The sequence below is a fragment of the Orcinus orca genome, chromosome 7 (genome assembly GCF_937001465.1).
Source record: "Orcinus orca chromosome 7, mOrcOrc1.1, whole genome shotgun sequence".
Lineage (NCBI taxonomy): Eukaryota > Metazoa > Chordata > Mammalia > Artiodactyla > Delphinidae > Orcinus > Orcinus orca.
Genome location: NC_064565.1, coordinates 111,886,418 through 112,030,596, shown reverse-complemented (window position 1 = coordinate 112,030,596; position 144,179 = coordinate 111,886,418). Strand labels below are relative to the sequence as shown.

Here is a 144,179-nt window from a genome sequence, read left to right as displayed (position 1 = left end):
TCGGCAGGCTCGAAGCCATTGAAAACAGCACAGGGAAGACGTTGATATTTCCATTTCACGATGGATGAGGGGGAAGAGAGGACGCTTGACTTTGGAGCCAGAAGCTGGATGTCAGTTACCGCCAAGGCGACACTGGCATCTACCATCCCGCCTGACACCCGTCAGCAGGCTGCTGCTGGAGGATGTGGCACTCCTGTGAGATTCGGCAGACCTTCCGATGGGTTTGAAATCCATCCTTCCACTGTCTGGCTGGTCCTCCCTCCTGCCCGAATCCTATAGCTTTTGGAGGCAGGGTCCAGTTTTCCAGGCCTCAGCTGGGTGCCTGGCCCTGGGAGTAGCAGCTGGGAGAAGACAGGAGTGGGTGTGCTGCCTTGGGCCCCCAGCCCTGCACCCTCCAGGGGCTAAGTGGAAGGGAGGAAGGAGGTTTAAAGGGCCCCCTGCAAACTTTTAAAGCTGCAGGCCATGCCTTCAAATATGAAGTGTCCCCACCCCCAACTAAGCATCAGAAGATGGAGCTGCTCTGGTGGCGGCTGCAGAGCACCCCACCCCCTGGAAACCCAGCCCCGGGGGTCACTGATGCTGCAGCGACCACACCAGGGCAGGGCAGCGTGCCAAGGCTCTTCCTGGAATTCCTCACTTAGGTGTCTTTGCTCTGGCTATAACACCCACCTCTGAGGACCCTCTCCTGTGTCCTCTCTTCCAGGGCACAGGTAATCCTGAAGCACCCACCCTCCCATACCCCCCCCCCAGCAAGGTTTAGTTTGAGCCATCAACTTGGGGAGGGGCTTTGGCGCTGAGGAAGACTTCCCATGGGGGGGGAACGGGAGCTTGGTGCGCCCCAAGAACGCCAGGAGCGACGGCCGCGTGGAAGCAGCGTAGACACCTCTGCCGAGACACTATAGAGCCAGGCTGGACCAGCTCTCTCCCCCTCCCCTCCTTGCCCGCCACGCGTCCTGCCCCCTCCGGGCCCTCCCCCGGTCGGACTCCACGCAGCTCAGACAGTTTTCCACGGCGGAAATGCCTCCTCTCCCCCAGGCCGGAGGGAAAGGGGAGGAGGGGAGGCCGCTGGAGGGGGCGGGGTGCACCGAGGCCCGCCTCCACAAAGCGCAGCCTGGGTGCTAGAGGGCACCAAGGCACCGCGGAGTGGAGGGGGTAGCCCAGTGCGCGAGGGAGCCGGGAGAGGAAGGAAGAGGGCAGGAAGGCCCAGGCGGCAGGGGGGGCGGTGGGATCAGGGCACCCAGCCTCGTAACCCCGAATCTCGAACCCCGGACGTGCGGCCAGGCGGATTCTGGTTTATCTCCATTTCATGTATCATCGCTTTCTGGTCCACCAATTCAGGTGCAGACCAACAGCACATCCCTTGGCCCCAGCAGTCCCCCGTTTGGGACGCAATCAATAGTCCCGCCCCCTTCGTTGGCACCAGAGCCCCTCTCCCCATTCCCCACCAATCACAACCCACCGCCCTACTTTGGGGAAACAATGTCCAACCCTCCTCCCATCCCCCACCTGGGGACTCGACCCGCGGCCCCTCCTCCATGATTGGAACCAGACACACATACCCCCACCGACATTCCTCGAACCTCTCCGGACCAGCTCCCTCCCCTATTCTGGGGCCAGGCGCCTAGGGCTCGGACCACTTTTGGAAGAGACCTTGAGCGCTTCCTCACCTGGGACCATCGACTCGGAGCCCCTCCCATTCTTCAGACTTATGCTTTCGGCTGCCGCAGAGGGCCAGGACCCAAGGCCCCTCCCCATTCTGGGATGGATGACCCATTCCGGAATCCCACCCCCGCTCCGCTCGAGACTCCGGGGTCCCGATGCGCCTCGGGTCGTCGCCGGGGCCGGCAAGGCGCGCTTCGACCCCCCGTCCCTCTCACCCGAGACGGCGTCAGCAGGATCTCAGCGGCTGGGGCGGGCGCCGGGGCCGAGGCCGAGGCCGAAGCCTTGTCGGCCTTGTCGCCCTTGATACCGGCCACCGCGGGCTGGAAGCTGATCTTCACCATGGCTGCGCCGGGCCGCGCGTCCGCCCTGCAGCCTCCGGCCGTGCAGCTACTCTCTGTGCAGCCTCTATCTGTACCACAGCCGCTCAGTTCTCCGCAGGCACCGGAAGTTTGGATCGCGTTGGGTCCTTTTCTCTAACCCCACCCCCAGCCCGCCCCGCCCCCGCCACCCCCAAGGGAGGGCCTTGGCGCCCCGCGCGCCTGCGCCCCCCTCCCGCTAGCTGAGCTCGCAGTGACCGCTGCCGGGCGCGCTGCTCCGACCTGGGGAAGTCTAAGGTTCCCTTAACCACTCACTCACTCACTCCATCCATCCATCGCATCTATCCATCCATCCATCCAATCAGGCATGGACTCAGTCCCCATCGCTGCTTTATCCCTTCCAGCTGCCTCTCCAAGACCAGCATCTCCAGAACATACAGTCTTTGTTAAAACCGTGTTTGCCAGGCAAATGCATCTTCTAGACAAGCTCCCCGTGCCCTCTATCCCACTTCATACCCTTCTCTTTGGAAATGCTGGAGCCCCCACTGAACCTGCCCACACCGCTCCCTCCTCCCACTTCCTTTTCCGACGTGTCCTGGGCCCTGGCAGGAGGCTTCAGGGCCAGGTGCCCAATTGCTTGCCTTTATCCTGCATCCTGCATCCATCTACACCACCTTCATTCTCCATCATCCTTTTTCCTTCACCCTTAATTCCTGCAGAACCTTCCTGGGGGTGCATGCGGAGGACACTGGAAGCAGAGAAATGAGGGCAGCCCCTGCTCTTTCACTCTCTTGTGTAACCTGTGGCCTCAGTTGCTGAGTGAAGGGTCCTGTTGGCCATTTCTCACCCACCCAGGAGGATTACGGCAAGTGTGATGGGAAGATCCGCAGGGCAGGGTGTCTGGAGGCTCAGTCCTCATCTCACCTGGGATGCCTTTGGGCTGCTCCACTGCACCCTCACCTGTGACGTGTGCCTCTCCCCATCAACCCAGTTGAGGAGCCAGGATTGGCCCCAGTAGGAAGGTCTCCTGGAATCAACCCCTGCAACAGTTCATTTTAAAACTAAAACCCCAGATGTGAACTTTTACATGTGTTTTACCTCTTTCCCCAAATTGAGTAGTTGAGTGCCGTTCTTAAAAAACATCTGGTTCATTACAATTTAAAGCACTGGTTATTTAAGACGTAACGATGGTAATTAAGCCCTAGAAGGTCAGTGGAGAGGCTTACTGGAAATGCACGGGTCTCAGACAAATGTATCCCCACGACCCTCCGAGTTCTATCAGCTCCCCAGAACTTATTCATCTTATAAATGAAAGTTTGTACCCTTTGACCAACCTCTCCTTATTTCCTCCACCCCCCAGCCTGTGGTAAACACCATGCTGTCTCTGGTTCTATGAGTCAGACTGTTTAAGGTTCTACATACAAATGAGTTCACACGTAGTATTTGTCTTTCTCTGTCTGGTTTATTTGACTTGGCATAACATCCTCCAGGTTCATCCATGTTGTCACAAATGGCAGGATTTTCTTCAGTTTTACAGCTAAATAGTATTTATTTTACGTATACACACAGTCATCCATCAATGGACCCTTAGGTTGCTTCCATGTCTTGGCTATTGTGAATAATGCTGCGATGAACATGGGAGTGCAGATATCTTTTCAAGATACTGATTTTATTTCCTTTGGCTAGATCCCCAGTAGCGGAATTGCCAGATCATATGGTAGTTCTATTTTTAATTTTTTGAGGCACCTTCATACTGTTTTCCATAATGGCTATACCTGCTAAGTATATCAAAGAGAGCGTTCTGCTGAAAACTATCAGTAGAAAGAGACAAATCTCTGGAAAATCTAATTAATAAATAAGAGAGAAAATATTAATACATTTCTATATCCTATAGAAAGAAGATGTAACTATAGACAAGGTGGATATTACAAATTATAATGTATTTTATATACAATCATATCTAATATATATATTCTGAAGTGATGATTTTATGGAGAAGTATAAGTGGCCAAACGGACTCAAGAAGTAGAAGGGGACTTCCCTGGTGGCGCAGTGGTCAAGAATCCGCCTGCCAGTGCAGGAGACACGGGTTTGAGCCCTGGTCCGGGAAGATTCCACATGCCGTGGAGCAACTAAGCCTGTGAGCCACAACTACTAAGCCTGCACTCTAGAGCCTGCATACCACAACTACTGAGCCCTCGTGCCACAACTACTGAGCCCGCACCCCTAGAGCGGGTGCTCCACAACAAGAGAAGCCACTGCCATGAGAAGCCCGTGCACCACAACGAAGAGTAGACCCTGCTCACCGCAACTAGAGAAAGCCCGCGCACAGGAACAAAGACCCAACGCAGCCAAAAATTAAAAAAAAAAAAAAAAGTAGAAGATCACAATGCCCTATAATAAAGGAAGCTACTGGAAGAAGTTCTCAAGCAATTATCTCAAAAAATGGTTCTGAGCAGCCAGACCACTTAACTGGATAATTCTTTCCAACTAAAGCAATAGTTAATTCTACTGATGCTTTGATTAGTTTCAGGTACAGTTTATGTCTTCTGATACAAAAATCTGACAAATAAAAGAGAAAAACATAAGTTTAGTTATGAATAGAGATACAAAAATTCAGCAGTACCTCACAAGAACAGTGAAATGGCATATAGGACTTCTCCTAAGAATAAAGACACAGATTTCATGTTTGGAAACCTATTTGGGGAGAAATTGCTTAGTAAAATAATGCTTAAAAGTAATAGTTATTCAAACTTGAAAAGCAGAGAAAAGCATAAAGAAACAAAACAACTATTATGACAAAACCCACAATAACCACTGTTAGTGTTCTGTTATTTTTTCTCCAATATTTCTTACTCTCTGTGTGTGAGTATGTTTGTGCTGTGTTTTTTTTTTACAAAACTGGAACCACATTTTGTGTGTATGCCTGTGTGTGTGTGTGTGTGTGTGTGTGTGTGTGTGTGTGTGTTCTCAACTGAGGGCAATTTTGACCCTCAGGGAACACTTAGCAATGTTTGGTGACATTTTCAGTTGTCACAGTGGGGGAGGAGGAGGGGGCAGGGTAGGTGCTACCAGCCTCTAGTGGGCAGAGAAGCAAGAGATACAGCTGAGCATCCTTTAATGCACAAGACAAAAAATTATCCAGTGTAAAATGTCAGTAGTGCCAAGGTCGAGAAACCCTGATTAATATCCTTTTTTCTTTTAAAAATAATTTCAGCGTTTTCTCACGTGGTAGGCAGAATACCCACACACCCCCGCTCCCCAGATCCTAATTTCTGGACCCTGTGAATTTGCTACCTTGCATGGTGAAAGGAACTTTGCAGATGTAATTAAGGTTATGAACCTTAAAATAGGGAGATTATCGTGGATTATCTGTGCAAGCCCAGTCTAATCACACAAGCCCTTAAAAAGCAGAGAACTTTCTCCGGTTAGAGTGAGAAAGATGTGGCAGAAGGAGGATGGAGAGAGATTTGAACTATGAGAAGGGCTGGATGCGGCGTTGCTGGTTTGAAGATGATGTGGGCTGGGGGGAGGTGTTGTCAGGGAAACAGGTGCCCTTAAAGCCAGGAGAGAGGCTCCCAGCTGAGAGCAAGAAAACGGAGACCTCATCCTACACCCACACAGAACTGAGTTCTGCCAACAACCTGAGTGAGCCTGGGAGAACATCCCCCTCCAGAGCCTCCAGATAAGGAGCCCAAGCTGACTGGAACCTTGCTTTTGACCTTGTGAGGCTAAGCACAGAGGAAACAGCAGAGCCCACCTGTACTGTTGACCTGCAGAACTCTGAGTTGAGGAAGCTGCGTTGCACTAAATTTATGATAATATGTTACAGCAGCAATATAAAACAAATACATCTGGCATGATTAAAAATTGTCTCATATTCATGAACCTCTTTGTGTGTAAATCTTTGTCTCATCTCATAGACTTTTTTTTCAAACATTGCCGTGGTCCTCTCCAGAATTTTTTTTTTCAGTTTATCATCAGCCATATTTGTGGGAAGTGGCTATACTACCTTTGGTGAAGTCATTTAAAATGTGTCCTTTAATTTGATTAGTAAAAACATATACCTCAACATTATAATTTTTTAAATTGAAGTATAGTTGATTTACAATATTGTGTTAGTTTCAGGTGTACAGCATAGTGCTTCAGTTATTTTTTCTGATTATATTCCATTATAGGTTACTACAAGATATTGAATATATTTTCCTGTGCTATACAGTAAATCCTTGTTGCTTATCTATTTTATGTACAGTAGTTTTTAATCTGTTAATCCTATACTCCTAATTTGCCCCCCGCCACCACTTTGGTAACCATAAGTTTGTTTTCTACATCTGTGAGTCTGTTTCTGTTTTGCATATAGATTCATTTGTATTATTTTTTAGATTCCACATATAAGTGATATATAGCATTTGTCTTTCTCTGTCTGACTTCACTAATCATGATATTCTCTAGGTCCATCCATGTTGCTGCAAATGGCAATATTTCATTCTTTTATATGGCTGAGTAATATTCCATTGTATATATACCACATCTTCTTCTTCTTCTTTTTTTTTTTTGCAGTACGCGGGCCTCTCACTGTTGTGGCCTTTCCCGTTGCGGAGAACAGGCTCCGGATGCGCAGGCTCAGCAGCCATGGCTCACGGGCCTAGGTACTCCACGGCATGTGGGATCTTCCCGGACCAGGGCACGAACCCGTGTCCCCTGCATCGGCAGGCGGACTCTCAACCACTGCGCCACCAGGGAAGCCCTACCACATCTTCTTAAGCCAGTTGTCTGTTGATGGGCTCTTGGGTTGTTTCCATGTCTTGGCTATTGTAAATGGTACTGCTATGAACACTGGGGTGCATGTATCTTTCCAAATTAGAGTTTTCATTTTTTTCTGGATGTATACTCAAGAGCAGGGTTGCTGGATCATATGGTAGCTCTATTTAATAATATAACATTTTGTCAATTTTTTATTCAAAAAATTTAAAGTGCCAGATATTTGCTAATTATGTATATTTTAAAAGAACGTCTTAGATTTATCAGTTCTGTTTTTCTGTTTTCTAGTTACTTTATTTCTGCCTTTTAAAAAAGTGAATATTCTTTTTTCTTCAGATTTGTTCTGTTCTTCTTTAACATTTTTTTTTTATTACTAGTGAAGATAAAACATTTGTTCTCATGTTCATTATGTCTCTGCCTACCAATTGGGGTAAATATTACCTATTTCATAGGTAATAATGATTAAGTGATAATATTAGGCATAAATGAGATAATAAACAGCACAGAACTGGAGGTATCATAACTCAAATAACTTTCTGCTGCCGGTTATTGTTGGGATTACTTTCAGTTTTTCACTATTATAAACAATGCTGCAGTGAACATCCTCACTACTCTTCACAAAGGGCATACAGTTCAAACCCCACCAGCTCTGCCACTACTGCTGCTTCCTCTCTGTAGCCTCCCCAGTTAGTGGCGGTGGGGGGGGGGGGCGGGTGGGAGGTAAGTTCCATTTAAATCATTTGAAAAAGAGTAGTACTATTTTATCTGAATTTTTCAGAACACTGCTCAGAAAAAATAAAAATATCATCAACAGGTATACGAATTTGAAATATATATATATATATTTTTTTTTTTTTTTCCCGGTACATGGGCCTCTCACTGTTGTGGCCTCTCCCGTTGCGGAGCACAGGCCCCGGACGCGCAGGCCCAGCGGCCATGGCTCACGGGCCCAGCCGCTCCGCGGCATGTGGGATCTTCCTGGACCGGGGCACGAACCTGTGTCCCCTGCATTGGCAGGCGGACTCTCAACCACTGCGCCACCAGGGAAGCCCTGAAATATATTTCGAATCATGTTTTTTTTTTACCCCATCACGTTATATGAGACTTAATTTCTAGTAAAATTTTTTAAAATTTAAAATGGAAATATTTTGTTTTTCTGAGGATGCAGTAAATATTTGCGTATTGGAGAAATCTCAGACAATATAGGAAGCCAGCTGTATTAGTTAGCGAGGGCAGCCATAGCAAAGTATCACAAATTGAGTGGCTCAAACAATGGAAATTTTTTGTTTCATAGTTCATAGTCTCATAGTGCCGCGGTTGGTTTCTTCTGAGGTCTGGAGGGAGAATCTTCTCCACGCCTCTCCCTGGGTTCTGCTGATTAACTGGCAATCTTCGGCGTTCCTTGGTGTGTAAAAGCATCACCCAGTCTCTTCCTTCATCTTCACGTGGAGTTTTCCATGTGTATGTCCGTGTCCAAATTTCCCCTTTAATAAGGGCACCTATCATATTGGATTAAGGCCCATCTTCATCAGCTCATCTTAACTAATTACATCTGCAACAACTCTATTTCCAAATAAGGTCATATTCTGAGGTACTGAGGGTTAAGGACTTCAACACATGAATTTGGGGGGCACAATTCAACCCATAGCAGCAGCCTTGTCCAAAATTACGCTTTGCTAGGATAACTTCTGTTATCAGTATCGATACACAATTGGTGTATATTCTTCTAGGTCTTCTCTACATGCATATATATACTCACAAAGTTTATCCTGTAAAAAAATGGAATTACACAGTTCTCTAATCGGCTTTTTCAGTTAACAAAATGTTCTGAACAGCTTTCCATGTCATCAAATACAGATTGTAGTTTAATGAGTGTATAGAATTGTATCCTTTGATGTGCCATATGTTACTGATTGAAGAATATTCCAAAATGTTGCTCTTCCAAGCAAAGCAGCCATGAAGATACTTGTATGCTGTGTGCTTCCTTGCTTCCTAGCTTGCTATTTTCCGAAGATACATTGCTACAAGTGGGTCTGCTGGTTTAAATGGCCTACCTCTTGCGAAATATTTTGATACATATTGACAACCTGCCCTTTAGAAAAGCTGTGACTGTTTATACTCCCTTCATCAAAGCACTTCCTCTTTCATACCTGCTCCTCCCCAGTCTTCCACACTTGAGCGAGGACGACTCTGTTCTAGCAGCTAACGCCAGATCTTGATCATCCTGGTGCCTCTTATTTGTCTCCCACCCCGCACTGAATCTACCAGCAACTTCCCTGGTCCAAAGTCTATCCATATCCGACCGCTTCTCCCACCTTGGTCCACGCCATCACCTCACCTGGCCTTTCTCCCGACCCTTTGCAGGATCCTCCCCACCTTTCCCGGCCCCCGCAAAAATCTGTTCTCGCTTCAGCCGCCAGAGGGCGCACTTTAAAAAGTAAATCAACCAAGCCCTGCTTCTCCCCAAGCCTGCCTCTGACTTCTCAGTTCATTCAGGATAAACCCCACAACCCTGGCCAGGCGGCTCCTGACCCTACTCTTTAGGGTTCTGCCTGTGTCCTTTCCCAGTTTTTCTACTCGTGTGTTTCTCTTCATAAAAAACAGAGATCTCTTTGTATATTAGGAATATTAGCTCTGTCCATCAGAAATCACTGGTGTTTTTCCACTTCGACACCTACCTTTTGATTGCCTTCATGGACTATTTTGATATAGAAATCCCTCAGATTTTCCATTACGATTTCTTCCTTGCCTGCACACTTAGAAAGACTCTCTTGACGATTGTAACGTATTGGCTTTTCAAGACACATTTTAGAATGAATTTTCGACTTGTCTGCAAAAACCTATTGGGATTTTTATTGGATTTGCTTTAATTTGGGGGAGAGTCTACATTCCTATCCAGGAATATGGTTTGTCTCGCCATTTAAGCTTTATGGTCCCCAGGAAAGTTTTGTGCCTTTCTTTACACAGGTCATAAAGCTGATTCCTAGGAATTCTGTTTTGTAGTTGCTTTTGTGGGGGAAATATATTTGCAGCCAGTCTTCTTCCTGGGAACCCCATCGCAGGCCGGGCCCCTCTTCCTTCCGTCGGGGTACCTGGAGGGAAGGAGGGGCACGTTTGGGAACGAAGAACTTGGAAGTGGCGGTGGCCACGCCCGGGCTGAGATTGGCACCTCCCCAGCCTGCTCAGGGCGATTAGGTGGCGCCTCCTGGTGGCCACCTCCAGGGCGGCGCTTCTGCTAATTTTCAATTTCACCTTCGCATCACCCCCCTCGATTTTACTTCCCTGCTAGAATTTCGAGACACCTCTCATCAAAGAAGGCAAACATTTTCAACGTTTTTGATTCAGAGAAGTACAATTTGGTAGATGAACTTGTAAAAGTCACTCTAAAGCCAAATCGACTCATAAATGTAGCAGCTATTTTTTCATGCACTCAACACCCACTGATGGAGGGTGTCTTATGGGCCGGGCTGTAAGGATTTAGGAGTGAATCAAGACAGGCAAGGACTCTACCTTTCCCTTGCATCTTCTATTCTAATGAAAAGAGACCAGAAATAATCAAGTAAATAAATGTGATTATTCCCGAGTGTTACATGCTTTGAAGAAAATAAAACAGTGATGTTTAAGAATGGAGAAGGGGTCAGGGTGGGCTTCCAGGAGGAGGTGTCACTGAAGTGGAGAGCTGGTTGGTGACGAGTCATTGCAGGAGGACAGCTGGACTAGAGATTAACCCTCTTATCAAATACGGAGCCTGTATTTTTTTCAGAAGTGGAAATTCAATCAGGAGACAGTGGAATTACATGAGTCTTCGTTGCCTTGTCCATTCTTTCATATTCATATTTTACGATGCAACTATGTTTCACCCACAAGGTAAGAGTGAAGTTCCTGTTTGTCTGCAGACCCCGCCATTTGTACTTGTTCAGGGAATGTGGATGTTGTCAGCTTTGACCTGGGTGTGGGACGCATCTTGCTTTAGACCTTGAGCTGTCTTTCAGGCTGTGCTTAAGGATTTCCTTTTTTTCTGTAATTATTGCTGTCAATACTAAAAAGAAAGTCTAGGAATTAACGACTCATAGTGTTATGAGCTAAATTGTCACCTCCCCAATTCCTATGCTGACGTTCTAACCCCCAGTTCCTCAGAATATGACTGTAGGTGGAGAGAGGGCCTTTGAAGTGGTGATTAAGTTAAAATGAGGCCATTAGGGTGGGCCCTAATCCCATATAACTGATATCTTTAAAAAAGAGGCGATTAGGACACAGACATGTACAGAAGGAAGACCACGTGAAGACGGCCATCTACAAGCCAAGGAGAGAGGCCTCAGAAGAAACCAGCCCTGCTGACTTGAGCTTGGACTTCTACCTCCAGGATTATGAGAAAATAAATTTAGGTGGTTTAGGCCAGCCGGTCTCTGTTACTTGTTATGACAGCCTTAGCAAACTCATACACTTAGATGAATGTTATCTTTAGAATGAAATTTAAAAGAATCAAAGTATAATGGTTGAAATAAGTGACTTACTGTAAGAAATACTTGTAACTTTGGGCTTAGAAGGTTGAGCAGCATCCTACTAGGGTTGGGCCATGAGATTATAATGTGTTGAAACCCAAGAAAGCTGAGCGTTAACTAATCATGCTGCACCCGGGCGGGGTGAGGAAAGACTGTTAACAGGAAAGAGGCAGAACACAGAGCTCAACGGGCAGGGACCAGACGGCTTTCAGAAACTCATCCATTCAGCCAACTCAGGTAAGTGTCACCTACTTGCTAGAGGATGGAAGTGAATCAAGTTCAAGGGAGGGATGCATGAAGTCAGGAGCAAACTAGCCAACAGGGTGAAGCCGTCAGGTTTTCCCACACTCTGCTGAAAAAGACCATCAAACCATCCTAAGCAACCTTCTGGTTTCTAATTTAGCTTTCCAAGTCCCCTGACCTGGGAAAGAGGGGTTCATCCTCCACCCCAAGTTTTGTTTATTGAACATCTACTTTGTCCCAGGCCCTGAGACATACAGTGAGGGATATGGAGAGAAGTGGGTAGATTCGAGATCTGTTCGGAGGTAGAATAAGAAGAACTTGGAGAGAGATAGGAAGTGTGGGGAGGTGGGAAGGAGAGAGATGACTCGTAGGTTTGGGGCCAAGGGACCGGATGGATGGTGGTGAAATGAGAAGCTGTAGGGAGGACGATTAAGAGCTCTCCTAGCCATATTGGGTTTGAGATGCACTTCAAGCATCTAGGAGACATCAAGTAATTTGATATGTGAGTTCTGGGCGGAGGCTGGGCTGGAGATATAAATTTGGGATTCAGCAGCTTAGATATGGAATTTAAAGTCGTGGGACTGGATGAGGTCCCAATCACATCATCAATCATAGATGGAGAAGCCAAAGGCCAGGATAAATTTTGTTGTGTTAGATTTTAATTTCCACTTATATCAAAATATTTTCCTCGTGATTTCTTCTTTGACACATGGAATACTGTGAAGATTGCTCTTTAATTTCTAAATATTTGGAGATAGAGAGATCTTATGTAATTGACTGCTAATTTCTTTCTACTGTGTTCAAAGAACATCCTCTAACATAACGCTGTATAATTTCAATCCTTTTCCTTTCAAGTTTGTTGAGGATCACTTTACGGTCCAGCGTATAGTAGACATTGACAAACATTCCATGTGCACTCGAAAAAAATGCGTAATTTGCAGTTTGGGGTTTAAAGTTCTATTAATGTCCATTACGACAGGTTGTTTGATAATATTGTTCAAATCTCCTGTATTCTCACAGACTTTTTAAAAAATTAACTTTTTTTAGAACAGTTTTAGGTTTACAGAAACATTGTAAATATAGTATGGAGAGTTCCATATGCCTCACACCCCATTTCCCCTCTGTAGGGAACTTTTACATTTGTATGGTACTTTTAATACAATTAATGACTCAATATTGATACATTATTATTAACTAAAGGTCATATTTTATTCAAATTTCCTTAGTTTTTACTTAATGTGCTTTTTCTCTTCCAGGATCTCACTCAGGATCCAACAGGACATTTAGTTATCACATGTCCTTAGGCTCCTCTTGGCTGTGACAGTTTCTCAGATTTTCCTTGTTTTTCATGACTGTTGGACAGTTCTGAGGTATTTTGTAGAACGTCCCTCTAAGAGGGAATTTGTCTGATGGTTTTCACATGGTTAGATAGGGGTCATGGGTTTGGGGGAGGAAGATCACAGAGGTAAAGTGCCATTTTCATCACATCACATCAAAGATACACGTCACAGCATCATTTATGGCCGACGATATTGACCTGGCTGGGGTAATATTTGTCAGTTTAACCAGGCGTCCTGTACTTCACCTGGTAGCCCCCTCTAGTGGTCCTCTGGGACTCTGCCATATGTCCATTTGGAACATCAGGGACATAAGGTGGTCTTCAAAAGATTAAAGTTCTTCCTCAGTATTTTTTGTCTGATGTACGAAATGCTTTTCTTACATTATCAAGGTTTCTTTCAGCCAAGAGAGCTCTTAGCCACATTATCATGAGCTTTTTCTCTCATGGGAAATAAGCTGGCTTCAGTAATAGCCCATGAGTCTTTTGAATTCTTCTGATGGAATTTTGGCTTGTACACTGTAGGTATCCAGCCCAGCTGACCTTGCCATCTGCTTTGGAAAGATTCTCCTATGACGTTCAACAGCAAATTCTCTCTAGATTGGATTACTTGGCGAACATTCGTTTATTTTTCTTGCTGTAATTCAGGAAGGACTTGAAATTTCTGCTGGTATTAACGCCTCTCCCTTTTTGCGTTTTTCTAACTTCAGTGAAGCGTTCTTAGTTTGAAGACTTTAAATATGAGAGCACTGGCTATTTCATCTTCTTCGACGAATTTAGTGTACATTCTATTTCTTTTAAAGTGTTTTAAAATAACCATTTTGTTGAGTGGCATCAATCAGTTTCTTCAAAAGTCCTTTTGATTCATCTTCTAAGAAGTCTCCTGTTTTCTGGTGCATTCGTTATAGCTGACTCCAAGCTCCCACCATCCACCTTGTCTTCTAAGAACGCCAGCCAATTGCTTCTCTGTAGCAAGTGGCCACTTGAGGCTTGATCAGATTTTCTTCAGAGTTCTCTAACATTTCATTGTGTTTAATATGTTCACTCACTCTCCCTTTTCCTTCTTTGGCTTCTTGTGAAAGCAGCTTCATGCATCCCTACAGATCATCATTTTCATCCAAAGCATCTTTTAGCATTGTCTAAAGCTCTTCTTTTTTTCTTCTGATGCATTTTGAAGCCTGTTGCAGTTGCAGGTACTTGATATTGGATGTGTTTTGATGAATCTTCTAAAGACTGAATGTTTCGTGTAATGCCAGCCATCACCTCAACTTGTTCTGTATGTTTAGATTTCTCTTTGATACATCCTTTTCTAAAAGCCCCTATTTTAAGCCCAAGTAAAGAGTTGTCAGTTTCCAGCTCTTCAATAATGTCCTCCAGTTTCTTTTTTTAAGAATTAATTTTCTAGAGGAGACTAGATTCACGGCAAAACTGAGTGAAAGGTATCCAGATTTCCAGTATGACCCCCTGACCCCACACATGCATAGCCTTTTCCCTTATCAACATGCCCCCATCAGATGGTACATTTGTTACAGTTGATAAACCTACATTGACACATTGTTATCACCCCAATTCCATAGTATAGATTAGGGTTCACTCTTGGTGTTGTACATTCTGTGGGTCTGGACAAATGTACAATAATCTGTATCATTATAGTATCATATAGAGTATTTTCACTGCCCTAAAAATCCTGGCCGTTCTAATAGGTGTGTAGTGGTATCACGCTGTTTTAATTTGCATTTCTCTGATGACATATGATGTGGACCATCTTTTCATGTTTATTTTGCATTTGACTATTTTCTTTGATGAAGTGTCTGTTAAGGTCTTTGACCCATTTTTTTAATCATGGTGTTTGCTTTCTTATTGTTGAGTTTTAAGATTTCTTTGTATATTTTAGATAATAGTACTTTGTCAGATACATCGTTTGCAATTATTTTCTCCCAGTCTGTGGCTTATCTTTTTGTTCTCTCTGTTTTTATTTTATTTATTTATTTTTGGCTGCGTTGGGTCTTTGTAGCAGCACGCGGGATCTTTCATTGTGGTGCAAGTGCTTCTCTCCATGTGGCGCGGGGGCTCCAGAGCGCGTGGGCTCTGTAGTTTGAGGCACACGGGCTTCCTAGTTGTGGTGCACGGGCTCAGTAGTTGCGACGTGCGGGCTTAGTTGGCCCGCGGCATGTGGGATCTTAGTTCCCCGACCAGGGATCGAACCTGCATCCCCTGCATTGGAAGGTGGATTCTTAACCACTGGACCACCAGGGAAGTCCCTCTCTCATTCTCTTGATACTGTCTTTTACAGAGCAGAAGTTTTTAATTTTAATAAAGTCTAGCTTATCAATAATTTCTTTCATGGGTTTTGCTTTTGATGTTGTATCTAAAAGGTCATCACTATACCCAAAGTCATCTAGGTTTTTCTCTATATTATCTTGTAGGAGCTTTATAATTTTACATTTCACATTTAAGTCTATGATGCATTTTGAGTTAATTTTTGTGAAGGGTGAAAGGTCTGTGTTTAGATCTTTCTTTCTTTCCCTCTCAGTCCCTCCCTCCGTCTCTCCAACCCTCCCTCCCTTCCTTCCTTTCTTTTGCATGTAACTGTCTAGTTGTTTCAGCACCATTTGTTGAAAAAAACATCTCTGCTCCAGTGCATTGCCAGGGGCACCCAGGCCTTGTCCAGCTTGATGAGTAGCTTGATGTTGTTGATAATGAATCTGCAGGTTGGCCGGGATTGACTAACTTGGGCTGAACTTGGTTGACAGTTCTGCTGACCTCGGGCTCACTCCTGCATGTCGGGGTCAGCTGGAGGTTGGCTGCTCTCTGCAGGCCTCAGCCTGGTTCTCTCATGAATCTCAGGGTCAGCTGGAGGTTGACTGATGCTGAGATGGGCTGGGTGGCCCTGCTGATCTTGGCTGGGTTTGCTCGTGTGTCTCAGGGTTGCCTGGGTGTCTGCTGAGGTGGGCAGGGCTTAGCTGGGTGCTCGGCTATTCAAGGCTGCCATGGCCCAGGGACCCGCCTCTAATTGCTGAAGGGAGCTCAGGTGGCCCAGAGCTCCTGCCACCGAGCTCTACCCAGCACCCAGTAATAGCCCCTCAGGGCTTCTTCCTCATCAAACACCTCACTCCTGCAGGAAAAGCTAAAAATCAGGCCTTCCTTGCTCAGGCTGGCCCGTACGTTCTTGAAGAGCCATGTGTCTCTCATCCGCCTCCGAGATGTCAACTACTCTTTTTTTTTTTTTGGTCGTTAACAACTCCCTGATTTTAGCCTTGAGTTTCTTTTTTTAAAATTAATTAATTAATTTATGGCTGTGTTGGGTCTTCGTTTCTGTGCGAGGGCTTTCTCTAGTTGTGGCAAGTGGGGGCCGCTCTTCATCGCGGTGCGTGGGCCTCTCACTATCGCGGCCTCTCTTGTTGTGGAGCACAGGCTCTAGAGTGCAGGCTCAGTAGCTGTGGCTCACGGGCCCAGTTGCTCTGCGGCATGTGGGATCTTCCCAGACCAGGGCTCGAACCCGTGTACCCTGCATTGGCAGGCAAATTCTCAACCACTGTGACACCAGAGAAGCCCTCAACCACTCTTTTAACGGCCTTTTCTTTTCTCTTCCTGAAGTCATCATCCCCAGGAAGATGGTAGATTTCCGAAACCAGGATACAGAGTAGGAGCAGAGCAGGTGTAGTCACCCATTTCTTCTCCTTTTCTTATTTCTCTTCCTCCTCCTCCTTCACAGCTTTATTGAAGTATATTTGCTATACAACAAGCTATAGATATTTAATGTATACAATATGATGAGTTTGGACCCATTTCTTCTTTTGTTTCTGCGGCTCACATCACCTCACCACCCACTAAACAATAGAAAACACATGAAAAAAAATCCCTAGCCTAGCGGGGCTCCAGCGAGTGTGGACACTTCCTCCTTGGCAGGATTGGGACCCTTTTTTTCTGATAGAGCTAGTTTTTGACCATCATAGCGTTTTCACGAAGGAGTAAGTCAGCATCCGCGTCAAAGCTGCGTCTGCTGCTGTGCCGTCATCCCCCCTACACCTTGTCCAAAGGTTACACGCCTTTCATTGTTGCCCTGGAAGAACAGCTGCAGTAAGAGCTCCAGAATCTCAGGCAAATGGACATCTCGCTCCTCACCTTCTCTTGTTTCCACCTCTCAGAGTCACCGGCCCTCCTTGGGGACTTCCCACGACCCCTCCTTTGGGCTGGGCAGCTGCAGCAAAGTGTGTGGGTGGGGGTGTGGGCATACAGAGGATGCCGTCCCCGTGTGGTAAAGCTGCTGTCTTCACTGGCTTTTGTCTGCTGGTTCCAGCAAGTACTACGAAAGGTTGTGTTTCAATGATGGATTGCTGCATAACAAACCACCCTAAAACTTCATGGCTTAAAACAACTCATTGTTCCCCATGATTCTGTGGGTCCACTGGGCATTTCTTCTTGTTGAGGTGTTAGCTGGTGTCACCTGTACAGTTGCAACCATCTGGAAGACTCACTCACATGTCTGAGGCCTTGGTACTTGTTGTTGCCTAGGTCGCAACAGCTGTCCTCCAAGGGGCTTCCCTGTCTCTCATATTCAATAGTCTAGTCCAAGAGAGTGAAAGAGAATCTTCCATGCCTCATAAGGACTTGGGCTGGAATTGATATAGTGTCACTTCTGCTAAATTCAGTTGGTCAAAGCAAGTCACAAGGACAGTCTGGGTTGAAGGAGCGGGAAAACAGCTCCATCTCATGTTGGAAGGCATGGAACATGGTTGGAGGATGGAGGAATTGGTACTGGCTGTCTTTGGAGGCAATCTTACCACAGGGGAGTTGCCTATCCAACGATGACTGTGAATTTAACTATTTCCCACTTAGTTCTGTCAGTTTTCATTTCACGTATTTTGAAACTCTGTTAATAGGCACAGACATATTTAGGATTGTTATGTCATCTTGATGAATGGACCTATTAATTACTAAGAAATATCCCTCTTTATCTCTGGTAATACTTCTTGCTTCAAAGCCTACTTTATTGATATTAATACAGTTACATCAGCTTTCTTGGAATTAGTGTTTGCATTGTAATTTTTTCATCCTTTTACTTTTATCTGTACCTTTATATTTATAGTGCACCTATTATAAACAGCATGCAGTTAGGTCTTGCTTTTCTATGCAGTCCGACAATTTTTAATTTTATGCAGTCTATTAATACATTTAATGTAAGTATTTATGTGGTTGAGTTTCAGTCCATTATCTTGCTGTTTGTTTTCTATTTATCCTATCTGATCCTTTTTCCTGGTTTCTCTTTCTCCGTCTTCTTTTGAATGAATCAGGTATGTTGTAGTATTCTATCATTGATTTTGCAGCTGTACTTTCTTAATTTTCATTTATTTGAATTTTTTTAATGGTTGCTTCAGAGATTAAATAAAGCATGTATTCTTACAGTGTATGTTTAATTAGTATTAAGAAACTTCTGCATAACACAAGAAACTTGCAACGATATAATTACTCCTCTCGTCTTTCCCCTGGGCTATACTGTGCTTCTATATATGTTATAAACTCCACAATATGGCATTATTTTTGCTTTAAAAAGTCAACTGCCTTTTAAAGAAATTAGGAAAGAGAGAAAATAGTCTTCTATGTTTACCCGTGTATTTGCATTTCTGGCACTCTTTATTCCTTTCTATTAGATCTGCATTTCCATCTGGTATCATTTCTCTTCAGCCTAATGAGCTCCCTTTAGCGTCTCTTGTACAGTGAGTCTGCAGGCTATGAATTCTCTCAGCTGTAATTTTTCTGGAAATGTCTTATTTCACCTTCATTAAAATTCTTTTTGGTAAAATGGAAATTATTCTTCTTTATGTCCATATTACAATGATATTTTACCATGACTTTGTACTAGAAAAAGTGCATTATCAATTACTACTTTATTTCCCAATGGATTATATTTAGGCAATAGAAAAAAATACAATTTTTTTTTTGTTTTTTTTTGCGGTACGCGGGCCTCTCACTGCTGTGGCCTCTCCCGTTGTGGAGCACAGGCTCCGGACGCGCAGGCTCAGCGGCCATGGCTCACGGGCCCAGCCGCTCCGCGGCATGTGGGATCCTCCTGGACCGGGGCACGAAACCCGTGTCCCCTGCATCGGCAGGCGGACTCTCAACCACTGCGCCACCAGGGAAGCCCTACAAACAATTTTTATTTGTATTTTAAAGTGTTTCCAAACATTAAGGCAGATGGATAGAAGCAAAATATTCTGTCATATATCTTTTTTTTTTTTTTGGTTGTTAAATGTATACTTTTTTCAATTCAATAGTTTTTAGTAAATCTGTAGCTGAGCAACCATCTTCACAATCCAGTGTTAGAACATTTCAACCACCTTAAAATGTTCCTTCATGCCCATTTGCAATTCATCCTTTCTCCCATCCTCACCCCTAAACAACTGCTGATTTGCTTTCTCTCTCTCATAAATTTGGGACATTTCATATAACTGAAATCAGATAACATGTAATCTTTTGTCCGGATTCTTTCCATTCGCATAATTTTTTTCAGGTTCATCCATGTTGTAGCTTATGTCTGTACTTCTTAACTGCCGAATAGTATTTCATTGTATGAGTCCATCACGTTTTGTTTATACGTTCATTAGTCTTTGGACATTTGGATTGTTTCAAGATTTTCATTATTATGGATAATGTCTTCTGTGAACATTCAGGTCCATGGTTTTGTGTGGGCATATGCTTTCACTGTTCTTGGGAAGATTCTTTGGAGTGGAATTGCTGGGTGACATGGTAAGTTTATGTTAACTGCATGGTTTATCTTTCTCCATCCTTTTACTTCCAACCTATTCGTGTGTTTGAATCTAAGGTGTGTCTTCTGTAGGTAGAATCTAGCTGGATATTGCTTTTTCACCCAGTCAGACAACATCTGCCTTTTGATTGGGATGTTCAGACCATTCACATTTAATGTAATTATTAATATGTTTGGATTTATATTTGCCATTTGGCTATTTGGTTTTTGTATGCCTTTTCCCCCTCTGTTCCTCATTACTGCCTTCTTTTGTGTTAAATACATATTTTTAGTATACCCTTTTAATTCTTTTGTTGATTTTTAAATGACATTTTAAGTTTCTTCCCCCCACAGTGATTGCTTTAGGCATTACAATATGCATTTAACCACAGATTGACACTAACTCAATTCTGGTAAAACACAGAACATTTGCTCCAGTCTAGTTCAATTCCATCCCCCTCTCCTCTGTGCTATTATTGTCATAGACAACAAATCATTCTATTTACCTATCATCTATCCATATGTATATATGTTATAAACACAACACTACAGTGTCATACTTATTGCTTTATGCAAACATGTCTTTTGGAAGTTAAGGGAAGAAACAAGAGAAAAACATGTTTATCTGTTACATAAACCTACATATTTACCATTTCTATTTCTCTTTACTTCTTCCCATGGATTTAAGTTAAGATCTGGATTCATTTCCTTTCCCTCAGAGGATTTTATATTTCTTGTAAGGCAGGTCTGCTAGCAATAAAGTCTCTCAGTCTTCATTTATCTAAAAATCTCTCTATTTTACTTCATTTTTGAGGAATCGTTTCACTGGATACACTATTCCTGATTGACAATTTTTTCTTTGGCATTCTGAATATGTCATTCCACTGCCCCAGGCTTCCATCCTTTTAGACGAGAGAAATCAGCTATTATTGTATTGTTGTTTGCCTTTACCGACGAGTTGTTTTTCTCTTGCTGTTATTAAGATCTTCTCTTTGTGGTTTCAACATAATTGAGGTCCTACTATATGGATCTCTTTGAATTTATCTTACTTGGTATTCATGGAGTTTCTTGAATGTGTAGAATGATATTATTGTATACACACTCATGTTGACTATAAGCACTTTCTTCCATCTGGTGCAGGGGTGATCCTTCAGATTCCTCCTAGAACAGGATGAGCTTTGCCTCTCACTGCTGTGGCCTCTCCCGTTGCGGAGCACAGGCTCCGGATTCGCAGGCTCAACAGCCATGGCCCATGGGCCCAGCCGCTCCGCGGCATGTGGGATCCTCCCGGACCAGGGCACGAACCTGCGTCCCCTGCATCGGCAGGCGGACTCCCAACCACTGCGCCACCAGGGAAGCCCTGGGCTGCAGTTTTAATTCCACCATGTTCTCTGTGGTTGGCCCAGTCCCCAGTCTCCTGGGACACCGACTTTTTTATTTTATCGTTTGACCTGGGAGGCATTTGGCTTCAATTTCAGGTATTTTTGGTGCATCTTTGGATTCAGCTCTGGCAGAGCCCCAGAATCCAATCACCATAAGAATGTTTGGGATTATGCTGTTTCCTTCTACTTACCATCCTCTACCCTATTGCTGTTTTCTTGGCAAAACTCACAGGAGGAAATTTCTGGGCCAAGTGTCCTTGTGTTTGGTGCTCTTCCAGACTCCAATCTGTACCACAAACCCACTCTGTTTTCCAAGATCTGGCTGATTTCCCCTTATCTTTGCAAAGTCTCTCCATCTATGGCAGCATTGCTCTTACCCAGACCAGGTTATGGAAGCTGCCTCAGTTTCCTGTTCACCTATGAAAGTCTCAGTCCTCTTGGGAATTTAGTTCATCAAGGCTTCCTTGTGTTCACTTTTTGCTAGCTTCATAGAAACATATAATTTCAATTTTGTTTGTTTGTTTTCCTTCTTCTTATCACAGGAATAGAGTCTTTTGAGACCTGGAAACCTTGGCTGCAAGCAGAGGTCAAATCTGGAGTTTCTACTGGGTGTGCTGAACTGTAGAATGAATGCTCTCAACCGCTCTGTTTTACTGTTATTTGAGTCCTGCCCTCATAAGGCTCTGGTGAGGATTAAATGAGCTGATGCACGTACACCCTCAGCCCCATGACTGGCAGGCAGGCAGCGCTCAACAACCAATAGCTATAGTGATGATTACTAAGCACGGTGGCCTTGGGCAGGGCAGATGCTGGGATGTTCCTGAGACTTGCTTTTAACCATCAGCCAGTGTGATGAATCAGGGTAAGGCAGTATTATTCTGAAGGACACTGCTAAAAATGTGACACCTGATGGTTTTTCCAAGCAAGTACTTATTGAGGGCCTACTATGTGCTGGGCACACTCCCAAGTCCTCATAAACACGGGCTTGTTTCATCCTCATAGAAAGTCTAAGAGGAGGGTTTTACTCTCCCCACTACACAGAGATGAGGAGACAAAGGAGAGAGGAAATGCATATACGGAAATTTTACTCAAAGTCCTGTATGAACTTGACTTTTTGTCTTATACATTTTCAAAATACAGTAATATTTAAACTGACACATTCTTTCACTGAGACAGTTATTAAACCTCTGACCTTCACAAGTGCAGGTCTGGTGTTATAGATTGTATGCTTGTGTCCCCCAAAATTCAGATGTCAAAGTCTAACCCCCAATGTGATGGTATTAGAGAAGGTGTGTGTGTGGGCCTTTGGGAGGTGATTAGGTCATGAGGGTGGAGTGCTCACCAATGGGATTAATGCCCTTATACAAGAGGCCCCAGAGAGCTCCCTCACCCTGTTTCTGCCATGTGAGGACACAGGGAGAGGGTGGCCATCTGTAACCCATAAGAGGGCCCTCACCAGAACTGACCATGCTGGCGCCCTGATCTCGGCTTCCAGCCTCCAGAACTGTGAGAAATAAATGTCTGTTGTTTGTAAGCCAGCAGTCTACAGCATTTTGTTATAGCAGACTGAAAGGATTAAGACATCTGGGTCAAAGTCCAACATCCTGCAAGAGGAATAAAGGATTTCCCGTCACACTGGCCTCTGTGACATTCCCTCGACGTCAGGGAGCAGCCACTTGGTGGGTGTCCCTGGGAACAGCTATCCATCCCTCCCACTGCCCACACCTGCAGTGGAGTGTTGAACCCCTCCTACAGGGGCCTCGGGGACCCTTTCCTTAGGGTGGTGTTTGGATGGATGTGACGGGAAGCCCACAGTGGCGTGGCTGGACCAAACAAGGGTGTGTTCTTGTCACTTACACACAGTCGGAGTGGGATGTCCAGGCCCGGCCGACTCAGAAAGGCACCACAGCTCCGAGACATTTACCTCCTGCTCACCATCCTTAGCCGGCTGATGCACTCCTGGGCGGAGGGGGTTACATGCGTGGTGTGGATGCAACAGGGCGAGCCTCAGCGAAGGAAACCCCGCCCCCGCAAGCTGCTTCCAGCTGAGTCGCTGCGAGCTGCACACTGAGCTGGGGAGGAACAGCTGGAGCTGCCAGAGGTCCCAGCCCTCCCGGGACTCCCTCGGGGGAAGCGAGCGCCTCGCGTGCTTCCCTGGGCCCAGCCCTGGGCGTCCGCTCTGCGCTGCACCCACACCGGCTGGTGCGGAATGAGGAAGGACCGCAGAGCCCGGAGGAACATTGCTCCCTCTCAAGTCTCGTCTTCCTGCACCTCGAGCAGGACAGAGATTTGCTGCCCCAGTGTCAGCCCGTAAAGCTGCTACCAGCCAGACTCAAAACCCCGGCCAGTGGCAGCTCGGGAATGTCCTCCACGTGCTGGAGGCACGTGGCCCTCCCGGAAGGCCTGATGGCAGGGTGGACGCCCACCTGTCCCCACCGCCAGAGGCTGGACCTTCGTTAAGGCTTGGTTCACAGTTGCTCCAGCACAGTGTGCCGGTTGCGGCTCCAGGCTCGGCCTCAAGACCCAGGAGATCTCAAGTTCCCAGGGTGGGTGGGCAGCCGCCTCCCTCTTCAGCAAGTCTGAGCACCTGGCCCCAGGGGCGGGGACCGCAGCTACCGGACGACTGGGGTTTTGTTCATTCATTGGGTCAGCGAGAGGCGGCCCCGACGGTGTTTCACGGGCGCTAAAATAAAGGCGCTTCACTGCCGCCTGCTGGAGAAGCGTCGAATTAAGTAGACAACCTGGGGACCATCCGACTGTGAACGGCGCCCCCTGGAAGTGTGCAGCTGCGGCCGCCTAGGTGGGCTGTACCTCTCGGCTGAGCCTGGAGTGAGGGCGGAGGACATAAAGGTGAGTGATATCCCTCCCCCCCACCCCCGGCCGCTCCCCATTCCTGGTCCTGAGAAGCTCCTGGTCTGAGGGCAGACGCATAAAAATAAACCGCGATACCATGGTGAGGGATGCACAACACGCTGCGGGCGCCCTGCATCACTCTTCCGCCCAGCCCAGCCCCGCGCCTTCTCTGGGTGGCCGTGCACAGCTCCCTATGGGGGCTGGGTTCAGGCCTGACTCAGTCCTCTGGCCCCCGAGGCTGGTCCACACCACAGCCCAGCCCCCCAGACCTCTCTGGTGGCCACGGCTCAGTGAGCTCTCGGAGACCCGGCATCTCCGCCACGCCCGGTCCCCTGCGTGCCCTCATCCTGGAGAGGCCCGTCCATCTCAAACCCGGACACTTGCCGGAGCTGCTCCTCCTTACTCACTTGCCCTGCCAGGCCTCGCCAGCAGCTGTTTCTGCGGCCAACCCCAGGAGCTGGGTAATCCACACTTGTTTCTTGGCACCTGCAGCTGTCACCTGCCCTCTCTTGCTCTTCCAGGTGTGGTCCTGGGGCCGTAGCACCCTGGGAGCTTGTTAGAAAAGTAGGATCTCATCCCAGACAGAATCAGCTTTTAATCAAGGCCACACCCCTGCCCCCCGCCCCGCCCCCCCCCCAGTGGCATGTTCATTTCAGGTTGAGAAGCTGCTCTTAGCCTTGCCTCATGGTTCCAGGAACCTGTGAGAAGGGTGCCAGACAAACGGCCTCTCCTCCTGGGCGTTTAATGTAAACAGTTGGTCAGAGTGGGTGAGATTCTGAGACCCACTTTGCCACTGCTCATTGGGGCTCAATTATCTGCTCTTGTTAATTCTGGAGGAAGGCAGGCACTTGGAAGAGGATGTAGAGTGTAAGACTGAGAAAGAAGAAAAGAGATGCTGCCTGCTGAGTCCACTTCCGGCTCTGCCGCCTGCTGCTCTGTGGCCTTGGCTGAGTGGCTTAACCTCTCTGTCCCTCTGTTTCCTCTTCTGTAAAGTCAGGATAATAGAGGGCCTAACCATCTGAGTGTTACAAGGATTAAGTGAGTTAGCCCTTGTAAAATGCTTGGTAATCACTCAGTCAGTATTAATGAGGACTGTTGGCAGTTACTGAAGAACCTTGAAAGAATGTTGACATGGGTGCTTTAGGAAGATTTAGATGGAGATGGTTAGCAAACATTGGGCCGCCAAAATGTTTGTTTGGGTTTTCCGTAACATCTTACTTTTTGGCCAGCCCAATATTTACCTACTAGTTACCACAAAAATAAAGTTGATATGTATTGCATCATCATACAATTAAATTTCTAAGTCTGTTTCCTAAGAAGGGAAAAAAGCTTTCTTATAATTTTAGAAGTCTTGTTATAATTGTTGCAAGGACATCTGACCTGAAACCTTGAGACCAAAGCATTTGGAGGCAGAACCAACAGGATTTGCTGTTGACTGGATGGGAGGAGATGGTGGGAGACAAGGCAAGGAATCAAGGATGACTGTTGATTTAAGCAACCAGAGCCCTGAGCCTGGAGGGTGGGAGGCCTGCATGAGTTCTGGTTTGGACCTGGTACGTGTGCTGGACACACACGTGCGGTGGTGAAGATGCTGCACGTGCTGCTCTGTCCCCTCACATCCTGAACACCGGAGTGGTCTTTCACCTTGCATTCAGCCACACACGCTGGGTGAACACCACACCCTACCCTCAGCCATTTTTTGGATCAGTGATTTTGTTTCGTTTTATTATGAAACGTTTCAAGCACAAAATGTTTCAGGCAGAAAACTGAAAGGATTTTACAGGGGAAAACGATATAATGGGGGAGGAGAGTCAAAGCTCCTATGCAGAAAAATTCCAAGAAATATATGTAGGTACTTGCTTCTAAGGAGATGGAGCCTAACCCCCACCCCTTGAGTGTGGGCTGCTTATATCGACTGCTTCCTAAGAGGACAGAATTGAAAGAGGGAAGATGAAAGAGCAGCTTTGCATTGGAGAAACCTGACAACACTAGCTCAGCCAGGAGATCAAGGTCAGCATCGACAGGAATAGGTCCTGGTGACACTGTGCATCCTTGATATGCTGTGATGAGGATGTCTTCCTCCCCTAAACCCATAATCTCATTCGAATCATGAGGAAAACATCAGACAAATCCCACCTACGGGAGATTCTACAAAATGCCTGACCAGTGCTCCTCAAAACTGTCATCAAAAGCAGGGAAAGTCTGAGACTGCACAGCCAAGAGGAGCCCCCGGGGACATGATGACTAAATGTCATGTGTGATACTGGATGGGGTCCCGGCAGAGAAAAAAAGACATTAGGGGAAAACGAAGGATACCTGCATAAAGTATGGACTTTAGTTGATAATAACTCGTAAGTATTTGTTCATTAATTGTGACAAATGTCCCATACTAATTTAAGATGTTAATAATAACAGAGAAACCAGGTGCGGGGTATAAGGGAACTCTCTATACTATCTTTGCAATTTTTTTCTGTAAAACTAAAACGCTTCTAAAAAGTAACGTTTCTTAAAAAACACAACAACCATATACCCATCATGTAAATCCTACCCTTCACACTTTACTATCCTTATCATACTTCACATTTTTATCACACATCTGCCCTATCCTTTTTTTTTTTTTTTTAAACAGCCTCGCTTGACTGCTGCTTCCTTTTTGCTCAGAACGGCACTCAGGAAGCCCGGGACCCGCGGCACCCACCTGCCACAGGATCCCTGGGTCCCTTCACATTGGTTAGGCTGGCTTTGCTTTCCGGACGCCCCATGCCCCAGGCTTGGCAGCTGCTGAAAACAAAGAGCTCTACTGCCACCTAGTGGATCTTTAAAGGTAAAGCGTTGAGTGCAGGAAAACGGGAAGGAGGCCCAGAGTTGATTCCACCCTAGTCCCTTCCACAGTGATCCCCATCTCAATTCTAATTTAGACCCGGACATTTCCTAACTCTGGCCCCGATTCCCAACTGTGCAATCATTTTGTAGGGTTATACTATACTTTACTAAAAAAAGAAAAAAAACTCTTTTGGAAGCGGGCAGAGCATGAGGGGATTGGGAATTTCCGTTTTGCTAGCAGTTTTGACGCTTGGGGACCGAGGGAGGGTCCCCGGGCAGCGCGCGGACACCGGCCTTCCGTGCACGCGCTGCACCCTACCGCCGCAGCGCGGACCGGAGCCGAGGTCCGGTGTGCGGCCCCGCCCGACGGCCACGCGGGGACCCGGGCTGCGCCATCCCCCGAGGGTCACTGGGGGGCCTCGTGCAAGCGCGAGACCGCGCGGCCCGCGAAGCAACAGCCGGCGCCCCGGAAGGCGTGAACTCCGGGAGGCGGCAGTGCCCGCGAGAAGGTGTAAGTCTCTGGTCGCGTTAACCGTCTGTGGCTAAGTGCCCGGCGGCTGCGAGGGACCGGAAGAGCGCGCTGGCGCCGGAAGCGGGGTCGCCGCTCGACGGGAGGGAGCACCTTGAGACTGTGGTGGGGGAGTCTCACCTCGTCCTTCGTGCCTTCACCTCTCTGGCGGGAGGGTCGTGAGGTGTGGGGAGGACACAGGAGTGGCCGGTGCCCCGCCTCGGGGCCTCTGCGGGGCGCGCTGGGCGCGGGGACTCACGGCCTCCGGCGGCTCCCGCTTCCAGAACAAGCGCGTGACCGCGGCCGCCCTCCTCGGCCCTTCGCCACCATGGTCTGTTTGACCGTCACAGATGAAGGGAGAAGCCGGGTAACTTCAGCTGCGGGCGTGGGGACGGGGGGCGGGGCGGGGGCTGAAGGAGGAAGCGGAACTCGCGTGAGAGCCCGAATCCAGGCCTCGGTGTGGACTCTCCTTCCGCGTGACGCGCGGCTCCCCCGCTCACCCTCAGGAGGGGCAGCGTCGCCTGGTCCCGTCGTCTTTGGAGAAGCGCGACAGACACGTGGGTTGCACTACCTATAAGAGATTATAACAAGCAAAACGCTGTTATTCAGATTTCAGATGAGTGCTTTTGGCAAGAACACGTCGGGGAGGATGAAGACCCCATCCGCTGACAAGGGTTACACTAAACCTCGAGGGCAGGGTTGTGTGCCACGTCTTAGCAGGTGGCCTGGAGGACGGACCTCCTTGCAGGTGCCGTTTAACACTGTGCTTCCTTCCATAGTTCTTTCAACCTTCATTATAGTTTCACTCAAGGGACTTCGCCAGTGGTCCCAGGGTAGAGAATCCACCTTCCAATGCAGGGGACTCGGGTTCAATCCCTGGTGGGGGAACTAAGGTCCCACGTGCTCCCACGTGCTGCTAGGCAGCTAAGCCCACGCAGGGCCACTACTGAGCTCCCGCACCTCAAGGCTGCAACTAAGATCCAACACAGCACACCCCCCCCCCCCAAAAAAAAGAAAATATAATTTCACTCAAGTAATTTATAAAGAGTCCTGCCAAGTACTCACTTTTATCTTAGCGTATTAATAATCACAGAACCAGCAACAGGATCTACTCCCCAAATGCTACGGTCTAAGAAGCAACGCTTGTATAAGGCTTAATAATACTTAACTGTGAAAGGAAAGGCCAGGGAGCTATGACCTAAATGAAAACCACACTTTTGACAACAAAAATAAAACCTCGAAGGGGAAAAAAAAGACTTAGAGGCTTGTGTATTAACTGTTCCCGGGTACAGTTTGTGACAAACTTTGTGCTACTGTGTCTCCTGATGGTGGTGTTCACAGTGACACAAATGAATTTATCTATGACATAAAACCAAAAAACCGACAATGCTGTTTCTCCAAAATTTTATTTTAATTTAAATTACAGGGCCAGCCAGATAATCTGATAAGAAATTTACTTTTCCTCAAGAGAAAGGAAATGCTTTCATGGCATTGTTAACAATTGTATACATCTCCACCTTTTTTAAGGGTTAAAAAAATCACACATTGAGTAACTGACTTATGTAAAATGAAACCTTTATAACACAAAAAGAAACCACTTCCAGTATAATAGTTTTGGTAATATGAATATATTAAATGATCATAACTTCAAATGCAACTTTTCAACTTTGAATGTTTTCACATTTTAACAACAAAAACCCCAAAGTCTTAACTATCCCCAGATTCCAATGCAATAGTAATACATCAGTGTTTTCTTTGACACACTGCACCCCTGTCTTCCACACAAAGGCTCTAGTGCTATGAGAGCATTGCCAAAGTGGAAGCTGTTGTTTCAAGTTCTAAGAACCAGCTTGGCAAGGAAACCTTTCTTCCACTTGGTGTAATTAATGTTTGCACACGGAATCCGGATACCCAGCACTGGACCACAAGAACCAGAATGATGCATCGCAGCCAAGTCTGCCTTCCTAAGCATCTTGGATATTTTCATTTCAAGGAGCTTGGATTGCTTTCTCTAGTTCCGATAGAAAAACATGAATTATTTTACACAGATTTTGGTAAAGACAGCCTCAGGAAAACCAATTATAAGTGTAGACTGCCATTTCAATTAAACAGAATAAAATATATCTATGTTTTCTGGAGCTGTTTTCCTAACTGGTGCTCCTAGAAGGAGATCTTAAAGCCGCTGAAACATCAATTGGGAGTCTCACTTTACTGGCTGATAAATAATTCAATTAGTAAGAGAGGCTAGCAAAGAATAATTATATAAATTTCTTAATCAGCTACAGCCATGCTGAATTCGAACTGACAAACTCTGATTTGTAAGTTGTTAGTTGTGATCTTCATATCACTAAGATGAACAGATACCATTCTAATAACTTTACATAGATATATTCTAGGAGACGTTGTTCTGCCGTGGTCACAGTAACAAAAAAGTGGTGCAAAATCAGTTACTTTATAAATACTGATAATTTGCAGCATTAAGGAACAGGACATTAAAAAAAATAAATTTCCCCATAGGACACCTATGACTAGGAACTCTTCTTTTCCTAAGAGAAGCCAAAGTTTTAATTATTCAGTTTCACAACTATTGTACTGGATTACTTTAAGAAAGAAAAGGTGCTCTACAGAGGTCTCCCCCACACACAAAGAATCGGCGTTAATTTAGCATAATCGGTATCATTCATAGATCTGGAGAACTCATGACTCATTTTAAATGAGTAAGGCCAATATTATGCAGGAAAGTGTAGCTGACTGAGTTCCAGATCTGTATTGTAGCCTACTGATGGCACCCCATTGGATAACTGAATACAAAGGACTGGTTTGCTTTTTCTTTTAATGCTGTGATACTTAAATCAGCATTTTCAGGTGATCTGAAGTATTTCAATTACATATTATGAGCATTCATTTTTTGCAAAAACTCAATATTAGGTAATAGTTACATACTAATACAATAACATTCCTCTGCTGTACAAATTAAATCATTTAAAAGAAATGAGCATTCTAAGAATTATATACAAAAGGAAACTGTAAGCATTGTTGAAATGAAATGCGAGGTGTCGTTGCTAGCTCTACTGTTTTAAAATACCTTCAAAAAGTAAAATTAACAAATACCCTTCAACATATCCAGGTTTACAAGTCTCAAGAAAATCAAATGTCAAAAAATTCTAGAAAGCTGTGAAAAGCATATATACATTTTCCTTATGACCTTACGAAGCTTCACAATTTTGAGAAGCTGCTAAGTTTCAGTATCAATTTATTCGTGTGTCAACTTTATCCACCCAAGAAGCTCACATCTTGGATATAGTTCCCCTATGATTTCAAATAAAGCTCTGCACAGTCTTCCATTAGTGAAGGCATATAATCTTACCAAGAATCCACACCCAGATCTTTAACAAAGATAAATGCAAACAAGCAGGTCTGCTCTGATAGTATCAGTGCCCTCTTCCCCTAACACACACTATCATCTATGCATTTGCCTTCATGAACCTAGCCATGTTCAGAACTTCTACAGCAAACGGAGTCTTTGAATTCTGAAATGACACAAAGATCAAGAAAAAGTCCACGTGTGCTCTAGTGTGCAAGAAAGCAGCAGCTACGTTCTCCAACTTGGACTAAAAAAAACAAACAAGGTAAAATGAAAACCGTTCACTTAACAGCAGATTAGCAGTAATGTTCCTCATGAATTGATAACAGTGCCTGATGCTGAATAGCTAACAGCAAATGCTGAATTTGGATTTAATATTTTAGATGTTTACAGGAAATTAGGCTTCTTGCTGAGCTGGTCTCTTCAAATCCCTGATCTGTTTAACTAAATAGGTCTTCTCATCGTTAAACTGTTCATCCTCGGTCCTGTCATTCTGGAACTTGCTGAGGAACTCTATAAGTTTGGCCTGGTTCTTGAGGAGGATGTCTAGGATGGGCTGCGTCTTGTTAGGATTGGCTACAAACACCTGCACAGAGAAAAATCAACATCAGCCAAAGGGAAAGAACAAGACACGGGGACATGTATGCCGCAGTTAGCAGAGCACATGCTATACACATCCAATGCTTCCCTGGGGCCTGTGGTGAAGCCAGGATTATTAATTCAGAGGTGACCTTATTTTACAATTTAAAAAAGGGGGAGAATTACATGTTTTAGCACAAAAAGGACTGACATATTCACTCATGCTCTGAAACTCAGCAGTTGGTATTAAATATAGACTTTGATTGTAGAATAAAATGAGCAGGAGTTATTTCTGGGCAGAGGAGGTCAGAATGGATTTTAAGAACAAAAAGCTCCGTGGAAAGCATTAAGAAATGGATTACCCTTTACGTGATGATTAATAATCTTCTACGCCAAAGATAAACGACACCCCTCTACAAATAAACTTTTCTTGTTCCCAAATGCGAATGGTATATACCCTGTTTCTGGGTCTGTTTTTGTTTAAATGTTGTACCACACAACTATGAAAATTGACTGAACTGAGCTGTGTCACTGAGATTACCAAAATGAACCTAATAAAACTTCAGTAATTTGTAAATGAAATGGGATGAACAACTAGTGTTTATGCTTTTAGTACTCTACCTTAAAAACGTGGAAGGCCTCAAACTGGATGTTACGGCTTTTGTCTCGTAGAAGGTTCATCATTAACTTGAGGTTCTCAGGTTTACTGATGTATTTTGTCATAATTGTGAAGTTGTGTCTGTCTAATAGTAGCTCACCGAGAAGCTGAGAAGACAAACAATTACTCTTCCATTATCATTTAAGATTTGAAGTAAAACCAAAGTTTTAAAAACAATTCATTAAATTATCATCATTATTAAGCACAGAATATTAGTAGGCACTCAAAAGACTGATGAACTGAACTGAATTATGACCTAAAAGCTAACGAGCGCCTCCTATTTGTTACTTGAACACCTACCTCTTCTTCTGGGGTTTAAACCTATGGTGAGTCTCACACTGCTCTCTGAAGAGGACATTCAAGTCACATTTGGCCCAGAATCTGAGACTGTCAGAACCTAGTCTTTAAATATGCATTTGTGTTATCTCAGTAAAAAGAAACTGGTCAGACGATAAGTTACTGAATAACTATATACCTTAGCTTAATTTAAAAATAATTTTACTATTTCTTATTTTATTTATCTGAACTTTACAGGACAAAGGGTTTCATGTACAAAGTTTTCCACATACTTACCCCTAAACACACCAAACTTATCATTTTATCTTATCTGATTCAGAAAGGTTTATAAAAACAAATACTTTTCTGTTCCTTCTTAAGCAAGGTATCCTGAAGATACTCTAAGCTTTTCTTAGTGACTACTCAACATTACTAAAAATGACATTAATTAAGCTAAAAAAAAGTTCATGCCTTCAGCTAAGTCTGTGCTTCCTGAGTTCTACGGAGTTGACTATACCGTATCAGCCCTTAATTTTAAAATTGTCCCTGCTTGTTCTAGATTTCTCTTTTTCTGAAGCCAGCAATCACCTCTTCATGCTGTCAGTGTGCCAACTTCTAGTCAAGGACTAGTGTGCAGGTGGTATAACCTGCCTGGGGACAGGGACCAAGCTGTGGTCCTTGTGGACACAGGCAGAAGCAGAGCAGTGGAGAGCCTGGCCCCTGGCACCAGCCTGCCTGGGTTCCAGTCCTGACTCCCTGCTCCCTGTGAGTTCTCTAACCTTGAGAATGTTATTTAACTTCTCTGTGCCTCAGTTTTATCATCTGTACAGTGGGAGTGGATAATGGACCTATATCTTATGAGAGTATAGTGAGAAATAAAAGCATGAATACATGAAAAGCACGCTGGACCCGAGTCTAATAAGCGACATGGAGTGAGGTCTAAGGGAAGGAAAATGCATGGATAGAGCTACTTTGCCATGGTTTACTTGCTGTTATTAATTCCTTTCTGGGTTCCTGGCTACGCTCTAGATACCTGAAGTTTCCAGATAACTGATCTCTAGATAAATAACATGTCATCATAGTAAATCAAAAATAACCTGATGTGCAGGAAAACAAATCTATTCTACTTAGGATTTATAAAGAATTTAGAGGAAGAATTCAAAAGCTCACATAGGTTTCACATCAAATCTGAATCACAAAATACACAACTTTCAAAGTAAGAAGCCCAGTATTTACTCTTATGGAGGCTCAGAAGGTAGTATTAAGTATGTATAGACTTATTGGGTGTTAATTTTCTGTCACAGAATCCAAAGAAATACTGAAAATGACTCATTTCAATGTGATTATCTAGAGAAGGATGACCAGTAATTTAAAGAATTTCTTTGGACATAAAAATAAAAAATTGGGGGAATTCCCTGGCGGTCCAGTGGTTAGGACTCCACGCTCTCACTGCCGAGGGCCAGGGTTCATTCCCTGGTCTTAGAACTAAGATCCCATAAGCCATGCAGCGGGGCCAAAAATAAACAAAAACAAACAAACAAATAAATAAATTGAAGCTTGGTACAGGGAATACAAATTTGCTGGTAAAATAAATATAGGGATAAATAAATGCCAATGTGGCAGCAAAAAGGAGTACAAATTAAAATACATTTTTAGAGTACCACTGGTCCTCAAAATTTCTCCATGTGTTCATGAGAAACTGTAGGAATGAAAGACTTGCTTCATATCCATTCCTTCGCTAGCCATACAGTGTCTCTGGGGCAACGATTCAAATCTGCTGTTGTAGCCGAAACAGCCACAGACAATATGTAAATAAAAGAATGCATCTGTGTTCCAATAAAACTTTATTTACAAAAATACACAGTGGGCTGGATTTGGTAGTTTGCCAAACCCTGTTCTAGAGTTTTAAATATTTAAGTTTCAAATGGAATTGTCCACATCCTATTTTGATACAAAGCAGCCAAACTCGTCTACGGTTCACAGTGTCACTGCTCACGGCCACCCCTCTCCCCTCACACAGCAAGCTTGTGCCATCTGGGCAGCATTCTGGGGAACAAAACACCTGCAGCGCCTTCAATTTGGTGATACGATTCTAAGTTTTAACAATAGGCTCCCAAATCTAAAATACCTCATTACTAAATGATTAAATCCTCTTCAAAATTCTGTATGTTCCATTTTGGTATCTCTAACACATGAGGAGGTGAGCAGGGGCAGCTGCCCCGCAGGAACCACTGCTGAACCCAGCCTGTTCCTTTCCACAAAAATCTTGACCATGGGCAAGTCTATTTTCCCTGTAAAGGTCTAGAACCCATAGCACCATATCTCCCTTTCCCCAAACACACATTTCAAATAACGGGTGGAGAGAAATGAATTACTTCAATAATTTGTCATACCTTGAGTGACTGTCTTTTTGTCACATAATTTTCTGAATGAAGTAACTTCTCATATTCACTGAAGAACTAAAAGACAAGAAAACACGTATCAGAGTTATTTTTTTAAAGACCAGTAATAACATTAAAAAGCTTGAGTACAAACTTCTAACAGCACAAAGGCCAATCGCTGCCCAAGCTCAGCCCCTCCTGTCTGCTTCACACCCATCCTCAAGGTGATACCCACTGGTTACCTCCACGAAGAAGGCTCCTGGCCCCCTCCCAGCTCTAGCCAGGTGCGCATATAGCTTAAATCTGGTCCTCTTCTGTCCAAACTCCATATGCACACAACATAACTCCCGTTCCCCCCACTGTTTTCTCACTGTTGAGTCAGCTCTCATTTCCTGGTGTTAGATTAGAAAATTCCTATTTTTTACAACTCAACTAGTCCAAAGCACAAGCACAAAGAGAAAAGTTGCCTGTTCTTTCAAAGCAAGAAGAGAAAATAATTAAAAATAGAAGAGAGAAGAAATTCAGCACTTTTAAATAGGCAGGTGTCCCACAGAAGGTAGGACTTGAGCTCAAACTTGACTAATGGGAGAGATTTTGTTCAGAAATGGGGAGGAGAAGAGATACTCTTGGGGAATAGAAAGGGAAGAACACAGCATGAGCGAAGACCTGGAAAATGCAAAATGATACAGATTTTAAGAGCTGACGAATGTCCACTAGATTTACAAAATGGTACTCCCTAACAAGAACAGTGTCCCTGGAATGGTAAGGAGCAGAAGCAGAGGAAAGCAGGGAGGTGGGAAACAGAAGTGAAGGGCACACAAGGGCTAGGGCCACACTTCCCAAAAGTTAGAAGAGAAGGCCACTTAGCTGTTTGTTTTAACTACAGACAGGTTTTAAAAGTTCCAAAGTTTTGCAGTACTAGTATGACTCTGCTGGGTATCAGTGCTTTACTGAGACCTTTCCTTGGTTGTGGTGGGTGGTAGAGGATGCCTGCTTTGTAATTTGTCCATGCTAAAACCGTTTCTACCTTTGCTTTATGATGGGTTCTCATCAGCCATTCGTCTGTGGTTTAGAGCAGGGGTTGGCAAACTACAGCTCATGGGCCAAATCCAACCCACCGTCTGTTTTTATACAAGTTTTATTGGAACGCAGCCATGCTCACTTGTGTATGGTAAACAAATTCAGTTTATGAACTCTTTATGGCTGCTTTTGCAGTAGAACAGACAGGAGAGCTGACAGAGACTGCATGGCTATGAAACCTCAAATATTTACTATCTGGGTGGCCCTTTAGAGAAAACGTTTTCCAGCCCTTGGTTTAAAGCTAACCAGAACTGCCTATGCATTCATTCTGTTGCTTATCTCTAGGCAGAGGTGGGATGGCCATCTATTTAGTATGCAAGCAACTAAAACTCTTCTCTTCAGAGATGGCTGTTAACCCTACCTTCTCTCAAATGATCGTCAAGCCAATGATCAAACAATTGGGTCTGCCTTTAATCAATAATGCAGAAACAGGAACACCTCAAGTTCTCGACAGAAAATGCAAGTTAAGATTTTCTGCTGCATAATTTTTAGGGTAAGCTTGGTTGCAAGAAATTATTCTCAAGGAGAACTGCCTGGTTAGATTTTATCCCTGGGCCAGCAATAAAGGACTAGGAGAGACAGAGGTCAGGCACTGTTTGGGCCCCTCAAAGATTTGCTCTCCGTGAGCACCATTCTATTTACTGCAGAGGCACGCTCGGTGACTGCGTCCACTACATGACACTGTAATTCAATTCCCGTCTAAGAATGTCGATGGAAGAAATTTGTTCCAGGTCCCAGTGCTAGAAAAGGCTGTTTCTTTTGAACAAGCTTTACAGATACTGTGAGCTTTTCCTTGGTTTTGTTTCCCTCTATGCTTTAATTATTAGAAAGCTCAGAGTCAAGTGTACAGATTCTAGAGCATGTGTCTTTGCCCAGTAACTCCACCTCGGCTTAGTTTAAATTGCCTGCACCTCCCCACTTTCCTTCTCCTCCTTGGATCTGACTGCACTGCATGCACATTTTTGTCAGCTGCTGCACATAAATTGGCTAAAATCCTGTTAACCAATGTCACCCATTAATAACATACAGGAAAATATTTTATCACAAAATTAAAGCGACATCATTGCCGGTAGCAAATTTCTGGGAAATTAGTTTTTATCTTTGGTAGGTTTTAAATTAAGATACTCATATGTTTAATTAAAAAAAAAAACCCTTGAGACCATGTGGTAATAGAAATAATAATGCTAATGTTTATTAAATGCCTACTGTGCTGCAGGCACTGTGTCTTGCATTTGACACACACATTCTTATCTAATCCTCACAGCAACCCAGTAGTAAGAAGGTGCTATTATGAGCCTTCTTTTAGAGCTGAAGATCCTAAAGGCACAGAGGGTGAATGAAGGCTGCTGCCCAAGAGCTAGAAGCACACGGTGGAGCTGGGACTCGAAGCCAAACTCCACGCAGTCTGGTGCCAAAGCCCACGCTTCTAACTACTGTAAAAGGCACCAACAAAACGACTGTGCTTCCGATTTAAACCAACAAATGCACAGGAAAAAAAAACACACCCACATCCCAATGTACACGGGCAGAAAAAAAAAAAAAGACCAGCTATGTTTAAGCCATTGATGAGGCTATTTATGAGGGAATTACTATGTACTCAGCACTGTGTTATGATGTTACTGGGAGTGGGAGGGAAAGACGGGAAAAGGAACACAAGAGAATTAGAAAGCATAGGTTTTGCCTCCAAGAATCTTCTAATTTAGTTCAATGGCACAGTGAACAATGAAGTATTAACAATACCTAGGATTTTAAAAATTCAAACAACTAGTGGAAGAATGCAAACCTAAGCCAAATGTTGGGGGAGAGAGAGAAATTTTAAGTGGATTGTTACTATCATAACTTCTCCAGGAGCACCTATGAGATCTTGGACAATGCCTACATTAAACTAGTACGGCATAAGGAAGTGCTCATGGGAATTGTGGAGAGCAGAGCTGACACATGGTGGGAGAGAACACATGACGCTACTGCTGTGATGATCAAGGGCAACCAGGTTATCAGAGCACCCAGCACTATTCACAAACCTCTGGGGGTTCTACTACTAGCTCGATCTGGAGGGGGCCTTAAGGCTGGGCTAATCCAATGTCTTCATTTTACAAATACGGACAGACTTCTGAGTCCCCCAGCGGGCCTTGGTCTTGGTCACAAGGAGTCAGCAGCAGAGCAAGGGCAGAACTGGCTGCTGCGTCCTCTAGGCTAGAGTTCTGCCCATCTACCTGCTGCTGTGCCCCTTTCTCTCTATTTGTAAGCAGCAGGAATGTGAGCAACTAACGGAAAGTAAGGGGAAGATAAGAAGTCAGACGGTAATTTTCTTTTTATCTTAACTGTATATTATCATTCAGCAGCAAAGTGCTTTATTTTCCTCTTCTAAAGTGAGAAAAGATGCAAAGTGCAGTGTGTCGTCAAAAAGATAAAATTCTGTTCTGACCACGTAACGCTCTGTACCTTGTTTTAGTAGAGAAATGATTACAGCATCAATTAAAAACATTGTATTTCCAAAATAAATACTCTGGTACAAAATCTAATTAAAATCTTTCATTTCTGGTAACAAAACTTACAATGTGCTATTTTAAAATAGTGTGTCATGTACTTACTCTATCATAATGTTGTTCCAAAAATTCTGCGCTGAGCAATTTATGTCTTGTAAGTAAATCCTAGGAAAAGAAAATACACTTTTTACAGTTGTTTGGCATTCAAGTTCTTTTAGAAAAGAGAATCCTAAACATTCCACGCCATTTTACCTGATAAAAACTGTTGTTAAAAATTACTATACTTAAAAACACTTGAGCATGAATTGTACTGAAAATGTTGATTCTATGTAAGAGCAAATAAAATCATTAATAATCAAATTGTGATTGTAATGATTGTCACAGGTCTACAGCTCTTAGAAGGAAAAATTTAAAAAAAAATTATAAGGCAATGGAGATAAAAACTCAAAGAAAGGGAATCAAGAATTGAAATGAAATAAAAGTAAACGGTTGTGATAAAACGTCAAATAGTATACTGCTCCTGGTGGCGAAAGAGGACATTTCTTTTATTAGAAAAAGTACTGGAGGTTCCATCTTCTTCCTCCTAAATTCAGTTACATTCAGTTTCATACTGAATGCAATCTTTTTTCAGAGGTAGAATGTTTTTTAAAAGCCCCATCATATTATAAACATTAGCTCCTAAGTAAGCAGACTAATGCTGCAAACATGTAGCACCATAAGTTAGTATGACCTAGAGTCCAATTGTGCACCCCTATGAAATCGAGCTTATGCCTCACCCCATGAATTTCCCTGGAAACAACTCAAGGATCATTCATTCAGAAAACACCTACTATGTGCCAGATAAAGTTCTAGGTGCTGGGGCTACAAAGACAAAAAGATATGGTCCTTGCCTTCAAGGACATAGAAGTTAGCAATGAATTAGGCTTGGTCTCACCAGGTGGGAACAAGAATGGAAACACGTGACAGCAGGAACAGCCAATTCATCTTCGGTGAATTAATGAATTAAATTCCTTTACAGCTGCCCACTGGAGAGGTCACTGCCAATAATCCCCTTTCTGCAAACCAACTTTCCTTTAACTTGTTTTCTTTGCTGTGTATGTTTGACTTACCCAGGTTACAATGAACTAGTGTTTCCTGAAGTATGTCCTGAGAAGGGCTCTAAGGAATGCTCCATGGTCAACGAATGAGGAAAGAGCTACAGCTCTGGTACCCTCGTGGGGATCCATCAGGTTTCAAGAGATTTTGCAGGGAGCTCTTTTGCTGCCTGCTTGTTAGCACCCTTCCCTGAAAGGCCTCCTTTGCATAGGCTTTCCCCTGGCCTAGTTACCTCCAACCTTTGGACCTCGACTCAAACATCGCCTCCATGGGGGACCCTTCCTGACTGGTCACTGGCACCAAAGCATGGTCACAGTTATGACTTGACATCTGTGGGATTATTTTATTAATGTCTCTCTCATGATAGGCTGTAAAGTCTATACATACAAGGGTCATGTCTATAAAGTCTATACATACAAGGGTCATGTCTATTTTTACTAACCTCTGAATCCCCAGCACCTATGCAGTATCCAGCACATAGTAAGAGCTTAATATTTAATAAATAAATGAATGAACCAACAGAATCAGGGAACATGTTTGGGAAAACAGCACATTAAGCAATCTTCAAAGTATGCTTTTAAGAAGGCTTCTAACTCTACCCCAAAGATTTACAGGTGTTCAAACTGCTGGATGGGGTATGTGTCCTATGCCCATGGAAGGTCTACCCAATTTTTCCTAAATCCCCCTTGGGGATTAAACAGGCAAAATTAGAAAACCTGGAGTTTGAGTACCTTCAAGCATCTGGAAAGAAATGCTATGAGGCTTCCCCACATGGGAAGGAGGAGATGGCAGGGCTAGAAGAATTTATATTATCTATTGGTCCATGGGGTCAGATGTGAGGGAGACAGGAACATGAGAACCTTATGGGAATGTATCAAGCATGCTTGTTAAAGAGTGTGTCCCGCCTCTAACACGCTACTGTGTGGTCTATGACGGTCTCCCCTGAGTTAGGAGCCTCAAGGGCAGGCGTTTGTCTGGACAGATCACTGCTGAACTGGGAATTCCCTGGCAGTCCAGTGGTTAGGACTCTGCACTTCCACTGCAGGGGGCCCCGGTCAGGGAACTAAGATCCCACAAGCCGTGCAGTGTGGCCAAAAAAAAAAAAAGAAAAAAGAGATCACTGCTGAACCTCAGGACCTAAAGACACGAGCAGGCACTCAGAGACTTGTGGAATGAACTGAATGAACAATGAAAAAGTGAATTTAAGGACTGCTGTGGCTAGATCCATGCAAGACTGAGTGTCACGTCTACTTTTTGTGGCTGGGTCTTTCTGAAGGCCACTGTGAGGAAGTACAGAGCCAGGAGCCAGGTGCTCACCACTCTGTCATGATATGACGAAAGAGAATGCCAAAGGAGGGGGTCTCAGGGACAACGGCTCTCCACTGGGGTTGGTTTCTTAGGAAGAGGTAGGTAGAAAGTATTACTCTGAAAAGCAAAGATCCTAAATATGCTGCGCGAGAGTTTTTTCTTTAGGTCTGAGTAAGGCGACTATTTACCTTGAAAGCTGTATCTCCAGCAGCAGCAAGAGGCTCACAGTTGGGCCACACACGACAAGGGGGAACCTCAAACATCTCCCCATCAGAGATTCTACTTGTTATCATCTGGTTTAAAGAGACCAGGAAGCTCAGGAAACCACTGCCAATCTAGGAATCACTTCTCCATGGCCTTGGGGTAGGGACACTGGAAAGGGGTGCTGAGGCTGCTAAAGCAGCCCTCCTTTAAGGAGAGTAAAACACTGGCAGGGAAGGAACCACTGCCGGGAGCCGGTAAAAAGGCTGATACTAAGCTGGGAAAAGAGGAAGTGGGGACTTGCGCAGAGCCTCTGTCTCCTGAGAGGTGGGAAAAGACCTTACCCTTGGAACTAGAGCCGAGAGCTCTGGAGAGCTCAAACCAGGCTGGGGTGGGGGTTGCGGGGGGGGCAGAAACCGACAGATCAGAAAACGAAGGCAAGTGGTCATGCAGCCAGCATCTGGTAAGCGACCTGCAGAGTGGACAGGGTGCACGCGGTCCCAGATCAGCAGAGCTGCTGGGCCAGACAGCAGGGGGACAGAAAGAACCTGTTAAATTCCAGTATAGCCGAGACCCTGGTATTACCTGGAGAAAGGTCAGGGGTCATCTCCCAAGTCCAGCAGGTTGAGCAGCCGACTTTTAGGGTGGGCTGAATTAAAAAGATTCCTAAAAGTTATGTGAGTTTGGGTCCTGAACATCATGTCACAAAGACAGCCCTGGAATCCCCGAAGAAATGCTGCTCACCCGGGGGCTATTTTCACAGAGGCTTGGCAAGTCATGTGGCCCAATTTCGTACTTGATGACTGTCTATGTCCAAGGACAAGAGACTCAGTTCTTCCAACTGTGTGGTTCACCTTTGGAGCTCTGAAAGTCAGAAAGTTCCTCCTGTGCTAGAGAGTCAAAACCTATCCCCAGGTTATTTCCAGAAAACTGTCAGAGTCAACAGAACTAGGTTTAGTACATTTTCTCTAGGACCCACTTTAAATACAAGTGGTGCTCTCACGCAAGTCCCTACCGAGTCTCCTCTTCTTCAGGCTAAATACGTCCAGTTCCTTTAACCACTCCTCGAATGACAGGTTCTCAGTCCCCCTCACCATCTACTGTCTTCTGAAAGTCATCTATTTGTCTATGTGCCTCTTAAAGTGTAGCGCCTGGAATGGAACACATTTATGTGTTGTTACCTTATAAGCTTATAGTGGGGTTGAGACCATCGACAGCTCCTTAGGTCACACATTATGTGGTCACAGGTAGCTTAGGGGCAGGAAAACAGCATCATACTGTTTAATTTTACTGGACGTACTCAGAATTTTGTTTACTCAGGGTGGGCTCTCTAGTCAGACTGCCTGGGTTCAAATTCTGGTTTCCCCATTTATGGTCTGACTTCCCCCAACATTTCTAGGCTTCAGTTTCCTTATCTGTAAAGGAGATAATAACAGTATCTCCTTCATAGGGTTGAGTATGATATGACGTTACCTGTCTTTTAGTCATTATTACACTCTGTAACAATTACACCTAGCATTACCTATTATTATTATGCCTTACTCCCACATCTCCTATTGACAGAGCTGAGTCCTCAGGAGGACGACCTCAGTTCATCCGTATTTAATTTCAACCTGTTATCTTCTGGCCTCTCTGGATCTTTATGAGGCCTTATTTCAGGATCTCTGTTATCTGCCTTCTATCCCCTCATGGTATACATTTGTTATCACCCTTTATCTAAGTCTTTAATAAAAATGTTCAGCTGTGCTGAGTAAAGACAAATCCACTAAAAATTCTGCTCCAGGAGGGTGGCAATCCATTTCCTGGCTCCTTATGGATATGGCGTTCAATTAATTATGAACTGCTACCCTGAAACTCCATCTAGCTCCTACCTTTTCATTGTTTCCATGAAAACAGACCTGTATAATTATTCAACATCTAATATATCCACATTGTCATAAAGGAATAATTCTAATAGCTACTGTTCACTGCACCCATACTATGTGAAGACACAATAACCCTGACATACTAGTATTACCTACATTTTGACAGATGAAAAGACTGAGGTTAAATCAGCAGCAGAGCTGGGAACTGAATCCAGGCAGCCACACCCTTAGCCCCCTGATCTACTGGCGTCTATGAGATTAGTATGACTGAACTTACTCTTAGTGAATCCATGCTGGCTGTGGGTACACGGTTTCCTTTCCAAAATGCTCAGAAATCATCTCTTTAGCAATACTTTCTAGTACCTTACACAGGTATAATATCGAGCTCCACCAGCCTCTCTGGGGAATCTACCTTCTTTTACTCTGGAAAATTGGAAATATATTTGTTGGCCTTCTGATGTCCCTCCCCATCTCCTTAATTCCTCAAAAAAAAAAAAAAAAATCACGAACAAATATTTGGCCACTGATTTACTATCTCAGAACCCATTCGTTCAAGCTATGAATCTTAGACATATTTCACGCAGGTAGTTTTAATTCCCTTTTAAGACTCAGCACCTGTTCCTTGGACTTTATGGATAAGCTGCATTTGTTTCAAAGTTTTTGTGTGTAGAGTGCACTTTCTGGGAAGGTAGCTCTGGTCATATTCTCGAAGGAGAGCACGAACCATCTACTCTTTTCTGGTATAAAAATGTTCTTTGCAAAGAAGACATTAGCAAACCAGAAGAGGAGCGGTCCTCCCTCCCTGCTTGTCAGCACCTCTGGTGTGAAAGTGAGACCAGAGCCGACCAGACATTTTAAGGAGGGGTGGGTGGTACCTTCGGCGTGTTTGGTAGGTCTGTGCCTCTCTTATATTGTCTTAGTTTTGGGCTCTACTTAACTTTGCTTCTTGGAGAGCTCTCCATTCAGGAGGCTCTTTAATCAGCTCTGCCCCTTCTGAGTCATCGGGAGCAGCTGAGATACAGAAGCCAAGCTCGCGCCTCACTGCTCTCTCTTCTAGAGCTCATCCTTAGAATCCTACATGGTTTTAAAGTTTCTCTTCTTCAGGTAGGGAATACCTGCCTGACTCTGCCCAATCCTTCCCTCTCTGGCTACCACGACCTGACAGGGCTGCTTTACCCACAGTGATTCATCACCACCGTTTTCTTCTTGGTGAGAATTTCATTCAAAAAAGCAATCCTATCTGAGATGGAATTATCAGCAAGGCCAATCAGGGACTCACATCTGTGGCACAGAGTTAGTCAGCACATCTCTCTCACCTCTGAGCCAACTGCGCCAGGAGCGTGTGACCTGTGCTCTTCTTGGTCAGGCGGTCTGGCTGCATTCTCCGACCCCACTGCTGCTCCTCTCCTCTGCCCTCACCCTCCTCCTCCCAGAGTGTCCCACGCTCAGGCTTCTGGCTTTCTTCCCACCCAGGAGTATCCCTTCTTGACACATGGTGCTGCTACATCTCCCTTCATTACAGGTCTGCTTCTTTTGAATGGGGCGTCCCCTTCCATCAATATATCCCAGGTCATGAGTCCCATCCCACCAAGTGCAGTGATACCTAAGATGTCGTATTTTCCACTCTACGTTATAATCTCATATTCATTTCATTTTGCTTTGTACATTAACATATAAATATCTGAGGTCTTCTGACATCCTCTCTAATAATCCCTAGGCGGCCAAGTTCCCAGGCTTTCATCCCATTTTGAGGGTGTTCATTCGCTCTGAGGGACAAATTTTATTCAGAGACCAAGATGTGCTCATTATCTCAATGGCTCTTTATACATAAAAGTGAACCTTCACAAAAACAGTGGCCACTTCTCACTGTAACAGTGTTCATCGTTTCTGAGCACAGCAGTCTGCAGGTTAGTATATTAAATTCTGATTATATTAAAATTACAGTTCTAAATATTCACTTATGAGGTCAGACATTTTACATAAGGGAATATAACGTATAAAGGCTTGCTCTCATTGTGAAAAACACTAAAAAACATTACTGCTTTATCTACATACCTTAAACAGCACAGAACTTTGCAATTCAAAACAAAAATGTGCATGTTGTACAGTGGTATCGTATCATCTGTGTATTTAATTTACACAAACACACAACAGGGAGACAAGGTAGGCAGGGGAGGGGGGAGTAGTAGTGCTGGTGATTCTGCACCCCCACCCCTTGTGTTTAATAAACAAGCTCTGGCCTGAGCAGGAGATGGGAGAGAGAAGTCCACTGTGCCCTTGGGCCTGTCCACAATAGGGAAATCTCTGTCCTGAGTGTGGTTCTAGTATACTGCAAATTAACAATGGCCCTGAACAGAAGCCAACTACTTTGTCTGATGCTTAATCAAAGAAACTGCTGCAGTATGTTCCAACACAGGAGAAAAATCTGATTTTCACATGTACTGCATATCTATATACTGTACTTGATGGGTAATTTAACAGAAAAGTGTACTTTTGACCGTACAGGACTTTTGCCTTTTAGACAGACTTTAGAATCTAACTTTTCTACCCTTTTTAAGCTGTGACTCTACTGCGTATACCTGAGTCACAATACATATTTAAATATATCTTCTCTCTTCCCGCTAGAGGGCAGCCATGTATAGACTTGGAGGGTAGAGAAGGTTTAGGAAAAACACCACACCTGTTAATCTCATTTGTATGTATATTTAGAATTCTACAGTTTTTATGTTACCTTGAATGTGGCAAATGCATCTGAAGCTATATCAAATGTTGACATTTCGACATATCTGAAGAAATCATAAAACTGTTCTGACCACAAAATGATTTTTGCAAGTGGCTCATGTCTGATGCATTCTCTCAACATTATTCCACAATTCAGAGCTATTTCTGGAGACTCATATCTGCAAAAAGAAAAGACAAAGATGACTGCTTTTTTTCCCCATCACTGTTCTTTTAAAAACTCTAACAGTTCCAATTTTTAGAACAGGAAGTTTCAGACATGTCCTAATTAAGTGACAGAGCAGGTTACGAAATGCATCTCTCTCAGAGTAGAATATGTGCTCAGAGGGATTTAGTCTAGAGTGCACACACACATTAGTTGGTCGTGACTGCTTCAACCTGAAGAAAAATAACAGCCGTGAGAGCGATCATGAAAATAAAAGCTTATTACTTAAGCTAAAAGATCTGAAGAGACGTCTACAGGGTCACACCTCCAAATACGGTTTAGTTTTACATGTGGTGCTCTCACCACTTCAGAAAAACCAAAAGCTGAATCAAAAAACAATATGAAATAAGCAAAATAGTTTCTTAAAATTCATAGTATCTAAACGGGTCTATCAAATATACAGCATTTATACTTGTTTCAATTCAGTACTCAAAAGAGTGCTTTCAAGACCGTTGGCAGCAACACATAAATGCTACAAAGGATGTCACGAAGTGCCTAGTCAGGGATGGCCCGAGGGCTCTCGCAGTGGACACAGGGGACTCCACGGCATCCCTCATCAGCTTTCCGCACAGCCTTCCTCTACACCCACCTCAATGTCTCTTGCCTCTTCCTTCCCCGTGATCAGAAAGAGAACCTTGTTTTCCTCTCAGCCCAGCAGACTCTTCCATTCTGATGTACATCAAACCCCTTGGACTGGACTCTGCCATTCTGCTCAAACACATCACTCTGTTCCTCCACCTCCTTCCAAGCTGCACACACAGGCTTAATCTCCTTCCCCACTCAGTGTCCTCTACTTTCCTGCCATCGAATCCATTTCCTAACGTTTTACAAGTAAATGCCTCCGCTTCGCTAAAACAAATGGTCTTTTCTCATAAATTCTGCTATTTAATTTCCTGACAATGCAGATCGTTGCATCTCTCTCTTTAAAAAAAGAAAAGTTCTCCCAGCTCTCCTTTCTACCTCCTCTGTTTCTATGTCTTGCCTGGCTGAGGTCTTTCCTCTGTTGCCTCTGGCCTGCTAGTGAATGCTCCTACGACCGCATGGTTCCCTCCATGGCTCCTAAATTGCCCCAGCTCAGATCTACCCTGGGCTGTAGTGAGGCATTTTCTGTTGCTTCTGGACAACTTCAGTTAAAGGCCTACCATAAACTCTACAAGTCTAATATGGCATCACTATTTTGCTTCAGATACCTGGGTCTAAAACAGGTTTAACAGAACTTTCTTTCATAATGGAAATGTTCTGTAACTATGCAGTCTACTGAGCACTTGAAATCTGGCTAGTATGACTGAGGGACTGAATTTTAAATGTCATTTAATTTAAATTAATTTAAAATTAAATAATTACATGTTGTTAGTAGGTACAGTATTGAACAGCACAGTTCTAAACCTTCCCCTCTTTACCTACTCCCAACCTTCCCATCCTCAATGTCACCACCCCTTTTAAATACTTCTTTGCAATATCTCAGTTTCATTTTCTTTTATCCATTCCCAGTGCTGCATGAAGTCACACCTAGTCACTCAAGTGACCCCTAACCAGCACCTTTGTTCAAGCTCTGTCTTAACAAATCTATCCGACGACTAGTGTTATCAACAGCCTTTCCAGCTTAGGAGCTTATAACGATTTCTTCTTGCTAATCAAATAGACAAACTTTGATGCCCAGGCTTCCCCACATCATAGCTACTCTTCTGGTACAACTCCTCTCCCACTATGCCATAAAACACTCTATCTCCTTCCTGTTGTCAATCACTGTGTTCATTCCTGCCCTTGTACTCACTCTTTTTTTCTGCCTATGCAAATTTGAAACTATCTGGAACCTCAATCCTAAGTCCATCTTCTGTTACCAACTCTTGCCTTATTGACTAAACCCACATTTTATCCCCTGAAATCCACTAGTAGTGTTATCTAGTAGAATTATCCTTCTGTTGTACATATGTTCATCATAGATTCCCAACAAAATCAAAACCACGTTCCTTTGTATCACTTGTGGCATGGCAGCTAGAAGGCTTACTGGCTCTTAGGTGTTATTAAAATGTCTGCTCACAACATGGCTGATCACACAATTCATTTCTGCTGATCTGTAACAGGCAGGGGACTAGAAAGACAAGGGTAAGACACTTCGGTGCAACAAGTTGGGCAGGTTTTGATGGCAGTTTGTCAAGTTTGTCTTAAACGATTAAATGTAAACCCGTGAGTACAAGGTAAACAGTTACGCTGTACAACCTGTTAGCACATTAACATTTAAATCGCCAGTGGAAAAATGATTGCTCCAGATTTAGACTGACACTAGCAACAGGATTATTTTCAAATGCACACTAATATTGTTAGCGTAACTCCCCCAAATGTCTAACATCAAAGTGTCAATACTTATAGCCTGAGTGGCTAATCACATTGCGTTAAAGTAGTCCAAACTAATTAATCAACAAAAGCAGAAAAATCTTTTTATTTTTTTGGCCACGCTGCATGGCTTGCAGTATCTTAGTTCCCCAACCAGGGATTGAACCTGGGCCCTCAGCAGTGAAAGCGCCGAGTCCTAACTACTGGATTGTCAGGGAATTCCCAGAAAAGCAGAAACATCTTAAACAGGTAGTTTCAACAGGGCCCCTGGAAGAAATGGCTGTTTCCGGGTCTCAGGCAGGATCTGTACAAAATGAGCAAGGGACATCTTGTGCCAGACAGCAAGGAAGCCATCAAAGACGAATGGGGTCTTGCCAAAAGGACATAGGAGCCAATTTGAAGGAGCTCCCAATAGCCCAAGACGGGGCAATTTGGACATAAAAATTTGGTCATAATGACTGCAACGGACTCAGACACATCAAATATACTTTAAAACCCCCTACAACTTGAGGTCATAATGGTGCTTAAGACAATAACATACTCATTGCTCATCTAAGGAAGTGGCTAGGGCACCGATCGATTATACTAAAAAATGATACAGTGGAAAAACTCAAGCATCTATTCTGTCTTTCCTATAGAAGTCACTGCTGAGGAACAAAACACATTTAATATACAGAGAAGGAATAACAGAATTAGGAAATCACCATTTTGAACCTAGACAATGATCCTCAGTGGATACTAAAACCATTAGGTGAAGGGTTGATGGAGAACTTTATAATGGACAGACTGACAACACCTACATCCACTGATCAATCTAAATATCACCAGAAGTAGGACAACCTGCGTTGCCCAATAGGAAGCAATCCCATCACAATCCCATTCATGAAGAATTTCTGCCCCCCCCAAACTGAAGCTGAATCTAATCAAACTAACTTGAAAGAATAGAGGAGAGAGGAACATGGTTACAGGTGAAACCACAGGATGCAAATCCCAAATATGTGGTTTCCCTGCAAAACAAATGACCCAGTTGCTTCAACAAATAAATGGTGTTAAAAGAAGGGGGCAGGAACTATTATAGATTAACAGAGTTAAGAGTCATATCAACCAAATTCAGTTTGTGGACCTTGCTTGAAAACTGATTTAAACAAAATGAAAAATGACATTTTTGGTGAAAATCAAGGAAATCTGAACAGTGACTGGGCATTAGATAATATTAGGTTTTTAAATGATATTATGGTTATGTTAAAGAATCCTTTATTATGTACTAGGGATGCATACTGAAGTGATGTTATGTTTGAGGAGGAAAAACAAGAGGCAAGGAATAGATGAAACAAGAATGTTAATAAATGTTAGTAATTGTTGAAGCCTGGTGACAGGTAGGAAAGGGGTTGTAAGGGGTGGGGGGACGGCTTCTGTGGGATCCCAACACCAATGGCTTCTCCTCGCCTCCCTAAACTGAGGTTTCTGCTCTGGTCAGCTCAGTTGAGAGCTTGAAACCTTTCTTTAAATATTACCTCAAAAGTCTTACTTTACATGACATTAAACAATGTTCACATCATACCCCTGGTCACTCTAAAGTGAAAACACAGGCAGAGTTAACTAATTCATAGATTTTAACAACCGCTGCTTTCTATGGAAAAAGGAAGACTGGCTTTAAAAATACACAAAGGCATCTGGCAGCTGCTCTAAGAACACTAAAATTTCAGACTACTCACTACATGTTCATACACGCAGCTCTGGATTGATACAACAAAAAATCAGATGCCAAAAATTCCGTATGGCAACATCTGAAGAAGCAACATAGACAGTGAGAATTAGAAAGAAGGAAATAGAATGCTGGCATCCAACACATGCACTGACTCATGCTTTGTCTAAACGAGTTTGAACTTGGGGCAAGTGTTAAACCACAGAGATATGAATCAGAGTGAGGCAAGCTATAAAGCTGGGGTAGGAGAGCAAGCTGATTCACGCCACCAGTCATGCCAATAAAACAGCTGCCCGCCAATTTAACAGAACACCACCAGTGCACACGTACCCAGAGCTGGCAAACAACTCTGGTGTGAAACAACAGGAGGTTACCTTGCCAATCAGCGATGAGAGAGAAGAGGACTTTTTTTTTAACTTTTAGTTTTAAGGCTTTTTTGGTTTTTGTTTGTTTTTTTTTTTTTTTTGAAACTGACAGGCTACCCAAAGATAAATGCCTGCTTAGTCCAACAGTAATTCCAGGAAGATGCACTGTGAATTACCAGATTAAGTGGGTGAGTGGACACACACAGGTGAAAAGCAAAGGGAAGTACGTCATAAACATGTACTTTGTTGACTGTTGACTGAACAAGGTTAAGCTATATAGCATCCAAGCTCCATTTACTGGGAAGCCTTTACTGCAGTACCGTGTGCATGTACATCCAAAGAAGATGTCTTTAAATCATGATTTAGCTGATATTTCAACAATTAAGGTTTTTACATCTTAGAGAACAGAAACAAGAACACAGAGGACTTATTTTTTTCTTCAGTCATGTATGGTTTGAGAATTTAAAGGCTCACAATTCACTTAACTTTAAAATCCCATGGGCATTTTCAAATTAAGTTTAGCTCACAGGTTAAATTTTAAGGAGGGAAATGTGTTCCAGAACTACGGGAAAATGAGCTGATGAAACTACAGAGGAAATGCTTTCTGACATTCACCATCCTGTTTTTGCCCAAGACCATCTTTCCTTTTTATTTTTCAAGTCAAAAATATAAATCTTATTACATTATACTTTATACATACCCTTTCAATAACATGAACAAAATATTCTGTTGGGTGCAGATGTATTCAACAGTAGGAGTTCTTGTACCAATCTGTCTTCTGAGAATATTGTTGAAAATCTGAGCCACGTCTTTCTTGCCCTATTAAGGAAGACAAAAATATCAAAATGCCTGACTAAATGCCAAAATGCCCTAAATAAACTCAAATCTAGGTACTGTATATTTATAATTATGACTGAATATCTGACTTTAAAATGTTCATAGACATTAAATTTTCTTATTTTATTTCTTCCTTCGTAATTTCAAATTCTAAGTTTTAATAGCGAATTATTTTTTAAAGATTTTTTTGATGTGGACCATTTTTTTAAAGTCTTTATTGAATGTCACAATATTGGTTCTGTTTTATGTTTTGTTTCTTTGGCCTCGAGGCATGTGGGATCTTAGCTCCCCGACCAGGGATCGAACCCACACCCCCTGCACTAGAAGGTGAAGTCATAACCACTGGACCACCAGGGAAGTCCCTAAGTTTTAATAGTAAAGTATTTTTGACATGAATAATGTGTTGACAAAGTGAAATCTTACTATATATAATTTCAATGATTTCTAACTCTCAGAATCATGCTGACTCAGATATGAAAAACAAAACCTTGCTATATGCTTACATTGTTCAGGGATCCGATTCCCACCCAAGCAGCTTCAAATAGGATGCTTGTATGGTAAACAATACATATAGCTTCCTTTTATAGTGGTGGAAGGAGGAGAAACTGTATTGTTAGTGTAATAAAAATGAAAGAATTCTGTAAGAAGTTGAGCTTTAATGGCAAGTAGACATATCCTCCTACTAAACTAGGTGTAATTGGGAAAAATTTTATATATAGATAATTAAGGTACTAAGTATCACATGATGCAACATTTCAGAGATCAGTGTTACACCACTGTACTTCACGAAACAAAATAGGTAGATGTTAACACAATACAGCGAAACTTATAATCAGAAAGCTGCACAAGAAAGTAACAAATGCAGAAGTAGACCCCAAGAGATGTTTCAGAACTGCCACTTTATAAGGCTGACAAGTCTGCAGGAGAGTGAGTGAAACGCTAGCTTTCCAGCACTAGAGATCACCCTGGGGCCTATGCTAGGTCAGGAGTAGTAATGGCAATCTCGAAGAACCAGTCTCAAGGGCACACATTTCTCTTAAATTAAATTTATGTCTCTAAAGTCCCAAATGAATATTAAGTTCAAGGTCCAGGTTGGGGAGTGGGGTGGCAAGACGAAGGAGAAGGAACTGGATGGTCCAGTGCACTCCCACCTTTGTAGTGGAGATAAAAATCCTTGTTGTTGGAATTTGACACTCTATTAAAGATATATGAAACCAGCTATATAAATGGAAATATCATAGTTCTGTCTGTTCTAAAAGACAGAAGTAAATTTTTATTCTCTTTTATTATCTATTGATAATACATTCAAGTAACCTATGAACCACATCTTCCCCACCCTTCTCTAAAACTGAATCTAGCTACAGGTGTCTGTCATTTTCTCCCCTGGTTTTCCAAGTACCTGAATAGACATACAATCCCTCAGGACGATAAACACTGGGGCTTAAACAAAGCACAGCCATAACGAAGAGTCGAAGAGGAGACTGCTCACGACTATGCCAGAGCCCTTCATTACACACTTCTCAGACTAGTTTATTCAGACTGGTATCAGGGACCATTCTTCTCACTAATAAATGCACTAAATATCCAACATGGGATGATCTGGCTGTATAAGCCTGGGCACCAATCTCAAACGCCTACCAGGGACGAGCAGGAAATGCAAATGAGCACGCTGTGCCGTCTGTGGCTCGCCCAAGTGTGGGTGCCAACGCCACGGGCTGAGGGGCCACACAGACTACAAGGCCCAATGTTGCCAAATTTTCCAAGGGAAGCCAGAAATTCAAAATTGTGTATAAAATCTCCTGCTGTTTTAATGTTATCCTCATTTAAATGTTTAAAAGCAGTGCCAAGCAAACAAAACACATATAATCTCGACTGTAGTGAGTTCTCAGCAGGTTAAAAACAAACAAACAAAAAAACCTAGATGTTCTCTAAGATCTCATCTACCTCAAAAATTCTAACACTCTATGGTCTTCTTTAGATTGTTTTTTCCTTGAGAGCCAAGAACCAGTGAATTATGTAAACCAACAGCTGTTTATTAAATACAGCCTAAATGAAAGGGCATAACAAATACCTAAAAAACTTCATATACGATGTAGTGAAAGAGGGGGAAAAAACCTGGCCTAAGTCCGAGATACCCTTGAGTTCCTGAGTTGGCCCCGCTAATTAGACAGGCAGCCCGGGTATGCTTACAGGTCAGTACCCCTGAGCCAAGAGCCCAACAGGAACCTTAAAATGTTTCAGAGGAGAGAACATACGGAAAATGACTACGAATAGTTAGTGTTTTTGAAAAATAAAAAACTGATTTCTTACCTCAAAGTCAATGAGCTGTAAATCAGCTACTAGGGTGCTAAGGAGCCCACTATTATACAGTTCTTGAGCGAGCTGTGCCACTGCTTCTGTCTGTGGCTCCTTTTCATTTGTGCCATACAGAATTTCTTTCATGGCAACCAGATTTTTGGAAACTTCTTCTGTAGCCTGATTTTGGGGGAGAGGAGAAAATTCATTTTCACAAACATATATAACATACCTACACTTGCTAAATACCTTCTCTATATATTACATACCCCCAGACCCCTGTACAAGACACAAAGGTGGGCAAGCCCCATCCTGGCCCTCAGGAGTCAAAAACTGCATGTGTGTGCACAGGTGGGGACTGACGTATGTGCTCGACAGGGAAGGCCAGCAGATTCACAACCTGTATACTTGAACGCTGAAAACAATGTTGTTGTAGTAGAAACAGAACAGGGAGAAAAAGTTCAGTTCTGCTCAAATGGGAGGGAAACAACATGGAAGAGGCACCTGAGCTGACCATGAGGAATGGAGAGACACTGCCAAGCAAGAACTGGCTGGGGAGAAGGAGACTGAGGGGAACGAATGGCATGAACTGGGGATGAGGGAGAGGAAGCAGCACAGGGCCTGTCAGAGAAAAGGTGTGGAGGGAATAAGCGAGTGACAGAAGAAATGAAGCTGAAAGAGGCTTTGAATGCAAAGCTAAAATACTGGCAATAAATAAAAAGTCACTAAAAACTTCCACTTCTGGCAGGATGAAAAACAAGGGTCAGATTTACCTTCCCCCATGAAAAAGACCAAAAATTGGAGGAAAATATTTGAAACAATGAATTTTAAACACTGAACTTCAGGCAGCACAGGAGAGTGATTCCTGAGAGAAGGGAAACAGATGAAACGAACGTCACAATTGCCCCAGCTTACTGCCTGCCCGGAGAAAATTTCCAGGCCACGTCACAGGGAGAGGGAAACCAGGCAGAACAGGCAAACTCCACGTGAGGAGACAGAGCTGGTAATCTATGGAGGCCAAGGAGACTTGGAACTTCTGCAGGGCCAAGTACCAGAGAGGAGACAGCTACGCTGAAGAGAGTGTTAGAGACCTGCAAAGACTCACTTGCTACTCTATCTGAGTACTGGTAAGCACATGCATGCGAGTAAGCACCCAAGGTCAGGGAACAGAGCCATGGAGCTCACGCAAGGCTCCCATCAACCTGATGGAAAACCTCATATTCACAGGCATAAAGCAGAGCTCTCAAAGGGTTTTGTCTCTGCTGTTATAAAAAATTAGCCCTGGACTAAACTCTGCTCTCCAAAAAGCTTAAAAGCAAGCCTGGAAAGAATCAAAACTGGAAAACACAACCAATAATGAGGAGGAAAAACAGTCAACAGTAACAGCCCTGCAAAGTGACACAGATGGTAGAAATCAAACAAGGACATTAAAAGTTACTATAACTATAGTCAGTACATTCAGGGAAAAAACGAGCATGTTAAGTAAAGGTATGGAAGACGTAAAAAAAACCCCACCAAAATCAAACACTTAAAAATAAAAACTAAAATTTCTGAAATAAAAATTACACTGGATGGGATCAATAGCAGAGCAGACAGTGCAGAAGAAATGGTTAGTAAATATGATGACAGAGCAATGAAAGCTATTCAAAATGAAACACAAAGAGAGGGAGAAAAAAGACAGCACAGCAGTGAGCTACAGGATGACTGTAAGCAGTCTGATACATGTGTAACTGCAGTCCCCAAAGGAAGGGGAAGGACAGACAAAATATGTGAAGACATAATAGCTGAAAATTTTCCAAATTTGATGAAAACTATAATCCCATGGAGCCAAGAAGTTCAAAAAAAATTCCAAGCACAAGAAACAGGAAGAAAACTACGCCAAGCCATAGAATAATCAAATTGCTTAAATTCAGTGAAGAGAAAATCCTAAAAGCAACCAGAGGGGGGAAAAACATTACAGACAAAGAATCAAAAAATAACAGACTTCTTGACAGAAATGATGCAAGTCAAAAGATAGTGGAGGAACATCATTAAAATTCTGGGGGAAAAACTAAACTAAACTGCCATTGTAGAATTCTATACCTAGTAAAAATATTATACAAAAATGAAGGTGAAATAAGAATTTTTAAGACACAGAAAAGCTGGAAGATTTTGTCACCAGCAGACCTGCACTATAGGAAACGTTTAAGGAAGTCCTACAGGAGGAGATTCAAGATGAAAATCTGTGTATACAGAAAAGAATGAAGAGCACCGGAGACAGAAATGTGGATAAATGGAAACGATTTTTCCATTATTAAAAAAAAGTCTCTAAAAGACAACTGGCTGTTTAAAGCATAAATAACTGTATTTTGGGGTTATGCCATATGTAGAACAAGAATATGTGGCAACAATAGCTCCAAGGGGGGGGCAGTGTTAAGGTTTTTATACATGAAGCAGTATAATATTTCTTGAAGACAAACCACAAGTTAAAAGGCATACACTGTAAGTTCTAAAAGAACCACTAAAAAAACCAAAAGAGTTATAGCTAATAAGCCAACAAAGTAGAATACTAAAGATATGTGAGAAAAATAAAGGCTATAAAAAGCTAAATAAATGGAAATATTTATGACCAGAAATTACTTCAGGGAGATTACTTAGCACAGATTCAGAGGACATCAGCCTTTAATGGCACCTAAAGAATCATCTAGGTCCACGGTATTCCCTTCTACAACCTTCTAAATCTTCTTACCAAATGACCACATTGCTTCACTTTAAATATTTCCAGTGTCCGGTAATGCAGGATTAGCAGACTTCAGAATCAGACAGCTGTTAGAAAATTTCATAGTGAAACGAACATTGCCTCACTATACTGTCGGCTGGTCCTGGGTCTGCACTGCAGATAAGGTAGTATCTTCATTGGCTCCTCATTGAAAACAGCTTGCCTGTCTTCCCTAAATAGTCTTCTCCAGAAAAACCTCCTCTCAGCTACTTTAACCACCCTCCTAAGAAAGACAGGATTAATGTTTCAACTCTATCCAGATGGAATGATGCACAAGACACCGGACCACCATTTCCCTGCAAATGTTGCAAATTTAATGTAGCTCAGGGCTACCTTTAAGAATTTTTGCAATTATATCATATAATTCATTCAAAGCCAGATCTTCGGAATAAACACTGCAATGATGGCTTTAACTCTTCTCACTATTTAATTTAATCTCATTAATAGCTCATCATTCAACACTGTGGAGGTATTTCTGAATTCTGAAGGACATCCAAAATGCCAGCTATTGTACCCATATTTGTATCATCTGAAATCTGATAGGTAGGTATGCCTCGCATGGCCTCAATCATTAACCAAAATGCCGAAAAGGAAGTAACTGAATGGAGCCTAACATTATGCCTTTGAATCATCATGCTCTTTTCAGTAATGATCTATAAATAATCTTTGGGTATGGCTGCTCAGCCACTTACATATACACTTATTTCCAAATGATATTCAAAAGGCTTTTTGTTAAATATTCTGATAAAATAAGAATATACTATTTCCTCCACATTTCCTGAATATAAGGAAATGAATAAAGTTAATTTGGTACGACCGTTTTACTTAAGTCTATGCTGATTTCTACTGACTACTGCTTTCTTTTCTAAATGCTTACAAAGTATCTTCCTAATAATCCCATTATGAAACCTTATTCAGTGTCAATGTAAGCAGACCCTTTACCTCTCTGAGTCTGCTGTCACTACCCTATTCTGTTAATGTCTTAGATTTCTGACAGCAGTTTGTTGTCATCCCATATATAAGTTGTAAGTACCCCAGAATGTACTTTTTCTGGACCAGGAGATAAAAATCATTTATCAACAGTAAATGTTCTCTTATAATCTAATTACATGTGTTGCCTTTACAATTTCATTTTATTAATCTCTATTCTTAAGATGATTCTCTTTGACAGGGAAGTATCTAACATTTAGTAGGTTTTCTGAGTATATTATCTGCTGAATTTACTCACTGACCCTACTACGTCATAGACCTTAGCCCCGTCTGCTTCTCTGACTACATCAAAGTTTTGAGGTTCTTAATAACCCTTCATGTGTCTCAGTTTATACTCTGCTTTGAAAATCTGAGATCAGACCATACTCTATGCTTTCTGATAGTAAAGGATGAAGAAGTGCTCACTATGAACAAAAGATGAAGATCAAAATGCTCACTATGTTGGGGGGAAGGGGAGTGATAGCTAAAGTATGGGGTTTCTTTTTGAGGAGATGGAATTTTAAAAATTGATTGTGTTGTTTGTGGTTGCACATTATCGGTGAATAAACTACGAACTACTGAATTGTACACTTTAGATGGGTGAACTATATGATATGCAAGCTGTATCTCAAAAAAGCTGTTTTTAAAAAATGGAGGAGAGAAGCGAGGAAATAGAAAGCTACTTATGGTGCTTCTAAGATGAAAGGCACCCTGGATTCAAACATAAAGCCCTCTTCTTCCCTTTCAGCAGATGACACTGTCACCTACATTATGAGCGGGGAGGAAAACACCATTGAATTCTCTTCTCTGCTAACCATTATACTCACCTACCTATATTAACCCTCCTTGCTTCTAACCATTATACTCACCTACCTATATTAACCCTCCTTGCTTCTGGATTCCACTCATCTCCTGCCTTCTCAGGATCTCATCCTGTCTGTTACCTTATCTCCTCATATAGTCGACTCCCCTCTTACCTGATTCCTCCAAACTCAATTTTAAATATGATCTATTAGATTCCCACTAACAAAACTAAACAAGCTCTCCTTTGACTCCATAACCCCCTCCCAGCTACTGCCTGCCATAATTAACCTCTCAGAACACCTCCCTGTGTCTGTTACAGCCCACATCTCTTTCCTATTCACTCTTCAGCCCAATCCCGTGAGACTTCTACAGCCAGTACTTTATAGCTTTCAGACAGCCACCAACGACCCGCCTGCCATTAAAGACAATTTCTAGCCTTCATCACGCGTGAGCTCTCGGCAGCATTTGAAGTTGGCTACACCCTGCTTTTAAAACCGCTCCTCCCTGTCCTCTGTGACTTACCAACACCCTACTTTTTTTCTTCCTGTCTCCCTGGTTGCTCCTCTGTCTCCTTTTTGGCTCATCCTCCTGGAGTGGGCCATTTAAATATTGGGAATTCCTCCAGGCAGAGTACAGGGCCCTCTTCTTCTCATTCTATCATCTCTCCCTAGGTGACCTCATCCACACACACAACTTTAATGAACACCTAAATGCAGATGCCTCACAGATTCCTATCTCTAATCCAGTTCTCTTACTAGTATATTAAGCAACCTGCTAGAAGTGTCTCTACTTGGATGTCTCAAGGTACCTCAAACCTAATGCATCTAGAACAGAACTCATGCTCTTGCCCCAAAGCCTATGTTCTTCCCTTGTTCCCTATTTCTGGGAATGAGATGCCACTACTGATGCTCTTAACGTGTCAGAAACTTAGGATTCATCCTCGACTCTTCCCTCTTCCTCACCCTGCCCCGATATCTAATCCATCACCAAGTCTCCAAAATCCATCCATTTATACTCCACCATCACCACCCAAGTCCCCATAACTCTTGTCTGGACGACTAAGGAGCCTACTGACTGGTTTCCTTGAATTCCCTACAGTCCATTTTCCACATCACAATTAGAATGATCTTTTCATAACACAAATATGATTAAGATTTGTGCTTAAATCCTTTGTCTTAAAATGCTTAAATCTTTGTGTTTAAAATGCTTCAATTACCTATTGCTCTTAGGATGGAGAAAATTCCCTTTTAACATGGCCCATAAAACCCTGCATGGTCTGACCCTACCTCTCTGACCTCACCCTGCACTGCAATTCCTCCCCCACTATCTATACACCAATGCTCTGGTCACACTGGGCTCCTTTCGGGCCCCTGCACATGTGGGTGCCTATGCCCACAATGCTCTTCGTGCTCATATTCCGCCCCACCTCCCAGCCAACTCCCGCTCTTCCTTCACTGCTCAGCTCAACGATCACCTCCTCAGAGAAGTCTTTCCAAGTCAATTCTATCATACATTCTCCTACTACCTGGTACTGCTTCACAGTGTTTCTCACAGCTGTACATAACTCTGCTTTTCCTTGTATTTCTAATGAATGTCTGTTTCCTTCTGCTCCAGTAGTAGCCCAGTGTGTGCAGGTGCTCCATTCATGCTTGATGAGTGGCTGAACATGAGTATACGTGATCACTGGGATACAAAATCCAGATGAACACTGGATGTAGGGAAATGTGATGTTCTCACACCATAAAGTCAAGGAATTCCTCTAAAAAAGTAGTGCAGATCCAGGGACCTGAAGGAAGGACACTCTGCAACACCTCACCAAGAAAAGTTGAGGGAATCTACCTGACAGTTTCAGTGGTGAGCAAGGAACCTAACTCCCTGTTTCCTCAGAGAAAACAGTCTGGAAGGATACACACCAAACTGAGTATAATACGCCTATGGGGAGGGGCAAGAAGAGTACTTTCACTCTGCACTTTCTGTATTTCAGATTTGTCTGAATGTTTTACAGTTCATATTTTAATTTTTTAAGAGCAAAATGACAAAGGGAATGAGAGAAATAGATCAAAGTGTTTACTAAGTTGGTAACAACTGGCTTATCTAATTTCTGCTTCTGTTTCCCTCCTTTCACTCCTCCCCACACATCACCCCTAAATTTTTAAGATTTCTAACAAATAACTAAGTATTGTGTATAGGTCTACACACGTAAATAGGCCTACCAACCACGCCTTGAAAACCAGTGCCACAAACACTGCCAGATAGAAAGCTAAAGGCTAGAATTGGGCTTAACAGGTAAAAGGCTACTCAAACTACCGAGAAGTAGAGAATGGCACTGAGGACAAGTGACTTCCAAACCTGGGTATTTCCATGGTTAGTTACCATCGACACAGGATAATCAGCAGCATGATATAAAAGAAAAACTAAAATTCATCAACTTTATTGTTTACTAACAGTCCTGACACATGAGAGCAATCAAGTTCATATTCCAATTGACGACTTCTAATTTTAGGTATATTTCAACCATTTGTGTGAGTTCTGTTCCCCATTACAAGTTGAACACAATTACAAGTTGATTTTAAAAAAGCTTGAAAAAGGAATAAACATGACCAAATATTACTAAAAGATGATCAGAAAAGCTTATGAAATTAAGTGATTCACCAGAAAAGGTGATGCAGCAAGAATCTACTGAATGAAGACACACATACAGAGTAAATCAACTTGGCTGTTCTTGTTTAGGTTTCACTTGGTTCCCTTCATCAGCATTCACATTAGTGACCCTGCCCAGTCCCCCCTCTCTGGCCAGCCTGCATTATGTCAGCACGTTCTCTGCCTCTCTGACCACATCCTCCTTATCTGCCACCCCCCTGCTTGTCTCCTCACACCTACTAAGTAAGCTGTTCACACAGCTCCTCACACACTGTACCATGGTCAAGCTGCTGAGATCATCATGACACCTAATCCACCGGGCTCCCTAATGACCGTGTGACCTGTCCTGTTAAGACAAAGTTTCAGGGCTGCCCCTGCTCACAGCTCCAGGTCTCCTGCTCCCCTAAACAATGTGGGGTATCCTTTACTGAAGACTTTCTCTACTTCAGCCCCCAGGGTAGAGAAGGTGATGGAACCTGTGCACACCTGGTTCCCTAAAATTCATGCTGCTCAACTGCTTTCACTCCAGCCAGAAACATTCCTTCAAACTGGATTGATTTTTCAACCAGTTACTCCCAGCAGCAAATACTTCAAAACTGCTTCACTTTCCACAACAGAACTTAGTTCTCTTTCTCTGTTCCGTATCCGAACATCTAGCTTCACCTCCCCCATTTGGAAATAAGACTTTCTAGTGAAAACATCTTCGACTTCTTTGATCCATCTTGATGTATTTCTGCCATCCTCTGTCTCAACCCTGGAGATACACCAGAATCACCTGGGGAAATTTTAAACAAAGATGCTCACTCCCCTAAGAGACTTACTAAATGACAAAGGAAAAATAGTACTTTTACACAGAGACGCCACTTAACCATGTGATCATCATGAATGGTACTGAGACTACTGGCCTCGTGTGCCTCCAGAAAGGACCCATTGCAAAGGGCATGGCATCACTTCTGTGGTCTTTCTTGCCAAAAAGGCATCACCTGCATTGAATCATGAGGAAACATCAGCCAAACCCAAATTAAGGAACATTCTACAAAATAAGTGGCCAGTATTTTTCCAAAGTGTCAAGGTCATGATGTCAAAGACAAAGAAACTGTTCCTGATTAAAGGAGAGTAAGTAGATGTTACAGCTAAAAGCAATGTGTGATCCTGAACTGCATCTTGGTCCAGAAAAAGGACATTAGCAGACACTGCGGAAATTTGAAAAAGGTCTGTGGATTAGTCAACAGTATTGTATCAATGTTAGCTTCCTGATTTGATCATTGCACGGTGGCTACATAAAATGTTAACATCTGGGGAAGCAGGGTGAAGGGTACTCTTTTGCAATCATTTTATCAGTCTTAAAAGCTAATCAATCCTCTTATTTTGCTTCTACTTCACAGGTAAGAGGCAGCCCTCCGTAATCCCCAGGCTGGTGGCTCTATATATGTGTGCTGGGGAAAGGGACCCAACATGAAAAGGAGGCTGGCCTTGCCTCAAGTCCCCCCTTGCAATTTTGCCAGTTGTGTGGCCTCATGCTAGGTTGCTGGGCCCGACGCCTGGTGGGATCTATTCCATTTCTTAAGATCTCAAATTCCAGATAAAGGTTCTCCCAATTCTCTTCTGCCCCGTCATCTACTCTCACTCTCTCGCCCTGGAGGCTTTGTCTCTTCTCAAGTGACCCCAAATGCTCACACTACTCCTCTCCCCTCTCACAGCCCATTCCCGCCTCCTGCCATTCTCCTCCTGATGCCACAGCAGCTGCTACCTTGTCTCAGCCCCTGGCCTTGCAGTGCTCTATCTCCTCATCTGCACCTCTCATTTCCCTAACATACATTCAAGGGCTTTAGAAAGGGCTTGCTTACACTCCTTTACACCCTCCTCCCTCCGATGTGACTGAGACAGTGATTTACACACGGTCTGACTTCATGATTTTGTTAAATAACTGAATTGTCTAGGACATTTTGTCAGTAGAACATGGTGTTCTGAGACACAGATGCTACACTTATGTGGCCAGTGAGCCTTATATTATGTTTCATGGGTACAGTCTACTAACAGTAGCCAACTGTTTTAATAAATACATGGTGATGAAGAGAAACATGTGAGAGAAGCACCCCCCTCATGATAAGCCCATTCACTTGACTGGAGAATGATGTGAACTGTGCCTCACTAACTCACACACTGCTGACTCGTCTAGGTGAGAGACACAGAATTTTAAGCTCCTGATTGTTTTCTTGCGGCTTCTGAGAAGTGGTTTACCCTGTATGATTCTACTAAGCAGCCACATATATAGTGGGAGTCTGGGGACACCCAGCTGAGCAGAGTCATGGAGGAAGGAGTCTGAGGCTTGGCAGAGCTGCTCAGAGTCAAGGCCGGGGTAGGGTGCGGGGCAGGTATACTAATCCTGTACCATGAAGCCTCACTGACTTCCACAACCAGTTGATAACGACCTTATTTCTACTTAGTATCTTTTTAAAATACTTAAAATTAAACAATTTAAGGTACAGGATCTACTTAAGCAGTAACCAATATTCCAAAGTTCACACCTACTACTCTCACCTCACTAGTAACAATATCAGAACTATACTTCTTCCCCTCCCAGGGTGAGGAGACAAGTAACTACTTCAAAATTTTAAGCGTCATGCCCATAATGATATCCCCAATTAGAAGTAAGGCTGTGAGACTTCCCACTGCCTGTTTTCTCTTTAAAAAAATACAACGAGGTGGAAAAAAAGCAACTAGCAAGCCAAACATTTGTACAAGTGGCCTATTTCAAGACTTCCAAGAATTCAGATTTCATACTAAATCTCTTGCCTTAAACCCAATGTTTCCACAGTACCCATCCCTGTACCATTTTACCGTCATCAGTGGCAACCACTCAGATACCAAGTAGTGATACAAAAACACATTTTTAGAAGACCAGAGGAGCTACTCACTCACCCGCTAATGCTTCCAGACCACATCTCTGAAGTGCTCGTAGCCCTTATCACCCACACCTCTTCTGGACCCAACAAGGCCCAACTACTCAGTAGATCCCAAACTGGTCTTACGGTGGGAGGTGTCTCATCACAGATGGAGGTACAGGGTTTATCTGCTGGAGCACAACACTGGGTCTGCCCTCCCCTTGGTTCCCAATTTTTAATAGATAAAGTTACTTGTTAAGCCCAACTTACCAATATATAAAGCACACTTAAACACAGCAAGAGTAAAACGCTTAAAGTATAGATATGGCTAATTGAGAAATTAAAAGGCTAATAACCTTAAAAGAAAATATTCTACTTTATCGTGATATTAACTTAAAATGATGAAACATTTTCCCCCTCCTATTAGAGGCAAAGACTTCTAGAAGATATACTGGTAGTGGAAAAATATATTGGTACAACTTTATTGGAGGGCAATTTAGCAAAATGTATCAAAAAGCCTGAAAAGGTGCAATCCCTCTGAATCACCCATTATACTTGTAGGGAATTTACCCTGGGGAAACACAATTACACAAAGATGTTAAGTACAAGCAGTGTCATTTACAATAGCAAAGGATCAGAACTAAAAGTGATCCTACTGAACTGGTTAAATCATGGTGTACCCATAAAATGAAGATTATGGCAAGCTTTAAAAACAATTAAGTAGATCTATACTGACATGCAAAGATGTTAACATTAAAATTAAAAAACAGGGACTTCGCTGGTGGCTCAGTGGTTAAGAATCCGCCTGCCAATGTAGGGGACACGGGTGCGATCCCTGGTCCAGGAAGGTCCCACATGCTGCAGAGCAACTAAGCCTGTGCACCACAACTACTGAGCCCGCGTGCCTAGAGCCAGTGCTCTGCAATAAGAGAAGCCACCGCAATGAGAAGCCCGCACACCGCAACGAAGAGTAGCCCCTGCTCGCCACAACTAGAGAAAGCCACACGCAGCAACGAAGACACAACGCAGCCAAAAATAAATAAATAAATAAAATTTTTTTTAAAAATTAAAAAACAAACCAGGAGCTAGAATAGCATGACCTTGTGTTTAGTAACTTACCGGCCCCAGAAAGAGAGGGAGAGAGCTAGAATATGCATGAGAATCTGCGAGGATATCCCACTATCGTAACAGTAGTCATTTCATGTGGGAGTGGAATTAGGATGAGCTTTATTTTGCCTTTTATACTCTGTTGAATTTTCTGAATTTTTGGAATGAACATATTACTAAAACATAACACTTCATATAGATAGAAATATAGAAATCAATTAAAACTATCAGGCTTAATGAAGGAAGCATAGATCTCTTGCACACACATATGCACCCACACACCCACGCTCCCACATTACCTACAGAGTGCTTACAAAAAGGGAAAGAGGGAGAAGCTGCAAATTTCGGCCTCCTCTCCCCTCACGTAATGGTTTCAAACAAACAGGACTTCGTCAAAAAGATACTTAAGTAAAGAGAAAGAATCTGATGACTCTAAGGTTTTGAGCCAGAAAGGCAATATTTCTTAAACCAGTCACTCAGGAAGAGAGAGACCAATTCTGGGGCAGAGAAAATGAATTTTTGAGTTGAATATGTTAAGTCTGAAGGGATGCCTCAGTATGGAATCACAATATCTTAAGTGTTGAAGAGATGTCAGAGGTCATCGAAATCAGTGGTTTTTAAGTGCTTTTGGGGGCCACTGATAATCACACTTCCTAATCCTGCTGCCATCATTTTTCAAAGTAAAGATCTTGTGTAGAACCCTAACATACAAATAAGGATAAGGTAAAATTGAAAAAGTGGATGAAGGGAGAAAAGAACACCTGAAACCATGGCCTGCCTGCTTCTCCAGAGCACCCTTTGCACGTCTGTGGAACATTAAGTTTAAAAGCAAAACAAGAATATTACTCAGCCATAAAAAAGAATGAAATAATGCCAGTTGCAGCAACATGGATGGACCTAGAGATTATCATACTAAGTGAAGTAAGACAGAGAAAGACAAGTGTCATATGATGTCACTTCTATGTGGAATCTAAAAAAATGATATAAATGAACTTATTTACAAAACAGAAACAGACTCACGGACACAGAAAACAAATTTAATGGTCACCAAAGGGGACAGTGTGGGGAAGGGAAGAGCAATAAGTTGGGAGTTTGGGATTAACACGTACACACTACTATATATAAAACAGATAAACAACAAGGATCTACTGTACACTACAGGGAACTATGTTCAATACCTTGTAATAACCTATAATGGAAAAGAATCTGAAAAAGAATATACACACACATATATATTTCTGAATCACTTTGTTGTACACCTGAAACTAACACAACATTGTAAATTAACTATACTTCAATTTTTAAAAATGGGTAAAAAAAAACCCTTAAAAAACAAGGCAAAACAAACATAGAACAACACTTGCCTTGCACACCACACCCCCGATTTCTCACGAAATAAGAATCCTGTTATAATCTATCTCATCAAGAGTATCTTATCAGGACTTCTCTGGTGGTGCAGTGGTTAAGAATCCACTTGCCAGTGCAGGGGATATGGGTTCGAGCCCTGGTCCGGGAAGATCCCACATGCCGCAGAGCAACTAAGCCCGTGCACCACAACTACTGAGCCTGCGCTCTAGAGCCCACATGCCACAACTACTGAAGCCCGTGAGCCTAGAGCCTGTGCTCCCCAACAAGAGAAGCCACTGCAATGAGAAGCCCGCACGCTGCAACCAAGACGCAACGCAGTCAAAAATAAATAAATAAAATTTTAAAAGAAGTATCTTATCAAGTTTCTTTAGATATGTAGGTAGCTCTCTTTTTGTGGGTCATATGGTTTTTGTCACAACTACTCAACTCTGCCACTGCAGCAGGAAAACAGCCACAGACCATGTGTCAATGAATGGGTATGGCTGTGTTCCAATAGAACTTTATTTACAAAACCAAGTAATGGGCTGACCTGGGCCACAGTTTATTCACTCACACTCTGAAAAATATCTGGTGGGTAGAAGGAAAGGCCAAAGGATATGTGAACCTGAAGTTAAATGTGGACACCCATCAAATCCTTTCAATCCTCCCTCAGAAATCTAGTCTCACATCTTGCTTCTCCTCCTTACCCTTAAGCTTTCCTTGTCATCAGAGTCCTCTTATCAAGTTAATCTTTTGCCATTATGTCTATCTTTACAACACTTCCAATCTCACCCCATCTCTGACTTTGAAACATTACTAGTGGGAATGTAATGGGAAAGAGGTTGGTGGGTTTCTTATAAAACTAAACATGGGGTTTCCCTGGTGGTGCAGTGGTTGAGAGTCCGCCTGTCGATGCAGGGGACACGGGTTCATGCCCCGGTCCGGGAGGATGGGCCCGTGAGCCATGGCCGCTGAGCCTGTGCGTCCAGAGCCTGTGCTCCGCAGCGGGAGAGGCCACAGCAGTGAGAGGCCCGCGTACCGCAAAAAAAAAAAAACCAAAAAAAAATAAACATGATCTTACCCAGGAATTGTACTCTTGGGCATTTATCCTACAGAAAGGAAAACTTATGCTCACACAAAACCTGTATGAAAATGTTCATAGTAGCTTTATTTGTAATAGCCCAAACTGGAAACACTCTAGATGTCCTTCAAAGGGTGAATGGTTAAACATTTACCCTATGTACACACTATGGTACATTCATGGAATGGAATACTACTCAGCAATCAAAAGTAATTATTGATATTCACAACTACTTGCACAGATATATGGGGAATTAAGGTGAATGGGCAAAAAAGCCGATCTCAAAGTGTTACATACTATAGGATTCTATTTACAAAACATTCTTGAAATAACAAAATTATAGGTTGGGAGAACAGATTAGTGGTTGCCAGCAAGGGTTAGAGATGGGGGAGAGGAGATGGGTGTGGCTATAATGGGATAGCAGGAGGGGGCCTTGCGGTTATGGAAGAGCTCTACATCTTGATTGTGGTAGTGGTTACACGTGTGATAAAACTGCACAGAGCTACACACATACACTCACAAAACTGTAAAGCTGGTGAAATGTGAATAAGGCCTGTGGACTACACCAACGTCATCTTCCTGGTCTTGATACTGTATATAGTTATGTAAGATGTTAACATTGCGGGAAACTGGGTGTAAGGTACATGGGATCACCCTGTATACTTTTTTGTACCTTCCTGTGAATTAAAAATTATCTAACGGGCTTCCCTGGTGGCGCAGTGGTTGAGAGTCCGCCTGCCGATGCAGGGGACACGGGTTTGTGCCCCGGTCTGGGAGGATCCCACATGCCGCGGAGCGGCTGGGCCCGTGGGCCGTGGCCGCTGAGCCTGCGCGTCCAGAGCCTGTGCTTCGCAACGGGAGAGGCCACAACAGTGAGAGGCCCGCGTAATGAAAAAAAAAAAAAAAAAAAAAAATTATCTAACGATAAAGATTTAAAACAAAGCAGGACAACAACAACAACTGCAGATTTCTTCAGCTCCCTCAGTCTATCTTTAGGTTGTAAATAAGGCACTTTTCAATCTACCACAATCTACATCTCTAGCTTCACTTCCTACCATTCTCCTCTAGTAACTCCTATAGTCACCCTAAACTTGTCACTGTTTTCTGGATATGCCATGCTTTAGTCTGTTTCACATTCTGTTCCCTCTCACTCTCTGCCTGCCAAACACCTTTAAACCACTTCAAATGTCACCTAATGCCATCTAATGTACCCGTCTCTGACAGAGGTAGTAACTGCTTTATCCTCTTGGTTCCCATAGAATTTCACTCATACCTCCAAGTATCTCTACACTATATTGTTTTACATACCTATTTCCTCTACTAGCTTATAAACTCCTTAAGAACAGGGACAAAACTTGATCCACGTGTCCATCTATCTGCCCATATATATATAAGGGCACTAAAATGTCTATGAATTCAATCAAGTTGGGAATCTTCTGCAAAAGATGACAATGGAAGTGATGACAGTAATTACTCTTATTGTTATCTTTTGCAAAAAAAACTGTCCTGCTAACTACTGTAAGGATGGAGCTCAGGATAAGGAAACATAATTCAAATGCAAATCATTCTTTATAGTCATCTTTTTTAGAAGCAATTTTGAAATGATTAAGCAGAATTTTCCTTGCTTCTGTTCCCTATTAGTTTACACAATCAAGTGTATAATTTACACGTAACTTATAATTTACATGTATAATTTACACGTAACTAGTTATTATTATTGAGAAATGCCTCAAAGAACCCAGATTTTTTGAGGAGGAGGAGGCTTAAATCATTTATTATTTTGTCTTATATTCTTCTCTTTTTTTGAGTTTCTTTATACCCACTTTTTTTTTACATCTTTATTGGAGTATAATTGCTTTACAATGGTGTGTTGATTTCTGCTTTATAACAAAGTGAATCAGTTATACATATACATATGTTCCCAGATCGCTCTCCTCTTTCATCTCCCTCCTCCCACCCTCCCTATCCCACTATACCCACTCTTTAGCAAAAGAATCATTTTAAACAAAGTCCTCTAAATATATATCAATCTATTTTACTGCCTTAAATATTAATTCATTCTCAAAAAGGGATTAGATGATCTCATTAAAAAAAGGAAGTTCTTAAAGTAAATTAAGATAAAGGATGTGAGATGGAATCTAAAAGTAAACTGAGAAATATTGCTGGTGCCAAATACTTAATAATGAGACCAATTCTATTATCATATTAATTTCTAAATTAAAAAAAAATCCTACACACATATGTGTCTCTCCACTAAAGAAAATGTCTGAGTATACTAAACTGAAAGATCATGGACTAAAAAACAAACCTATTAATAACCTTCTGGTGTCAAAGATTACTCTAAACAAGTTTAGTAACCATGAGTCACTGTTAAATGGCTATGCTATGAAAAGGCTATTCCCTTCCCCCCTCTTAAATATGCCAGCAAACTTACTCCTCTCATGAAATGAGTGAATATAGCTATTCAACACTGTGAACACATGCATTCACAGTGATGAAGGGAACCAAGGATAAGCTGAGCAAGGCAGCTATACCTTCTTTACATAGCATGCAGTGGGCAGAGTGTGTAACCAGTCATTATGTATGCAGATCTATGGGGCTGTCAGCAATGAAAGAACAAATTCCACTCCACCCCACGCCCATGCCCCAATTACCTAAAAATAGGGATGGTAAGATAAACCGTGTTTTCTAAAAGTATAAGGAAAGTAGTTTTCAAATTCTCTTTAAAAGGTATGGCACAGTTCCTAAGGGAGTGATCTATTTGTATTATAGACAAGTCTTAATATGGCAACTGTGTACCATACAGAACAAGTAAAAACATCAACACACTACAAAGAAAGAAACACTCAAACGTTATATTTATCATTTTGTCTACAAGATCACAAGAAATGAGTGAGAAAATGCCCATGGATATCATGAATAAAGCAAAAACAGACAAAATTTTACCATGGGTTTGGCAGATCTAGGAGTGAATACCACCTCTGATTCTAATATAACAGGTGTTCTAGGAAACAAGAGCTTTCTTCATGTGGATCGTGAGAATAATAACAACAAATAATTCTACCTCAAAATAAGACGGAGGCCTATTCTCTACAAAGGCACCTTGCAAAATATGGCGTTGGATATAACAACGTGTCAATCGTACAAAGCTTGAATTCCTTCTAAAAGACCTAAGTGACCACCTAGCCCACACCAATACACATCCAGAAACAGGAACCTTGCGATCTCCCATGGAAGCCAACTTCTACTTATTATTTTCCCTAATATCAGGATGAAATTGGACTCCCTGTTTTTCCTCCACTCACGGGGCCTTAATTCTATCTCCTGTCACTGTCTGGAAGCTTCCCTTATCTGATATTAGATGATCCCCTAAAAACATTTTACTAAGAGCTCTAGGGCTCAAATTTTATTCTTTCTCTACATCACATCTCCAGTTCATTCAACTGTTTCTCATGGCAGAACTTTGAATTTCTGTACTAACCTGGTCACTCCCCTCTCAATACACTCTGGTTTCTCTACATCCTCAAATATGGACTTATTATCTACACAGAGCAGAAGATGATCATTTTGAATTTAGTGTTTTTCTATTATTGCAACCTAGGTTTTCAATAGTCTTTTTTAGGTGCTTTATTACATGATCTATTTATTCTCAGGGGGAACATCTGTGGTTTCTAAGCCACCTATATCTCAGTTGGTACACGGATAGTCTTTTACTCTCTTCATCGAGTTATAATTAACATACAACAAAGCACACATATTTAAAAGAGTACAATTTGATAACTTTGGTCTTTTGAACACACCTCTGAAGCCCTCGAGACAGTGAACATGCCCATCACCACCATGATTCCACTGTAATCCCCTCATACCACCAACCCCACTCTAACCCTCCACATACATCCCTGCCAACCCCAAAGCAATCGCTGATCTGTTTTCTGTCATTACGGCTATTCATAGAGTTTTGTATAAACAGAATCATACATTATGTACTCTTTATAGTCTGGCTTCTTTCACTCAACACAATTATTTTGAGATTCATTCATATTGTTGTGTACAGCAATAGTTCATTCCTTTTTATTGCTGAGTAGTATTCTATTCTATGGATGTGTCACAACAGGTTTATTCACAGACCTGGGCAATTTCCTGTTTTGGATATTCCAAATAAAGTTGCTATGAACATTTATGTAGAAGTCTTTGTATGGACATATATTTCTTGTTCTCTTGGGTAAATACCTAGGAGTGAAATGGCTAGATGTAAGTTTAGCTTTTCAAGAAACAGCCAAACTTTGTTCCAAAGTGGTTGTATTATCTTACATTCCCACCAGCAGTTCCAGTTGCTCTGCATAACCACCAGCATTTGATATAGCCAGTATTTTCAATTTTAGCCATTCTGATAGGTGTGAAGTGGTATCTCATCATAGCTTTACTTTGCAATTTCCTAAGATTAATATCTTTTCAAGTGCTTATCTGAAATCTGTGTATCAGCTTTGGTGAACTGTATACTTAATCCATTTTTTTTTTTTTACTGGATTGTTTGTTTTCTTTTTGAGATTTCTTCACATATTCTCAATGTAACCGTTTATCAAATATATGCTTTGCAAAAATTTTCCTCAGTCTGTGACTTGTCTTTTCATGCTTTCAACAGTGTCTTCTGAAGAGTTGAAGGTTTTAGTGTTGGTGAATTCCAACTTATTATTTTTTTCTTTTATTGAGTATTCTTTTGGTGTCATATCTAAGAATTCTTTGCCTATCCCAAGGTCATGAAGATTTTTCTCCTGTTCTCTACAAGCTTTATAATTTTAGGTTTTACATTTAGTTGTGTGATCCATTTTGAATCAATTTTTGTATATGGTATGAGGCATGGGTCCAACATATTTTTTGCACGTGGCTATCAAATTGTTTCAGCACGAATTGTTGAAACTACTGTCCTTTCTCCACTGAATTGCACTCTTACCTTTGTCAAAAATTGTCCATACATGTGTAGGTTTCTTTCTGGATTCTCTATTCTGTTCTACTGATCTATTTGTCTATCTAATATGTCTTTATGTTGATATCACACTGCTTTGATTACTCCAGCTTTATAATTCTTGAAATCAGATGGTGTGAACTCTCCAACTTTTTGTTCCAAGCTGTTTTATTCTAGGTCTTTTGCATTTCCATATATATTTTAGAACCAACTTGTCAATTTCTATTAAAAAGTCCACTGGGATTACAATGAAGTTATAAATCATTTGGGAAGGAACTGACATTTTAACAATATTGAGTCTTCCAACCCATGAATAAGGTGTATCTCTCGCTTACTAAGGTCTTTCGTTCTCTTAGCAATATTTTGTAGTTTTTAGTGTGCAGGTCTTTCATTTCTTTTGTCAGAGTATCTCTAAGTGTTTCACATTTTTTGATGCTATTCCAAATGATACGCTTAAATTTCAACTTTGGTTCTGTCATTTCTACTACAGAGAAATACAATTGCTCTTTGTATATCAATATTATAACCTGTAACCTTGCTAAACTCAACTACGGTTTTTGTAGATTCCTTCATTTCTGAGTAGGTGATCATGTCATCAATACAGGTTTTTACTTCTTTCTTTCCATGCCTTTTATTTCTTTTTCTTGCCTGACTGCATAGTCTGCAATCTACAAGTACAAAGTTGAATAGAAGAGGTGAAAGTGGACATCCCTGTCTTATTAGTGATCTTAGAGATAAATGAGCCTTTCACCATTATGTATAATGCTACCCGTAGGATTTTTTTTTAACATCTTTATTGGAGTATAATTGCTTTACAATGGTGTGTTAGTTTCTGCTTTATAACAAGTGAATTAGCTATACATATACATATATCCCCATATCACCTCCATCTTGCGCCTCCCTCCCACCCTCCCTATCCCATCCCTCTAGGTGGTCACAAAGCCCACAGCTGAACTCCCTGTGCTATGCACCTACTTCCCACTAGCTATTTTACATTTGGTAGTGTATGTATGTCCATGCCACTCTCTCACTTCATCCCAGCTTACCCTTCCCACTCCTGCTGTCCTCAAGTCCATTCTCTACCCATAGGGTTTTTATAGATGCCCTTTACTAGGTCAAGGAAGTTCTCTTCTATCCTAATTTGCAGAGTTTTTATCAGGAATCCTAAAATTTGGTTTAGAATTTTTGCGTCTATGTTCATGAGGGATATTAGTCTGTCGTTTTCTTGTAATGTCTTTGATTTGGGTATCAGGATAATCGTGGACTCATAGAATGAGTTAAGAACTATTCCTCATAAAATTTCTGGAAAAGTTTGTGTAGAAATTGTGTTATATTTCCCTTAAATGTTTGGTAGAAATCTCTAGTGAAGCCATCTGTGCCTAGATATTTCTTTGTGGGAAGATTATTAACTAAATTTTGAATTACTTTAATAGATACAGGGCTATTAAGGTTATCTATTTTTTTCTTGAGTGAGCTTGAGCCATTTGTGTCTTTCAAGGAATTTGCCTATTTCATCTAAGTTGTTAAATTTATTGGCAAATAGTTGTTCATAATATTTCCTTATTACCCTTTTAATACCTATAGAATCTGTAGTGATGTCAGCTCTCTTATTCCAGATATTGGTAATTGTTTTTATCTCCTGATGAGTCTTAGCTAGATTTTATCAATTTTATTCAACTTCTGATAGAACCAGTTTTGGTTTTATTTTTTGCTCTGGCTTTTATTTAACTAATTTCTGCTTTGATCTTTATTTATATCCTTTCTCCTTACTTTATAATTTGCTCTCCTTTTTCTACTTTCTTAAGGTAGAAGCTGAGACCTTTCTTCTTTTCTATCATATGCATTTAGTGCTATAAAATTTCTGAGTAATGCTCTAGCAACATCTCACTAGCTCTGCTATGTTTTTATTCCACTCAAATAACTTTGATCCATGAATTATTTGTAAGTATGATATTTAGTTTCCAAATATTTTGGAATATTTCCAAGGCTCTTTCTGTTATTGATGTCTAATTTAATTCCGCTGTGATCACAGGTATATGTCACATACATTTAGCCTTTTACTAGCTGATTTTCTGCCTACTTCTATCAGTCATTGAGATTGGGGTACTGAAATCTCCAATTATAATTGTGGATTTGATGGTTTCATCTTCTTGTTTTATCAGTTTTTGCTTTGTTTTATTTTGCTTTATTTTAAAGCTGTTATTAGGTGCATAAACATTTAAGATTGTTATGTCCCTTGGATTAACTGACCCCTATTTTATCATGAAATAACTATCCTGGATAATATTCTTTGCTCTGAAATCTATTTTTGTCTGATATTAATAGAGCCCCTCCAGTTTTCTTTTGACAAGTGTTAACATGGTATATCTTTCTCCATCCTTTTACTTGTAACCTAATTGTGTCATTGTCACTTTAAGTGCATTTCTTGTAGGCACATATAGTTAGGATTTTTTTTTTAACCATTTTTTAAAACCAAAATATAGTTCATTTACAAAGTTGTGTTAGTTTCAGGTGTAGAGCAAAGTGATTCAGTTATACATATATATAATATTCTTTTTCAGATTCTTTTCCATTATAGGTTATTATAAGATATTGAATACAGTTCCCTGTGCTATACAGTAGGTTCCTGTTGTTTATCTGTTTTATATGTAGTGATGTGTGTATGTTAATCCCAAACTCCTAATTTATCCCTGCTATACCCCCCCTTTGGTAACCATAAATTTTTTTTCTATGTTTGTGAGTCTATTTCTGGTTTGTAAATAAATTCATTTATATCGTTTTTTTTTTTAGATTCCACGTAAGTGATATCATATGATATTTGTCTTTCTCTGTCTGACTTATTTCACTTAATATGATAATCTCTAGGTCCATCCAGATAGGACTTTTTTGTCCAACCTGACAATCTCTGGCTTTTAATTGGAGTGTTCAGACCATCTATACTTAATGTGATTATTGATATGGTACATTTGAGTTTATCATCTTGCTATTTGTTTTCCATTTGTTCCATCTGTTCCTTAAAGCCATTTTTCCCTCTTTTTCTGCCTTCTTTTGGTTTAATCAAATATTTTTAGTAATTATGTTGTATTTTCTCCTTTGGTATCTCATCTGTTTAGACCCTAGTACAGAGTTATACTTTTATCTGTACTGCATTTTATCAGTTACAATCATGTCCTTCCTCCAACTCCTGCCCCACTACCCCCAGCTAATTGACCCTTCTTTGGTGCCTGATTTAGTCACCTATAGAGTTTCCTATCTTTCTCCAATTTTTATCATTCACAAGCTCCGCTAATTAAACCTTTTAATTCTCCTCAGATAAATCAGTGACAATAAATGTTATTAAAAGTTTAAAGTTGGGGACAGTATCCTGCAACAGACCACCAAAACCCTGCCTAGGTGCTCAGAGTTACCACTAATCAGATCCACTGGGTATAATTATTCATCCAATCAGGAAAAGTGTCCCCTAAGCATCCTGAATTACAGGGGAAGATAATTAATATAAAACTATATGGAAGATACTAGGACCAACAGGGTAGATCTCTTGAGAAGGGTCATTTATCTCACTATTTCTGTGGGTGGTAGCACTACAAGGGAATGTGATACTTGGTCACCATCATAAAGTTCAGAAGATATCTGGCTGGGATACCCTCTTATTGGTCATAAACTCAACATACAAATTATTACAACATTCTCAGTAATACATGTTTTATCCTATTCAGTAGAAATTAAGAGTTTAGAAGAGTTACCTTGACAGAACTATGTTAACTCTGTATTCCGTTTTCAATAAATAAAAAATAATTATTGAGCTGTCTTTGGAAGGCTTATGTTCTAACAGAGGGAAGAACTAGTAAAAACAACAAAAAAAAATTATTAAGTATATTAAAGGTGTTAAGTGATACACAGAAAACCAGAGCAAGACTGGGGGAACAGGAATGCCGGGGACTAGGCTGCATTTTAAATAGGGGGTTGGGTGAAAAGTGACATTTAAGCAAAGACTTGAAGGCAATAAGGGAGTTAGCCAAGCAGAGAGTTGGAGAAAGAACATTCTAGGTAAAGGGGACAGCCCAATGCAAAAGCCATAAGGCAGGAGTGTGACTGAAGTACACAAGGAAAAGCAAGCCAATGTGGGGGGAATACTAGGAGAAGGGACCATTGAGGTCACAGGCCTGACTGACCAGGGCAAGGGTGGGCATTTATTTTTTGGTAAAAGCACCAGACAGGAAATATTTTAAGCTTTATAGGACACATAAAGTCTCTGTTGCATAATCTTCTTTGCTTTTTAAACCAACCCTTTAGAAATGTAAAAACCATTCTTAGCTCATGAGCCGTACAAAAACAGGCCTAGGCAGGATTTGACCTGTAGAACTTAGTTCAGCCCTTGTAAGGATTCTGACTTTTACTCTAAGGGAAATATTATTTGACTCATGTTTTGAAAGAATCACTATGGTTGTGGAAAGGCAAGGGAGACCAGTTAGAAGAATACTACAGTAATCCGGAGCAAAGATAATGGTAGCTCAGACCCAGGTGGTGACTAAGAAAACGGGGTGAAGTGGTCATTAGAGTCTGGCTTTTTAACACCCTCCTTCCCCCCCGCAATAAAGTGGATGTATTTGCTCATGAATTGGATCTGGGAAGTGTGAAAGGAGTCATGGATGACTCAAGACTTTTGGCCTGAACAACTAGAAGGATGGCGTTAACCATTATTGGAAAGACTGTGAGTGGATGTGTGAAATGTGTGTTTTGCTTCAAAACAAAGTAGAATTCATATTCCTTAAATTCCAGCACAACTTTGTAGCTACTTTATTAACTCTTCCACAACTTCAGAATCATTTTTTGTCAAGGTACAAAAAGATCCTGCTGTGATGTGAATGGAACTGCTTTAAGCTTAAAAATTAATTTGATAAGAAATGGCATCTTAACTATATTCCATCCAATAACATGGACCAAGTATTCTTTTGTACCTCTGAATAAGGTTTTATAGTTCTCTTCATATAGGTTCTGCATACTTCCTGATGAAAGTATTCCCAGACACCTTATTTTTTTGTTGTTGCTACTGTAAATAAAATACTTTAAAAAAAAATTACAATTTCTAGATCGTTTTGATGGTATTTAGGGAAGCTATGCATTTTGTATTTAGCTGCCCTAGTGAACTCTCATTTTCACACTGATTCTCTTGTGTTTTGTAAAGATATATGAATATCTCAACATTGTAATTTCCCCTCTTTATTTTAAATAGCTGTGTTTTTTATTTCTAAACTGTTTCTTTATGCGTTGCCTAGAATTTCCAGAACAACTCTAGATAAAAAGTCATAGCAAGCACCCTGGTTTTAATGGGACTACATTCAAGTTTTCAGTCTTAAGTATGATGCCGAAGTTGCTTTTCGTGGTTTTTAATTTAGAGGTTATATTTTCATCTCTCCATTGTTTTCAGGTCTCATTCCCTCTTCACCATTTGCATTAGTGCTATTTCCTTCTGAATCTTGATAAGACAGTGAAATCAGAAAGTTCAGGGTTTTCCTCCCTATTTCTAATCTATTTCAGGATAAGTAATTTGCATTGATTGCTCCTCAATCTTCAGAGTTGTCCCCTTCCTTTGAAATAAAATTTATTTTTCATAAATTTAACTAATTTTCTTTGCTTTATTTAGCAGGAGGTCTATTCTTGCTTAGGTTTAGAGCAAGAATTCTCAACCTCTGTGTTACCAAAAAAGGTTCCCTGAGACCCTTTCAAGGGGTCCATGAGGTCAAAACTGCTTTCATATCAATGTAAACACATAATTTGCCTTTTTCCACCGTTGCCATTTGCACTGATGGTGTTGACCTCTAGCCTAAGTCAAGGCAGTGACAACAAACTGTAGTAGTTATCATTGTAGTTTTCATCATCACGCACTCAGCTTCAAAAAACTCTTTCACTTAAGAGTGTCATGAGAAAGCAGGAAAAAAATTCATTTTATTAAATTTTGACCTGAGTATACATACAACTTTTTAACACTTGGTGTGATAAATAGGAAGTACACATAAAGCACCTTCTGCCCCTTACTGAAGACTGCTTGTCTTGAAGAAAAGTACTTGTATGATAATGTTTGAGCTATGAGCTGAACAAACTATTTTCTTTATGGAACATCACTTTTCCTTGAAAGAAAAACTGACAAATTATTCCGGCTTGTATATTTGGCAGACATTTTCTCAAAAATAAACAAAGTGAACCTGTATCCTTAAGGAAAACAACCAACGAACAGTATTTGTTGCCAGATTTGAATTTTGAAATTTGAATACAACATAAGTAAGTTTGACCACTTTCCAAAACTTATACTTTTCTGATGAGATCACAGTGGTGATATTTTAAAATGTGAATTTTTGATACTGAATAATGTGTCAACGTTTGGAAGATGTATGTAACTCAGTGATCCAATATTTTCTAAATGACCAGTGCATGTTACAAAGTCATGCATGGATAAAGGACCTTTTCAAAGTACTGAGTACGAAAAGTTCATTTATACAGTTTGAGTCTATTACAACCAAGAAACTATCAACTGTTGAATTTTGCTGTGGTATCAAAAAATATTCAAAATTATCTGAAAGGCTATTAAAATACTCCTCTCTTTTCCAATTATGCATCTGTATGAGGCCAGATTTTCTTCATATACTTCAACCAAAATAACATAACAGCCATCTTTAAAAGAAGTTAGTTTCATCATATTATTAACATTTATCTACATCTCTAAGGTACGCAAGAAACTGTCTAGAATTTCCATGGAAGATCTAAAGTAAAATTGAATTATAGAAAATTTCACTAATTGTAGATTGCTTCCAGTGACAGAAAGATACAACTAAATAGCCTATAATTACAAATCTTAATCCCACGAGTGCGAAATTCCTTCCTTTATAAGAATACAGGTAAACCACAGTCTTAGACTTAAAAATATGGTAGAAATTAAGCAGTTTAAGTGTCAACTCAAAACAAAAAACAACCTGCTAAAATAAAAGATAGGATGGAAAACCCTGTTCCAATCAAAACACTCATCCAGTGAATCATCAGGCATCCAGCCCATGGGAGACAGGTACTGTGGAGGGCACAGGTGGGCCAGAAATGACACATGGGTCAAAGAGCTCAAGGTCTAGTAAGGAAGAAAAAATATGACACAAATAAATTCATGTTGAAGATGGCAGCACTCCTGCCATTTCCAAAGGAGGTGGCCAAATGGTAGATTCATTTTAGAGTGTAAGGGTAAGGTCGGGAGAGGGAATATTCTGGGAAGCCATATGGGAAAAAGAAATGAATTGGGTGGTTCTGAAAAATGAATGGGGGCTGAGGGGAAAATGGTGCAGGGGTGAAAACAAGACAAAGACAGTATGGCTAATTGTTTGCTATTAATTGCTTTCAATGAACAGAGACAAGCTGAGATTGTTAGAGCATATAGAAAAAGGGAGAAAGGGGTTGAAATTCACCTAGAGAAGCACAGGCCAGGTCACAAAGGGTCTCGTGTGCTATGTGAGAAGGCTGAACTGAAGGTTTAAAGCAGGGGAGATATTTCAGAAAGAGCCCTAAAGAGGCTACTGCTAAGGTCCATAAAAAAGGTCATGAGGATTTTCGTGAAGTAGGAATGGAAGTTGCGATCAATTCATAAACCCCTTAGGAAGTAGGGGTTCATACTATTTATTGAAAGATGATTTTTTTTGGGGGGGGGACAGATTGGTATGAAAGTCAGGTTTTGGCCTGTGGTGACTGGGTAGAAGAAGATACTTGTCATGGATACAGAGAACACAAAAAGAAAATCAGGAGAGGTTATCTCCCTAAGAGGACTACCAGTGGAAACACTGATTTCAGAAATGAGATAAACTACATCAACAATGAAAAAAAAAACCCGAAATTTAAATAGAATTGAAAACCTCAAATGAAAAACTGAGAAAAAAGTCAAAAATGTATTTGTTAGATGGCAGTACAGGAGAAAACACGTGGTGTTTAAGCACCAGCAAATGCCACTTTAGGACTAAATTTTAAAAACCCCAAATAAACCCAAATTGAGATTTACTGATTTTTAGAAATCACCTCATAACTTGTCTTACATTTGCTCCTAATCAAAAGATTAAAAATATAAAATAAAGCCAAATACACACCTTTTCCGCTTTTTTGTCAGAGATGTCTTGCTTTTCCAGCACGGCCATGCTCTCCTTCAGGTTCTTCACGATGTCTGCAGGAGATTTGTGAGATTTTCCAAATGGGAACGGCATGGCGGCAGCGACCGGCGCCTCACTGCGCTCTGCCTGCTTCACCTGGGGACACAGCACATGGTACAAGTGAGAAAAAGTGAGGTGGATAGAAGACATACTTTCTAAACCCTAATCTGAGAAGAAAAACAGTGTTTGAGAAAGTTACTTTATATCGCTTTCAAAATCAGTACTAGGAAACCCACAAATATATAAGAAATGATAATAAAATTACAGAACACTTTGTACTTTTCAAAATACCTTTTTAATCCCCTGCCCTCCTAACCACCCATTTGAGGAGGAACATGATGGTGCTGACGATGGAGGGTAACTAGCACTGCCAGGCTCCCTATTAAGCAATTGAATCCATCATCTATGGGATCTTTTCAAACAATTCCCCGAGGACATTAATTCTACTCCCATTTACAGGTAACGTTGAATGAGTTGAATAACATTAAGAAACTGCCTCAAGGTACTAAGGGGTAAAACCAGCTCAGGTCTGTCTTGATCCAAAGCGTCCTTAATCACCACACTATACCTCCAATTAATAGATATCTCTGTTTCACAGTTGAGGAAACTGAGGTAAAAAGTTAGGCAAGGAGCTTAGCCAAAAAGCACTAGCAACAGACCCACTCTCTAGGTCTCTCCAGATGCGCCTTTTCCAGTGTTCATGCTGATGCTGCTTCCTCAGCATCCTGTGGGTACACCCTTCCTCCTCTTCAGTCAATCCTATGGTCTCAGGGCTGGAGAGAACCTTGGACAGAGCCTTGGACAAATCTCCCATCAGATCCTCAAATTCTTTAAGTGACGGTTTCAACGTGTACTTTTTCTGCCTGGATATGAATATATCCCATGAAGGAACTCACTGCACAAATTCTGGGGACAATGAACTTCTGGAAGTTCTTAAAATTTTGCAGGTAGCAGAAAACAACATTTCAACCACATAAACCACAATATTACATCATGCAAAAGGAGGACATCAACTATTCCAAAAGGTCACCATGAAAAAACAAAGTTAACAAGATAAGCAATGAAAGTAACTTGGGAACATGTCAGAAGTTACAATTTCTTTCACTAAATAAACTAAAATAATTTACACTCACAGGCATTAAACAATCTCATATAAGATACCAAAAGACAACACTTTTCCGAAGAACCTTATAGATCACTTAGATGAGTGATTTTCAAACTGTGAGTTCCAAACTCCTATATTTCACCATCCCTGGCACCCACTGCCCACCTCTGCCAAAGTGGGGAGAGGTGGGTCTCAGATACCTCAACCCTACTTTGGTTTTTTTCCCCCCATCAACATAAAATATCTCTGTTGAACAGCATCATAACACTTCCTTTGACCTATGCCTAAGACTTCACTGGAAGAAAGTATTGGAATGCTTTTTCTCTAAAGTAGGAGATACAGTGAACTGCATATCTGTTTACAAATAAACATTTAGGGGAAAAGAACGTGCAAATGAATGCTAACAAGAAGCTTACAACTAAATCATGAACAAGTATGTTATTTCTTGACATGCTTTGATATGATGTTTTGACCCATCTCTATACCGAAATATCACCTATATAGTTCACCTTCTGTCAGCTTATAAATCCTCTTTTGATCACATTAAAACCACATCTTCATTAACCAAAGGGAAATGTCCTCAAACACAGGTTCTAAATTTACTTCCAAATATTTTTTCTACGACAAGAAGTTTGGATCAACTACAGGTGGCTGTTACATTTTTCTCTCTGATTACCTGGCAAGATGGGACCCAAATTCTGGATCATTCTTTTCCATTACTTTTTTCTTTTTATTTATTTATTTATTTAAAATTATTTTATTTTTTTTGAAGAAGGGTAGGGGGCAATGCAGCCTGCTTCTCTATAAACAGAGTGGATTCACACTCACAATAAGTCCTATGAAACCATAATCTTCCCTGTTTGTACTCCACAAATAATAGCAGTGATCTATAAGTCAATGCTGGGTAAAAGGTGGGAATGTTTAATGGAATTTTGCAGGAAATGTTAGGGTGCCATGCAACAGAGATATTTTCAGCTCTGACTCAACGGTGGAAGAAGTGACTTTCCAGGGCAAAGGGGGTTTTAAAAAGTCCTACCAAAAAAAAAAAAAAAAAAAAAAGTCCTACCACACACCAAATATTGGTCCATAGCTAAAGAGTACAGCTGCAGAAGAGAATACATATATAAAATGCTTTTGTTGAGGGAAAGGGGAAGCATGACACAATCATTCCTCTTAATTAATACACTGGGCAGTCAAGATTCTGCAGAACATATAAACTAATAAAACTATACTTTGGGCTTCCCTGGTGGTGCAGTGGTTGAGAGTCCGCCTGCCGATGCAGGGGACACGAGTTCGTGCCCCGGTCCAGGAGGATCCCACATGCCACGGAGTGGCTGGGCCCGTGAGCCACGGCCGCTGAGCCTGCACGTCCGGAGCCTGTGCTCCGCAACGGGAGAGGCCACAACAGAGAGAGGCCCGCGTACCGCAAAAAAAAAAAAAAAAAGTATAAATAAAAACTATATCATATAGTTCTTACTTTAAAGCCTGAGTGCAATAATTAAACAAATCCTTTTATTTCTTTCATTTACGTCCTCAAATCCATCAATTCTTGATCAACACAACTAAGACAGATTTGGGGGGGTCAAAAACAAGGAAATAATACCCCTTAAAACTTCTGCATTAGAATTTGTTTCTTATGTCTAAGTTTGCTTTGCATTAAGCTTATGCTAATGTATGCCACTCAGCGTTCCAACTTTTTAAATAATTAATTGAAAACATAGAAAAGTTTAAAATTCATGAATGGCTGCTAAGTGATGACCAAGTAGGTAGCCAATACATGTGCCTAGAACATTGCTAAAAGGCTGAGAAATGCGTTAAGAAATAAAAATTTTAATAAACATGTTAGATTAATATGCACAGAGCTACTAAGTATTTATCGTGTTCCTGACTTTAATAAAGAAAACAAAAGCAGCTATTGAGGCAAACGTTATAATATGGTGAAATCATGGATGTGTCATATAAGCATGTTCATTAAAGATGGGGAGAAAGATCCCAAAACAATTGATCAAAAGAGGGAGTACCTCTGGGGAGCAGGAAGAGAGTGGGGGACTGGTATTTTTTCTTACAAGCTCTTTTTGTAACTATTTGCGTCCTTCAATTTCACATGTATAATTTGATAAACATAAAACTAAGTGTAGGGCTTCCCTGGCGGCACAGTGATTGGGAGTCTGCCTGCCGATGCAGGGGATACGGGTTCGTGCCCCGGTCCAGGAAGATGCTTGCGTACCGCAAAAAAAAAAAAAAAAAAAAAAAAAAACTAAGTGTAAAGAAATCAATGAATAATATAAAACAATCTATCCTTAATACATAAAAAGTACTATTCATAAAACATTTCCATGGAAGGCTGAATGACACAGAAAAGTAAGGCTGCCAATTTACTAATCTTACTCATCTCCAAAGTCAGAGCCAATAAAACCAGCAAACTTTGATCATGATCTATAAGTAAGAAAGCTATTTAATGTTACACACACGTGCATGTGCACACACACACACAGAGCTAAAAAAAAATATGGATGACTAACCTAGATCTCATGAATCACTAAGTTTAGAGACAATAAAGAACAACCTGAAATCCACACGAAGATTTGGAACCACATACAAACTTAGTTTAAGGGTTGAACATGAAGCTTCAGTCTCCTTACTTCAGTCCTTACAAGCAATAGAAGTGAATCCCTTCACAGAATAACTCATGACCTTCCAACAGTGCTCAAATGATAGCAAAGGCACCACTGAGAGTGAACTCTCCAGCCCACACTGCTTTCTCCCAGGAGTGGAGACGGTGCCTTGAAAGGGGCCTGGTCCACCATCAAGCAGAACTATTCACAGGGTTCTGTCTCCTTGAAGGATGTGAAACACCCAGGTACATGTCTGAGTTTTGGAACTGACAATCCCAAGAGTATGAAGATGCCAAAGCTGGAAGTAGCAATGGTTAAACAAAGGATAAGATGGTTACAAGACACTTTTCACCTGCCTGACTCTCATTTCCCACTTTCTTCCTTTGTCATACGTGTTTGAGAGAATTCTAGGGAACAATAACAGCAAGAGTTCACTGAGTAAGGCCCTTCAATAACTTTTCATTGCCCTTATGGTAAAATCCAAATTCCCTACCATAGCTTTACCCATCTCCAACTCGCACAGCCCACAGAGGCTCGCACAGAGGTCCAGCCACACTGAGGTCCTTTCTGTTCCCTAAATATGCCAACTACCTCTAAGCCAGAGTACCACAAACTTGCAAGGATGGTAAAAATCTTAATTTTTAAATCTAAATGGATATATGGGTTTTCACTGCCACTCAACTATTCTGTACATTCAAATTTCTTCTTAAACTATGTTTTGCCTAAACTATGTTTCAGACATAACTAGAGTTCATGAAGGAAATGGACAGAAATACGTACTATAATTGAAAAAATTCATTTAGTTTTCAAATACTCACTTCCCCATCCCTTCAAAAAAAAAAATTGGTTCATAACAAACCTCAGTAGGAGTCCTTGGGCTGAGTCAAAACTACCAATGCCACTGGCAGAACGCCAGCCATGTCCGCATTTAGAGGGCTGTGGAAACCCGTGCCTACCATCTCGCACGCTGGCGGTAAGCGTGCTCCTGATGGTTTATTAGTGGTGTATGCCTGAATCCCAAAGGTAAAGAAGAGTTAGAGGGGAAATATAACTTGAAAATTGGGAGGAGGGAGGCCAGGGTGGGGAATAATTTAGCATGCTTTTAAACTAAAATTAATATTTATGAAATAACATGCTAAATCTGCATGAAAGGAATTTGCAGGAACATTTAGCACTGTTACACCCCTTAGGTTTCATGCATTTGTTTTTCTGTCTTTCCAAATGCTCTTTCTTTCTGCCTTTAACTTAATGACTCATCTTTTTTCCAATGGTGATGTACTTTAAGGTTCTATCTTGGCTGTCTTCTTACCCTATATTCTCTGAGTGATCTCATCTTCCCACGTTTTCAACAACCTGAAATCTACCTCCAGCCCCGACCAATCAGCCTACATTTCTAACTACTGCTCCTGAAAGATGTCCTCAAGGCAACTCAAACTTCATCCCCAAGTCCTGCTTATTTTTCTAAATTCCCCTTCACAGTGAATGGATCCATTGTTCACCCAATCACAAAACCTGGTCACCATAGCAGACTCTTTCCACTCATTAACTCTTCCATATAATCAGTTCACAATTTCAGTAAATTCTGTTTTCTAAATCTCTCTGTCCCTACAGACATCAAGTGTAGACCCTCGCTATTCTCCACAAAGGGCAGTGGTTGTCAATGGGGCCAATATCACCCCTAGGAGATGTTCTTGAAAATTTGGCCGCCACGATGACTGGGACATTTACTGACCCACTGAAATCACTTTAAAAAGGTGGGTGGGGTTGCTTTTTGTGCCACTGTTCACATAAGCACAGTCCTTAGCTAGCTTCTATATCCTTGGGGTAGGGAGGAGAGGGCTAGGCTGGGAGTCAGAATAAATGAAGTTTTTCTATCTACTCCTGCATCTATGTCCATCACTGAGTGTTAAACTTCTAGCTTTTAAAAAATGGTTATACTATTCATCATGCAAAATTCAAACATTAAAGGACTACTCAAGGTAGAAAGTGAAAATCACCTGCAAAGCCTATAGGGACAGCTAGTATTAACAGTTTGATATATATTTTTCTTTTTGTTACTTGCTCTATATTTGTGGTCTTTCACATGGCGACTCGACTCTTCTCTAAAACAGATGGAGACCAGATGATAGCAGAAATGGTCACCTCCATCTTACAAAGCACAAAAACTTCAAGTCACTGGTCTGTTAGGTTAATACTCCTCAGAGTACAAAGCTCCATACCAAGAAACCGCTGGAGAACATACAGAACACCCACTGGGAAACTAGAAGGGTAACACCATTAGCTAGGACTGTTAGGCACTGACCTTCTTAGGCAATCTGACTGCTTTGGGCTCATGCAACATACCCCTAAATGCAGCTAACTCTAGTCACCTATGTACTGATAAATATTGAAAAGTAGTCAAATGGTCCATAAGCCACTAATTAGGACATTCATTCATTCAAGTACCAACCGTGCACTCACTATGTACCATACAAACTTAAGGCACCAAGAGTGGCTGCTCTCAAGAAGACAACATTCTGGCATATATGGATGTGGGTGTATATGTTTTAAGACAATACAGAAAAGCTCCTGAATGACAACACATTCCTAAACAGTTGAGTTCACAGGACTCTGTGCTAACATATATGTTAGATCTGACTCATAAACTTGGTGGTCAAATGCCAAAACTGCAAACAAAAAACCCCACATACAATAATAAGACTGTTACAGAGGACTATCAAGGTACTTAATTAAGCAGTCATGGAAAGTGTGAAATGTCGTAAACATTTGAATCCATTTTTTAGATAGCTGGCTCTGAGACCTAAATCCCCTGCTTCTAGGGTTAATGTTACTTGATTCAGATAAATATTAAATATCTACAACATGCTAGATCTTGTGTTAGGTGCTAGACTACCCATATAGTAAGGTAGGGCAATTATATAAGGCACAGTAGTTAATTACATGGGCTTTAAAGATAACCCGGGTTCAAATCCTGGCTTCACCATGCCTTAGCTGACTTAGACTTTTCTAAGCCCCCTTTCCTCATCTCTAAAATGGGAGAAACAATAGCAACCTAACAACTTGGTATAAGAATTGCATGTGTTTCAAGTGTTTAGAACAGCATCTGCATATGGTAAAATTTGAATAAACAGCAGTTAAGCATAATTACATGGTTTTTTTTTTCCTTCTAAAATCTGATTCATGATTACTGTTTCCAAGGCCAAAATGGGTTTTAAAAAAGGTATCCAGGGCTTCCCTGGTGGTGCAGTGGTTGAGAGTCCGCCTGCCGATGCAGGGGACACGGGTTCGTGCCCCGGTCTGGGAGGATCCTACATGCCGTGAAGTGGCTGAGCCCGTGAGCCATGGCTGCTGAGCCTGCGCCTCCGGAGCCTATGCTCCGCAACGCGAGAGGCCACAACAGTGAGAGGCCCGCGTACCGCAAAAAAAAAAAAAAAAAAAAAGGTATCCACACAGACTGTATAGCAATATAAGATGAGTGATCTTATCCTTTTAAAACCTGCATCTAAAAGTTTTGATTCAGTTTTTGGAAGGATAGGCTACATGCCCTTCTAAGCTGCAAATAAGATGCAATGACTCAGCTCCATTAAAATAAACCATGGATAGCTTTAAGAAGCAACTGGACCTTTGGTTAATTACCAAAGCTACCATATACAAAGCTCATCATCAACTATGTCAAAACCAAAATTAAGTGTTCAAGAGCATACAAGACGACCTGTAAAGTGTCCTTTGCAATTAATGTATCTTGATCAGACTTTCAGGGGCCAATGATGTGCAACACTGGATACTATGCAGGAGTTAGACTGACATTTTTTTATAGCCTAGATGGTAAATCAGATGGTTGCCATGGTGGTAATAGTAGCAATATTTTAAATAATGTAAGATCTCTCCTACAGTACTACACTTCACAGTTTACAAAGCCCCGTCACTTCTCTGTTTAATCCCTCCCCCAATGACCTCTCACTTCATTCAGAATAAAATCCACACTCCTGACCAAGGCCTGCAAGGCTCCTTGTGATCTACTGCTCTCTGTCCTCATTTCTTACACTCGAGGCTTTAGCCACACTGCCTGGCTTGACATTCCTGGGCCCGGCCTAAGTGCATTCCCCATACTGTTCATGGAGAGTTCTTCGCTCAGATCACTATGGCTCTCTCCCTCATTTTACTCACAGGGCCTTCCCTGACCAATGTTTCCAAAAGAGCACCTTTCCCCTAATCTCATCTCCTTATCCCGTTTCATTGCTCTTCCAGTACTTGTCACCATTACCTGACATATATGTCCCAGGAAAAGGACTCTGTTTCACTCATTCATTGTTGTATACCCAGACCCTGGAACAGTGTCTAGAACACACTTGTAGAATATCTGTAGAACGAGCAAACTATCTTTTGATTCTCAAGGAAAGAGTAGAACTCCTTTGATTCATTACTAAGTTTTATTTTTTTTTCTATTCTGTAGATGAGTAAACTAAGGCACAAAGATATTGAATAATTTGTTCAAACACCATGAAGCTAGTTAGTAAAGTGGAAGAGAAAGGACTTCCAAGGTTTTGACTCCAACTCTTAATGCACCATCTATCAGATTAACCAGTGTCTTTCATATGACAATGAATATGTTCACTATGTATCAGGAGACTTAAAAATGCTTCTCTCTTAAACCTGCTTCTCTTAGATTTATGTACCAATATGGCAGCTGAATCATTACTTAAGACAGTTGAAAAAAAGGGAAAAAGCCCCAGGAAATATAATTGAACATTGTGAACTCATTTAAAAATCAATTCTTCTGAAGATTTCTACTGACGTGAAAAAATGCCCACAATTCCTTTTAACTGAAAACACTTTAGATACAAAGGTGCACATATATATTTATATGCACCACATATACATATGAGTGTATATATGTATATAAAATAGTCATGTGTTCTATATATGCAAACACATATGTTGACTAAGAGAAAAAAAATCAGAGGTTAATAATGGGTAGTGAGAATGTGTGCTCCATATTAAATTTTTCTTAATGTTAAATATTTACAATGTACATGTACAGTTTTTTCCTGATTATAAAAGTGCTATTAAAAAAAATTAGTACAAGATCATTCCCAATAAAAGGAACCAGGGCTCCATGAAGGAGCAGGAAAATATATAAGATGAGCCGAGCCTAGGGCATGTTACCTCAGAAAGCAAAGATGGATGAGGTCCTGCCAAAAAAGACACAGGAGCCAATCTGAAAGGCTCCCACAGGCCTAAGATGGTACAATTTTGGCATAAAAAAGAAAAATTATTACAATGAATTGACATGCAAATTAAAATTTGCATATATAATATGTTATGTATTTAATAGTAGTACAAGTAACAATAATACAGTTAATATAAAACATTAAAACCCATGAAAATTATAATACTAAAAAAGAAAATTCATTCGTCACCTTAGAGTTTGTGAGAACTCAATACCCCCCAAACTGGTAAATAAAAGAAAGGGAATGGCACATTTATCCTGTCTTTACTGCATAGCCTGTATTTGAGGGTAACCAAATAGTTGAAAGGGAAAGTTTTTTTATAGAAGATTCATATAGTTAATAAATGTAGAAAGAAAAGTAGAAAATTATCATTTTGTAATCCTTGATGAAATAAGGGATCTAGGCAACAATATCAGCAGCCATTAAAATCATAGGTGAAAGGTTGATGGAGAACTTCATAGTAGATAACTGGAGCTGATAACTTGGAACACTGATCTATCATTAAAAATAGGAAAATCAGACATCAATGTGTCTCATGATAGGATGCAATAGGAAGTACAAAGGTCCATCTATAAAAATATTTGATCTCCTTTCCTCCACTTAAAAAAAAAACTGAAGCTAATCAAGTTCCTAAACCTATCAGTCTATAGGAAACACGGGAGATGAAGGAACAAGTTAAACATCACATGGAATCACCAAGTCAAACCCAGAACAAGGGCCCCTCGACAAGACGAATATTGGGTTTCTGCAGCAAATCAAATAGCATTAGCAGAGCGGGGGCAGGAAAGGCAGTGGAGAATGTTAAGTAATAAAAGAAACTCACTAGACATAGTCAAATATATGGCTCTTCTCTGGAGCCTGATTCAAATAAACAAACTATACAAAAGATACATGGGCAAGTCAGGAAAATTATACTGGGTAGGATAATTAAGAAATTACTGTTAATTTTCTTAGGTATTATAATATAGTAGATATGTAAAAAATATCCTTATCAATTAGGCATACATACTGAAATACAGGTGATTTGGGATTTGCTTCAAAATACTACAGTACCACCCCTCCCTAACAGTAAGGTGGGGGGGACAGATGAAACAAGGTGAGCAAAATATTAGTAACTGTTGGAGCTAGAACTTCATTATACTAGAGTATTTGAATATACTTGAACATTTTCATAATTTTTAAAAATCAGTAATAGAGAACATTTTTTACTCTAAAGAATTGTTATGCTTCTTGTAATTGGTATGTCCATTGTGCTTTGCTTTTGCTTTTTTCCCCTTTATTTGCCTAAACGGTCAAAGTTAAATTTATGTATAACTGCAAAGTGATCACCTTAAACCATGTTTCTCACATAAAAACAACCCTTTCTCCTCTATAGTCTCACAGCTCTTACTTAACTGTTCCAATGTATATGTGTTGTCATTCTGTCCACTGTAATGCAATAAACTAACTTATCTGCTGATGGCACGGGAAAAGAATATCTACAGAGGAAATAGGTACACACAGGCAATGCCTTCAATAGCTGACTTATAGTGCCCCTCCCTGAAATTCTTGGAAAACTACAGCAATGCCAGCATGAGTATCCCCGCCTTGGGAATGCCCCCCTTTTCTCTACTTGTTCAAAATCCTGCCCATGTCTAATTCCACTTTTAAATAACAGCTCCTCCATGAAGACCCCCACAGTAATCTTCCTCCTCACTCCTGAGCTTTCAAAACCTCGATTATAGTGTGCTTTTATTATTTACATATGTATCACCCTCAATGAGTCAGGAAGCCCCAAAACTGAATGTGGCAAAACTGAATACCAGCCAACATGTTACATTCTCGTAACATTTGGCATATTGCTTTGCATTAAGACTCCAGACACATGTATTGAGTGGAACTGAAAAACAGTTCTCAAAACAAAGAAGGCCACAGAAACGATTGATACATAAACAACCAGGAGTTAACCAGAAAGTTTTAATCTGAAACCCAGCCAGAACAGGGTTAGGGGCCACCACCTAGATGGTCTTGGAGGATAAGTGAGCAGGAAATCTAGGTAAGCACCTATAATCTAGCTATTGCTATGTACAAAGTTGGACCCACACCTGCTCACTTAACTGTTCCAATCTATAAGTTGCCACCTGTATGTTGTTTGTGCCATGAATATAAACATGGAAAAATTCTGACTAAAGTGTAATAGATTCATGTAATTAACCAAGATGAAATACTGAAAGGGTGGATCTGGGTTCCCAAGATTGTGGCACAATTTGTAGAACCATCCTGTTTTGGATCTTCACAACTTTTTTGCATTGACTTTTTATTAATGTTATATTAGAATGAACTTAATTGACTGATCACTTGGGCATTATATTGTGATGTGTATTCTCTAAATCCAACACTTTCTATCCATGAAACTACCCCTTCCCACTTTCCCCAATTTCTATGGTAAATACTTGCTGTACGTCTTTAGATTTACATAAAAGGTCCGTCCTGAGATCCCATGTTGAACGTCTACATCAGAATTCAAGGCAAGTCTTTTGACTTCAAATTCTCTTTGTATTTATTTGTCCTATCATCTTACAAACAGATCAAGTATCACAAAATGTACAACATGGAAGTATGACTTAATTATCAAAAAGTAATCAGAAATAAATGTTCACTGTCTTTTTAAAAATATTGATCTTTAAATTCTGATCAAATAGACAAAAGGCAATTTCTAAGATTATTATGAGTTAAATAAATATGAAAAGGACACCCTTAACTGTCCCCTCCCCCCCCCGAAAAAACCCCCCACAGTATCAAAAAACAAAAATTGGCCCACATCTCTGTTCCATATGCTTTGGAGAGGACTTTTATTGCTCATCGTTGACAACCCACGTTCCTTTTTTCTATTAAATAACAAGTGCATTGCATAGAGAGCTAGGAACTACCTTCCAGTTCCAACTAAAATCTCCCAAACACATGTATAGGTCTGAGTGACCACGAACTTCTCCAGCCACTCATCTTTTGGGAAAATGTCATATTAACTAAAACAAATCTCCTTTAGGCATATGCCTAATACTTTTTCCCAGATCACTTTTTAAAAAGAGAGATTGTTGGAGACCTCAAATCTCTAACATTTTCAGAATTTAGAAGTGTAGGTTAGGGTAGACTATTCTTGGTGGAACTTTCTCCATGACCCTAAAGCTAAATGCACCAACTACATACATCACATCATACGGACCATTAATTCTGTTTTTTGTTGTTGTTTTTATTGTTTTTGGTCATCAAAAGTAGTAAATAATCACTAGGTGAATCAATCTTTAATAGTATTCCCATAAATTTAAATTTCTAGAAAAAATTCCTATTTTAAATTAATAGCTTTTGTTATGTATGAATTACAGATTGAGAACTTAATGAAATGGGCTTAGTAAATACAATGTTTAGAAATAATTTCACTTTTGTGTTCTTCTAATAGGCTTTCTATTAACCCTTGAAAGTTTCTTTTACTCACACTAAACATGCGAATGTCAAATTATGAATGTTTATGAAATATGCTCTAATGATAAAGTTCATTCTTTATTTGAACAACAAAGCAAGAGACACCTGTTTATAGGAGAGAGCTTTGCTTCAGACAAAGTAATTTTTAGACAAAAGCAGTTTTACAAGGATTTTTTTAAAGCACCAGCTCTTGTTAAAAAAAAAAATCTGTGTATTAATTTTACAAACAGGAATCTCATGTTAAGCCTCAAACACTTTTTAAGAGAACCATACTACTAGTGTCAAGTTTTACTGTGGTAATTTCAGTGTATCATGCAGTCATTAAGGATTTCCAAGACTAAAATTATGGTAATTAAGTACAACAGAATACTTCAAGCTACCTTAGATCCTTTCTGGAACAGGGCAGGGCACATATAAACAACCACTTAAACAGTTCTAGAATTCACTTAGAGATATGGCTGGAAGTATTTTAACCAAACTGGAATTACCTAAGTAATTCTTAGGAGTTAAGACTGTATCATGTTTCAGAGCTCTCTGACTTCTTTCTTGTAAGTTTAAATTTTAAGCTTAAAAATACACACACACACACACACACACACACTAACTTGAACCTGGCTTCTGCAGAAAAGTTTGCTCTTATACATCTGCTTTTTGCTCCATCTGAGTATTGGCCCCATAATAGTTTTCAAATATCTTTTGTTGTTTAAAAGAAAGGTAGTTTGCTCAGGACTAAAATAAGTGCCATGAATGGGACTACTCTTCTAAATGTTTTTTAACTTGTACCAAAAGCTTATGCCAATTTACACTGTCATCAACAGTGGATGACGGCAGCTATTTCCTCACCAGCCAACCAACACCAGCCCTACTAACCCTTTTAATTTTTGCCAACCTGTCAGATTAAAAATGCTATTCTCTTGACCTTCTCTTCCCCACATATCAACTTGATTCTTTGAACTGCTGATCACTGATGACAGTGAACACATTTTCATGCCTATTATCCATTTGTATTTCCTTAGCAAAATTGTTTGTACATCTCTAATGCCCATTATTCTACTGGGTCTGGAGTCTTTTTCTCATTGATTGATAGGATACTTATAATTATGAACATTATCCCTTTGTCTTTTTTTTGCAAATATGTTAGTTTTTCCATTTGCATTCCAACTTTTTGTCAATGTACAAAGTTCTCATTTTCTTATAGCTTTATCTATAATCTTTTTCTTTATGAATTCTGGGTTTCCTATCAAGCTTGTAACTGCATACTGACTATGATGCAAGATTTCATATTATAGATATCAGACATTATTTACAGTTAAACAATGGTATCCTTTTCTGAAATTAGTTCTAGTAGAATCTAATTTAACAAACCTCACTATGATATCCAGTTTGACAGTGAGGCACCTTTCACACTAGCACTGCTTAGTTGTGGGAAAAATCAATCAAGAAATCCACTATAGTAACATGAATCAGTGACCTTTCTCCAATAGCCACCTAATTAAGTTATTGGGGGGTGGGGTGGTACAGAATGCATTCTTTATAAATGGTGACTATACTAAAATACATGTTAAATAAGGATGATGCCAAATAAACATTTAAATGATATATTTTTCAAAAATACAAATCTGTGATTTGAGAATATTTTTCATGTCATGTAGAAAGAAGAACTCAAAGCACTTTGAACAGCCTAATCAGACATATTAATATATAAATTACCATCACCATGCTAGCCTGTGAGTTGTCTGGGAACAAGAGCCATAATATTCCCATTCAGTCTGCGTTACATTTAGCACTGTCGGCAGCCAAATTCCTATAAAATGTATCCAGTTGTGCTTTTGTTACAGATAAAGAAGATAAAACTTGAAGGAGTTGACTCAATCAGAGGACTGCCCTCAGTTATTCTCCAGGATTCCAGCTTGTCACCACCCCTCTTAAAAGTGTGGTGTTCCAAACTAGACCCTGTACTCCACATATGATCCAAGACTACCTATCCATAGATTTCATAAATGTAGTCTTAAACTCCATTAATAGTTTTGATACATTACATGGCAGCTCTCTATTGAGCAACATAATTGACCTGTATGTTCTGTAGTGAACCACATCCGCACCCATTGTTTACTACTGCCTTTTGGGACATAACCTGCTGGACCGAACAATTATTCCTATTAAATTGCTTCTGATTTAGATTCAATATACATTTGACATTTAAAAATTTTTCTTGCATCTCTAGTTTGTTAACCAGAGTATTATTAGCTTTCCTTACCAGATTCCTGTCAAATACAAATCTGTTCAGCAAGTCACACAGGTCTTCCTTTATTCCCTGTTAAAAGCACAGTACAAATACTGGAACCTTCCAATTAAAGCTGGCCATCAGTTTGTACTGTGTGTACAGTCGATTTTTTAATTTTTCTGACATCAGTCTTAGCGGTTTTATTTTTTTTAACATCTTTAATGGAGTATAATTTCTTTACAATGGTGTGTTAGTTTCTGCTTTATAACAAAGTGAATCAGCTATACATATACATATGTCCCCATATCTCTTCCCTCTTGCATCTCCCTCCCACCCTCCCTATCCCACCCCTCTAGGTGGTCACAAAGCACCGAGCTGATCTCCCTGTGCTATGCGGCTGCTTCCCACTATTTTGTGTGTACAGCCTTTTAAACAACCACAAGGCCACCAGGTCACCTAACTCATTACCACTAGCAGTGATAGCTTACAGATTTCTCTGATTTCAAGACACATATATTCATACATAAAAAATATGTATCACATACACACAGACACACACAAAGTACCACCAAACAGCACTTATCCTCACTATGCAAAATTACACTGACATTCTCCATTCTATTTTATTCTATCCTAGTCCCCTGTTCCCTTCCCTCCCTTTTAAAATGCTAGTCATAGCCCACTAAATTGATCTCATAACCAACTGATAGGATGGGACGGGCAGTTTGTAAAATAGATTTATAATCAACCTGAGTAGTTCATTTACTAACGATAGCTATCTTATTCACAATGCTTAATTTCTCAAATTATCACAAGGCAAAAAGATTTCATCACTTGGTTTAAGACTTGAAATCATAGTTACATATTACAAAGCATTATTTAGAAATACTTGTAATACATGACTAATTAACTGATTTCCATGAATATGTTAAAGGCCTTTTATCAGTATGGATCTGCCATCTTTAATTTTATCTACACTGATTCATTCACAGATATTCTAAGGAATTAAGTTACATTACCATAGTTGTAGAATTAGTTTCAGAAACATGAACTTCAACTATTCCTTGACAAATTAGCACTGAATTTAATAATATGAAGGTTAATCAGTGTCTACATTTTTAAACGTGAAACCATTAATCTTCAAGGAAAAAATTATAAATCCATTTTTCTTCTGGTTCAATTTACTACTCACTTTGCCACAAGGTTGTGGAAGCATAGTCCATATGACCATGAGTAAACATCACAGCCTCACCCATGTTTGGTAAAGAAGAAAAAGCAAATAGCCAATCCTGCTCTTTTAAAAAGATGGTAATTCCTTAAAAAAATTGTGTAATTCAAAACTTGAACAGTAAACAAGTGAGAAAATTTGAAACAAAGTTCAAACAAGAAAAATAAAAGCCTTTTCGAAAATTATTTTTTTTGTCAAAGAATTAAGATAGATTGAAAAAGTAAGAAAATACTGTGGTTCTAAAAAGTTACACCTGAGAGTGTTGAAATGATTTTTATTTTTTTCCTTTCAGTCATTCCAATTAAGAACTGTATTTTGGAAAAAAAATTCCTTTTTAAAATTTATAACCGTAAAACTTATTTCTAGAGGATCAGATGTAAACCTGAAAAATCACTCTCCTTCAAGGTTCAGCATTGCTATTTCTGTTCTGGCTAAATGCCCACAAAAGCATAAACATGCCACAAAACCAGCCTGAGCTGAAGCACCATAGTTGGAGATTTGAAGGTTTGTTTTCTTTTAAAACTGCTCAAAGGCCACCGTATGGTGGTATTCAGTGTAAACAGACTTTTTCCAGCAGAAATATTTAGAGTCACAGAATACACAGTTGCATGGCCCTTTAGAGGATCATGCAGAACATTTTACCCAAAGATGATTTCTCTGAGAATTCTTCTAACCAGTCAACATTCCTTTCCACCCCTCCAAATCAACACACTAACTGGCATATGGAGGCTTGATCCTGAGTTAAGAGAAAAACTCTAGATGAAATAATGAGGCTAAAAACATTTTATATCAGAGGAAGTAACTGAATTCATTTGTCACCTGATTGGCATGTTCGTATATAAAAACTCTTGCTTGTGTTTTTGGAGGGTAAAAGTTCTCAATCCTACAGCCAAAACTCAGCTTGTGGACCAAAAGATGTGGTCATGCCTCATGTGGTACACACAGGAATTCTTCCAGGACTCAGAATACAGCTAGGGAGACAAGGCACACACAGCAAGAGTGAAATCTATGGAAGACTAATACATGCCACCAGACCCTGCATGACAAAACCCAAATAAGAGAGCCAAGTGGCAAGCTCAGAGGACAGACAGGGCACTGTGTGTTGGAGGTCTCACACTTCATTAGACAGGGGAGATGATTCTTGAGCTGCATTTTGTAGACAGAATAAATTTGGATAAAAGTCAGAAAATGTATTACAATTGATTAGAGAGCTTTATGCAACAATCTGAACTCTGATAAGGAAACAAAAATTATTTTGTAATTTCATCAAGCTCTGGTGGGTAATAAAGTGTTGAATGAAAAGCAAGGCAGAAGGCAGTGAGTTTACAGAACTCACTGTAAACTTAAGTGCTGTTTACAGAATAAACACATGGCTTCTTTTATTACTCAAAGAACATTCCCCACTTTATGGAGTGGTGCTTTTTAGGTGAGTGTTGACATCACAATACAGTCACAATGGAAAACTTGCTTTTTATCTGAAAGCTGTATTAAAAATGCACAACAGAGACATCTTATATCCAAGGGAGTATAGACAGTTAAGTTTTAGGTAGAGGCCACAAAACATTCAGGAAAAGCTACAAAGGATACATTTTCTTCCATTAAAAACTTATTTCCTTCTACAAAAATTCTGAACATGGGATTCTGTTTTTCCTTTACTGTTTCAGCAGAAGAATGCTACCAACTCAAGTGAATATGATTACTAGGCCTCAAAAATCCACCTTCTTAGTTTTTAACTTGATCTACCAAATATTTGGGTTATTGCTAACCATGTCACCAACCTATCAGAATCACAGTGGTTTAAACAGGAAGTTAATGAGTTAAATGTTAAAATTAGGCTTTCTACAGGTATTCTGTGGGTAGGGGGCACACAGGGTGAGCTTGTTCCATAAAAGTGGGAGTCTGGTGATCCAGGCTTTCTTGAAGTTTTTCCAAACTAAAATGGTGTTAGCCTTGAATCTCACAGTGGCTTTTAAACCTTGCCCTAAGGTCTCCCTAAGGAGCAGGTGAGGGTCCACCTCATCTCTAGCCCAAACACCTCACTTCTATCAGTTTTTTATGTTGGGCTTCTGTGTCAGAAATTTAACAAATTAAAAAAAAATTACTACCTTATGACGTAAAACACTATCCATTAAACATGTTTGGGGGACTTCCCTGGCGGTCCACTCGTTAAGACTCCATGCTCCCAATGCAGGGGACACATGGGTTCGATCCCTAGTCAGGGAACTAAGATCTTGCATACCGCGCAGTACAGCCAAATAAAATAAAATTTAAAAAACAAAAAACAAAACCAAAAAACATGTCTGCATGTTGGACATAGAACTGTTTTCTGAGGAATTCAATGACCTGGCCTCCAAGTCAATTTATACATCTAGATTTGAAATCAAGTCCTGGTTAAACTCTTCAATTTTTCAAAGGCAGATGATTAGTGCTGCTGGCCCCCTCAGTTAATTGTTAAAGTAGAGTAGTTACTAGAAAACTATAACCTTGGACCTCTTTGGTACTCAATTTTCATAAAAAGTTCAATGGCATGAACGATTATAGGGGGCCATTTCCATAGCTATAGAGCATCAGAAAAGTAGTGATTTAATTAAACTGTGCTCCAGTCTAACATTATTCCTATGTCTTGTACTAAGATGCCTTATACTTGAACTGGGTACCTTTACAGACACTTCAGAGAACAGAGAGAAGTATACCAAGAACCCAGAGCCTTCATTAATAAAGGATCCACAGGGTCTCAATTCCTGGAAAAATTATGCTTCTCCTAAGTGGCTGGTTTACTTTTTATCTCATGAACACAGCCTTGCAATTGATCGATTTCTTCTTTGTTTTGGCTTCTAAAACTCAAAGCCAAATGGGTGGTCCCCAACTAGCTAGTGTAAAAGACATGCATTTATTTGTGTACTAACCCTGCCCCAGGAATCATTTTGTCTTTCCTTATTTTTCCTTTGCTCCTTATCTAATTCTCTGGGGTGAGGGAGAGGATGAGACAGAAAGGGGAAAAGAGAAGGAAACATACCCCTATTTTTTTGCATTTCCCTAAAATGGAAGGCAAGAAACATGAAAAAAAAATAACTAGCTAATCTTAACATAAGGGTGTGGTTTTAACCTTACCACCATGATAAACTTGTTAAATACTGCAAGATCTAGTGCGTCAATTTTCTCGCTCAGGTGGAAACAGGTAACACTGCTAAGGGGACATCCCGTCTGGGAAGAGATTAAATTAATACACGGCAAGTGTATTGAGGCAATCAACATGTATGGTGTGCAGCAAAATAAAGTACTTCCATCACTGTTCTTCAGAGTCAAATAATTTCTATGAATAACAATGGCCCCGGCCTCTTTTCTAACATAGAGAGATGGCTGTCACAGCTCCTCCATCACTCAAAGAGCTCTGACTCCAGCATGCAACTCCTATTCAGTCCCTGTCATTTGGTAAGTAAGGATAAATAAAAAATACTTCCAAGTTTATTCAACATATTTTTCAAGCCCCTATTACCTATGAGGCTTTACAGATACAAGGTCTGAATGGCTGTGTTTACAGAAAATATTTTTAGCCAGTTATACAAAATGTATTCTATTCAACTAGTGTAAAAAATACCATTCATAAATTAAAATAATGGCTGAATTATACTTCCAAACCTCTATTCTATTCCAATGTCTTCTAGGAAATTAGGAAAAACAACAAGAATACAACTAGGGGTCAGGGCATTTGGGGCAGGGGGGCGGTGCAGAGGCAAAGAGCACTTCACTGTAGCTGAAACAAACTGAGAATGATGTGATAAATCAAAATGCTACTCAATCAACAAACACTGCTGGTTTAGACTAAAAGCAGAACACCCAGCCCCTCCTTCTGTATTTCCCGGATTGTTGATACAAATGCAGTAGCTTTTTAGTCAGAGGTGGATTTCCTTTAGGATACTATGGTCCAATTCTTTACAGACTCCTCTGGGCCTTGAGGATATCTATGGCCAGAGGAGCTAAGATGGAGCCTGTTTTTAAGGCTAAAAAGAAAGATAAAGGACAAAAGAATAGCAAGAAATATGTGGCCTCAGGGCAGACAAATAACCAAGAAGTCCTTTAGAACTTGCATCTTGGACACCTAAACAAATCAGATAGGAGGCTAAGAATGCCAACAATCCTCACAGCTGGGAACATCATAGAGTCACTCTATAGGGTCATAAGGTCCCCAGCACCATCTCCTTCTGGCAACTGCCCCTCCCACCCCACACCATTAACACAGCTCCAATAGGAGGTGCTATAGTCCTATAAGAACCATACCCCTGCTGTCCCCAGCAAAGTAACCTAGAGGGGAAGGTAGACCCCGGGCTAAAGTGTCTATTGAGGGGCTGAAGCTCCATGAAAGAAATGTAGGTGACTAGGCTTTCTATCAGGTGGAGAAAGCTGGTCTGCAGAGAGAGGATGCTGGGGGGAGGGGGGCCACGACAGTGAGTAAACAGAGAAACGCAGTGGCAGATGGACACTCACAATAGAGTTTGTGTCCCTGGTGAGAACTCTTGGTGAGACCCCAGTGCATTTCTGCCTTGAGTGTTTGACTCCTCCCTGAGATAAACTTTCACTAAATCTCTGCCTTGTTGGAAGAAAGGGAGTTCCAAGTAACACAGGGGCTACTTCCTAGGCATCACTGCTCCAGCCCTGTGCCTCAGAAAGGCAACTCTAATAAGGGTAGGGCTTAGACATTGCTCTCTCAACCCTTTAGAGGCCAAAACTGGAGCAGTGAAGACTAAGAGTGGCACCATCTTTTACTCTACCGTGTACTCCACATACCTACTTTTGGGGCTGGAGATCTGAAATGTGTCATTAAATGACACAGGAAGTAACATAAAAAAATGAAAATGTGTAAATAGATATGTCCATTTATTGTCACAAACTGAGAATAAAGCTCAATATTATATAAGCAAATGCAAATTAAATGCAATTTTTTCCCGTGGACATCCTAAAGTGAACCCTCAAGATGATTTTGTGAAACCCTTTATCTTTCCCTTGAAAACAGTTGCTCTGAAATGTGGAAGAAATATGGAAACGTTTAAGAATTAAAGATTACATAAATATATAAGTGTAGTAAATACAGGTATATCATCTCTTTAAACAGTCCTTTTAAGAAACCATAAACAAAACGAAAAGACAACCTACAGACTGGGAGAAAATATTTGCTAACAATGCAACCGACAAGGGCTTAATTTTCAAAATACACAAACAGCTCATACAACTCAGCAACAACAAAAAAAAAACCCAATTAAAAAGTGGGGGCTTCCCTGGTGGCACAGTGGTTGAGAGTCCGCCTGCCAATGCAGGGGACACGGGTTCGTGCCCCGGTCCGGGAAGATCCCACATGCCGCAGAGCGGCTGGGCCCGTGAGCCATGGCCGCTGAGCCTGCGTGTCCAGAGCCTGTGCTCCGCAACAGGAGAGGCCACAACAGTGAGAGGCCCGCGTACCACAAAAAAAAAAAAAAAAAATGGGGCAGAAGATCTAGATAGACACTTCTCCAAAGAAGACATACAGATAGCCAATAGGCACATGAAAAGATGCTCAAAATCACTAAGTATTAGAGAAATGCAAATTAAAATTAAAATGAGGTACCACCTTACACGGGTCAGAATGGCCATCATCAAAAAAGTCTACAAATAACAAATGCTGGAAAGGGTGTAGAGAAAAGGGAACCCTCCTACACTGTCAGTGGGAATGTAAATTGGCTCAGCCATTATGGAAAACAGTATGGAGGTTCCTTAAAAAAACTAAAAATAGAGTTGCCATATGATCCAGCAATCCCACTCCTTGGCATATATCCAGAGAAAACGCTAATTTGAAAAGATACATGCACGCATATGTTCACAGCAGCACTATTTACAATAGCCAAGACATGGAAGCAACCTAAATGTCCACTGACAGATGAATGGATAAAGAAGATGTGGTGTATACACACAATGGAATACTACTCAGCCATAAAAAAGAATGAAATAATGCCATTTGCAGCAACTTGGATGGACCCAGAGATACTAGTGAAGTAAGTCAGAAAGAGAAAGACAAATACCATGAGATCACTTACATGTGGAATCTAAAATATGACACAAATTAACTTATTTACAAAACAGAAACAGACTCACAGACATAGAAAACAAACTTACGGTTACCAAAGGGTAAAGGTGTGTGTGGGGGTACATTAGGAGTTTGGGATTAACAGACATACACTACTACATATAAAACAGATAATCAACAAGGACCTGCTGTATAGCACAGGGAACTCTACTCAACATTCTGTAATAACCTGCATGGGAAAAGAACCTGAAAAAAGATGGATATATGTATAACTGAATCACTTTGCTGTACACCAGAAACTAACACAACATTGTAAATCAACTATACCTCAAAAACAAATTTTCTTCTAAAAAAAGTCTTTTTCAGAGTTATACGGCATCCAACAACAACCATTTAAAAACTAGAACTCCACAACTTCTCTTTCTTCAGTAGTTCCTGAGAAGCTACACATATGAGTGGAGGAAGAGTGAAAGAGGGAATTGGGGCAAAAACAAGGTGTTTACACTTAGAATCTCTCCATTCAAATGTCTGACTTGAGGTAAAGCAGAACATTTTAGAGTTAGAACATCGGAGTTCTCATTCAGAGAGAAAAGTCTTTTGGTTCAAAAGAAGAATCAGATAGCTGCCATGGCTCCAGAATAAATGTCTCAAAAATCAAGCTACTTTAGGAGGAGACACCTGAGGATCTGAGAGACAACCCTGCTCCTTAAGCATCAAAAATAATAAATAAGTAAATAAGGCAGGGAAGGGGTCCAAGAACAGCTAGTTTTGCAATTGCTAAATGTTAGATGACATAATTTATCATCCAAACCAGGACAATTCAGGGAATAAAGGGTGACACAATGAATAATTATGTGAGGACAACAGGCATAAACCTGGACTTTTCCTGGCAAGCCAAGACATTTGGTTACCCCTACTAAACTATGGCCATCTTGCCTCCCCTATGACCAGCCAACTTTTCTATTTCATTTACTGTGATTTAGCAAAGGCAAAGCACCCTCCACCTACAGCAAGGCCTAGCAGGGTCACCTGCATATAAATACTTGTCAGTGATGATGAAAATAAGTCTTTCTTAGCAATATCTGGTATTTCAAATCAGCAAACATCTACAATTCACCAGGAAGAATATGCCCATGTCATGGAATAACTTAACTCTTGAATCTCCCACCAACTACTCTGCTCCAGGCCAGGTAGTCAACAATTTGCCAGTTCCCCTATGTCTTAAATATTATCCTGACTCATCCTATCCTGCTCTCATTGCTGAAGGGATCAGAACAAGCTGATCCAATTGATCTAATTTGCCCCAAAGGTTAATTGTACTCTGTATTTACAACATTTACATAGCATTTACATTGTATTAGGTATTACAAGTAATCTAGAGATGATTTAAAATATACTGGCGGATGTACAAAGGTTATAGACAAATACTATGCCATTTTATACATAAGGGCATATTCTGGTATCCATGGGGGTCCTTGGAACCAACTCCGCTCAACCCCCGCCTGTGGATACAGAGGGCCAGGCTGTACATAAAATTGCCTTATCTCATGTCTCAACCCACCCCTAGTAGCATAAGCATTATCAGTTTTTAAAATCTCTATTTAATAGCCTCTGCCCCATTGTTTATTTGAATTTCTTTTATTTAGCCACTATCTGAATTGACTACTCATTTATCCAGTGCTTTCAGTCTTACAACCTTTTTGAAAAACAACATCTTTTAAGAGCTGAGAACGTAAGATCTTATCACACCCAAGTTGGAATCCAAGACCCGCCATTTAGTACAAGTGTGCACAAAAGCTCTTGGGCAAAACATTTACTTTCTGAGTCTCGATTATTTACAAAATGATAGGATGACTATTAAATTTTTAACATGAATAAAATGCCCAGGGTAGTACTGAAAACACAGGGAGAGCTTACTAATAAATGGCAGTTATCAGTCTGTATGAGCTTTTACTATTACTGAAGTAAATATTAACCTTTTGTCTATCATTATGCAAAGTTTTTTCACAAATTTACCTTAGTGTCTTTTCCCTTTCAATCACTTGACAGCAATGGAAATAAGCCTGCTTCTCATCCAAAGGTCTGATAAATATTCAGATAAATGTTCTAATTTATGTTTTTATTTGTTTTCTCATTCTCCCATCAGATTTATTTTCATAAAGGGGTAGCTTAATTATCAAACTCGATTTTCCCAAAGAACAAATAACCAATTATCTAAAAATCTTTTGCTAAACACTCCTTCCTCCTTCCCCACTGATGTATGATTTCACTTATGTATTAGGTGCATATATACCTCTCACTGAACTCCCTAAGTTGACTTTTTAAAAATCTGACTGTATTCTCTGGCCAAGAATACACTAATTTAACTTGGGAAATTTTCTTGCTTCATAACATTCAGTACTCACATTCAAGAACATGGTAACTCTCCATTCTTAAGTCTTTTTTTCACTCAGTTAAGTTTAGACTAGTTTTCTTCAGAGATCCTAAACATTTCATATCAATCCCCCCAACTTAGGAATTTTATTTTTTGTTGCTATGATGAGATTTTTCTCCCAGTATTTTTACAACTGGGTATTGCTAGCAAGAAAAATGCTACCAACATTTAAATATCTTTATGTGGTATACACCTATCTTATTAAACTCTCACTTTTAGTTTTTCAGTTGATTCTGTTGGTTTTCCTAGGTTTAAGATTGCAACATCTGCAAATATTGCTATTTTCCACCATTTTTTTCAAGCAGTTATACCTTTTATTTGATGCATTCTTGCATTGGCCAGGATAATATCAAACATCAAAGGTGTATGGCACGCTTGTTTCATTTTCTGATTTCAAGGGGAATTCCACCAATGTTTTCCCATTTAGTAGGTTGTTTGCTGTTGGTTTAAAACAGATATTCTTTTAAAGAGTTCATAATCAGGAAGAACTGTTGAATTAGCATTGTTATCTTGGCACATACTGGTATGATACCGCATGTTCAATGTATGCTGATACCAGACCTCAAGGGTTCAAAAACTAGGCTCTGTGACTTACTGGCAATTTATCCTTGGACGTATAATTTAACTTCTTGGCCTAAATTTCTTCACGCATAAAATGAGGGTAATAATAACAACCTCTTTCTTAGGGCTGTTTTGAGGACTGTTAACTGAGATAATATATTAGAGCAATGCCTGGCACACAGTAAATACCAAGCGTTATTTGTCTTCTTTAATTAAGAGAATTTCCTATTTAATTAAATTTGTTGGTGTTTTACTGAGAATTTTCATGGCTATTTCCACAAGTGAAATCGAAACATAGTTTTCTTCTTTTGTAATGTCTCAGCAGGTTGTCTCTCTTATATTTTATTGTGTTTTTAAGAGTTCATGCTGGTTTTTAAACATGAATTTTATACCTCCTGGTATTTTTGTAGAATCTAGAATAAATGAGATCGTTTATTGATAAGTTTTTCAAGATTTTTAAAAGAACTTATCCTGTCTATATTATAGAGGGCTGAAGATTCCCTCCTTTTTTTGGTTGGGAGGCCACGGCCTTTAATATACATGTAATATATTCCATGATTAACAATCTATTGAAGTGCAGCAGCTCTTAAGACAATTCCTAAAAGCAACCAGTTCCACCTTTATCGTTAGCTCTTTCAAAGTTGCACATGACATACAGATTTAGAGCCACTGTCTTTCTCTCTGGTCACTTCCTTCCGGATGCACTGCTATGCCTTGTTCCTCTTCCCTATTCCTTCCTCTTCTTAACAACAACAAAAGCATCTGCAAAAGATAGCTGTGCCCTTTCCAAACACCTATGATAGCCTAGGCTAAGGGCACTCATCCCTCACTACATTTAATTTTAAAAGTGGGGGAGCTTTCATAACATAAAAGAGAAAAAAGCTAACCCCCCCCCCATAAGGTTTTAGCTTTTGTGAGGATGGAGTGCACTCCCCTACTGTCCAGTCCTCTTCCATCAACTTACTTCCAGTCACTCACTAGGTAGTCTTCAGGAACAAGAGCAAGACTAGCTCTTGGGTAAACAAATGGGTTATGACCAATCTTAAAGAACAGGGGTGAATGATTCTAACAATATAAAACTAGGAAGTATTTACTTTGCTGTGTGCACATACAGGAAGATGGTACCAGTTCTAGTTCCTCCTTGCCTACTTGAGAAGGCAAGGCACAGGGATGCGGGCCACTGTATCTGCAACTGATTTGCCAGATGCAGCCTAGGAAAAGTGTATTATTATAAAGCTATATTCTAATACAATAAACATAAGTAAAGTGATCTTGTAAAGACATCAAAATGACTTCTAAGTCCTAAAAAATATTCCAACTTAAATTATACGATTTAACATTTTTCAGACAATCTCAAATATGAATGAAACTATGAATCCTTACAGATCCATATCTTGGCTACATCCTAATCCAACACACTTAATAGAATCCTATTAGGAAAAGAAATAGTTAATAAATGGACAGTAGCTTCTAGAAGTTAACACTCTGCTAAGGACTCACCCCTTTCTGGAATCTGTCCAGCAATCATCAAGTTCACTGTCTATGATTTGTGGATTCCACCTTTTCCTCTTTTGGAAGAACAGTACATTAGCTTCTCTCCTCTTCCTGCACAGCTCTCTCTCTTCACAGCTCCTCAAAGACCCCTGACAGCTACTCAGTAATGTGCAAGTTGTCTCAGTGTCCTAGGATATCACACATCCTGACCAAAAAAACTTGATCTCATCTGTTTCTGTAACAGAAATTTCCTATGTTCCAGGATGATTCTACATTTCAATACCTTGTGGTGAAGGCAACAGAGTATGGTGGGATACAAGTGCACCCTCCGGGACCAGGGTTTCAAATTTAGGGCCCCTTTCTAGGTGTATGATTTCAGACCAATTACTTAGTTTCTTTTTCTCTGTTTACTCAACTGAAAATATGGTAATGAAAATAGGATTATTAAAGGAGTAAATGAGGTAAATATATATAGCGGTCTTAAACTTTATACCAGCAGGTAACATATATGTGCCATGTTAGTAATTATTTATTCTTTTTACCTCATTCCTCTTACTTACACAAGTACAGAATCTTTATGCTTCTTTAATACTGACTTGGTCTGCCTCAGTGATGCTGATTAGAACCTCTCATTTCAGAAACTTCAGGTCATACTGAGGACAAATGGGCAATAAAAGAAACAACAGGAGAAAATTTAATTAGGGATGGACAATGTAAATGCCTCAACAGGTGACAAAAATGACTGAAGCAGCCAGCTAAGTTCAGGACAATGGAGAACAGTCTACAAACTGGATTTGGCCCCCACCATTGTTAATACCCTCTAAATGTTCCTTTTCTTAGGTCAGGACACAAAAATTAAACCCTCAATAGCATTATAAAATACTGAGGATGGGGGAATTTAAAAAATGCAGAAATGGAGATACAACAGGAAAGAACAACTTTTACCTTGTTCTTCTTTTAGTGAACTACAACTATAAGAATACTAAATTAACCACTGATATAGGTATGTACTTATTTGTATTTAATTACATGCTATAAAGAAAGATTATTCTAAACTTAAGATACTGTTAAAAAATAGTTTAAAAAAATACAATAATGGCATGAAGCAATTATGAGTCCATTTACAATTAGGAGGCAAATCAACTTTAAGTGGGTCCTTACGGCTATTTTAAAGCTTACTATTCCAAAGGGCTGATATCAGAGCAAATGATACATCCAGCTACAGATCAAAAAGAGTTCAGGTTCACCTGAAGGCCACTTTAACACTTTCAAAGTCCTAAAATATTTTTGAAAGTGTGTACAGTGCAGAAGGAGTTTTATAACTTCAGTTATCATAAAAGCTAAAAGGTATTGGGCACTTAAAGCATATCAGACACATTATGCAAAGCACTTCTTACTGAATCCTCCAATCCTCAAGACTACTTCATCCATAGGTTCTACTCTTGCTATTTTACAGATGAGAAAGCTGAAGCAGAATGGACACAGAACACCCTGCCCAAGAAAACACAACCAGAATCTAAATCCAGGAATTCTAAAGCGAGAGCCCTTCCTCTTCTAGGCTGAGCTTTAGTTTTCTCACTCACAAAACAGTCTTGACAGTATCTTCTCACTCTAAATCTTAAGAGTTTATAAATTCATGTAACCTCACAGTGTTTCTCGAATTGAATGGTGAATTATTTCAGTAACTAATAACATACATTTAAAAATAGAACAAAATAGGGCTTCCCTGGTGGCGCAGTGGTTGAGAGTCCGCCTGCTGATGCAGGGGACATGGGTTCGTGCCCCGGTCCGGGAAGATCCCACATGCCGCGGAGCGGCTTGGCCCGCGAGCCATGGCCGCTGAGCCTGCGTGTCCGGAGCCTGTGCTCCGCAACAGGAGAGGCCACAACAGTGAGAGGCCCGCGTACTGCAAAAAAAAATAGAAATAGAACAAAATAAAAAGTATCAGAACACATGCACTGTACATAGGCAGGCCTAAGTATTGTTTCATGAAACTTCTTTTTCAGTTTTGACAGTGTGTTTATATATGTGCTGGGTCACTGATTAAAAATGGAATTTCTCGCTGTGGGCTGAAGTTCAAAAAAAAGGGGGGGCGGAGCTTGAAAAGCCACTCACCTAAAGCGTTCATTCTTTTACTTAACAAAACTGAAAATAAATTATTCCAACCTTAATTGAATTCCAACTTGCTGTAAGTAATCATTCCAATTAAAAAGTAAATGCTTTGAATTCCATACTAATAAGTATGGAAATAAGAGGTTCTCCCAAATTATGTTCCAACAGAACCCTCCTTCAAGGTGTTTGTGGGTACTTCCTGGGGAAAGGAGGTGTTCTTGTTACCAAATAAACTCGAAAATTGGGAAATACTGTACATTACATTTCCCTCCTGGACAGTCAAAATGCACATCATTAAAAACTCTGAAAAGCTCTGCAGAAAAACAATAACACGACCATCATCAAAAAATAAAAACTGATTAACTGTTTTTAATCCAATGCTTTCTAAACTTAAAATTTCTCTGGAACCTCTCCTACCAACTACTAATCTCTCATAAAACCATATTGTAAACAGAAAGCCGAAAGATCTGCAAGGATCATTTTAATGACCTGAGTTTCTGTCTCCCTGCTGGAGAATCCAGAAAAAGTAAACTGGCTGATAACATGCCATCAAAGAGGGGAAGAGTTGTTTACCTGGACTAGGAAACCTCTGAGACTGACATATAGAACAGGACCCATTATAATGGGCAGTAAAGACTGTCTGTGGAACAAATTAATTCAGAATAGATGTTTGAGGAGTCATAAATGCTCAGGGGTGGTGAATATCACTCTCATCTCTTATCAGTTACAGAACCCTGGGCTAGAAACCATCCTATGATCTAAGCCAGCCTACCACCCTTTCACAGGTAGAGGATTAGTACCAATTATAACCAAAGAATACTATCTTGACCATGTTCTTCACATCTTCAAATCTGTTTCTACATTTTGGGTCTTTTCTTTTCCATTCACATTGCCTTTAGTTAATATTTTTCCTTTCTGCAAAACAAACAGCTCAAAACACTTCACAACATATAGTATTGATACTTAAAAGTTGACAGTGAAACTAGATATGAGGCTTGAGGATTTGTTAATCACTAACTTACTAAGCTTGTACTTCACAACCACATAACACTAGTTCGTAACCATTTATTCATAAGTACAAAAGAAGAAAATTTGAAAAATAAATACATTTTGATGTAACATTACCTGAAGCAGAAAACTACTGCATTGTGAAATAACACGAGGCACCTGACCAACCAGAAGAAAAAATGTAAAAGCATGGTTACGTGCCACAGAGCTCACGTAAAGAAACTGACTTCAAGACCACAGGCAAAAGGAGAGGTGTCCAGTAGAGGGGGGAAAAGCCTACAGAAAGCTTACACACAGGATCACTGAAAGTAAGAGCAAAAGAGACTGAAAGGGCTTTTCGGTCTGGTCCCCTTAGTACAATAATGGGACAACTGAAGCCTAGAGAGGTGGAAAGACTTGCCCAGAGTGACGTGATTAGTGAACGAGTCAGGACCCAGCCCAGATCTTCCAATTCCCAGGCTTCTGCATTGCCCACTATAACACAAAGCCTCCCATCTTCTCTACAAGACCAACATGAAAAATAAACACTACTTACTGGCCTAATAATCACTAATCAAATTATGACTCTATACAACTAGAGCATTTAGAAGAAAACATCTCATTTTGTGTTATAACATGTGGTTGCTGCCTAGAAACCTATTAATACCCTCTTAGGTATACTTACAAACCTTCATTCTAAAGTACTAAATCAAAAGAAGTCAGCAAGAAACCAAAACCCTATGGACTGAGATAAAACTATGTCATATGAGAGAGTCATACCGTCTCCGGGAGCACACATTTTGAAGTGAGGCAGATCTGGGTTCAAATCCTAGCTCAACTGTTCAATGTCTGTGTGACCTTGGACATGCCCTCACCCTGGCTTCCATCTGCAATGATGCTGGGGGATAATACCACTTGATTCTTCACCTATTTCAACTTTATATTCATACAACTACCCCCCTTCCAAAAAAAACTTGTCAGCTACATCATGATTATAAACATTAGTATATTAAACACCTTTAAAAAAAGGATTAAGTGCCATAAAACATTTAACATATGAATACAATCTTTGTAAATTTTTTGTGAAAAAATTCAAAGAAGACATTACTGCATAAAGTATAAAATTAACTTTCTTTCAAGCAAACTGGATAAAGAACAAAGAACCAGACTCTACATCAGTCCTACAACTAATAAGCAGCACAACCCTAAGCAAGTGACTCCACCTCGCAGAAAACTCCACCAGTTACAGCTCAAAGTCAGCCACACCCCATTCCAGTTATGGTGCAGGAAGAACCATTCGGACTACAGGGTTCCTAAAGCTCTCTTCTACTTGAAACAGTGTAGCATCAGCACCATCACAAAACTCAGTATGAATCGGCCCTGTTCTAAGCACTCTAGACATAGTAACTCGTTTAATCCCCCTACAATCTTCTCAGATGGTCTGTATCATTCCTATCCAAGGAATCTAAGCTAGAGAGAAGTGAAGGAATTTGCCTGAAGTTACAGAGCCCATAGGAGGGCTGAGGGGTTCAATAATCCAGGAGTCTGGTTGCATCTGTGCTTTTAACCACAGGTAATACTGGCTCTCAGAATCCTATAAATCCCAGAGTGGGCCTTAAACTATAGACATGTAAACAGAAAACTGTTAATGCTATTTCTTCCTTGTGTCCAAATACAGCTGATACATAATCTACTGTGGAGGGAGAGAACAGTGACTAACATGTTAAGGGTACCCTGTAAAAGAAAAAACTACAGTTCATTTGACAAAGTTATAAAGTAGCAACTTAAGGTCAAGCTACAAAATGTGTATTTTGTTTCTCAAACATGTTATTAAAATAATCAAAGTGTTGTGATATTTTAACATTATCATACTTCCTTGGTTATAAAAATTTATCTGCTGGATAATGCTCCTAAGGAATAATTATCATATAAAACCAGAATGCCACTAAATATTGGTTAACTACATTTTCTGCCTCTGTAACCATGCACAGGAAAATATATATATATACATATCAAGAAGCACATACAAACCTACAACTTAAACACTGTATTCTGAGTATGGAAATCTCAAATTAGACACAATGTACTAAGGGTTATGCAAATAGGTATGTGCCAGACACTGCCAACATAAACGGCCAGGGCAGGCTTGACCTCCCTCCTTTGGAGCTACTTCACACCTGACTGATTTCTTGCAATTCTCTGCATGCCACTCTTCCTTCCTCTGCCAACTTAACATCACAGTTGCTAAAAACCCACAATTCTGCCATCCCCTCACCCCTTCTATCTCAAGAGAAAAGTTAAAAGCACAGTGGCGCCAGGGAGGCTCAGTGGGGTAGAAAACAAATCACATTGGAGGACAACATACACATGCACACACATGCATGTGCACACACCCCCGCAAAATGCTGACTGCAATAAGCTGTTAACCTTAATTTCATCACCACAGTCTATCATCTGCCACCTAGTCTTGCAATAACTCTTTTCAGAATCCTTGGAAGGCCTAACAGAAGCAGAACAAACATTTAGCGTTTACTCCCAGACAAGTCTACTCTATAAATGGTGGTGGTACAAATATTTGCCTCACTGTGCTCTGCCCTCATACTCTGGACTGACAGGGTAGTGATTAGGGTCCAGTTGGATAGCCATTTGAGTGGTGAGACACATAAGTAAGAAGTCCCATAGATCAATTCCTTCTTTAATTAAGGATGGCTCCAAATTAGCCTTCTCTCCAATAGAAAACAGATTACAGACTGATGACCAATCTGTTACGCAATGTTTAGGCTACTTGGCTTGATCTGCATTCACACAAACACAAGATCTTTATATCTCAATAATTAAATAACAAAACAAGTCATAAGCAACCTAACACAGAGGTTCTAAGATTTGATCTTCTTTTCCACAATTTCATCACACAACAAAGTTTTACCAACATTTTGCCATTATATACACTAATCCACCTATCAGACTCCTGCTTCTATTAACACCAGACAACACCCGTAAAATCAAATTTCTAAATAAAAGAAGCCATGGAAGACGGAAATTGATGTTTAAAATAGAGACACCACCAGAAAGGTAACCAGAAGACACTACCTGAAATGATGAAATCCTGCTGTATATATTGGATTTTGTATTTGCCTGCTAAGGTGAGGTGGGTGGAGGTAGGGGGGTGGGATTTGGGTTTGTGTCTGTATTTTATGACAGGTGGCACAACTGTGAATGATCAATGAACAACTCCTCTTGGAAAAAAGACGCTTGGTAAAATATGGCAGTAATTACAGAAATCTATAACCTACAAAAGTTGCTCAAAAGAAAAATACATTAGTAAATATTCAAAAGTAATAAAGGATGCCTTGTGGTATACACATTTGCAATATACAAATAAAGATTCAAATTAAACCATATTAGGACTTCCCTGGCGGTCCAGTGGTTAAGACTCTGTGCTTCCACTGTAGGGGGCATGGGTTCTTTCGATCCCTGGTCGGGGAACTGAGATCCTGCATTCTTGGGGCGCAGCCAAAAAGATTTAAATAAATAAATAAAAATAAGACCAGATTATAAAACCAAGCCCCATACTTAAACTGGGCTTTCTCAGCTCTTCCTTTACAGTAACTTTATGAAAATTTATAGTCTAACTCAGCATCACACTTTAAATGCCATTAGAAAGAGAAACAGAGACCTCATTAATGCAGTTTAGACTGTAAAGCACAAGGGAAAAAACTGGTTTAAACAAGAACCTGCTAATGAACTAAAGTGATCTGCCTTGAAAAAAAAAAAAGTCCCTTTTGTTACAGCAGCAAATTATTTCACAACAAATTCTATATTTTACTAAAGAAATACCGACAGAAAAATGAAATACACCTAGCCTGAATCTTTGTGATGTTATGATCAAAAAGTAGTTAACCTATATGGATGGCCTTAGTATAAAGACTATTTTTTAGGGGCGGGGGGAGATGGGGTGGAGTGGGAAGGGGAGGTGCATCACAGTGTATGGGAGATATTATACCAGCTATGAAAGTACCTTTTTATAGTGCCTTTTAAAAAAAAGTACATCCACTCATATAGCAGAAATGTGTGATCTCTTCCATACCTGATGACAACACACATCCCAAGTAATAAAACCTTTCTTCATTCAACAAGCAATAGGATCCAAATCTTACAGAGAAGTTAAAAAATAGTCTTCAAACAAGAAGCCTTTAGAAAAATTTCCGTCCACAGCAACAGTTATTAAGCATGACTACTGCATTTTATCTGAGGTAAATAAGGCTATCTTGTCAGAAAAAATAATACACTTAAGAAGAAAGACTTCCCTTACACTTCAGTAAAACTATTTTTATATGAAGATATTCAATAACAAAAATGAAAAGCCTAAGAAAAGCTATATATACATAGCTTATTTCATTATGTAAAGAAAAAAATAAACATAAAAAGACTGAAAAGGAAATATGCAAAAATGTTAATAGTAACATAAGTGGTAAGATTACATAAGATAATTTTTTAAAATTTTACAGTACTTCCTGCATTTTACAAGTCTTTTTTTTTAACTGAAAAAAAGTTGGCATTCACTTGTCATATAAACAAACAACAAATAAGTCCTTACAAAACCAACACAGGTTCTAAGCTGCTTCCATAGACCATACTTCTAGACTTCGAATAAAGGTGCTAATTATTTGCTAGTAATCTGGAAAAAAGGAACAAAATAAAGCCAAAGACTTTCATTTCTGGCTCTCCTATAAATATTTTCATAACTAAAAACTAATAAAGAAATTTTTACCTTTCTAAGAAAAGGTTCTATGTCCAACTTTCTATTAGTGACAATCTGATTTTTTAAAGCATCAGTTTAGACTGCTTTACACAAAAACCATCTCAAAGAACTAAGTTATGTTCAGTTCAGTAGTTCCAAAATGTAGACACCTAATACACAGTGCGAGAAGTTTTGATGCATTTTAGTGAACTGCACCAACAGAAACACCTCATTTTACACACACCTTTCCATTACTTCTTAAGAGCCTTATATCTAAAGAAGGTTTTTGCAAAAGGTCCTTTGCTTAGCCTGGACGTGGATTTATTTGAATATCCGGGAAGCTGTCAAAATCGATCTCAAACTGCATTATATTCAAGGCACAGAATGTCACCTCTTTACTGGGCCTCCTTCTCTCCTTTCTTTCACAAGAGCGCCCTTAATATCCCCTAGCTTACATTTCCAGGCCCATGAGTCACTGAGAAATCAGCTCTAAGTTTCCTTAAAATGCCACTCAAACGGCTCCTCTACAGCATTCAACGATCTGCCCCCCCCAGCAACTCTTTGGCCTACCCCCAGTCCCCACTGTGGCCCTACGCAATAAACTGCACTATCTACTATTTCTAGACTATACCTTTTTACCTTTGTCCTCTAGCTTTGCGGCTCCTCCACATACCGTTCTCTTCTGCAACCCTCCCCTCTCCCAAATGCCGTCGGGCCTTCAAGACCCGCTTTGTACCGCCTCGCCCAAGAAGCCTTCCAGATTTCTGCTAGGCGGAAGTGATCGATCAGTCCGGTCTTCCCTGGGTAGCTTTCTAGCATTCTGTAGTTCTTTCACAGGACTTATCATCTCCTTCCCGGTATCGTGGTTATTTGTGTACTAGCCTTATCTCCTGCACCACAGCGTAAGCTCCTCGGGGGAGGGGACCGCGGGCCCGGGTTCCCCTTTGAATCCCTCTGGCGCGGACCGACCAGGGCGCCTGCACGCACTCAGCGCGCAGGCTGGTTCAACCGAACTCGGGAACGCTCCGACCGCACAATTCCTAACCAGAAATCGGTTAGGCATTTTCCCGAACTGAAGAACGCAGAGATGCTATCCGCCTCCTGATAACAGGAAGTTTACCAGGGACCAGAAGCGAGGTGGCCGGAGCCCTTGTGCAGTGGGAGTGACAGTTACCCGGGCCCGCACTCCCCTGTCCTCCCGGCTCCGGCCGCAGACGCCCCCACGCCGCCAGCCCCGCCACAGAACCGCGGAAAGCTGGCAGGAGAGCACGGGGCCTCCGGAGACCCGGCCGCAGGCCCGTGGGCGCCGCGCCGGCGAGGACGAGAGGGTAAGGCTCCGCGAGGAGCCCGGGCCGGGCGGAGAGGGCAGGCCGGGCCGCTCCCGCCGACTCCCGGGCTGGGGCCGCCGCCGCCACCCGAGAAAATGGAGGCAGCCCCGGAGCCGGTGACGGGCCGGGGCAGGGAGGCGGAAGCCGGGCTGGCGTCCGCGCCTCGAAAAGGGTCGGGCTGGGGGTCACTCACGGGGCTGGGCCGGGCGGCTCCCTCTCCGCCTCCGCGTCGTCGCCGTCTCCGTCCTCGGCCGCCGCCGCCTCGGGCTGCTCGCTCGGTCCCCGCGGCGCGGCTTGGGCGCTCGGCCCCTCCGTTGTCTTCCGCCCGCTCCTGCTCCCGGTGACAGGATCCCGCGGCAGCAGCGGCGGCTGCGCGAGCGGACGGCGGCCCAGGGACTCCCGCGGCGGCCGCCGCACTGCTGCTCTCGCTCGCTTGCTCCGGCTGCGGCTCTGCTGCGGGGCCCCGCACAGCCTTCGCCCGGCTCCCGGAGTCTCAGTCTCTCCCAGGCCGCGCCGCTCCCCGCTCCCGGCCCGAGCCCGGCTTTGACGTGCGTCTGCGCAGCCGCCGAGGGCGCGACGTCGGGCGGTGCCGCAACGTCCCCTTCGGCCTCGGGCGCCCTCGGGCGGCCGGGCGGACTCGGGGCGTAGGAGTCCGCGCCGAGCCGCAGCGGGAGGAGGAGCAGAGAAAAGCGGAAGCAGAGAACGGGAGTTCCTCTCCTTTCACCTGCAGCTGAGATGTTGGTGCTCAGCCCGGTCTCGTCATTCTAAGAACTCTAACTGAAGGAATCCTACGTCCACTGTCTGCGACCACTTCCTGAACTGTTAACAAAGCTCTATTTCTGCTAAAGGCCGGGGGCTGACTTGTGCAGACTCATTCCTTCCTACTTTCGAGGGACAGGTAACTCTCATTTTAGCATCCTCTGAGAGAGAGTGTAGAAAGTGATCGAATGACCCATATTAGTAGGATTCAAAAGCCTGGATTTAAATCTCAACTCCACCATTTAGTCTCTATGGGCTATTTCCTGTCCCTGTTCCTACGTTCCTTCACATACACTCACACAGAAGTATAATAGCATAGTACCATAGGCTTATGAGGTTTAACGAGATAATGCATCGCAAAGCTCTGACAACAGACTCTGGTACATAAAAATGCCATACATGTATATTTTCATTTCTTTCTGTTACTTTGCTTTTAATTTGTAACTGAACAGCTATTTTTGAGTATCTGTTGTGTGCCAAGCACTGTTCTAGGTGGTGGGGCACTGAACGAAACATTACCTGCTCCTGAGACAACAAATAAACCAACATATATATGATATCAGATGGTTTTTAGTACTATGGAGAAAAAGCACACAGGCTAAAGAGGCGAGGGAGTGCAGGGTATTGTTATTTCTAGCGCTCCTGCAGGGGGCAAGCTACTTGAAGAAAGAGCCTGCTGTGAGCTATGAGTATGGAAAAGCAGAAGGAACAGCAAGGACCAAGGCCCTGAGGTGGGGATGCCTTGGAGCCCAGCAAGGCAAGAGCCCTGAGGTGAGAGAGGAGAGATAAGAAGAGAGGGAGGCCATATAGACCAAAGTGAGGACTTTGGTTTTTACTCTGAATGAGAGCGGGAGATATTTGGAGGGTTTTGAGCAGAGAAAGGATGTGGTCTGACATTTCAAAAGAATTACTCTGGTTGTGGTGTGAAGCCCAGCCTGAAGGGCCTGAGAGTTTCATCCAGACCAGTTGGAAGGCTTTGGAAATAGTCCAGTGACAAGAAGACAGACTCAGCCCAGTGGAAGACTAAAGAAGTAGTCGTGTTCTAGACACATTTAAAAGGGGGAGCTGACATGACTTTGCTGAATTCTTTTTTTTTTTTAAAGATAGATTTTATTCATTAAAAAAATTTTTTTGTTTATTTATTTTTGGCTGCATTGGGTCTTCATTGCTGCGCACAGGCTTTCTGTAGTTGCGGCGAGCAGGGGCTACTCTTTGTTGTGGTGCATGGGCTTCTTATTGTGGTGGCTTTTGCTGCAGAGCACAGGCTCTAGGCACGTGGGCTTCAGTAGTTGTGGCACGTGGGCTCAGTAGTAGTGGTGCACGGGCTTAGTTGCTCCACAGCATGTGGGATCTTCCCAGACCAGGGTTTGAACCCGTGTCCCCTGCATTGGCAGGCAGATTCCTAACCACTGCGCCACCAGGGAAGCCTGATTTTGCTGATTTCTAAGTTTTTTTGTGTGTGTTTTTTTGTCTTTTGTTTTCTCAAGCAACTGGAAGATACAATTTGGGGAAATGGGGAAGACTTAAACAGAAACAGATATGAAGGGAGGAACTTGGAAATACATTTGGGGGCATATTAAGTTGAGCTGCCTGTGAGACACCCAAGGAGGGAGCTTGATGTAGAAGTCTGGGGTTTGGGGAAGAGGTCTGCACTGGAGATAGAATTGGGGGAGTCCTCAGAGTAAGTAAAATCTCAATACAGTACTCAGGGAGATCCTTTAGGGAGAGAGGGTTAATAAAAGACAAGGCCAAGGGTGAGCCTGGGCCCCAACATTGAGAGGTCAGGGAGATAACAAGGAACCAGCAAAGGATGCTGAGAGGAGCCAGCGTGGCCGGAGGAGACCCAGGAGAGGTTCACATGCTGGAAGATCAGGGATGGAGGATGGATCCATGGCTCTGAATGTGGCTAATAGTTCAAGTAAGATTATAGTGGTGATTGGTCATTGGTGTCAGTGCCACAGAGGTAACTAGTGGCCTTGGGAAGAGCTGTTTCAGCAGAAGTGGGTGGGAAAGCCTGACAGGAGTGGTCTCTAGAAAGAATAAGACCTAGAAAGACCTCTGTAGAGAGAATTGGGCTCTAGAATGAGAGACCATGGGTGCAGACAATTTTTTCATGAAGCTTTGTTCTAAAGGAGAGCAGAAAAATGGGGCAGCAGCCAGAAGGGAGAGTGAAGTCAAAACAGATTTTTTGTTTTATTTCATTTTGTTTTGTTTTGAGGATGGGAGCTGTTAGAGCCAGCTTCCGTGTTGACAGGAATGATTCAGTAGTGAGGGAAAATTTGATGATGACTGGGGTGGGGCAGCATTTTGTGGAGAGTTATCCTTGAGTGAGCAAGTAGAGAAGGTTGCAGCGCACAGTGGCGGGTCTGGCCTTGGAGACCTGCAAGGCAAGCGTTCCCTCACAGTAACGGAGAACAGGCAGCCCCGGGGATGAGGTGGCAGAACGTGTGGACATTTCCTTTGAGGGCTTCTCTTTTCTCAGGGAAATAGGAAGCAAGCAAGGTCATCAGCTTAGAGCGTGGACAAGGTAGAGGTGTTGGAAGCTGGAGGGGAGAGGGGAAGGTGTACAGACGGGCCAGTCAGCGGGATAGTCTGTCTTTCAGAGGCCACAATTTGCTGGGATGGTGCCAGCACAGGATGGTGGAGACTTGGATTCAGCCGGCGTTATTTTTCTTAGATAATTCCATGGAGGGAAAAAGGGGAAAGGAAGGCGAGAGCATATACAAGGAAGTAATAATAATAATTGCTGACTGTTGCCTCCGAGCTGGATAGGAAGGAATGAGGAAATGGGGGAGGAGGTGGGAGCCATGGGAGGGCAGAGACTCTGTGGAAGTGGCAGCAGGATCTAAGGAATGATGGGTGAAAGGATGGTGTAATCAGCACCGTAGGCCAAGTGAGCTGGAAAGGAGGAGGTGCTAGAAAGGAGGAGAGCCAGGTTGCTTACCATGAGACTATGGAAGAAGCAGTTTCCGGTAAATGTCAAGGCCTGGGACAGCTTCTCAAACTAATGTGCACGTGCATTACCAGGGGATCTTGATGAAATGCAGATATTGATTCCCTTGGTCGAGGGTGGGGCCTGTGATTCGCCATTTCTAACAAGTTGGCGGTGGGATGGGGGAGGATTATTCTTATTCTGCTTATAGCCTTGATACCAAAACCTCAATAAATGCAACACACACACAAAGAAAACCAGTGACTCTTGCCAGTGAATATATATAATCTTGCCAGTGAATATATATATGAAAAACCTAAATAAAAAGTATGAAATATAAGTAAAGTAATAACACATTACAAGTAAAGTTCATTCCAACCAAGGACAATTGATCTCAAACATATTAGAAGCTATTAGAAAAACTATAGCTGTCTAGGCTCAGAGAGAAATCAACTGATGACAAGCCCTGAGCAAGATGGTTCCTGAGGCTGTCTCTGCTTCTCTCTAGTTACCAGGGAAGGGAGGCACCTCGCCCCCTTCAGTGAGCAGACTGCAAGTTTTATCTAATTTTGAAACTTTGTTCAATGAGGAGTTTACTCCCACTGCATTTTTTTTTTAAGAGTTTTCTTTTTAACGGCAGTCCCCCAAAAGGTGGGCTTTATTGTGCTGACATTCCACAAAAACAAGTAGGGACCCAATTTCCCACAGAATAAAAGAATGCACGGGGGTGGATAATCCCACATGCAAGGTTTGGATTCCTTTGATTTAAGGGTCAGAGCAGGATTCCAGATTAATCTTTTAACTGGGATAAGTCCACTGCAGCTGAGAATTATAGCAGCAAGATGGCAGAAGTTTCTGGAAAAAGGAGTTTGTAACAAATTCTGAAGCCAAAGTGAAAGAAGCAGCGTCATCTGAGCACTTGACCGTCTGAGCACTTGAATTTGCCCTTGGGGAGATACCTTTTCAATCCTTCTACTGGACTCCAAGCCCTTTCTATTAATATAATATATATGTATTATATAATATACTCTATACTTTATAGTCTATGAGGCATGACCTCTTTCTTGGAAATTCCTTGACCTCTTCACCTTGAAGCCCTCTCTACAGGGGCCCCTCAGTCTCCCATGCTATGTCCACAGACCTCAGAGTCACACAGGAGGGTCATCATTCTCCTGGAGTCCGTATTGGTCCTGTGTTAATGCTTCCATCACGTTCATTTCCCTTCCTGTCTTCTGCTGAAGCTGGGCCATCGAAAAAGGCACCTCCCTGCCTTAATCACACCACTCGTGAAAGGACTTTGAAGCCTGACTCACAGCTTCCCTCCCCACCCCACCCTGTGCCTGACTTCTCCAGGGCAACATAAGTGCCACTCATCTGATATGTTAGGTCATGGTTCCCTCATACTCTCTGCCCCAGTGACCTTCACTTCCACTCTACTCACCAACCACCTGGTTAGCGCCGTCCTGGTCTCTGCAGTCACCAAGATTCCACCTTTGAAGCCTGAACTCTGTAACTCTCCTGTTTAACTGCTCTTTCCACCCATTCACCCTTCCCACACCCTCATACCCACAAAACCTGCTCTGAATCTGATTAAAACTTTGTTTATTCAACAAATACATATTGAGAGCACATAATTACTGGGCACAAGCCGTGGGAATGAGACATTGGGCCAATACATGGCCCCTGCATTCAGTGAGCCTGTGGTCCAGGAAAGGCACACAAAAAAACAGCAATTACAGAAGAGTGAGACTTGAAGTATAAATAAGATTTAGCCAGTTGAAAATGGGGGTAAATGCTCAAAGAAAATCATGTGAATAGCACCCAACGCAGGAAAGCACAGTGAACAGACAGTATATACAGCTTAGAGCTTGCGGAGGCGAATTTTATTTTTTTAATTTGTTATTTCTTTTTTTTCCCCGACTTCTGAAGTATTATTGACATACAACATATGTAAGTTTAAGGTGTACAATATGGTGATTAGATACTTGTATGTATTGCAAAAGGACTACCATAATAAGGTTAGTTCAAATCTTCACCCCCTCACATAATTATGATTTTGTGTGTATGTGTGTGGTGATAACATTTAAGATCTACTCTCTGCTAATTATAGTCACCACGCTGTACATTAGATATGTACATCTCTATGAGCATTACATATGTGATATATTATATGTACATTATATATATTATATTTACATTAGGTATAGTATGAACATCTCTCCATTTCCCCCACCTGCAGCCCCTGGCAGCCATCATTCTACTCTCTATTTCTGTGAGTTCATCTTTTTTAGATTCTGCATATATAAATGAGAACATGCAGTATTTGTCTTTCTCCGTCTGACTTATTTCACTTAGTAGAATACCTGAATACCCTCCAGGTCCATCCATGTTGTTCCTGCGGAGGGAAATTGGCACTAGATAAGGTTGAAGGATAAACGAAGTTCTAATATTTGAAGATCCTTATCATCCGTGTTAAGGAGGCTGGATTTCAACATGAAGGCGATGGGGGTAGGTTGGGAGGAATGAACACTGAAACTTTAAGCCATGGAGTGACAAGCTCAGATCCGTGCTTCAGATTTAGAAACATCACTCTGATCCTGCACGCACTGTGGGTGGAAGAAGGCCAGATTAGAGGTAGTGAGGCCAGTGGGAGGCTAGTTTCATTCTGGCAAGAGAAATGGGGCCTGAACTAGGGGGCATGGAAAAAAAAAAATCTAGAAGGCAGTAATTGGTGATTTGAAGGCTATAGGTGGTAGGGGAGAATATAGACTATAGGATGAAAACCTGGCTTTTGACATAGGCAACTGGTTGGATAATAGGGCTAATTCATTAGATGGATGCCATCTAGGAGAAGTCAAAAGATAGGAGGAAAACCAGGAGAGCATAATGTCCCACAGACACATTTCCAGAGAAAGAATAGTCAGCAGGCTAGTGCTACAGTAGGATCAAGTGATACAAAGTTGGAAGTTATTGGTTGGATGTGGCAACAGGAGGATTTTGGTGACCTTGGAGAGAGCCGTACCAGTGGAGTGATGGGTGAAGAGGCACTCGTATGGCAGTGGGTTTAAGGTGTGAACAGGAGCTATGGAGAGGGAAAATATGAGTAGAGGTTGCACTTTCAAGACAGAGAAGTGGAGAGGAAGGCCTGGTCAAGAGAGGGTCTGGGAGACAGCGGAGACTTGAGTACGTTTAAGTGCTTGTGGGAAGGAACAGTTAAAGAAGTTGAAGATACAAGAAAGAGAAGGGAATCACAGATGCCTGGAGGTCCCTAAGGAGGGAGGAGATTTCATGGGAGCATAGGAGAAGGACGAGGGCTCCCACTGTGTAATAGCAAAGACAGAAGAGGGTGGAGGTCCGGGAAGATGGTGGCTCAGTAAAATCAGGGGAATGTTTCCGGGAGTTGAGGTATGCAGGATGTGTTTTGTTAAGAAAAAAAAAAGAGTAATTTTGTCCTAAAGTAAACGGACTTGTTGTTCCATAATGAGAAAGAGGAACGTGTAGGTTACAACCTGAATGGATATAGAAAGGTACAGAAGGTCTAGAAAAGGGGATTTTATTTGTCAAAGCTGGCTAAGTTTTGGTGGATTTTTTTTTATGGATTTATTTATAAGATTTTTTAAAAAGAGTTTTAGTATCAAATATACGGACACAAAACTAGAATTTGTTTTTCTCTCCGTTAAAATGAGAAAATTATTGGTCTGCCCTTCGTGAGAGGTTTGGTAGATTGACTAATGGCCCCCTAAAGGTGGCTATGGCCCAATCTCTGGAACCTGTGAATATGTCACCTTACATGGTGAAAGGAACGTTGCAGAGGTGATTAAGTTAAGGACCTTGAGATGGGGAGATTATTCTGGACATCTGGTGGGCCCAGTGTAATCACAAGGGTCCTTATAGGAGGGAGGCAGGAGGGTCAGAATAAGAAAAAGGTGATATGACAACAGACACTGAAAGAGATTGAAAGCTAGTTCACTGCTGGCTTTGAAGATTGGGGAAGGGGCCATGAGCCAGGAATGAAAAGGGCCTGTAGATGCTGGACAAAGCAGGGAAATGGGTGCTCTCCTGAAGCTTCCAGAAGGAGCCAGCTTTGCTGACATCTTAACTTTAACCCAGTGAGACTGATTTTGGACTTCCGATCTCTAGAACTATAAGATAATAAATGTGTGTTGTTTTAAGCTCCCAAATTTGTTAGAGCAGCAATCAGAAATGAATATGAAGCTGTAAAAGGTTATTCTGTACCTTCTGTGTGGTTTGCCAAGGTAACAAAGATTCTGTGTTTTGCCAGAATAACTTTTTATGGTTTATGCTGACTTTATTATGTCCCTGATTCTTTAAGAGAACAAAGTTTTCTTACTTAGGAAAGAGCTAAGATTCTTTACAATCACGTTACCTCCTAGGCTTATTTTTAAAATCCTTTCTTGTCACTTTAAGTAAGTACCAAGTATTATTTCTCAGGAATTCATGATCCTACCTTATTCAGGTGTTCAAATATCCTGACAACTTTTGATATTTTGTCTTACCCCAAACTGATCCTAAATAATACCTTTTGCACCCAAGACTGTCTTTAAGATTTCCCAAAGGAAAAAACACAAAGGATTTGTTCTCTCATTGTAAAAAGAGAAAAGGCAGGAAATAATTGGGTTTATTTGATGGTTACTACTGATGAGTTGCATAGGAAGAGTTGTTAAATCAGAAGAGATGCTGCTTAGCATGTCCCAGGGTAATAAATCAGTTTGGTAAATTGTAATTAAATTCGGATTTCAGGAACTATATGCTCTGGGGAAAATTCCTAGAGCGTTGTCAATGCTCTCATTGGCCCTGTTGTTTCTTGGTGCTGCTGTACCTGATAGTACAGTCATCCCTCAGTATCCACAAGGATTTGGTTCTAGGATCTCCCACAGATACCAAAATCTGTGGATACTCAAGTCTTATAGAAAACTGCAAAGTATTTGCATATAACCTACTCACATCCTCCCGTATTCCTTAGATTACTTATAATACCTAACACAATGTAAATGTTATGCAAATACAATGTAAATGCTATTTGAATAGTTGCCAGTGTGCTGCAAGTTCAAGTTTTACTTTTTTGGAATTTTTTTTTTCCAGAATATTTTCTGTTCTTGGTTGCTGGAATCCACAGATGTAGAACCCATGGACACAGGACCAACTGTAGACAACCACAGGAGGTGTTGTCAGGCATAATTTAGCTATTTCTTAAAATGGTAACTCAGCCATAGCTTCTTTAATTTGAATTTAACTACTACAGTGGCAGTTTTCAACTGGAAACTAATATCCTTTACTATGGACTTATATTAATATGCAGAGGTTTAAGACCAATTCCAGATTTACAGAGTCTCTTTACTTGATATTCTTTATATATTCTTAGTGTATATTATGTCAGGATTACTATATGTTATATCTGAAGATATTTTTCCTCTGAAGATTATGTTCCTCCATTTTTATAAATTAGATATAATGTCTACTCTTCTTTGAAAATAGAGTTACTCGTTATGTTAACAGATATTTTGCCTAAAACATTTTCTGGATTGCCTTTATTATTTTGGTTTCTGTGCTGTAGAAACAACCAAATTTCCTTGTCAGTTGTATTATTCTTGTTATGAACTCCCAACCTGTCTTTCACTTTTGAAAATGTCAGTAACAGGTTAACCACAGCCATCTTATTTTGTCATCTAAAGGTAGTTTTTTGGGTTTCTCTGATGCTTCCCTGAAAGCACTTACAATCAGCTATAGACTAGAGTGCTTATCTTTGACAAAGAAGGGCTGTCTCAGAGTCCTGTGGAAAAGGACTGTGCTAGGCACTTTGGGGTACAGGCTTCTGGTGGCCTTATTTAGACAACTGTGAGACCATACCAGTGGGCTGAGTCAGGATTTCTAGAATTCTAGCTGAGACACAGATGAATTCATGAGAATACAAAACCAAAATCCAGGGGAACAAGAATTAGTTACCTAGGACCGAATGAATGAATGAGGGGGTGATGGTGGGTTTTGTTTGGAATATTGTTGGTGTTGTTTTAATGTTCTGTTTTCTAGGTATATAAGGAACTCCATTCTCTTTTCTCTAAAGCTATCTATAACTCATAATAATTCAGTAGACTATGCTTTGCTAACCAGAAACAAACCATGTGTAAATATCTTACGCTCCCTCCTTGATGGTTCCAAAATTCAGAAAGTCTTGTGAGTATTCTTAATTTCATGGCAATATAATTATTTGCATAGGTTCAATAAGAATCTGTCTTCCTTTTTAACAGGACAAAATTGGAAGCACTGGTTATGAACCCAAGGCTTTGCCTGGAATATCATATTTGAGAATGATGTTCATTTGATCAGAAATGACCTGACACTTTTAAGGAACTAAGGTTGATTTTATGGAGCCAATGGTTACAAAGCCTTCTTGGGAAAACTGACCTGGTACTTGTTCACCGAGTTCCCAGCCTTACAAGTGAGTAAGGAAGGTCACTTCCTGGCAGGCCCCTGAGCCTTAGGATAATTGGGCAACCTTGAGAAGAGAGGAATTTGCTCAAATTTATGAGTACTGCAGGTGAATTTGATGGCAAATCCTTGTCTTGGCTTCCTAGCCTGAAGAGGCTTTCAACAGTCCAATCTGAGATACCTTATTAGAACTTCCAGCAAACGAACTTAAGCAGGCCTATGTGGAAGATCGCCATTCTGGAGGTACCTATGTAAATAGGCCAAATCTACTGAAACCAGCCTTATTTTGTGATCAAGAAAAATCTTTCTTTGAGGTTATCTTTGTCAAAAGAGGGGTATCAAAAAAGAGAAAATTTGTGTTTCAATTATAGCACACCCTTCCAGGTTATCAGACTCTCACCCTGTTTGTTGCCTTTGAGTTTTTTTTCTTTTTTGCAATTCTTTGTACATTGCAGGTAGCTGATGACTGTGCAAACTCTGTCTTGTCTGATGAGATTTCACTGACCTCCTTCCCCCACCCCTCATGGAAAAACCAGTTTTGGTACCTTCCTTTAAGTTGAACTGGATCTGTTGCCTTGTCAAAATTGTCGATCCTTACCACATTTTCAATTCTTTCAGTTTTCTTCAAGATCTGACTACAATCTTCCAAACTAACTTTTCAAATTTTTCTCCCTCCTGCCTGACTCAGCATTACCAAGAACTAAAACCTGGCTACCTGGATCCCTATCAGCACTTCAGGTTGCCTTGCTGCTGGCCTTTCCCCCCAGAATCTGAAGAAGCTCTGCAAGCTGTAGCCTAGTGACCTGGCAGCAACCTTTAAGGACCCAGCTCCACAGCAGACCATGCACAGGCTGGAATTCTCCCTGGACAAGCTGTTGCTGGACCACTAAGGAAGTCCAACAAAATACTTGGACCACAGGTGCCCGTGAATGAAAGGTAGCCAAGACTACGCACAACATCACCAAGAGTATGGCCATCTTAGCTTTGAGAAACTCAAGGAGTGGTGCTGCAAGATTTTCTTCCTCTAGAATCCCCTGGACTGGTGAATTCTCAAGGTTCAATGCCTGGCTCTTTACCTTAATACAATTCTTATACTATTATGTCTCTATTTTAGGCATCCCTCTTTTAAGATATCTGATCTCCAGGACCATAAAACAACTGACCTCTGCCCCACCTCCCAACAGATGCGCCACCAGTTTTAGAAGAACAACACCAGCAAGAACGCTGGAGAGACTGTTTCTTAGGCCCTGCTTCCTGCCCCTTGGGAGACTTATGCTTGCCTCTGAGTTGTTCAGTGACAAAAGATAGTCATCTGGAACGGGGAGGCGGGGCTGACATTACTGAGCGTTATCTGAGCTCCGTGCAACTTCAGCAGTGATGCTTAAGAAATCCCCCCACCCCTCTGTGCCTTGGAAATGACAAGCCAGCTCACCACAAAGGACCACACTGCCCTCAGAGTTTCCAAGGGAAGTCTCAACTCCATCCTTTCTCATGACTCCTGTAAGATTCCAAGATGACTCCCTTGTTTACCTGCCTCTATAAAACCCCTGGTCCCCTTCCTTTTCTTTGAGACGTTCCTCATCAGTGGATGTTCTCCTTATTGCAATCACCTGAATCAATCATCTTCTTAATTATCAGGTGAATTTTTTCTGTCACAGCTCCAGTGAGGACCTCCCTTTGATGGCAGCCGGCACGTTGCCCCCGACTGCCCGGCTGGAATAACAACCAACTGTGCCCTGATACTCTGTTCAGCCCTCCTGAGGACAACCACCCTTTCGACAGCTCAGGACATGAGTAAACAGAGAAGGACAGCATGGCCCTAGTTGCCTCAGGTAGTGTTGGAGTTACGGAAGGAAGCTCTCACGTCCTATGTTGAATGGGACAGCAAGGAATCAGTGTGAGATACTTCTGAGATGAGCTGGGGGTAAACACACCCAGGGATGTCTTTAACATCAGCTGGACAGGTGCCGGGCAGGGCGCAGGCTGAGGCAGAGCTGGACCGCAGCAGGTGCTGCTCACGGGGGAGCTGTCGGACTGACCATTATGAAGCAAAGGGTGAATCTGAAAGTCAGAAATGCCAGAGGCAGCCCTAAAAGCTGGGAGGAGGGGAGATCCCAAAGAGGGAAAGTCCAGGGGAAAGACTGGCCAGGAAGTAAAAGGTGTACAGGCCTTTAGCCAACCCTGACCCCGTCTGATTCCTCTTCCTGGAGGGGAGCGAGGGCAGGCAGGGAAGGCTCCACTGGGCAGAACATGTACCCTCAGGGGTCTCTGTTGGCAGCATGTGACAGGATTCACCACCTCTGCAACTTCACAGGAAGTTGAATCAGAAAGAGGCCTTCCAGATTTCAGCAAGGGCATGATGCTGAGAAGGGCGAGGAGACCAGATGATGTCTCCATTCTGGAATTGTCTCTCTTGTAGCCTGAGAGATCTAGACATCCGTGGTGTTTCTTTTCTTTTTTTTTTTTTTTTTAATGTATCAGATATGATTCTCCTTGGTGAAGCAAGCATGTCTGGGACGAGGTCCTAGGGGACAATGATAGCCAGGAAGCTCGTGAGAATCCTCAGGGCCCTTGGGTATTCTCTGTGCTGTCCCCAGGCCTAGCACAGTGCCCGGGACTGAGGAGCCATTTTAAGAAGCTTAAGAATCTGTACTTACTGTACAAAATTGTGTCCTGGGTCATAAAAAACCTGACAAAGTTAGAAAGCTCATTAGAGGCAGGATGAGGGCATGGGTCATGCTGACTATATGACATGCAGCCAGGAGTCATATTAAACATGTTTATTCACCAGAACTACACTATTTCTACAAGTATATACTAAGCAGAATGGATTCTGGCTAAAAATCATCTCTGTGTATAGCAATGGTAGGACCTCTCTGGGCTCTGACTCACTTATTATTTGAATAAAACCAGGGGACAGAGAGGTGGATTGACACTCATTGGGCTTTGAACTGTGCTTCCAGAACTGGGGTACAAACTCAGGCCACTAGGTAGTCAGTGGATTAGGATCTAACCTTGACCAATAGGGCTGTGATGGCTGGAAATGGGCTCTGGTCCAGGAGATCATGTGCATTGTCTTGGTGACATCCTCCGTAACACCAGCAATTCGAGAGGCCACAACCATTACAGAGTCCAGTTTTTCAGGGGCCTCTGGCATCCAAGGGGAATAGGGAGCCTTTAGAGTCTTCTCGGCCCTTGCCTGGACCTGAGTATATTCTGCCAGAAACCTCACATCTGGATGTGTCTGGGTTTCTGTCCTGGCAGAAGTACAGGCCTGTGTGCTGGCTCTTCCCCAGGGAACATGCTGAAGGGGTCATAATGGCAGAGCAAGCCTCCCCTGTCCTCTGTCCTCTGGAAGTCCCTACCCAATGGTACAGGACCTTGTCCAGGGGCTGCTGAATGCAACACTGGCCTGTTGCTGGTATCTGGTCATGCTGGAGGTTCTAGGAGTGCTAAGCTATAATTTATTTAGAATGGAGCACCTTCCTTGAGTTAGGCTGGCCTCTGCCAGCTCCTGTTATTTGGGCTCATATGATAAAGGTTTAGCTGAGAGGTTGCCTAGGCTAGCTGTTTGAAAACCCCATCTTTGAAAGTTAAGTGCCCACTCTAAGTGACCAGGGCTGAGTTTTCCTGTCTCTGAGAGCTGTTTCCAGACGCTGTCGTTAGCCTTTGAGGCCCAGTATGTCAGATTCTGTTAAGTTCATCTCTCCAAGCCTTAAAACCTCTTTTAATGTTATCTGTGTCCTGGGAGTTGGTTTCTCACAGAACTAGATTCTTTGAAAAATTGGCAACAGAGCAAAAGTTTTCTAACAACATGGTGGCCCCGTATATATGTTTGGGAGGCTTCCAAGCCAGGCGGACATGGGTGGGCTGAGTTAGAATAGGCTTGGATGAGGGCAGATAAGATCGTGATTTGGGGAGGAGTTTTTGCTAATTTGGGGGTCCAAAGAATATTCCTTTTATTCTGAGGAAGTCTGTTGACAGGATGGTAATGAAAATGTGAGTTTTTTTTTTTTTTTTTTTTTTGCGGTACGCGGGCCTTTCACTGTTGTGGCCTCTCCCGTTGCGGAGCACAGACTCCGGACGCGCAGGCTCAGCGGCCATGGCTCACAGGCCCAGACGCTCTGCGGCATGTGGGATCTTCCCGGACCGGGGCACGAACCCGTGTCCCCTGCATGGGCAGGTGGACTCTCAACCACTGTGCCACCAGGGAAGCCCAAAAGTGAGTTTTTGAATACCTATGGCAACCAGAGAAGTATTATTCCTGATGTATAAGAGTTTTGCCCCTTGAGTGCAGAAACCTGGTCAAGTCAACCTTAAGTATTTTGCATATACATTTTGGGGGAGGGGACACTGGCCCACACGTAGTGTAAAGACAGGGTCCAGGAAATAACTGTGGGTCAGAACATCAGTCAAGTAGGGCTTTGCCCCTGACCAGGAGGCCTTGGAGGACTACACCTGTGAGTCCTCAGAACCCACCTGGTGTGGTTCAGGCCTCAGAGTATCACCGAAGACCTGGACTGATCCCTGCACGTCCAGAAGGCCTTCTCTGCTGGCCCACAGGCCCACATCTGAACTGTTTGTCCTCAGAATGTCCAGCTTAATGGATGGACTGGTTCCTCCAAACTGACTTCATGAATTGAAAATGATTGGAAGTGAGTCTCTTACTGTGACCACCTTGATAGGGCCACCATACAGGGTCTGGGCCTGGTGAGAAAAAATAGAGGCAGGGGTTTGAGGACTAAAAGTACTTACATGGGATTTGTATGAATATGCAACCTAGTTATATCCTAGTTTCCCTTCCAGACTGATGTCTCCTGTCTTGGTGGACCCAGCCCCATTCAGGGCTGTCCTGTTTTAGCTGGAGCTCCCAGTTTTTCTTCTTTACAATGACATCAGTCCTTGCTGGGTGTGGTCAAGGACTTGCTAACTCCCCGTTGTAAGTTTCTTCTAGGTTGTCCTGGACGGAAGACCTGAGCTTCAAAAGATGAATATACTCTTCAAACTCTGCACCTTGTATAATCTGGTTGAAGGACACCTACCTAGGAGAGTGCTGGTTGCAGGAACTGGACGAGGCTCTATGTTCAAGTATCCAAGTGAGACTGAGACCAACGGTTTCCAGTTGGGTGGCACCAGGAGCAGTGGGGCGTCCAATACAGGTTACAGACAGCAGCTGAGGAGCTTGTAGGTGTGCTCTCGGTGGCAGAGGGGAAGCCCAGTACAGGGACTCATCTGTGCTATCTGTCCATAGTGGTGTGAACCAGAGTTTAGAAGGCCCTTTGACACCCTGTAATTTGTCATGAAAAAGATCATAGTTACCTATGAAAGGTAGCCAGATCCTTCCTGTCCTTGATTTTAGGGTGAAGAGTTGGATCTTGATTTCTGTAAATGACATCTTTCTTGGGGGCTGGGAGGGGATAGTTGGGAAAGAGCATCTATTAAGCTGAGGAAAGTGCATGATTCCCTTGGGTGGTTTGTCCATTTGGCTGGTGGGAGTGTGTGTGTGTGTGTGTGTGTGTGTGTGTGTGTGTGTATGGTGCATACAGGTGAGTGAGTGTATGTGAGAGTGAACATGAATGTGTATAAATGTGAGGGAGGTATAGCAGGAGGTGGCCTGTAACACTTACACAGGAAGCTGACTGACCCACCCCAGGCAGTGCATGCTGGGCTGGTCAGAAAGGCAAGAAGATGTTCAGTTGTATTAACCTGTTGTCTTTTACCCATTTCTTTCCCTACCTCTCCAAAATGGGTTGAGTTTGGCAGGTAGGACAAGCCTCAATACAGGCATACCCGACCTCATACTGAAGGGTGACCAATGACCTCTGCCAGAAGAAGGATCCAGGGGTCAAAGCCTTCCAGGGACTAGAATGGAGACACCAAGCCCTCACTCAAGCATCAGCCTGGGCTGGAATCTGGCCTTCCCAAGATTCTGTGACGGTGGAAGAGAGCTCAGGGAAGTTGCCGGCTACTGTGGTTTAGTCCCACTGATTCCAGAAAGGATTGTTCAGACCTAGAATGAAGAAGACTCTCTCCAGTCCAGGCATGGTCTGAGTGACAACGCGCCATGGCACATGTCCAGATTGGTGCAGCTAGATGCAGCTGATGGACTTGGCACCCGGCCTCCACTTGCCATCAGGGCCTCCAAGAAGGAACTGCAATATCTCCAGCTATTTTAGGATCGATACAGAAGATGTTATTTGTATTGCCACAGCGTCTGAGGAACGGTACATAAGGTACGTAAAGTGTCCTGGAGATGGCCCAGAGCAAATTCATCAAACTGAAACTTGATTTCTTCCAGGCTGAGGATCTGTGTGTATAGTCTCGGTGTGGCTTCTGCAAACCCCAGTGCATCCAGCCATACCAATTCCATATTCACAGCACACTCTACTAGCCACTCCCAGGATCATGCAAATAAATTTCCAGTCATTTGTGGAACCAGCCCAGGGATAGGGACAGACTATGCCGTAGACAAGTTTCATATGAAAAGAGATAAAAATTATTTTCAAAATATATGAAGTATCAACACTGTAACATCTTCATTAAAAGTGTTTGTAGGGGGCTTCCCTGGTGGCGCAGTGGTTGAGGGTCCACCTGCCGATGCAGGGGACACGGGTTCGTGCCCCGGTGCGGGAAGATCCCACATGCCGCGGAGCGGCTGGGCCCGTGAGCCATGGCCGCTGAGCCTGCGCGTCCGGAGCCTGTGCTCCGCAACGGGAAAGGCCACAACAGTGAGAGGCCCGCGTACCGCAAAAAAAAAAAAGTGTTTGTAGGGCTTCCCTGGTGGCACAGTGGTTGGGAGTCCGCCTGCCGGTGCAGGGGACACGAGTTCGTGCCCTGGTCCGGGAGGATCCCACGTGCTGCAGAGCGGCTGGGCCTGTGGGCCATGGCCGCTGAGCCTGCGCATCCGGAGCCTGTGCTCTGCAACGGGAGAGGCCACAGCAGTGAGAGGCCCGCGTACCGCAAAAAACAACAACAACAACAACAACAAAAAGTGTTTGTAATCTCTTTGTAGATCTAAGTTGATCCAAGTGTTCAGTAGCCCAGGCCTCTTTTACAGTGATTACATCGCAAACCACGTCAGAGCACAGGCCAGATTATGGGTAGAGGAGGTACTGCTAAAAACATAAAATCCCATCAAGTTCACCAATAATCATTACATGCTCTCATTCAAATTACCAAGCAAATAAGCTCTAACACTATGGAATGTTTTAAATTAAAATTACATTAAAACAGCCCAATTTCTATCTCACTGTTTCAAATGTAAGTTCCATCACTGACTGTTTTAACAAAAATGATCTCTAAAGAAAAGTCATCTTGATTAAATTAAAGGACAAATTGCATCATAGAAAGTATTTCTAAGCATGTTGCTATTTGCCAAGCTATCTTATGATAAAAAACTCAGTTCTGCATTTTTGTATAATCTATATTTTCTAAATATAAACCTGTTATACAACTTTACACTTTCCTTGAGTAGAATTGGGCACACTTACACAATTGTATGCTGAATTATAAACAAAACTGAGCATTTTCACATTTGCTCTATTCAGCCATAAAGGTAACATAACAGTTGGCAATTCTACCATTAAAGTAATTCATTAATAATTCCCTTCTCCTAAGATAATGAATGTCCTGACTCACTACTTACACAAGTTTCTCTGTAAGCTTATTTATCTTGATTTTTTTTTTTTTTTGCTTTCTTTTGCGGTACGCGGGCCTCTCACTGTTGTGGCCTCTCCCGTTGCGGAGCACAGGCTCCAGACGCGCAGGCTCAGCGGCCATGGCTCACGGGCCCAGCCGCTCCGCGGCATGTGGGATCCTCCCGGACCGGGGCACGAACCCGTGTCCCCTGCGTCGGCAGGCGGACTCCCAACCACTGCGCCACCAGGGAAGCCCCTATCTTGATGTTTTAATGTCTTTCCCTGATTCTTATAATTGGGACCTGTAAAACCATAAACATTTGACATCCTGCAGAACTTTTCCAGATCAGTGCAGATCAAACCCTGATTTTACTTTAAATATTACCCTGCTCCATTAAGCAATGAAATCCTTTCCTAAAAGGCATTTCGAAAAGCACACTAAACATTCAAATCTTAAAGTCAAATACAAATACCCAGATACTCACACACTAACAAAATTTTAATAAAACTGATACAATTCATATTGAACCAATCATCTGGATGTGGGGTGAATGAGGGCAGAGGGAGCTGGGTTCTACCGGGGGTAAATGCAGGCGTTCCTTCCAGATCTACTCCCGTGTACCTAACAGTGTTCCTTCATTTCTTTAAAGATTGATAGGGAGCTTTGCACCAAACAACGGTCTCTCTCTTACGGTTAAAAAGAAGAAAGGAAAGAAAAAGTCTTAGATTTTCAACTTCCAACTTTACAGTAACCAAAGCTTATGGCTTCTCAACTCTTCCAGGTCTGGCGGAGCTTAGCCTCTGGTTCTCTAAGGCTCAGGAAGATTTGTTCTGCATGTTCTTCTTTGCTCCTTGCTGAGTCATTCGTGAGGCTCGATCACTTCATCTGAGCTCATTTGCCTTTCCCAGGCTTGGAACTGGCATCACTCACATATCAGTTGCCACTGTAAAGTTCCAAGGAGACGATCGATTATTACTTCACTTTTCATTTCTCCTCCTGTTAATCCCTCTCTGTTTTCTACCCCTGCCCCCCCCACAGCCCCGCACCCGTCTTCTAGTCTGTATTCCAGTCCTGCTTACACATCAGAGCACTTCCCCCAACAAGCCTTGCAAGAGCACCTCCTAAGGCCCGTAATGACGGTTGTGCAGAGTCTGAGGGTAGGAATCAAACAATTCACAAAGACTTTAAGACTGTTTTTTAAAATCTTGAAGGGATAGTATTAAAATCGCAAATTATTTGGAAACTACTCTGCACAGGTCCTGTGCCAGAGGCTTTACCTGTGTGATTGCTGATCCTAAAGCAAAAGGGAAATGCTGCACTTCATCAAATCAAATGCTACTCTGTGTAACATTAAGGACAAAAAAACCCCAACAACACCTTGTCAACTGTGTTGTAACCTGACACTGATTGCAAATTGCATCCTAATTTCAGAGATGTTAAAATGTGAAGGAAAAAAAAAGTGCATCTTAGACTTGATGGTGAGGAGTTGTACAGAGAAAACTGAAGCTCAGAGAGGCTGGGTAATGTGGCCAGAACCACAGAGCTAATCAGAGGCAGAGCTGGCTTTAGATTGTGCCAGAGTCCATTGCCTCTCCAGACGTTTGAAGGCTTTTTCTCCTGACTGGTTTCCTTTTCCTTGCCTGCCTGTGTCTCAGGAACCAGTCCCTAAGCCATCTGTCCTGGATAAAAGAGCCTCTGCTTTCAGACAACTGACAGAGCTAAAGCAAGTGTCCTTTTGAGACTGCGTCCCCTCCTCACGGTGCCTAATTATAGAGACTGCCCATTCTGCTGTCGCTAGGTTATTTTTGGCAGGGGGAGGGTGGGAGGGGAAGGAGTGATGGCCATGCAGGCTTCCCCTTCTCCCCCAGCTACTGGCTTCTTTATCTCTTACCCTGAGGCAGCAGCGGAGGGGCCATGGCCCTTGCCAAGTGGATTAATAAAAGCTGATTTAGGGGGCTAGAAGCTGCTGGGGAAATCTACCCACCCCTCTCCTTATCAGGTCTTCTCGCCCTACTCCATCAAAATGTGCTGCCCCTCTGATCCCAAACTCAACGTCACCCCTTAGACTTCAAAGTTTTGTTTCCCTCCAAACTAATGTCCTGTGTCTCCCGAGATGAACTCCCACCTGCCGAGGCCACTTCCCACTTACTTGTTTATTCATTGGATGATTTAATAAATATTTAGTGAGCACCCACTACATAGTACTCTGAAAATGAGTGATAAGCCAGCAGCACACGCACAGTTCCTGCCCTCTTGGGGTTCACAGCCTAATGCGGGAGACGGTTGTCATCAAAGAAGCTTGTAAATTACTGTAGAATGACAAGTGTGATAAAAGTTTCTCAGGAAGAGCTGCAGCTGAGCTAGCACTCCCCCGGTATCCTGTGTGCTCCCCTGCTTTTCCCAACACCCCCGCTCTTGCAGTTTCAGTTGGGCCCAAGTGATTAATTCTGGCCAAGGACCATGAGTGGACATGATGTGTATCACCTCCAGGGAAGGACTAAGAGCTGGGGTGCATCTCCTTCAACTCTCTTTGTTCTGTTTTGATGACCGTGGGCACCATGTAGATGGTGGAGCTACAGGATAAAGGGGTCTACCCAACCCACATTGAACATTACATTTAGGGGAAATAAGCCTCTATTGTGCTTGTCCACTGAGACCTTGGTTTGACCCCGTAGCTAGTGGTGATTGCCTTCACAGAATCACATGTTCCTGTGAGGGAAAACAGGGAGACAACTGACCAGGCAAAGGGCCGGGAAAGGCATCCTTAGGAAAGTGACATTTAGGTCAGGGTCCAAAGGAAGAGTGGGAATTAACTTGGAGAACACTGTGTGTGTGTTGGGGGGAGCATTCCAGACAAACTCACAGCCTGTGCAAAGGCCCTGCATACATTTCAGTCCTTATCTTCCTGGGTCACTTTGTTGATGTGACATGGTGACCACACTCTCATTTTTCAGACTTCTCACTTCCTTGGCTTCCAAGACAGCCTCTCGCCTGGCTCCTCCTAGTCAATCAACCAATTCTTCCAAGACTCTTTTTTTTTTTTTTTTTTTTTGCGGTATGCGGGACTCTCACTTCTGTGGCCTCTTCCTTTGTGGAGCACAGGCTCCGGACGCGCAGGCTCAGTGGCCACGGCTCACGGGCCCAGCCGCTCTGCGGCATATGGGATCTTCCCGGACCGGGGCACGAACCTGCGTCCCCTGCATCAGCAGGCGGACTCTCAACCACTGCGCCACCAGGGAAGCCCTCTTCCAAGACTCTTTGATGGAGGCTCTGGATCTTAAGACCCGAGTCTTGCTCCTTGGAGTTCTATGCTCAGCGTGGTGCTCTTTTCCCTCCTCTTCTGTGTCATTTCTCATCCATCTAAGAATTTCTTTCACTTCTATGTTACCAATGCTCTGATAGATATTGATATCTTTAGCCCTGATACTGCCTGTAAGGGTTAAAAAAAAGTATTCTATCACATACGGATTGCATTTCTTGCTCCTCCATGAACATGGCTGACCACCACGTCCCAGTTCCTCGGGGTATGTACCCGCAGGTCTCAGCTCCTGCTCTTTCTTCAGTCTCCCTCACTGTCTAGTCATTACAGACTCCAGTACACGCCATGTTGCCTCAGGTGTCTCTTCTCATTCTTACTCATCCTCAGTGCTCACCTTAGGCATCACCTCTCTGCCAGGAACCTTTGCCCGTCTGGCATCCTCAGGCAGAGCCATGTGCTGCCCTTCTGGGCATGCCTCCACCGCTGCATGTAACACAGCACCTCAGACCCAGCCGCTCTCTCTCCCTCTCTCTGTCTCTCTGTCTTTCCGTCTCTCTCCACCTCTCTGTCTCTGTCTCTGTCTCTCTCACGGCCCCCACCCCTCTGCACACTTGTTACACTCTCCCCAAGACAGCTGGGAAGCTTTGCCTTTGCATGTGGCACTGACCCCAGCCTATGTCACCTCCCAGCTGCAGGGTCCACGAGCCAGCTTCTAAGCAGCAGCACCTCTGGGACTCGGGACTCACTTCTGCATCCCCAGGAGAAAGTGATTGGGCCACTTTGGGTAAGGGATGACCCATGGGCAAATTAGAGTTGGGAGTAGGAAAGGGATCTCTTGGAGCACAGAGGTGCCTATCTGAGCTGTGACCAGCAAGGAAATGATACCCATCTCTGGTAGAGCTGATTTAAAAAATAAACCATGAAAGGAAACTTCTAGAAAGAAGCACTAAAGCTGGGTCCTCTTCCCCATGTCCTGAGCTAGCCTCTTTGAGTAGACTATGGCTCCTGTGAAGCTACCTGGGCGGGGGCTTCTTCTGATGCATCTGAGCATTAATGCTACACTGTGATTCACATGTTTGTTGAAAATCAGAATTTTGTGTCCATTGATTCTTTGCCTGAAGTCCTCTTCTATAAGGGTTCACAGAAATGATATTGGCTGGATCCCCAGAATTGGCTTCAAGAAAGCCTGAGCTAATGTTCCTTGGGTGGTCCCAGGGTCATGTGGAGGCTGTGTCTTGACTTTCCCCGGGCCCTCACGCCTTGGAGACTGGCTGGTGATCACGGATTCAGAGACTCAGGGGATCTGGGTGCTCTCAAGGGGCAAGTGGCCATGCCTGTGACAGCACTGGGGAAAAGGACCAGTCAGCAGGATGCCCGGCTAGGCCTGGAGCCCCAAGGAGAAACCCAACCAAATGGCCGTCCCCCAGGAGCACGTAGCGAGAGATACACATAAATGACCCCCTGACGCTTTATCCCTTTTGCTGCTTTGTGTATCTTCATAGAACTCTAAATCTGACATGCCATGTGGTTTACTTATTTATTTAATTTATTTTTGTCTCCCTCCCATACACTCTGAAATGCAGATTCCATAAGGGTGGGGATTTTTGTTTGTTTGTTTCTTTTGTTCACTGCTACACCCATAGGGCTGAGGGCAGGTGCATAGTAGATACTTAAGTATTTGTTGCAGGAATGAAGTACTAGGAGTAAGGTCTGTGCCAGGTGCTGGAGAAGTTTAGTCCATCCTAGGGATTCTGAGACGGCTTTCTGCAGCCAGTGTGCCTAAGCAGTGTCTCTCAGCACTAGCCAGGTGAATCCAGGTAGGAGGAGGAAGGAGGGTGTCACAGGCAAAGGCTCAGAAGGAGGGAATATCCTGACGTATGCTTGGACTGGCTGCCCTCAGTGAAGAAAGGCTTCTGGATGTGGGTGCAGCTGCAGCGGCTGAGCGTACAGGGACCCAGGCATACAAATACTGAGTGGGTGAAAGTCGAGCTTTGGGGTGGGTGAGGCTGGGTGACACACCGGCACTCACTCCTGTGTTGGAGCTCAGCATAGGCCCAGGAGGAGGGTGTGCCATGTGGGGGCCTCTCCCAGTAACTGGACAGCCAAGCCCCTCTTGCAGTCAATCCCACTAGACACAGAGCAGGAGCTCAGTATGTAACAGGAGAGGCTTAGGATCTCGGTCAGCAGAGGGAGAGAAGGGGCCAGGACCTGGCGACAGGCACCCAGGTTGGCACAGGATTCCAAATGTCAGGGAGACAGTGAATGACGGCGACTTCAATCTATCCCTCGTTTTGACTGGGGTGGCTCGGCCCCTGCCACAGGGAGATGCTGCTGGGAAAGCGTTCCCTGCAGAAGAAGGCTTCGTTGTTCTCACTTGGGATGGTGCCCTTGCTCCGCTTTTAGCCCGATGGCAGCAGAGCCCCACCCTCAGCTACTGAGGTATGAATGTTCCGTTTACAGGCTCGCTCTCAGCCTCTGTCTCTGAACGCTACTCCCAGGAGAAGCCGGGTCAGTCCACAGGCTGAGCCCCGCAGGCTAAGCCTTCCCGTTGAACCCGGGTCCTGAATCACGTCACCACCTGTCCTCATAGTGAATTCCCCTCTCAGGCCTTTGCTGCCACTAGCCCTCATTTGGGACCGCCTCAGTTCATCAGAGATGCCCTTGGCATGCTGAGGGTCAACAGGCCCAGGGGGCCAGGGTCAGAGTTGCTTTTGTTCTGGGAGGCTTCTTGGCCCCATGCATATGTGCCCACTGTCCCCAGGCCGACTCTGCAGAGCAAGGGCACAGGGCAGTGATGTTGAACCCTGTGGCTGCTGCATCCTCAGAGACCACGCTGTGGCCTGCAGTGCTCCCAGGCGTGCACACCACAGAGTGGCCCACCCAGCTTCTGCTGGGGCAGGAGGCCCCTCTGCGGTCAGCCTGGGGCTTGCACTTGGTTCTGAGTTGGCAGTTCGCTTACACCCTAACTCCTGTGCTATGATGGCCCCTCCAGGAAGCACCCTGTCTAGACCCGCAGCTCCTACAAAGTCTGCCCTGTGGCCCCGGGATCCAAGGGCGGATCTGGCAAAGCTCAAATGTGGGGTGGGCCTCAGCTAACCTAGATGCCCCCTCTGGTTGGCACGGATGCAGCTGCCTCCCAGGCAGGTAGAGGCAGCCTCTCTGCAGAGGCCTGAATAAGGAGTAGGGGTGGGGAGGCCGGGGGGTGGAGCAGTAGCTTCCCTCTTCCCCCCACCTCGCTCTGTTTTATATCCTGTCTGCCTCCCCCGGATTGGGGCACACACTGGGTTGCTTTGCTCCCTCGCTCCCCTCTCTCTGCCCTCCGCTAAGCTACTCACTATTCCCTGGGCTGGCTCTTCCCTTGTCTCCACACGGGATGGGGAAAGCACGTTCTGCTGAAAGCTAACTTAGGGGCATGGGGTGGTGGGCTGGATTAAGTAATTTAGAATTCTTTTTCAAGGTGATAGTCTGACTTTCAAGACTTTTTTTTTTTTCCCCGTGGAAGTTGAATAGCACATAGATTTTTTTCTTAATTTAACTCTAGTAACAAATCCTAAATTTTCCCTAGGCAGAAACCACACAGACGAATGTGGAAGTTCCAGGTCTCACTAATATTTTTCAAACCCATCGCATACTTTTCTACTCATACATTCATCATGTACAAAGTTCTTGCTCCAAAATAATAATAATAATAATAATTTAAAAGTTTTATTTGGCTGCTTGAGAAAAAGAACTGAAGTCTCCTCTTTGTTTCCTGCTTCATATTTTCTGGATAATGAATGGGTCACACCATGAAGGAGTCTGTTGGGGGCAGCCCTTTATTCTCGTGTCTCAAGTCCCACCATCCCTGCTCCATTTCTGGCCTCCCTTGTAACCCCACAGCTGTCCTACATATTCCAGAAGAATGTGGGGTCTCTCCCTCTGGTTGTCTGCTGTGGAGAAACTGTTCCCCAGGAGACGATGGCAGGATGTCAGGACACAACTGGACCAGCGGAGAGGGGCGCCCTGCAGTTGTCAAGGGGACACAAATGGAGGTCACATCTTCCCCTGCACTCTGCTGTCTGGACATTTGCTTGGGAAGCAGGGGGGTGATGAAGGAGAAATAAGTCACATTTCTTCATACCTGCCTGTGATCACTGAGTATTTATGGAACACCTGTTGTGTGACATCCAAGGGTTAGGCTGGAAGAGACGATTGTGTCTCCAGCTCCGTGGGCCTCCCTCTGTAGGAGGATGCAAACCTTGCACTGGGAACCGAATCACTGCGGCACTGGAACAGCAACTCCGTGCGTGTAGCCTCAATCGTCTCCTCCCTCACCCACTCCCATCCCAATCTGCATGGGAACCACCGCAGCACCCTTCGCCTTGCATCCCATCTCTGAGACCCAGTGGTTAAAAATCTGGGCCTTGGCTTCTGAGTGACCAGTTCAGATCCTGCCTCTGCTACTTAACTAGTTGTGTGACTTCTGTTAATCTCTCTGAGCCTCAATTTTCTCGTCTATAAATTGGGGATCACACTAGGTCTCCCGGGCTTCCCTGGTGGCGCAGTGGTTGAGAGTCCTCCTGCTGGTGCAGGGCACACGGGTTCGTGCCCCGGTCCGGGAGGATCCCACGTGGCACGGAGCAGCTGGGCCCGTGAGCCATGGCCGCTGAGCCTGCGCGTCCGGAGCCTGTGCTCCGCAACGGGAGAGGCGACAATAGTGAGAGGCCTGCATACCGCAAAACAAAAATAACAAAAAATCAAAAAAACTAGGTCTCCCGTCATAGGGTTTTGTGAAGATTAAATGAGATTGTGTTGGGAAGGGGTTTAGCTAGGGACCTGGCTTGTCAGGAGCCAAGGATTCTGTGATCCGTCACCTGCCTGGAGTCTGTAGCCAACTCTGGCTGGGAGCTCTGAGCTGCGGCAGAAAGAGGAGGGTCTGCAGCCCTGGTTGGGGAAATAAGACCAACCCACAGGGAGAAAATAGAGGACAAATTAGGAGCTAAATTGTGATATGGGCCACAAACAAATTAGGATTTATATAAGATAAGGGAGGACCTGGGTGCCTAAGGAGGTCTCAGAGCGTGTAGAGCTGGTGGCTGATGGGACCAGAGGAATCTTTGGTTAAGTAAAGGCCATTCTTGTGAAGCTGAGTTAGGGCCGATTCAGGATGAGCCAGCCCTGTGCAGCCCACCTGGTGGGCTCCGAAGACCTTCTACTGCCCCAAGGCAGTTTGCACTTGAATTTATTAAGCACCTACTATGTGATAAGCATACATTTACAGAACATCTCTAGTTTCACAAAACATTATTTTGGGAAATATAAATACATGATTTGGAGACTTGCTGTTAAATATATACCTAGAGGCTTCCTGGGTAGATGTTTGGCAGAGCTGAAAAGCTCACTTGTTTTTCTGTGATGAGAGCCCAATTTAGAAGGTTTTCATTCTAGGCTTGGCTTGGTATGATTTTACTCTGTAATTCCCGGCCTCCCCTTATTTTTCTAGTCATGCAAAGCTTCCTTATTTAGAAAAAAATATTAGTTACAAGTTGTTACTTTTTTTAAAATTCAAATACCCATTACACTTGGTTTTGTGGTTATGTTGGAGAATGGACCATTCTTAGGAGATGCAGCTGAAGCCTTTAGGGCTGATGTGTCCCCATGACTAAATTCACTCCCAAATCCTGATAGATAGAAAATATTGGCAATTGTTGAATCTAGATGGAGTGTTCACGAGTGTTTCTTGTCCTATGCTTTCCATTTTTCTCTATGTTTGGAAATGGGCAAATAAAAAGATAGAGAAAACCCATCGAACTATAGAGAAAAAATGGAGTAAGAGGAATCGCTGTCCTTTCTTGGCTGGTAGTTTTAGGATCTACCAGCCTAGGGCACGTCCCTTTTCATGCCTGGAGCTGGAGGGTATTTCCCCTCATACTTCATACTGTTTAAAATTTGGGCCGTTCCTACAGGCCTCCGATTTCTGCTCTCTGCCTTGAGGTCTCCTCTGTGTCTCTCACTGGCTTCATCCTCAGCCTGCTGGTCTTTCTGAGGATTTGCCAGACTGTACCCTGGCTGCCATGGCAACAGAGGAGCAGCCCCGGAAGAGGCTGAGAGGGGATGGAGAACCTCTTACTTCTGAGAATTCTAGATGTGGGTTCTTTTGGGGACATATTGTGTGAACCTCAAGAATCCCTGAGCAAGCACCTGTCAGCCTCAAGTTTTGGGCAGAGGACTGGGGTTGGGGCTGGGGAGAGGACAAAGACCCTCCCCTTAGCTTTGGGGGCGGGGGTCTGAGGAGGGAGATCTTGCGGAGGAAGTATCATTGCACTGGGCTTACTGAGAGATTTATGTCTTCCTGATGGAGTCTCAAGGGTGATTTAAACTCTGAGCTCTTTTGACCTTATTTGCTAACTTTAGACCTAACCTCCATGTAGCATGCGATGGCCTCGGGTAATAAAGTGCTCATTCATTCCTTCCACCCATACTGACTAAGTGCTTATTTTCGGCCCCATACTGTGCCAGCACTGGGGACACAGGGCTCCACTGTGCCTTCGGACTGCAGTTGCCCCAGGGGCTGGGAGAGGAGGGAGGGGTCAGTGCGGGTTTCCTCAGAGGGGTGGGACCCGGGGCAGGTAAAAGAGGGCTTGAAATTAGAGAGAGGGTGGGGGTCACAGTGAGTGAAGGCACCATCTGATCAATGCACATTCTCTGGGTGAATGGAGATTAGTGGGCCTTGGTCAAGCTGTGAAAAGCCTAAAATTAGCCTGACCAGCTGGGCCCAGACTGTGCGGGACACCCCCTTACCCCCCTGGCCTCCTCAAGTTTCAGAAAGCACGAGTGTGTGCAGAGCAGCAGGCTTTGCCCAGGTCACAGCAGGCAGACGGGGCACCTGGGGCCAGGCTGGGCAGAGGTGCAGCTCCCAGCAGGGATGCGGTCCCCACAGGGCCTCCTAGTCCTCCAGGGCCTGAAAAGACGGAAGGGGGAGCCCCTGTCCTTCCCCTCTCCTTCTTGACACAGTTTCCTCTTTTGCTTCCCTGTCCTCCTTCCAGACCTGCAGGCCTGGCAGTGTGGCCAGCGACAGGTCAGAGCACTGCCTGGGCCAGCAAACCAGAGCCTGGGGCGGGGCGAGCCTAACGGGGTTCGGGGCAGGGCAGAGGCCTGGACGGGCAACTTCCTGGGGCGCTGGGGGAGGAGCAACCAGAATACCTCATCCTTCCCGCATACTCTGTGCCAGCCTCCTTTCTGACCTTGCCTGAAAGTCCCTCCGTTACTCACCATCGGGTGCTATCATCAAGCCTGAGAAGTGGTTTGAGAAGCTAATCTTGTCTTAGAAGGCTCTGGAGCTGGTCTGAGTGGTAGGGAGCAGTAAGTAGGGGGGTGGGGAGGTAAGAAGGAGGTGGCTCAGCCTGGTGGTGGTGGCAGCAGAGTGGGGCTGGGTAGCTGGACAGCATCTTGGTGTCCCCCACCCGTTTCCCATGCAGGACCATCCCCATACCGGACATCCGCAATGTGATGGCTCTTAGGGGCTGTATTATGTCTCCAGCCCCACCCCCATTCATTTGTGGAAGCCCTCTCCCCTAGTACCTCGGAATGTAACTTTGAGAGGTACGGTCTTTAAAGAGGTAATTAAGTTAAAATGAGGGTGGGCCCTAATCCAATATGACCACTATCCTTATAAGAAGAGGTGATCCGGACACAGATACACACAGAGGTATGACCCTGGGAGGACACAGGGAGAAGACACTATCTGCTAGCCAAGGACAGAGGCCTCAGAAGGAACCAGCCCTCCAAACTCAATCTTGGACGTCTGCCTCCAGGACCGTAAGAAAATAAATTTCGGTCGTGGAAGTACCCTCCCCCGCCCCCAGTCTGTGGTGCTTGTCATGGCGGCCCTGGCAGTCTAACAGGCCCTCAGTCCCTCTCCCCAGAATGTCCTGCCTGATGCCCTCTGTCTATTCATC

The 144,179-nt window shown here is 42.2% G+C and overlaps 2 protein-coding genes and 1 long non-coding RNA gene across 11 annotated transcripts in view; 1 reads left to right on the top strand and 2 right to left on the bottom strand.

Moving 5' to 3' along the window:
- ITM2C (integral membrane protein 2C) overlaps window positions 1–2,211 on the bottom strand; it is a 13,866-nt gene extending 11,655 nt beyond the window's left edge. The window contains exon 1 of the mRNA XM_004262606.3: window positions 1,878–2,211. Coding sequence (XP_004262654.1) covers window positions 1,878–2,003 — 126 coding nt within the window. The 5' untranslated portion in view covers window positions 2,004–2,211. The remainder of the gene's footprint in view (window positions 1–1,877) is intronic.
- Window positions 2,212–28,519: 26,308 nt separating this feature from the next.
- On the bottom strand, window positions 28,520–115,768 carry CAB39 (calcium binding protein 39). 5 transcript variants are annotated; one of them, XM_033425613.2, is made up of 12 exons: window positions 115,401–115,767; window positions 106,600–106,692; window positions 105,640–105,756; window positions 104,296–104,422; window positions 79,574–79,729; window positions 52,921–53,085; window positions 50,474–50,592; window positions 45,157–45,325; window positions 38,062–38,121; window positions 34,403–34,468; window positions 31,697–31,840; window positions 28,520–31,082 (listed from the first exon to the last, which is right to left on the bottom strand). In XM_033425613.2, exons 5-12 carry the CDS (start codon window positions 79,685–79,687, stop codon window positions 30,894–30,896), a joined length of 1,026 nt encoding a protein of 341 aa, XP_033281504.1. In that variant the 5' UTR covers window positions 79,688–79,729; window positions 104,296–104,422; window positions 105,640–105,756; window positions 106,600–106,692; window positions 115,401–115,767; the 3' UTR covers window positions 28,520–30,893. The 5 variants fall into 5 exon arrangements, with proteins under 5 accessions (XP_033281504.1, XP_033281521.1, XP_033281514.1 ...); XM_033425630.2 differs by lacking the exon at window positions 105,640–105,756; XM_033425623.2 differs by lacking the exons at window positions 106,600–106,692; window positions 115,401–115,767 and adding an exon at window positions 106,046–106,252.
- On the top strand, window positions 114,687–136,022 carry LOC105747985 (uncharacterized). Of its 5 annotated transcripts, none has more exons than XR_007478516.1 (5): window positions 114,687–115,207; window positions 125,165–125,355; window positions 126,034–126,845; window positions 127,004–131,578; window positions 133,765–136,022. It is a non-coding gene; the product is annotated as an uncharacterized LOC105747985 (long non-coding RNA). The 5 variants fall into 5 exon arrangements; XR_004482583.2 differs by lacking the exon at window positions 133,765–136,022 and adding an exon at window positions 124,002–124,117 and having other exon boundaries at window positions 127,004–131,876; XR_007478517.1 differs by lacking the exon at window positions 133,765–136,022 and having other exon boundaries at window positions 114,688–115,207; window positions 126,034–126,281; window positions 126,460–126,845; window positions 127,004–131,876.
- The last annotated feature ends 8,157 nt before the right edge of the window (window positions 136,023–144,179 follow it).

What these genes read in the sequence shown, in the direction of transcription:
- CAB39 (XM_033425613.2), bottom strand. Translation starts at nt 79,687, where the DNA reads ATGCCGTTCCCATTTGGAAAATCTCACAAATCTCCTGCAGACATCGTG. An exon ending in TTGTTCATGTTATTGAAAGG is followed by an intron (nt 45,326 to 50,473) that starts GTATGTATAAAG and finishes TTCTTTTTGCAG; the next exon opens with ATATGAGTCTCCAGAAATAG. An exon ending in AGGCCTTCCACGTTTTTAAG is followed by an intron (nt 31,083 to 31,696) that starts GTAGAGTACTAA and finishes TTCTCTGTGCAG; the next exon opens with GTGTTTGTAGCCAATCCTAA.